General features: G+C 55.7%; 4 protein-coding genes and 1 long non-coding RNA gene across 11 annotated transcripts; all 5 read left to right on the forward strand.

The window, feature by feature from the left end:
• Positions 1-4,933: 4,933 nt before the first annotated feature.
• Positions 4,934-7,925, forward strand: C2CD4C (C2 calcium dependent domain containing 4C). The gene has a single exon (XM_087425260.1). The coding sequence runs from the start codon at positions 5,060-5,062 to the stop codon at positions 6,275-6,277; it is 1,218 nt and encodes a 405-aa protein (XP_087281386.1). The 5' UTR covers positions 4,934-5,059; the 3' UTR covers positions 6,278-7,925.
• An 18,715-nt stretch (positions 7,926-26,640) lies between these two features.
• Positions 26,641-38,148, forward strand: SPMAP2 (sperm microtubule associated protein 2). 2 transcript variants are annotated; one of them, XM_087425263.1, is made up of 8 exons: positions 26,641-26,946; positions 27,368-27,484; positions 27,749-27,820; positions 28,274-28,335; positions 29,090-29,159; positions 30,364-30,481; positions 33,600-33,759; positions 37,717-38,148. In XM_087425263.1, the coding sequence occupies exons 1-8, from the start codon at positions 26,657-26,659 to the stop codon at positions 37,953-37,955; spliced, it is 1,128 nt and encodes a 375-aa protein (XP_087281389.1). In that variant the 5' UTR covers positions 26,641-26,656; the 3' UTR covers positions 37,956-38,148. The 2 variants fall into 2 exon arrangements, with proteins under 2 accessions (XP_087281389.1, XP_087281388.1); XM_087425262.1 differs by lacking the exon at positions 27,749-27,820.
• Positions 38,149-49,791: 11,643 nt separating this feature from the next.
• On the forward strand, positions 49,792-81,248 carry MIER2 (MIER family member 2). 3 transcript variants are annotated; one of them, XM_087425945.1, is made up of 15 exons: positions 49,792-49,810; positions 58,571-58,661; positions 60,422-60,564; positions 65,958-66,083; positions 66,647-66,770; positions 67,304-67,395; positions 67,826-67,895; positions 74,390-74,541; positions 75,711-75,792; positions 75,878-75,972; positions 78,041-78,165; positions 78,275-78,402; positions 79,458-79,887; positions 80,032-80,064; positions 80,276-81,248. In XM_087425945.1, the coding sequence occupies exons 1-14, from the start codon at positions 49,802-49,804 to the stop codon at positions 80,033-80,035; spliced, it is 1,671 nt and encodes a 556-aa protein (XP_087282071.1). In that variant the 5' UTR covers positions 49,792-49,801; the 3' UTR covers positions 80,036-80,064; positions 80,276-81,248. The 3 variants fall into 3 exon arrangements, with proteins under 3 accessions (XP_087282071.1, XP_087282070.1, XP_087282072.1); XM_087425944.1 differs by lacking the exon at positions 80,032-80,064; XM_087425946.1 differs by lacking the exon at positions 80,032-80,064 and having other exon boundaries at positions 67,325-67,395.
• Positions 81,249-88,291: 7,043 nt separating this feature from the next.
• PLPP2 (phospholipid phosphatase 2) lies at positions 88,292-100,264 on the forward strand. Of its 2 annotated transcripts, none has more exons than XM_004441385.3 (6): positions 88,292-88,420; positions 91,304-91,455; positions 91,678-91,955; positions 95,602-95,659; positions 95,867-96,043; positions 96,124-100,264. In XM_004441385.3, exons 1-6 carry the CDS (start codon positions 88,369-88,371, stop codon positions 96,271-96,273), a joined length of 867 nt encoding a protein of 288 aa, XP_004441442.1. In that variant the 5' UTR covers positions 88,292-88,368; the 3' UTR covers positions 96,274-100,264. The 2 variants fall into 2 exon arrangements, with proteins under 2 accessions (XP_004441442.1, XP_014651545.1); XM_014796059.2 differs by having other exon boundaries at positions 88,297-88,379.
• Positions 100,265-108,545: 8,281 nt separating this feature from the next.
• LOC147912222 (uncharacterized) lies at positions 108,546-125,992 on the forward strand. Of its 3 annotated transcripts, none has more exons than XR_015550251.1 (4): positions 108,546-108,677; positions 108,796-108,947; positions 125,654-125,688; positions 125,931-125,992. It is a non-coding gene; the product is annotated as an uncharacterized LOC147912222 (long non-coding RNA). The 3 variants fall into 3 exon arrangements; XR_015550250.1 differs by having other exon boundaries at positions 108,549-108,677; positions 108,796-108,953; XR_015550252.1 differs by lacking the exons at positions 125,654-125,688; positions 125,931-125,992 and adding an exon at positions 116,363-116,383 and having other exon boundaries at positions 108,574-108,677; positions 108,796-108,953.
• Positions 125,993-135,681: the final 9,689 nt, after the last annotated feature.

Consider the following 135,681-nt stretch of genomic DNA (forward strand, 5'->3'; position numbering starts at 1 on the left):
CTCCAACTCCTCCCACAAGCATGGAGGCATCTCTCCCTCCATGGGGGGCCTCTGAGGGCCCCCACCCCTCCCCGCACCCCTGCCCCAGGGTCTGGATCTCTGGGTCTGGATCTCTCTGCGGTCACCAGGCCCCACTCCATGCCCTGGGGGGCCCGAGAAGTGTGGGGAATAAAAGCCACTCCGGTCTGCCCGTAATGAGGGATGAAGCTGTCAAAGGTACACCCAGGAGGGGACTCGGATGCCGTGTCTCTTACTTCAGAGACGTGGAGACTGAGACACCAGTCCATCCATCCATCCGTCCATCCATCCACTCATCCATCTAACTACCCATCTATCATTCATTCCATTCATTGGCCCATCCATCCACAGTCCTCCATCCTGATGCCCTTTAACATGCCTGCGTTGAGTTCCTCTTCTCTGCCAAGCCCTCTGCTGGGTAACGGGGGTGCAACAGTGAGCAGGGCGGACCTGCCTTCGTGGACTTGACAGTCAAATGACCTCAGTCAGCAGGTCACCGCTCAGTGTATAATGTCGGCTGTGGAACGGAGATCCCTGGAGCTTAGGGATCCGGGAAATCCTGGAGGGCTTCCCTGTGGGGACGACACAGGACGGTGATCTGGAGGGTGAGTGGGAGAGCCCCGCTGAGGAGGACAGGGTCCTGGGCGGAGGAATGGCACGTGCAAGGGCCCCGTGGTGTGTGGAGCACAGCACATTCAGGAGGTGGAAGGATGGACGGAAGGATGTGGCTGGAGGTGAGATGGGGGTGGGGGGTGCAGTGGAGTGGAGGACACGGCCGGGGCAAAGCTTGGTGTCCGGGAGAGCTGAGGGCTCTTTGAAGGACAGAGGTGACGAGCCTCCCAAGAGGGACATACACTGTTGGGGGCAAGATGGGGACAGGGGGCTGGGGGTGCTGGGAGGGTGCACTGGGGTGAGGAAGTGTCAGGTTCCAGAGATCTGTAGGCCAGAGAGGGGTCTAAATGCACTTTATTCATTCATTCATTCATTCATTCATAGCCCTGGGTCCCCCGAGGCCCAGGTGCCCCGCCAAAGTCCCTGTTTATCTAGCACTCTGCTGGGGCCTGTGCTGAGACCCCACACACTCGGGGTGCCCGACTTCTCCACGCTTCACAGATGAGGAAACGGAGGCTCAGAGGGGCGAGGCGACTTGCTCAAGGCCTCACCACTGGGAGGTGGCAGAGCCGGGATCTGCCAATCACCTCCCCCGTCCTGCTCCCTGAGCTGGGAAAGCCGGGTCCAGGGTGTCACCCCCACAGCGGTGACACCCCACACCTGTCTCCTGCCCCATTCTACCTTCAATTATTCAGTCAACAAACGCTCCTTGCCCCAGCCTCGCCCTCAGGGAGCCTTGGGGTGGGAGGCAGTAGAGACATGGGTTCAAATTCCCTTCCCTGAACTGAGCGCCCTGCAGAACCGGGCCCCTCCCCCGTGCCTCAGTTTCCTTACCTGGAAACCGGGGATAACGGCCCTCCCCTGGGCCCTGTCGGCCCGGGTCCCTCCTGGGAGCTCGTGGACAGGCCTTCGCTCCCCTTTTCCAGGGGACAACACAGCTCAGAGGGAACCTGCAGGGGCACAAAGCCGCTCCTGGATCTCAGGCCCTTTTCTCCGAGCCACCTCCCTGTGCCTCCTCCCGCTGGACGCCGCGGCGGGCAGCCTACGACTCAGCCCGGCCCCTGCCTGGACCCGCCACTCCCGCTCCCCACACAGCGGGTCCCTAGGGGTGTTGAGGCCCGAGGTCACCGTCGTGAGGCTGCATGACTCTGGAGGGGCAGGAGGGGCTGGTGGATACCACCGGGGCCCCCTCCCCGGTGTGGGCCTAGGCCTGCAGCCTCCCAGCTCTGATTCCGGGAAGGCTGCAGCTCAGGGTGTGGGGGAGTCCTGGGGGCCCTGCCACAGCGCTCCGCAGAGGAGGCAGAAGGTTTTGTTGACGGGAGAGGTTCCCGTTTACGGACCCCGGAGCCAGCTCAGCAGCTGTGAGGACCAGCCTCCCCGCCCCCGCTCCTCCCGGGGTGTCGTCTGCAGGGGCCCACAGGACAGGCATCCGTCCCCAGGTACCTCACCCCTCTGGGCCTCAGTTTCCCCAGCCCCCAATGTGATGGGGTGGGGCATCTCGCTGAGCTAGGCTGTGGTGGGGTCAGGGGTCTGGGGTTCGATTCTGGGCCTGGCAAGGCCTCCCCCGGCTGGGCCCCCTTCCTCACGGGGAGCAGCGTCGGAAATGAAGTCGACCAGCACTCACGCGGCACGTGTTCTAGGCCCCTGCTCTAAGCGCTCTGCACGTGTAACCTGTTGAGTCCTCCCTCTGATGCCGTGATGCAGGGACGGTTTTTATGCCCATGGACCACAAGGCGACGGAGGCACAGAGAGGTCGGGACACTTGCCAGAAGTCACCCAGCAGGAAGGGCCGGCCCCAGGATTCGAACCCCGAATCCAGATTAGAGTCCCCAGTTGCTTAGCACAGGAACCAGCACACAATCAATTCACTGCCTCTTCCCCCAACCCATCGGGGAGGAGAGACCTTGCCCCCAGCCGCGCAGACGTGAACGGGGAGGGAGGCCCCAGTACCCAGGCCGGCCTGTCCCTCCTCGAAGACCCGAGCTGGTCACTTCCCCTTCCTGGACCCCATTGTCACTGTCTCTGCTGTGGAGGACGGTGGCCCGTGGTCCCCGAGGCCCCCCTCATGCCTGCTGCAGGAGAGAGCACTGTTCCAGGAGTCGCCCTTCCTCCCACAGCTCCAGGCCCAGCAGGGGCCACGGACGGCAGCTTCGCTCTCCCCATCTGGACAGCGGGACCCTAAACCCCACCCCAGGCTGAAGTCGAGTGGAGACGTTGGAGGGCTGGGGCTCCCCTCCAGGGCCCCCCTGCACCACGTTCTGCTGTTGAACCCGTGGTCACTCCAGATCAGCCCCATCCCAGCTCGGGCCATGACGAGGCTTGGGGACATTCTGGGAACACAGGAGGCTCCTGCCCAATCACGATGTAATGAAGCCCAGGCTCCCCGAGTCCGCCTCAGTCCTGGTCGTACTCTGTCTCGGTGGCTCCTCAAAAACCGAGACTGGACTTGGACCGGTCGGCCTTGGGTTCCAGAAGGGGAAACTGAGGGGTCGGCCCAGTGGTGCAAGCAGTTAGGTACGCACGTTCTACTGCGGTGGCCCGGTGTTTGCCGGTTTGGATCCCGGGCACGCACCGATGCACCACTTGTCAGGCCATGCTGTGGCAGTGTCCCATATAAAGTAGAGGAAGATGGGCATGGATGTTAGCCCAGGACCAATCTTCCTCAGCAAAAAGGGGATTGGCAGATGTTAGCTCAGGGCCAATCTTCCTCACAAAAAAAAAAGGAAGGGGAAACTGAGGCTGAGAGGGAGGGCAAGGAGTGAGGCAGCAGGGAAGTCTGGGCTGGCGGATCACGAGACAGAAGGGGTGGAAATCCGAGGGACCCCGTGGTCCCAGGAGCTGCCAGGCCGGGGTCGCGTCCCAGGCTTGTCCCTCGTGGGCTTCCTGATCTGGGAACAGCACGTGGGTGCCCTGTCCTCTCTCCAGGCACAGCTTCCTGTTACATTTTTGTCACTAGACCTACAATTGTCTCGTGCCTGTGTGCCTCTCTGTCAGGTCCCTCCCACTGGGAGCATCACAAAGCCAGGAGCTGCGTCCCTCGTCACAGCCGTGTCCCCAGCGTCCAGGTCACCGTCCAGTGTCCAGTCAGTAAACACTGTCAGTGAAATGAAGGGGCAGCTCCCTGCCGGCTTCTTGGGAGGTTGCACTGAGCAGATGCCTGGTCCTTAATTCTAGAAGGAAACTCTCACCTTCCTGGTCTACAGACTGGGGCAGCAAGGCCCCCCCCCCCCAGAGTTAGGGGGAGGACGTCAAGAGCTGGCACAGAGAAAGCTCAATAATAAATTCAGCTGCGTTATTATTACTATCATTTTACTCATCGTTGTAATGCGGAAACCTGCTCAGCAGAGAAACGGCCCCAGCAGGTGTGGGTCCGTGCCCCTCCATGAACGGAAGCAGGGCTCGGGGTTCCTGTGGTCCCCGACTCCGCGGGTGCGCAGACACGGCGCTACGGGGGTATCAGGGACCGCCTGCACCCCTCCCCCCCGGTCCTCGGTGCCCCCCCCCGTGGGGGCGGATGCTGCGGGGACGCGGCGCGGGCGGGGCAGCGGCGCGCGGCTCTACTCGGAGGAATACGGCGGCCTGGGCGGCTTCCCGCCGGTGAATGAGCCGCCGCGCTGCGCCGTATTGAACGCGGCCGGAGCCTCGGCGCCCAGACCCCGGAGTGTCCGCCGGACAGCATCCAGCCTCCGGCCGCCCCAACCCGGGCAGGTGGGTGCAGGGCCCCCAGGTCCCGCGGGGGCTGCCGGGACCCCACCCCGCCCCAGGCTGAGTCCGGGGGGGAGGGGCAGGGAGAGGGGGACGGGGATGGGGGATGGGGGATGGGGGAGGGTCGGCTGGCCGCGCCGTCAGCCCCACACTCACCTCCCTCCCCTCCCCCCCGGATGCCTGGACCCTCAACTCGGGAGAAGCCACAGGTGGGTGGGAGCTGGGGGGCGGAGCTGGGACAGCGGGGGTCCACCTGCGCCCTGGGGCGTCTTCCCTGCGGACGGAGCGGGACCCTTTAGAAAGGGCTTTGAGGTCCGGGACATGGGGGTCGGGGGTGGGGGCGGAGGGGCTGCTGTCCCCCGGGGCTGCCCGGGAGTCGGCGCCGCCCCCATCTCCCGGGCTCCGCTTCGGTGCTGGGAAGTTGAGAGGGTCCCTCCGGGGAGGGAGGGGAGGGGGGAGGGAGGGGAGGGGAGGGGGGAGGGGGAGGGGAGGGGGGAGGGGGAGGGCCCGCCCCACCCCGCCCCGCCCCGCCCCCGGCCTGGGCTGCAGCGCCCGGCGACAACCCAGAGTGACCCTGCTGGCCCCCTGCGGCCGGGCCCTGTCCAGGTGCCCCCCCAGGTGCCCGGAGCCCCCTTCCAGCCCCCGTGCGTGGGGCCTGCAGCTCTGATCCTTGTTTCTCTTCCCAGACCCTGCAGACCCCTCCTGGCCTCCGCCCGCCGCCCCCATGAAGAAAACCAACATGTGGTTCCTGGAGCGGCTCCGGGGGTCCGGGGAGAACGGCCCCGCGGGCGCCGAGGGGGTCGACAAGGCCTCCAGGGGGCCCCTGTACAGCAACGTGCTCACGCCGGACAAGATCCCGGACTTCTTCATCCCCCCCAAGCTGCCCGCCGGCCCCGCGGAGCCCGAGGCGCAGGCCGAGCCGGGCGCCGCGCCGTCGGAGCAGACCCCGGCCCCGGCCGCGCCCCGCCGCGCCCCCCGGAGCCCCCGGCTGCCCGCCAAGCTGGCGGCCGAGAGCAAGAGCCTGCTGAAGGCGGCCACGCGGCACGTGATCGAGGTCGAGAGCGCCGAGGACTGGCCGGCGGAGGAGGCCGCCGACGCCGCCCCCCAGGCGCAGGGCGCCATGGCGCTGCCCTCGGTGCCCAAGGCGCAGACGGCCTACGGCTTCGCCACGCTGGCCGAGAGCCCGCACACGCGGCGCAAGGAGTCCCTGTTCCACAGCGAGCACGGGGCCCTGGCCCAGGTGGGCTCCCCGCGCGCCGCGCGCCGGCCGGGGGGCGACGGGGCCCTCGGGAGCCCCAGCCGCTGCGTCAGCGGCGGGGAGAGCGACACGGGGTCCTCGGCCGAGTCCTCCCCCTTCGGGTCGCCCCTGCTCTCGCGCTCCGTGTCGCTGCTCAAAGGCTTCGCCCAGGACAGCCAGGCCAAGGTGAGCCAGCTCAAGCACTCGGTGGGCCGGCACGGCTCCCTCTCCGCCGACGACAGCACGCCGGACACCAGCCCCGGCGCGCGGCGCCGCCTGACCCGCAGGGCCGCCCCCGAGCCCGGCCCCGAGCCCGGCGCGCCCCGCGCGGAGCACGCGGTGAGGATGGGCCTGCGGGGCAGCGTGCGGCTGCTGGCCGAGTACGAGGCGGCCCAGGCCCGCCTGCGGGTGCGCCTGCTGGCCGCCGAGGGCCTCTACGACCGGCTCTGCGACGCGCGCAGCATCAACTGCTGCGTGGGCCTCTGCCTCGTGCCCGGGAAGCTGCAGAAACAACGCAGCACCGTCATCAAGAACAGCCGCCACCCGGTCTTCAACGAAGACTTCTTCTTCGACGGCCTGGGCCCCGCCAGCGTGCGCAAGCTGGCTCTCAGGATCAAGGTGGTCAACAAAGGCAGCAGCCTCAAGCGAGACACCCTGCTGGGGGAGAAGGAGCTGCCCCTGACCGCGCTGCTCCCCTTCTTGTGAAAGCCCCCTGCCCCCTCCTCCCCGCCTCCGTCCCCACCGAGGCCTGACCGGGAGCCGGGTGTAGACTCGGCCGGCGGTCCTGATGCTGCAGCCATGCTGGGCTGTCCTCGGTTGCCCACGGTGACCGGGATGCTGCCTTTCATGGATTCACTTTTTCCGGAGGAGGAAGAGAGGGGCCACTTTGCAGGGCTGAGTGTCCCCCTGTGCCCGAGTCCTTCGCCCCGGACCCCGGTCCACCCTCTCAGAGCCCTGGGACCTGAGCCAGGAGGCGGCCGTGCCACAGGCCTGGAGGTGGCCAGCCTGAGCTGAGCCGAATCTTCTCTGCTGCACGAGCGTCCTCCTCCCCCAGGCGGCCAGGCACCCCTCAGAGGGCAGGGCCAGGCCAGTGTCACCCCACGGGGCTGCGGGAGGCACCCCCTCCCGGGTTGGGCTGGCTCCGGGCAGCCCTCAGTTCTCCAGGCTCGGGAGGCGAGAGCCGGTCAGAGGGCGGCGGGCTCCACGTCTGAGAGCCGCTGCTGGTGAAAGTCTCGTGGAGAAGGCGGCTCGCGATGGGGGAAGTCCCCTAGCTCCTCTCCTGTCCCCCGAGCCACACAGCCCTGCTGTCAGCGCTTTCCTCCTGCCCCTTCTTTGCTTGATTTTTGGGCATGGACTTGCCTGGCTAGTCCACCGGCGCCTGCTGGGGCCCCTGCGGCCCTGCTGGGGGGTCCGGAGCCTCCCTCCCCTGGAGGGCGTTGCTCAGAAGGTGCCTAGAGAGCAGCCCCAGCCCGTGGCCCCCGCTCCTCCCCGTCCCTCCATGCTGGGGGCCGCCGCCCCGCCACCCCCTGCGCAGCATCCATGGCAGCTGGATGCCAGGGGGGGCTGCCTGGTGACTGGCGGCCGTGGCTTTTACCCCACGTGTGTAAATAAGTCTTGGTGGGGTGGGTGGGACACAGGAGTGGGATGGGGGACCCTGGCTGTGGCTTTTCATGCTGCTAACTGTTGTGTCATATGTGGTCCGTGAATGTCTTTTTGGTGGTTTCCCAGCTGGACGAGACAGAAACGATACAGTTGGAAGTAGGGGCCGGGCCAGCTCTGCTCCTCCGCCTCTCCCGGGCTGCGCGCTGGGCACCGATGGACCAGGGCAGCCCGTGGGGGCCCTGGGGTGCCCGTCCCTGCTCCAACATTGTCCCCCCTCACTCCGGGTCCCCCCCCACGGGAGGGGTGAAGGCACAGACCCTCCAGAGCGGGAGGAGCACCTTCCCCTCTGCACGTCCTGGAGAAGCACCAGATGTGCACCTGAGGCTAGGAAGGAGGCCTGTGGAGCGGGGTCCCTCCCCATGACTCCCCGGTCTCCGTCCTGGGCCTGCTCCTCTGTGCTCCCTGCCCCCCTCCCCTCTGGACCTGGGCATCACCAGGGCCAGGCCCTTGGGCCAGAGGCGGCAGAGGCCCCTGCATGGAGTTAGATGCTTGGAGCTCGCCCCCTCCCTTCTCTCTGACCCCGACCACTCCCGTCCCCGCTCTCCCTGGGGGGGGGCCCCTCATTTTACAGCCCCCGCAGTGTTTGATATCTTTGTGTTCTGAGTTGACTGGGTAAACCTTTAAGACGCTCTCCCCCAACGTGTTTGTTTATAAATGCTGTTTTTAGTGCAATAAAGGTGTTTCGAGAATGCGGGGGTGCAGAGCTGCCTGCTTTGCTGTTTAATAACAGGAGGGGAATTCTGCCTTGAATTCCGGGCAGGATGGTGTGGTCCTCTCCACCTGTTCAGCCCCGGGGGTCTGTCCTCCATGCGGTGGGGGCTGGAGGCAGGGTCTCGGGGGGTGGGGCCGTTGGGGACCCCAGGGCCTGTTATGAGGAGCGCTGCCGTTATTCAGCAGATCTGGGTGGGGGCCCGTCCTCCTGCTCCGTCCCTGTTACAACTCACAGGGCAGAGGCCGCTCTCGTCCCGTTTCACGGGCGGCAAGAGTGGTCAGTCATTCGCCCAGGGTGGCCTCGCTCACCAGAGCCAGGACTCGAGCCCGAGCCCTCCCTGTGGCTGCCAGGGGGAGAGATGCTGGGGTCTGCCCCTTCCGGGCTCTGTCCGCTTGGGGACGAAGACCGGACGTGTGGTGCCATCACCGATGGGGACCTCTCGGATGCCGTCGGCTGCCATCGTGGGGGCGCCCCCGCTGACCTGCCCTTCGTCCTCATTTGTCTGCCCCGGGCCCTGTGGTCAGACAGAATCAGAAAGCAAGTGTTGCAGCCAGGAGGCCGGCCCCTCCCCTTGTCCATGACTTGGAGACCCCCGGGGCCAGGGGGCAGCAGGGGAGCCCGCTCCAGGCCGTTCCCGTCTGTGTCTGCACACAGGCTGTGCCTCCACCCCCAGCTTCTCTGCTTTCGGGCTTCAGCTGCAATGGCACCTCCTCCGAGAAGCCTTCCCGGTCCTCTCGGCCAGCCGGGGAAGGGGCCTTGTCTCTGTGCGGCCATGTCTGCTCCAGCCCTGAGTAAGAGGCGGACACGGCAGTGACTGCCCCCGGGGCTTTGGGGAGTAAGCACAGAATCATTCCGTCCAGTCTGGGGGAGATGGGTCCCCCAACATGGGCCCCCAGCCTGGCACAGGTCCCCCGACGTGGGCCCCCAGCCTGGCACGGGTCCCCCGACGTGGCCCCCCGGCCGGGCACAGCAGCACCGGCCGTGGCAGATGGGTGGATTTCGGGCGGCCAAGAGAGCAAATACACCTGAGTGTCAAGTCCCTTTGCCAACGGGCATTTATTAAGCTCCCACTATATGCTGGAGACAAGGCCTCCTCGGTGAGCCTCAGGAAAGCCCAGCCTGGAAGCCCCACGTCACCTGGTGGAGAAACCAGGAGCTGGGACGGGAGGGTCGGGACGTGGCCCTACTGTGTGCAGCTGCTGCTCCGGGGCTGTGCCCGCGGTTATCCGCTCCTGGGCCCCTGTGTGCGCATCGTCCACGGCCGGGGCAACGAGGGTGCAGACGGGTCCAGGAAGGAGTTGGCCGGAACCTGCACCACAGGACAGGAGTGCGGCCAAGGCCCGGGCGGGTTCCCCTTGACTCTGGCTCAGTGCCGGGGGCCCCTCGGACCCCACAGTGGAGCCGGGTTCCTCTGGGGTTCTGGGGTGGGCCGTGGGCGTCTTGTCCCCTGGGCGGGGCCTTGCTGTGCCCCCTCACACGCCCCGGGGCAGGTGGTCTCTCCCCACAGATCCCCTCTTCCGGGCTCATCTCCTGTGCCGACCCCTGGCCTGGCTCCTTCCTCTCCCCTTGCCCCCACGAGGCCCAGCCTCTCAGGCCGTCAGGAAGCCCCCAGGAGCCTCTGTGCGGGGTCAGGGTCCCAGGAAGCCTTCCCCCTGCTGCCGGCGCCAGAGGAGCCGCACTGACGAGGCTGTGGGTCCCAGGATGTGTTGCCAGGGCAACCGGGCCCCTTCTCCTCCTCCCCACCCGCCACGCGCTGCTGGGCAGCCTGCGTGTGTGATTACCTGTGTGTGCACCATGTCTGCGTGCATGCACACAGCCACTTCCCTCTGTGCATGCATGCAACTGCAGTGTGTGCCGTGTGCACACAAGTGTGCGTGTTAATGGAGCCACGTGCATGAGTGCAGTTGTGTGTTTGTGCACATGTGCCACAGTGCGGGTGTAAACACATGAGTGCATTATGCACAGTGTAGCTCTGTGTGTTAACAAGCGTGTGCTTGTGTGTCTGCATAGGCCGTGCACGTGTTTCTCTGTGTGCACCCATGTGCGCGCATGTAACCATGTCGCGCGTGTGTGAGTGTGGCTATGTAACATGGACCTGTGCACACTCGTGTGTGCGCGTGTGTGCCATGGCTGCCCCGTGCCTCAGGACGCCCCAGAGGACATAAGGGGACCCTGGGCTGGGGAAGGCCCCTCCCTCCACTCCCCATGCTGGTTCCCTGGTGGGAGCACTCCCCTCCCCCATGTTCCCTCACTTTGCCTTCAGGTCTCCCCCCACCGCCCTGACCTCAGGGCAGCACCCCCACGAGGTCGGACCCCCGACCTCGAGGGATATGAATATCCCTCCCTAGTGTCACACGCTGCCTTGTAATGTCTTCCTGATCAGAACCATCTGCCATTCCAGCTGCAGCCCAGTGCTCAGCCCAGGGTGCAGGAGAAGGAGGCGTCGACACTCTCTCCTTTGAGCCTGGCCGCCATCCTGAGTCTTTCTTCTCTCAGGAGGGCTGTGGGCATCCAGGGCCACCACCAGCAGAAGGCACCTGATTTGTGCAAATCATAAAGTGGTGCCCCTGTCTCAGAGTGGAGTCAGCACAGGGGGCAGTAGAGTGAAGAGACGAGGAATCAGATGCCTGGTGAGCTTGTGGGCACCTGGATCCAGCCGTGCCTGAAGTCCATAACTGCACACCATGTTAGTTCAGAGGGCTAATCAAGTCCCTTCTTGGCTTAAGCCAGTTTGACTTTTTTTTCCTCCAAAACACTGACACCGCGAGTCACCATTCTGAGGAAGGAGAAGCAGCGCTGACCTGGCGGTGCCCAGTCTGACACCGGAAGGGAAGGAAGGGGAGGAAGGCAGCACCCGGAGGCCCGAGATCTGTACATCTCTCAGAGCGGGGGAAGGTGGCCCTGGAGTGAGGGAGAGAGCTTGCGTCAGCGCATTAGTCAAGACGGGTTGTGCAAAAGGAGCAGGATCCAAGAGTGGAAGGAGATGGGGGCAGCAGGGATGTCCAGAGCTGGAGGGGAGGGGCTCAGAAACCCAGCCCACCCCACCACAGCCTGGGCCCCACTTTCCCCCCGCCCCAGTCCGCCCCGCCTTCACCTCTGCCCCTGCTCCGAAACCTTGCATAGCTCGCCACGGCCCCGCACCCCGTGCGCCCCGCACTGCAGCCTGCGCATCCTGCCCGCCTCCCCTGCACCCCACATCTGTGGGGCTGGAAATGTGAACCCGGCATGCGCGGGGAGCTGCCGCAGTGGACTTCAGCCCGCCGGCGGTGTAGCCCAGCCGGTCACGTGGTCGTCTGGTGTCGGCGCCCCGCGCGGGTCACTGGCCGGGATGAGACCAGCTCGCGCGGAGGGAGCTCAGCGCGCGCGCCCCGCGGCAGCAGGCACCGCGCAGCCACGATGGTGGCTGTAATCACGTTAGGGTGGCGATCACAGGCTCCTCCTGCTCCGCCCCCGTCCCTCCGCGCGATTCAATTAGGGTTTGTTTTCCTCTCGGCTCCTCCGCGGGCGGGAGCAGAAAAATGACTTCAATAGAGAGGAACCGGCGAGAGCAGACCCGCTGTGCGCACCTCCCGCCCACCCACCTCGCCACGCGGGGGCCGAGCCTGGGGCGGGCGTCTGGCTGCAGGGGCTGCAGTCCTGGCTCTCCGGGCCTCAGTTTACCCTCCCTCCCCGGGACGATGGAGATGTCACCAGCACGTCCCCCCAGAGTCACATAAGATAGGCGCGGGGCCCTTTTATTGAGCCCATACTGGGTGAGACGACCCGCTGAATCCTCACCAAGACCCTGCCGACCCCATTCACACGTGGGGAAACTGAGGCACGGGGAAGCAGAGCCGCCCAGCTGGCAGGTGGCAGGACGGTGATCCGAACCAGTGCTGGGCGGACCCCAAGCCTCGCCTCAGGCCCGCTGCCTTCCCGCGTCCCCACGTCCCCGCAGGCTCCTCCTGCCCCCGCCCCCCCAGAGGCGCGGACGCCCCCTCCCTCCCGCCAGGACCACACGGCCTGACTGTGAATCCTGACAGCTCACGCCCTTCTCTGTGACTCAGTTTCCTCTCCAGCACCCTGTGTCCTGCCGGGTGCTGGTGGGGTGGGGACAGGGCTGGCCGGGCACAGGCGGGGCGTGGAGGCTGTGGGTGAGGCTCCGCCTTACGTCTGTGACTGTAGACAGTTTAACCTCGCCCAGAGGGGTCTGGGGGGGGAGTCATCCGTGTCACCCCTGACAGGAGCCGGCCAGGCCAGACGGACCAGCCTGTGGGTTAGGGTCACAGAGTCAGTGGCCCTGGAGACTGAGATGCCCTGTGGGCAATGCGTCCATGACGCCTGTGACGGAGCCCCGGTGACACGCATGACGGAGGGGACTTGTAGGGGCCGTGGGAGGCCGGTTAGGGGTTTCTGCTGACTCTGTTGCGTGCGCCCCGCGCGGCTGGGGTGGACGTGACTCCGCCCCGTGCGCCCCCCATGGCTGCGGTGGACGTGACCCCGCCCCGTGCGCCCCGCGCGGCTGGGGTGGACCTGGAGCCATTCTTCTGGGTTGGGGAGTCCTGCGAGTCCCTATGGAGCCTGGGGGTGGTTCTGGGGACCCCCGAACGTGCAGCTGGTGTCAGCAGTGGAGACGGATGCCTTGGACTTGGATCTTTTCAGCTTGGCTCACCCCGTGCACTCCCACCCCAGCCTCCACCCCTCCCTGGGAGCCCACGGCTGGGTGGCCGTGGTGACGCAGGAAGGCCCCCAGCCACCTGACCGCTGCCAGTCTCCCCTCCCTCTCACCTCTCCAGTCCCCACGTCCCCAGAAAAGGCCGCCCAGGCCCCCCACAACCCACGCTCTGCCCCCAGCAGTTCCTCGGCTCCCCCGGCCAAGCCACAGAAGCTCGCTCCTTCTTCCTCGAGGTCAGAGAGGCAGCGTGGATCCTGGACTGCGGCCCTGGCTCCCACGCTCCCTGCAGAGGACCAGGGGCAAGCCCCGCCCCTCAGCCTCAGTTTCCCCACGTGTGAGATGAGGTGCTGATCTCGTGCTCAACTCTGGGGGCTGGGGAGTTTTCGAGATGTTGACGACATAAACCGCGTTCCAACATCAGCGACCACGCGAGTCAGAGGTTCATGCGAGGGCGAGCTGAGCGGCGGGGCGCAGAGCCTCTGCACGGAGACCAGGGCTCTACAGATTCTGAGTCGAAGGCGGAGCAGACCTGGTCAGCGCCTTCCGGGGCCGTGAGGACAGAACCCCTTTGTTCCCCGGTCGTCGTCCTCAGGTTAACATGTGACCCCACAAGCCTGGGCATCAGCAAGAGCAAAGAATAAGTCACAGAGTGCCTTCCCTGGGCCACGTCTGGGGACGTCTGTGGGTGTCACAGTGGGGGTGCTCCTGGCATCGAGTGGGTGGGGCCAGGGATGCTGCTCCACCCCCCACAGCGCCCAGGATGGCCCCCCAGAGAGTCACCTGGCCTGAATGTCCCCAGTGCCCGGGGGAGACTGTGGTCTGGGACGATCTTTTTGCCCCTTTCTCGGTTCTGGATGATTTTTCCCGCCACACGAGAGGAGGCGTGGGGCGTGGCTCGCGCAGTGGCTGGCTCGCACGCGCGCTCAACATCCACGGTTCCTTTCTCGTGTGGCAGATGCTGACCCAGTGTCTGTGCCCTCCGAGCCCCGAGCGGGGAGCTGGGGACCCCCCGGCTGCAGACGCGGCTTCTAAAGGGGCCACTGGGCGGTATTTCTGGTCCCTCGTGCTCTCCCAGACCTGGCCTGTCCCCGCGGAGGCGTGTCTGTGTGTCCTGCCCTGGAACTCGAGTGGGCTGTCTGCTCGGAGCGGCAGGACGTGGCTGCAGGGACGCCGTGTGACTCCGAGACCAGGCCGTAGGAAGGATTGAGTTGGCCTGGATTTCTCTCTCGGGACGGTCACCCTCGTGCTGGGAGGAAGCCAGGCCACATGGAGGGGCTGAGGAGGGTCCTGCCAGCCATCCCAGTGAAGGTTCCAGACCCGGGGCAAGTGAGCGCCTGGCCTTCCTGTCATCTGGCCGCGTTCCTGAGATCACAGAGCAGGGACAGGCGCGACCACCACGCTTACCTCCCCGAGGTCATGACCTCAGAATCCACACGCTTGGGAAGTGGTGGTTTCACAGCGCTAGGTTTTGGGGTCCTGACCCAGTCTGAGCTCCTGGAGCCCCTGCCCTTGGGGAGCTTCTTGAAGGAGGAGACAGGACACGGAGGAGGAGGAGAGCTGCGTGGAGCCCGAGGTCGGGACGCGCTCGGCACCCGGGCACGTCCAGGAGGCCGGAGGCCCGAGAGATGGACCCTGTGAGGAGTGGACTTTATCCCTGGGCGATGGGGAGCTACGGGGGCAACGCGTTTTGAGTAATGTTTTAGAAAGACCTTCCGGCGTCTGGGAGGGAGGGGCCTGCTGGGCAGCACAGAGACCAGGGAGGGGCTGGGCAGTGTCAGACAAGGGGGCGGGTGTGGACTGGGGCGGGCAGAAGTGGACGGGACATGATTGAGAGAGGCTGCGGATGTAAAACCTCTGGGATGTGCTCGGATTGGATGTGGGGGATGCGGATGGGGGGGTCCCGCTGGACCTCCCCACTCTCGGCCCCACTCAGTCCCGCCCACCAGCAAACCCAGAGGCTCTGCCCTCCAGACTCCCAGGACCGTCCCCGAGAAGATGAGCTGCTACACACGACACCACTGTGACCCTCGACTGAGTGTTGACCGAAGAAGCCAGACACAGAAGGGCACGCTGTGCAATTCCGTGTGTAAGACGTTCCAGAGCGGGAAACAGGCATCTATGAGGTAGAGTCAGGATGGCGTCCCCTGGGGGGTGGTGACAGGAGGCGGTGACGATGGCCTGGGGGAGCTGTCACTGTCGATAGTTTCATCCGGGTGGTGGTTGTGGGGTGAGTTTGTTTATAAGTGTTCGCTGAGCTCACGAGGGTCAAGTACCCAGAATATATTTTAAAAATCCTTAAAATTCAGCAACAAAAAGACAAATGACCTGATTAAAGAATGGGCCAAGGATCCAAATAGACACTTGTGCAAAGAGGATACACGAGTGACCAACGAGCCCATGAAAAGACGCTCAACATCGCTAGTCATCAGGGAGATGCGAATCAGAACCACAAGGAGGGACCACTTCCCACCCATAGGATGGCTCCCGTCAAGAGAAAGGAAGATGCGTGTTGGTGAGGACGTGGAGAAATTGAGACCCTCCGCACGGTGGTGGGATGTAACATGGTGCAGCTGCCGTGGAAAGGACTGGCATCTCCTCAAAAAGTTACACGTGGAATTACCACACGACCCAGCAATGCCACTCCTCGGTGTGCCCAAAGAATTGAAAACTTCTCCTCAAACAGAAACTTGTACATTAACGTTCATACAGCACGATTCACAAGAGCCAAAGAGTGGAAACAGCTCAAATGTCCCTCAGTGGATGATGGACCCACACAACGTGTCCACCCACACACTGGAATCCGACGCAGCCATGAAGAGGAGTGAGGCCCTGACACAGCCACACCGTGGACGGACCCTGAACACACGATGCTCGGTGAGAGAACCAGACACAGAAGGACACACGGTGTGTGATTCCACTGATGTGAAATGTCCAGAACAGGCACATCCACAGACAGAACGTGGGTTCACGGTTGTCAGGGGCTGGGGAGAGGGTGGGGGTGACTGCTGATGGAGATGAGGTTTATTCTGGGGTAATGGAAGGTTCTGGATCCACATTGTGAATGTAGTAAATGACACTGAATTGTTCACTTAAAAATATTTTATTTTATGTGACTTCCATTTCAATTTTTAAAAAATTGAGCTTTCACTGGGCTTGATACACTTCGGATTTTTGCGCTTTGCTATATATAAGCTGTATGTCAATAAAAAGGATATGAAAACATTTCCTAGAAGCTGCCCATTTCTTGATCCCTCTTTGGCCCCCCTCACCCCTCCCCACCATCCCCCCATCCCCCCACCCCACACCATCCCCTCACATCCCCTCCGCCATCCCCATCCATCCCCCCACCGTCCCTCCTGGACCAGCGCCGTCCCCTCCTCGCCCGGGTCTCCGGCGCGCCGCCCTCGGTCTGTTCTCCCCGCGGCCGCCAGAGGGCGCCGTGGGCGCCGAGTCTCGGTCCCTGCTCTGCCCACTGCCCGGCATGGCTCCCATGTCCCCCAGCCCCGCTGGGCCCTGCGTTTCCGCCCTGTCCCCTCTGTCCCCTCCTCAGTCTCACCCAAGGGGGTGAGGGATCCCACCGCCACCTCCTGCCCGAGGTGCCCTCTGTCATCTCCTGGGCTCTGTCCCACTGACCACACACTGGAGGCTTAAACCACAGGAACCTATTCTCTCAGCTCTGGGGGCCGGACGTCCGCAGTCACGGTGTCGGCAGGGCTGGTTCCCTTGGGGGTTCTGGGAGGACATGTCCCATCTCCCCCAGCTCTGGGGGCACCTGTAGCCCTTGGCTTGTAGACACATGGCTCCCGTCTCCACCTGTGCTCCGTGACTCCCCTTGTGCGTCTGTGCCCGTATGTCCCTCTACCCGTAAGGTCGCCAGTCACTGGGTTTAGGGCCCACCCTACTCCAGCATGACCCATCTTCACTGGATCCCGTTTGCAAACCCCCTATTTTCAGACGAGGTCATGTTCACAGGTGCCCGAGTCTGGACTTGAACATATCAGTTTGGGGGACACAGTTCAACCCACGACACCCTTCTCATCCTCAGCCACCGCTTAAATTGGATTCTGGGCCCCCTCGACCCGCAGAGTCGACTCTCCGGGGGCCCAAAACTCTGCACTTTGGGTATTGTTTGCATAACGTTTAATTCGAGTGTAATTTCAAACTTGCCGACAATTTCATGGTTAGTGCCAGAATCTCCCGCAGACTCTGCCCAGAGTCGCCGGTAGCCGCATCTCGCACATTTGCGTTGTCTGGCTGTGTCTACATCTGTCTACACCTATAGCTGCGTCTGTCTATACCTACACGCACATACGCAGATTTACGTGCATTTTCTGAGCCATTGAGGACCACGTGGGAGGGGCGATGCCCCTTCCCCCATAAACACATCACCAGGATTCTGTTTTGTAACCCGGGGCAGTTGTCAAGATCGGGAAATTTCACGTTGGCATCGATACAATACTTGCATCTAAGCCACTGTCTGTATTCAGATGTCACCAGCTGGTCCGATGATGTCCCACTGGGGGGCCCTTGGTACTGGAGCAGGTTGCCGTGGCAACAGATGCTGGCGGCCAGGTCAGCAGGCAACGGCTCAGGGAGCCTGGGCTGGGCCTCCTGGGAGCCAGCCTGGGGGAGGGGGCCCCCTCACCAAGCTCGGAGGTGTCCTGGCCTGGGGTCAGGGTTAATGGCGCCTTGGGCCCCTATCGAGTGAAGTTCCTCCTGGTCCTCTCAGATCGCTGGGGTGTGGGTAGGACTAGACCGTGTCTTTTGGGGGAGACGCGATTCAACCCAGTTCAAGTGGAGTCCAAGCTCCTGGGGGCACAGGCTTTAGATATTGGCCAAGGATTGCCGGGCGAGGCGGTGGGCATCTGGTCTCCAGTTATAATCGGTCCGCCTTGGGCGTCTCCCCCGTCCCTCGCCCTCCAGGCCCTCCACTGCTGCAGAACAGTGCCTCCCCTTGTCCCCGTCCCTCTGCTCCTGGGGCAGACGCTGCCGGCCGTCGTCTGCCCACCAGCCTCCTTCTTCCTTGTGGACGGAGCCCGGATGCTGTGTGGGCATCCACTCCCCACCCTGTGGACTTGGGGAGATCTGTCCTGCCTGGGTCCTGCTGCACGTCCTCATCAGTGCCCCACCCCATTGCTGGGGATCGGTTTATGCATGGACATGTGGCCCCCTTCTGGCCAATGAGATGTGAGGGGGGTCCTGGGGGGGCAGCCTCTAGAAGCCACTGCCCACGAGCCCTTCAGCAACGCAGACTGACTCCTCACACTGCTCTCTGTCTGGTTCTCTCTCTCTTGCCTCCTGGACCCACTTATAAGGGCCCTTATGGTTACATTGAGCCCACGCGGATAATCCAGGACAGTCTCCCTGTCTCAAGGTCAGTGGATCAGCAACCTTAATTCCATCTGCAACCTCAACTCGCCCTTGCCATGCAACATAACATATTTGCAGGTTCTGGGGATTTGGACGTGGACATCTTTGGGGCTGTTGCTCTGCTGACCACAGAAAGTCCTTGCTCTTAAGAGGGAGGCCCAGGAAAATGGTCCCTTATTGCCTGTGGCCATTGCGGCTTCATGATGAGATGTCTGGAGCAGCTGCAGCCATATTGGTGCCCATCTGAGTGCAAATACAACGCAGAAGGAGGCAGAGCCAGGAGAACCACAGGGCAGCAGAGTGGAGAGAAGTCCAGGGGCCTGTTTCTGGAGGAGATAACATGTTGCCTTGTTGCTGAGGTGCATCTGAGGCAGGGTTTTTGGTTGCTTATTGCTGAAGGCATCTCAGAGGGGAATGCCACCTGCCCCTCAGACGCCCTGGACGCAGCACCTTGTCTTCATCTGGGTGCATCTCAGAAAGGCTGCATTTCCCAGCCTCCCTTGCAGCCGAGTAGGGGTGTGCAAGATGGGCCGTGCCTTCCACAGTCAGGAGCCGAGCGAGACCGGGAACTACTCCTGTCCCGTCGACAGCAGATTGGACAAGTGAATCATGGTCCGTCCACTCAGTGCATTCCCCGGCGATGAGAACGAGCACGGGCGAATCTCACAGACGTACTTCTGAGCTTAAGAGGCCAGACACAAAAGAACGCAAATACTGAAAAATTCCGTTGACATCAAGTCCCAAACCAGCCAGAAGGAATCCGTGCTGTTATGGGTCAGGATGGTGGTTATTCTCGGAGGGAGGGAGTTGGGAAGGGAGAGCAGATGGCAGGGGCCCGACGGGGCTTCTGGGGGCTGTGACGCGGGCGTGGTCGCTGCAGAAATCCATCCAGCGCTGCATTTGGGACACATGTTATTCAACACGGAGAAGTAGAAAAAATACCAAGAGGGAGGGCCCAGCGTCTGCCCCTCTGTCTGGAGCTGGGTGAGGATGCACGGACCCCAACTTCGGTGAGGAGGGGAGAGACTCCTATTTTAGAAAGCCCCGGGCCTCCTGGGTCTTTGTGGAGCCAGGAAAGCAAACTCCGGAGTTCCCGGTCTGGCCCTCTCTCTGCCGACTCCAGGGCCTCTGTGGACCCGCAGTCCTCCCGCCCCCACCCAGCTGGCGTGCAGGGAGCCTGTGGGCGCTGGCGTGAGCTTCCCGCTAGCCCCTCGGCCGTACCTCCTGCTGGGGTCTCACCATGTGGGGGAAAGATGGTGTCTCCTCATAGGGTCAGAGAGACCAAACCCAAGGGTAGCGTCCTTTTCAGGGTTGGAATTTCTGAAATATGAGTGAAGGATGTTGCTATTTTAGACAAGAGCAGACGGCGTGCATTTCGTCCTGCTGTCCTGCTAACTGGACGTACCACACCCGGCCTCACTGTTGTGGGGGACGCTCCTGCTCACCGGGGACCCTGGGTGACGTGTGGGGACATCTGTGGTTGTCACGACTCGGGGAGCTCCTGCATCGGGTGGGTGGGGGCCAGGGAGGCTGCTCCACCCCCCACAGAGGATGACCCGCCCCCACCCCAGAGAACAGTCCAAACGTCCAGGGTCGAGATGGAGAAGCCCGCCGTGTGTTAACAAAGCACACAGCAGATGGAGACCCCCCACGCCGCCTCCTCCAGGCCTCTCCTGAGAAGCAATACCGTCCACCCCCCTCAGATCCCGCAGGCCTTGCCGGGTCCTCTGTGGTCTTCGCCCCCTGAGTGGGGGAGGTGGGCGGGGCCCCCGCGTGGACTCACTCCCAGCTCGCCGGCCCCTCCCGTGTTGAAGAACTTAGTCTGGTCTCAGGGTGACGGGGGTGTTCGCTGCTGTGAACGGGCAACGGGGCTGTGCTCCGGAATTCAGAGGAATTCAGAGGGTTCGGGGTGCAGAAGCCGTGTTTCTGCTTCCTCTGCACGTCCCTTCCCCGAGGTGATGGGTACTGCGGTCCAGCCGCCCAGGGGCAGGAAGGGGACCAGACCCCTCGGCTTTTGGCACAAAACGGCTGCGAGGCAGACACCGGGTGCTGCGTCCAGCAACAGGCCCTTAGAGCTCGAGGGATGGCGTCGTCCGGGCGGCCGGCCTGGTCCCCGCGGGCTCGCCCACACGTCCGGGTGGGGGCCGCCGTGACGCCACTGTGCCCCCGTGTCTGTCTCCTGGTCACGGGTGGAGACAGACGTTTTGCTCCAGAAAATGAACAAGAGTGTGCGGATGGAGGGCGCGGAGCCGGGCCTCTGTGCAACCTCCCGTCACAAGGTTTGGAAAGCATGGCGCCGTGGGAGGCTCTCCGGGAGCCAAGAGGGGAGAAGCCGGGTGTTTCTCCGCCTCCCCTTCTTGTTTAGACGGCACCACCTCTGTGGCTCCAGCCCCCGGACAGGCCCGGGGGGTCCCAGCTCCCGCCAGTGGCCTCTGCTCAGCCCCTGATGACCCCGTCCCTGCTGGCCGTGGCTCCCTGGTGTGGGTTGTCTCCCCGTCCCCTTCTGTCTTCTCACCTGCAGGGACAGCTTCTCCCCTGGAGCCTCCGGAAGGAACCAGCCTTCCGCTGCCCACTGCCCTGATTCTCGCCCACCGAGGCCGTGTCAGACCTCCGACCCCAGAACCATAAGAGAATAGAGCCGTCTTGTTAAACCACTACATCTGGGGTGATTTGTCACAGCAGCCGCCGGAGACTCACGCTGCACCATTGGGTGCTGGGTTCCAGGGGAGCCGGGCCCAGCAGACCCACCGCCCTCCTCCACAGCTTGCAATAAAGTGACCACTAATCTCTAAAACCACGGAAAACTGGGAACTGCCCCTGGGAGGCCCATCGTCTGGGGGAGACACTTCCACTGAGCAGGAGGGCGGCTGGAGGAGGACGCACGGCCTCGATCCCCCCCTTCCATCCTCGACCACCGTCACGATTCTCACCACGTGCGCCTGGACCCTTACGGGTGATACGTTTCTTCAAATCAGCCCATCGACCCATTTCTTCGACTCAAATAAATTCATACATAAAGGGGTGTACCGTCTCTGTAAATGGAAAACCGGTACAACGTGCCATAAAAAGAAAGAAGATGTTAAAAAAAGAGAAGAAAGTGTAAAACTAGTGGATGACAGTCTGAAGAGGGAGGACAGAGGATGCGCACAGTCTCAGCGTATCTGCCCAAAGATTTGTTATTAATCTCAGAGAGAAAACCTGGTACCTCACGGCGGAGAAACCTGAAGAGGCCACCCCGTCAGAGGATGGAGATGAATGTCAGCAGCGATGAGACTCGGGGACCCCACGGCCCCCGGGGAGGACACGGCGCCAGCTGTAAAGGGCGTGATTGGGACACCTCCTGAGAGCTGAGTAAGAATTCCTGATTAGATGGGAATGTTGTATCCACGCTGTTTTTCTCTGATTTCGATAGTCATGCTCTGGTTACATGAGAGAACATCCTCGTCCTAGAAACTCACACTGGAGCGTGTAGAGCTGATCAGGGGCCGATGCCCGAAGTTGCCTTCAAACGTGCAGGAGAAAATGGAGACGAAGACACAGCGGGGAAAATGTTAACAGCCGTGAACCTGTGAAGGGTCCACGAGTCCTCGCCGTGCTCCGGCAACTTCTCTAGAAAGTCTGCAATGGTTTCAAACCACTGCAAAACAAACGCAGAAACGACGGGTGCAGACAGACACCCGTGAGAACAGAGTGAGGGGAGGAAATTCTTGCCCCGGGCCTGGGCCGCTCGCTCCGTCAGAAAAGACCCGCCAAACTGGGGGAGGCGGAAGGGCGTGAGCTCCAGGCCGAGCCGACGTAGCCGGGACCCTAATAAAGGGAAGGGAGCAATTTCTCGTCACCGTATTTGATGTCCACTCTGGGCCATTTCCCGAGAGAGGCATCCTGAAGAAGCCTGTCTGCGTCCTGCTTCCGGAAACACCTTGTGGAAGGTGGGAGCCACAGAAGGTCGCTGAAGGAGGGAAGGGCACAGCTGTGGCCGGTGAGACCCGGGAGGCCCTGCTCCATCCTAGTCTCTGGTCGAGGGCAGCGAGTTTTGCAAGTGCGGCCCCAGCTGGAGGCAGCCTGGCCTGAAGGCCGTGGGTCCCGCGGGATCCGGGTGACGACAGCCTCTCTGAGCCCGTTTCCTCCTGCGCGGAATGGGGACGACCATGCCGAAGCCCATCTCGCAGGACGGACTGTGGGGGCGAGCTTCAAATAGCCCAGGCCGGAGTCCTCGGTCCAACGTTACCGCTCGGCGGGGGGACCATCGTGCCCTGGAGACGGGCGGCATCTCGTGGCCGCGCGTGGTACTGCTGGCGACTGAGAAATGCTTCCTCCCGCCGGTCCGGAAATCCCACAGCGGGCGGGCCCTGTTCTGGGCGCAGAGTCCAGGCCCCATCAGATTGTGACAAATGCCGTGAAACCACAGTGAAGTGCACATCGATTTGGGAAGAAGGAAGCCCTGCCTTAGATGGGTGGTCAGGGAGGGCCTCTCGGAGGAGGTGATGCTTCGGGGGACTCGAGACCCTTTCATGTGAGAATCGAGGGGCAGGCAAGCGCCCAGGCTGGGGGGCGGCGGTGGGCCTGGTGTGCGTGACAGACGGGAGGCGGCTCGTGGGGCTGCGGGGTGACGAGAGGGAGGGGAAATGACACGGGCAGGGAGAGGGTGTGAGCAGGCCAAAGGGAGAGGACGCTGGGGCAGCGGACCCACTGGGGCGGCTGTGACACACTCACTTGGGACCCGACGGGGGTGGGTTCAGTTACGCGTTGTCACTTAACAGGCGGCCCCAGGCTGGTGGCTCCACTCCATGAAGATTGTCCCAGGCTCGGCGGGACAATCTCGGTTCCACGCAGTGTCTGTGGGAGCTGGGACGTCGAGGACGGCATCTTCCCTCACGGTCCGGCTCCCGAGCGGGAGGGTCTGGGTCTCCTGCGGCCGGTGGGCTTCCCCACAGCGTGGTGGACTCTCCCCTGGGGACGGCTCGCCCGACAGTGCCGTCTCTGGAGAGGAGCGGCCACGGGATCCAGGAGGAGCGGGCGTGTCGGGGGACGCGGGTCCCGGTCCACATCCTCCCTCCTCAGGCCCGGTCCCCCACGTGAAATGAGTGAGCGTGTCAGGCGCCGACCAGAATCGGGGTGCTTTTCTCTGCAGGCTGCTCGATCTGGAGTTATTTAAAAACAGATCTGGTGGAGGAAGTCTCAGGGACTGGAGAGGGTTGTTGGACTGCTCCTTCATTTCTTACCCCCCTCTCTTTTCTTTTGTGGGGATCTCAGTGCACAGAATTAGGTTAACAATCACGTGTTATTCCTAACATATGCTCATCATGGGTCCACATGTGACCCTCTGGTATCTCATCATTGCGTCGTCTGCCCACGGGGTCGTTCACTCCTTCATAAAGGAAAGGACCCTAGGAGGTCGTTACCCAACCCGAGAATAAGAACAAAGCAGAACTGCCCTCACGATCGCCCAGCAACACCGTCCCTGCTCTCTCCGTGCAATCTTATCACGTGCACGTGCGCACGCGTGGACTTCATTTTCCTGATTATTTGTGGCCCCCAGTATCTGCTCATGTTTCCATGTAACTTTTCCGCTGCGAACTGTCTCTTCATGTCTTTTTCCTATTTTTCACTTGGTTTATTCTCTTTCTTATGGACGTGCAGAAGTTCTTTATATATTGTGGGTGCTAATTTTTTATGTGTGTGACAAATGTCTTCCCATTTGTGACTGGAGTTTTCATTTTATTTCGACGTCTTTTGATGATCAGAAGTACTAAATGAATATGGTTGAATATTGGTCATTTATGATGAGCGCGTTCTCGTCTTGTTAAATAAAATCCTTCTCTACCGAAGGGCAGAAGGATGGCTACCTTATTTTTTTTCTGTAAGTTTTAAAGTTCTGTTTTGACATTCAAGTCTTGGGTTCCTTTAGAGTTGATTTCTGTGCGTGGCGTGAGGCAGGTGTGATAGGAACAATGACGGCCCCAGAGACTCCACATCCTAACCCCTGGGCCTGGGAGCATGTTCACTCACGTAGCAGGGGGACCTGCCGACGTGGTCACGGTTACAGACCTGGAGGGTCCAGGAGGCCTGGGTTAATCGTGCGGGTCCTCAAAAGCCGAGGCCCTTTCCCAGCTGTGATCAGAGAGATAAGGAGGAGGAGAGAATGGACTGGAGATGAGGCCGGGGCCATGGGCCGAGGAACATGGGCGCCTCTGGAGGGTGGGAACAGCCCTCCGCTGACAGCCGTCAAGGAGATACCCCGTCCCCCACTGGGAGGAGCTGATTCTGCCAACAGCCGAGTGAGCCGGAATGGACCCTCCCGGGAGCCTCCAGAGGGAACCAGCCCTGCCAACGTCCTGATTTGAGCCCAGCGAGACCCACTTCAGACTTCCGACCTCCAGAGCTGTCAGATAATAAATTCCTGCTGTGTAAGCCTCTAAGTTTTTGGGGATTTTTTTACGCAGCAATAGAAAAACAGTCCAGTGGGGATTCGATTTTATTTTCTGCAGTACGCGAGCCCCAGGTCCCAGCACCATGCGAAGAGCGTCCCTCCTCTCCCGCCACCTGCCGTCCCCTCTGTCGCCCATCGAAGTTCCCCACCCCCTCAGCCTATTCTGGTTTCCCTTTATCTTCTGCTCGGGACAACGTCACCCACGTCCAGAAATCCCCACCCTGGACTCGGCTCCTTGGCTGTGAGCTTTCTTGTTTTTCCTCGAGTTTGGGCAGCACAAATGGACCCTCTGGCTTCCCCTTCAGGGGCTGGCAGGGCTCTGACCTCTGTGTGACCCCAGATCAGGGCCTGGCTGGTTCGGGGCAGCGGGAGGGTGATGCGGCCGGCCGGGAACGCCCCTCTCTTGCAGAGTCATCCCAGGAGCAGAGCACAGAGCGACGCCTGCCTTGGCGAGCGCCTGTGGACCCTGGAAATGGCAGATACGGCCTTCAGCTCATCTGAGTTTCAGCGAGCTGCCTTTAGTGGCAAAGCGGACTCGTCGTTGAACAAAGATTTCTTGTAGGACTTGCAACAATGACAGATCCGTCTGGTTGCAACCACGTGGATTCATCTTTTCGTGGAAGGCACCTGCCCATCTCAGTCGGGTTTAGCTGGGGAGGGACATAAGTCAGCGGGCGCAGGTGAGGGTTGGGACCCTTCGGGCCAGTGGAGGGGGTTTCCCGAGGGTCTCCCAGATCCGACCAGATGCTCAGAGGCCCTTCTGCCTGGAATCCTCCAACAGCCCCTTCCCTCTCCCCCTTTCCTGACGGCTGAGGGCGAGTCCCAGCCCAGAGGGGCGGGACAAGGAGCTGGAAGGGGCTCTGCAGACGGCGGGTGACGGACTTGCTCCCCCACACAGCGAGGGTCCGCTCCGGCCCTCGGGACGGCCAGCCTGTGCCAGCGACGCCACGTGCCCAGGGAGGGGCGAGGCCCTCGAGGAGCTGCCCGTGTGGACTCGGGGGCAGGGCTGGGCAGGGAGGGCCCAGGCCGCCGGACGGTCACAGAACTTGAGTCTTGACCGGTGAGCAGGAAACAGCCAGGTGAAGAAGGGGAAGTCGTGCTGGGCAGGGGCCCGGGGTGGCAGAGGCAGGGGATGCGGCTCCCGGGACGTCCCGCGAGGAATCCCCTGAGGCTGGAGCCTGGCGTCTGGGCTGCGAGGAGCCTTTGCAACGATCACTTTGCTTTGACAACATAAGACAGTCTGTTCTGAACACCAGCTGAAAAGGTGTGTGTCAGTCAGGGGGCTTTTGGCCGCAAGGAACAGAAAACCCGCTGCAACAACTTAGTCCTAAGAGATGGATTGTGTCGAGTGACAGGAAGCCCAGACACAGCAAAGGCTCCAGGGCTGCTAAGTTCAGAGGCTCAACAAGGACACCAAAGACCCATCTCTCAGTTCAACGTCCTCAGGCCTCATGGTCACAAGGTGGCTGCCTGAGCTCTAGACATCACAGACAGTCCCAAAAACGACCAAGAAGAGACGGCATCCCTTCCTCATGTCTCCTTTCAAGAGAGAAGAAGCTGCCCCTCCAAGCCCCCTGCAGATCCCCCTCAGGTCTCATTCCTAAGCTGACCCTGGTGAGCTATGACACCAGGACCGACTCCTCCGTCGGAGCACAGATGGGGTCTCTTACTAGGAAAACATGCAGAATGGGGTCGGGTACGTTCCAGCACGGACCCTGCCCCCAGTCTAACCATTCATTCAACACCTCCTCCCCAAGAGCCTCCTGCAGGCTGGGCGCGGCTCCAGGCACCGGGACACGCGGAGGACGGAGGCTCTCGGCCCCTGGTGTGGGGAGGCGACTCTCCACGAGGCAGAGACAGACACTGAAGGAGAGAACAACATCGTTTTAGGTGATGCCAAACGCCACGGAGAAATCAGGACGCTGGGATGCAGAGAAACCCGGGGATGCGGCTGCCTTTCCAGGGAGGAGCCCGGCCAGACGTGTGTGGGCAGAGGGACCAGCCAGTGCCAAGCCCCGAGGTGGGTGCAGGCCGGCGGGCAGAGTGACAGGAGAGGACAGAGTGAGGGGCTGAGTCCGGGGTGGGGGGGGCGGCCCCCGTGATGAGCTTCTGTGACGTCAGGTGAGGGGCAGCCTTGGGCTCTGGGGGTGGAATGCGGCCGGCCGAGAATGCAGGAGGCCATTCTCTCGTTGCCGGGCGACCACAGACACACTTGGGTGGTGGGGGGCAAGGCCGCAGGGCCGGGAGGCCCAGTCCATGGGGGACCACTGGCCGAGTTCGCTCCACAACCCCCGAGGCTCGAAGGCCGAGGGTAGGTCGGAAGGGGGGCAGGACGATGATGCCCTGGGCCCCCGCAGCACCGCGTACGAGAGCCGAGGGTCCAAGGACCTGGATGGCAGGGGACAGGGATCCCCAGACCAAGAAGAGGAGGTTCCCCCGGAGGAGGTGACCGGGGAGGCGTTCCTGGACCCCCAGGACCCGGAAGACGCCCTCCAGGAGCTGGAGCGAGTCCTGCAGAAGGATGAGCATGGCGTGCAGGAGATGAGGTGGGCGGTGGGCTCGGGGGGCAGTGGGGAGCGGTCTTTGCCGTGGTGTCCCGGAGAGAGCCAGGCGCTCCCTCCCGGCAGATATCCTGGTGCTGACCCTCCCATGGTCCCTGGGCCTCCCGGGGGCCCCTTTGTAGCTCAGTCCCCCCACCCCGGGGCCTGGCATACAGTCGGCACTTCACACGTGCTCGTGAGATGAGTAAACGTCTTACTTTGTAATCGCAACTGTCCAGGGGTGGGAGCCAGTCTCTCTTCCGAGGGAGCCGAGGGGACCTGGCCGGTCACACGTCCGGCTGGTGGTGGAGCCAGGGTTTCAGTCCAGCTCTCGCCCCTCCGGAGGGCGAGGAGACCTGGGGGGCGGGCGGGAGCCCAGGAAAGAGGGGTGCAAACAGCTCCGACCTCACGACCCACTCTCCCACAGCCGGCTGTCCATCACCCAGAGGTCCCCGGGCACGGCCACGGCCCGGGGGAGGAGGAAGAGGAGGCGGCTCTTCGAGCTGGCGAAACCCAAGCCCAACTGGCAGGTCCTGAGAGACAGGTGAGGCTGGGGGTGGCGTTGCCGGAGGCCGGGGTGGGCTGGTGAGGAGGAGAGCAGCCCCTGGTGTCCCCTCCACATTCTCCCCGGGGCCGCCCGGGTCCCCCTGCTCGGCCCCCTTCTCCATCGTCCCCCGTGCCTGAGGCAGCGAGCAGTCAGGCGGCCAGAGGGGGGACTCGCGGGGCACGGGGGCCCGTGGCGGCCTCAAGTGCCAGCAGAGGAGAGGAGACGCGGGAGAAAAGGCGGGGGCCGGCCTGTCTCACCCAGGCTGGGATGCCGCTGTAAGGGCTTTGCCTGGATCTCCCCCTGCATGAAGAGCCTGCAGTTCTGTGTCTACTGGTGAGTCCCGGGGCGCCTCCTCCCTCCGTCTCCGCCCACATCAGGCGCACAGCCAGGCTCCAGGGGTCCCCACACTTGACCACCCTCCCCGTCCCTCCAGGGACAAGCATGGGGGGCTCCCTAAGGCCCCCGGTGCTGTGGACTCCGGCCCTCCCAGCCGCGCAGGGGTCTGCTCCTGCGAGGTGGCCCTGGGCTCTTTGTTTCCCAGCTCCCGCTTCTCTGAGCGTCAGCCTTGCTCAGAATAACCCCCATTTCCCCGTGGCTCTCAGAGTTCCCCCAGCCCCCGTCAGGGCTGTCCGCTCCTGCTCCTCCACGTTCCCTCCTTCCTCCTCCAGCCTCCCCGCCCTCGCCTCGCCGCCTCCCTCCTGCGTGCGTGTCTGTGTGGACGGGGCGCCCTGAGTTCTGTTTCAGAGCAGCCCCCCTCACCCTGAGCCACGCCTGGCTGTGTTCCAGGCCCTCCACGTACTGGACGGACAGGTTTCTGGAGGACACCACCCTCACCGTCACCGTGCCCGGTAGGTCGGCCCTGCCACTGCCTCCACCTCCCCGTCAGGGGCTGTGCCAGCCCTGGTGCCCGGCCACCCGTCTGTGTGGGGTCCCCCCATCTCCCAGGAGTGTCTGTCCCCCCCCAGACTTCAGGGGTCTCATATCTGGACTCTGTCCCCTGAAGAGCCAGCTGGAGGTTGGTCCTGGGGTGAGGGTGTGGGGCAGACTCTCCGGGGGGACCCCAATTTGCACCAAGAAGGGGGTTAGTGTTGACTTAACGAAAGGACCCTTCGTCTTCCCTTCCACAATGGTTTCCGCACTTTTTGAGAGCAGTGGATCCCTTCAAATAAAGCATTTCAAGAAAGCTCGTTTTTGGAGAGAAGTGACAGGGCAGGTCCCCTCCCGGGGGTTTTAGAATCACCCACAGTGAACACGAGGCCCCTGGAAACCCTAGGCCTCTAGTAACTTCAGACCCAAACCCCCTTTCCTGACGGGCGGGTCGTTGGAGCGGCCCGAGCCCTGCTGGGGAACAGACGGGCCTGAGCTCCCCGTCCAGGCTGAGGCTCCCATCCCGTGTGCCCCGAGTACAGGGCTTCAGGCCTCAGAGCCCATTGTCCCCAAAGTGGGGACAGCAAGTCGCCCCTCTGCGAGGTGTCTGGCGCTGAGCCGTCCGGCCCGCAGTTCCTCACGGGCGCCTCTCGCTGGAGCCCGTGGAAAGAGCTCAGGGGGACAGACACCCCGGGGCGGGCGGGTTTTCAGCTGGCGCTGTCTCCTTTTGCCCAGCGGTGTCCCGCCGAGTGGAGGAGCTGGCTCGACCCAAGAGGTTCTACCTGGATTATGACAGCGGGAGCAGGTAGGAGGGCGGGCGGCGGGCGGGCTGCCGAGAGAAGCCGCTCCCTGCCCTCGATGGGGCGTGGCCGGGGCGGGTCCAGGTCCCGGGTCTCCAGTCCTCCGGGCCATGCCCGACCGGACGTGACCCTCCGAGGCTCGGCTCTGTGCCCGTAGAAGGGGCGGGAGGGGAGATCGTGCGCAAAGGGTGCTTAGCACAGTGAGTGAAGACTGTGTGCAAAGGTGCTTAGTACAGAGTGACAGGGTCCGTGTTCCGTAATGTCACTTGTCACGAGTGTGGACATTGTTGGCTCCGAAAAGCCAGCAATTGTAAGACGTGGTTATTTTACGTGCAACAGAGGACACAAGTCTTTATCACCTAGAACTTTCACGCTCATTAAAAGTGATCTTTAGAGCTAATTAGACACAGATTTTCATCCCCTGTCTTGACGTGTACACAGAAAGGAAAATACGACTGGAATAAACTAGCTCGTGTTTCGAATCACTTTTCAGCTCAGAGAGGCTGACGTGTTCCACACACTGTTTTCATGCCTGTCTTGGTGACAGTGGCTTTACATTTAAGGCCGAGTTGTAGTGCGATCGGGAGGTAATTTAAACGGCAATTAGACTCAACCTCTGCAGGACCAGGAACGTTGTTTCAGCGTAAACAGCTGCCCCCGGCACACACCGGCGACGGTGACGGTGACGGTGACGGTGGCCCGGCTGACAGCGTTTATAGCCGTATCCCAGCCTCAGAGAGGTGGACCCACGGGGAGGGTCGGCCTCAGATCAGAAATGCGGCTCCGTTTCCGGAGCCGAGGCGTCGCTGAGCTGTGATGCTGGAAGGCTCCGGCCCAGAGAGCTCAGGGGAGGTCCACTTTCCTGATTCTGTGGACGCCCCGTTTATCCCGCGCCAGACCCGACCCAGCCCCATGACGGGGTGGGGAGGAGGCCCTGGGAGGGGCCGTCACCGAGGAGCTTGAAGACGGCCCTTGTACATCGGGGGCGGCGGCCTCAGGACAAGGTCGCTCCACCCTTGAGCACACCTAGGGCGCCTCCGGCGGGGATCTTTTGTGAATCCCTCCTTGGAGGTGTTTTCAGAACCCTCCCCTTCCCAGTCCCCACCATGTCCCCAGAGTCAGAGCGGGGCTGAGGAGGAGGGGCACACACAGCGGTGCCGCCCCGTGCCCCTGGGCTGGCTGGGGGTCTCAGACGTGGATGTCCCCTAGGACCACGTCCGTCTGGCCCATCCCCAAGGCCACCTTGGTATGCCAGCCGTCCAGTCGCCTGCGGGAACTGGCCACCCCGAGGGTCCGGAACAACATATGGAGCATAAACATGTCCGAGGTAGGTGGCTTTTCCGGGAGGCTCCCCAGCGGGCCGGGGGCCAGAGGCCCAAGGACCAGAGGGAACAGACGCCAGCACAGCAGATGTATAGCGGCTCTCGTGAACCCTCGGAATTTCTGGGACTCGCTCGGGAAGAGGGTCCCTCCTCCTCTCACGTCGGCCTTGAAGCCCCCTGGGGTCGTCCTCCCCGCCTACGTCAGCTGAGTGGGGCCCAGAGCCTCCTGCCCCGACGCGGGCGCCAGAAAATCCCGTTTCAGAGACGACGGAAACGTTCAGTCTTTTCCACACCACACGCTTATCCCTCTCCCCACAGAGGGGTCCCCTTCTCCCAGCTCAGGCCGACAGGTGACCTCTGAGAACCCTGACCTTCTCCCCAGGACCCCACGTGGAGGGAGTCCCCCGGCCTGTCGTCTGCGTCCACTTTCTTCCCTCAGCGTGCCCTGTCTGACACTCTCGCATAGGTTAGAATCCGATCCTGTTGTCTGGGTGGACCACACTCACCCGCTGGAGGACACGGGGGTGTTTCTAGTTTTTGGCGATTGCAAACACAGCTGCTATGCACACTTGTGCACAGGTGTCTGTGGGGGACGTTTCCGCATCCCCAGGGGAATTCTGGGTGGGATGGTGGGGTCTGGGGTTCATCCCACAGCCTGCTCTCCAGAGTGGCCGCCCCGTTGTGCGTCCGCACTAGCATCGCATCATCTGTCGAACTGTTTGTTTGTTTATTCATTGACGTAGGGCCGTCCTGACAGACCTGTGGTGTGTCTTGCTGTGGTTTATGTGCATGAAATGATGCGTTGGTGGATCTTTTCGGTGGTTGTTTACAGATCGCCCACTTTGGAAAACATTTTTAAAGTAAAGCCAGACATCAAACCATTTCTCTTTTATTTATTTATTATTTTTGTGAGGAAGATCGGCCCTGAGCTAACATCTGCCAATCCTCCTCTTTTTGCTGAGGAAGACCGGCCCTGGGCTAACATCCGTGCCCATCTTCCTCCACTTTATATGGGACGCTGCCACAGCATGGCTTGACAAGCAGTGCGTCGATGCGCGCCTGGGACCTGAACCGGCGAACCCCGGGCCGCCGCAGCGGAGCACGCGCACTTAACCACCTGTGCCACCAGGCCAGCCCCCTTTTCTCTTTTAAACACTTCAGGATGTGTTTCTAATAGACGAGGACGTTTTAAAAACGCAGCCAGAATAACAATGATCACACTAAAAAAATTGAACAGTAATACCTCAATATCAAAATACTCAGTCCGTGTTCAGTTTTCCCAGATGTCCCCAAACTGGCTTTTTGTGGTCAGTTTGGCTGAATCAGGATCCAAAGGAGGGCACTGCCCTTTCCACCTGTCCCTCCTCCGGCCCGTCCCTCCTCTCACTGGCCATGCACCTGCTCTGTCCCAGCTCCCTGCCTTCCCTTTGCTGTTCAGCCTTCAAGCCCCTGACACCTCATCTCCTCTGGGCTCCAAAGCCCTCTCTGGCTCCCCAGTACCCCTGGGAGAGTCCAGATTCTCGAGCCGGGAATCGAAGACTCAGCAGGATTCAGCCCTTCTCAACCTCTCGACCCCACGGGAGGAGACCAACGTGGGTTCTAAACGCAGGTCCCTCCACAGGCCTCCTGGCCTTGGCACACGCAGGCCCCTCTGCCCACAAACCTCTCCCACCTGCATCCGGCTCCTCTGCCCTCAGGACCCTTCTCCTCCCCTGCCCTCCATTCCTGCCCCGTCCGCCGGGCACACAACCTCCAGACTCTCACGCCCACCACGCTCCATCCCGGCCCCGGTCACGTGTCTGTGGACGGACTGTACATTCTTCCACCAAGCCATGAGCCCCCCGAGCGCAGGGACGGCCTCCTGTGGTGGTTGTGGTGTGACTTCAGAGCCCGCCTGGCCCGCGCCGGTGGAGTGGTCATCACCGTTAGTCGATGCGTGAACGCGTCTGTCCACCCCTCCTGGCGGGGCCCCCTGGAAGGCGGGACTGAAACCCCGTTCCTCTCTCCTCAGGCCTGAGCTGGGCGGCCCCAGGGGGAGAGGGGAGGGCGGAGGGAGAGAATATTGATTGGGGCACGAAATTTTCAACCCCAGGATGTCCTTGAAAAGAGCGGTGACCATCATCTTTAAGGAGGACAATTTCAGGAGGAAAGAGACTCAAGTTCAGAGTGACCTTAGAGGTCGTTTCAGCCCATCTCTGCCTCCACGGGGGCTCCTGCCGGAGCTGTATGGGGCAGGGGGCGTTTGCAGGACATTAAATACACAAACACGCCGGCCCCATCAGACACGCGGGCACCCGCTCCAGCATCCGGCGGATTTGCAGGAGGGGACTCCTCCTCCTTTTCTCTTTTTTTGCTGAAGAAGATTGGCTCTGAGCCCGTGCCCATCTTCCTCCACTTTATATGGGACGCCGCCACAGCATGGCCTGACAAGCGGTGCGTTGGTCCAAGCCCGGGATCCAAACGTGGGAACCTCGGGCCGCTGAAGCGGAGTGCACGAACTTAACCACTATACCACGGGGCGGGCCCCTAGAAACAATATTTCACAGCTGCGTTGCGTTGTATCATGTGAAGGCAGCACTATTAACTTACCCAGTCCCCTCCTGATGGACAGCCAGCTTGTTGGCTGTGATAAGCAAGCTGAATGATCCGTGCTCACCTCCCCGTGCTCTGCTGTTGGCTTTTCCTTACACGGCGTCAGCCCGTGTGCACGTGAACTGTGCTCGAGACGGACAGGCTGCTCTCAAACTGCTGGTGCTAATTTGCTCTCCTCCCTGCCAGGCACGAGGATTTCTCTCCTCCCACATGCCTGCCAGGGCTTGGTAGTGTCAGACTTTCGCATTTTTGCCAAATTTGTTGGTGTGGAGTGACATTTTGTGGTTTGAATGTACCTTTCCCTGGTCCACAGAGAGGAGGACGGACCATTTAGGTTACTCTTGTATATGACTAGCCCAGTCCCCTGCTGGTGTTTTGGGTTATTGATTTAGAGGAACTCTTTATATATGATGGCTACCAATCCTTTGCTGAACACATTAGTCTTTTTGTGTTGCTTATGGGGTCTTTTCAATCCCGGGGCCGCTGAGGAATCATGGACTGCTCTGCTCTGCCCTCTAATTCTGTGTCTAGGTGTCCCAGGTGTCCAGGGCAGCCCAGAAGGCTGTCCCCAGTCCCAGGATCCTCCAGCTGGCAAAGCCCAGGGCTGCAGCCCCCCTGTTGGCAGAGTGGGATCCCGTGCTGAAGCCCAAGCCCTACGTGTCTGACTACAACCGCCTCGTCCACTTGGCCAGTGAGTGGGGCCCCTGGGGCTCGGGTCCCTATGAGGCTTTGTCCTTCCCCACTGGACTCGGACCATGGGGGGCTGCTTCTGCCAGGTTCCTGCTCCCTCTTCCTCTGGCTCCTCCCGAAACTGCAGACCAGTCGCCCAGATCCCTGGGGACAGTTCCTGCCACAGCCCGAGGGCTCTCCTGGGGGCTGGCAGGGGGTCGCCCCCCAGGGAGGGGCGGAGAGCCGAGGGGCCGTGGTCCTGACCCAGCGGGTGTCTGAGCGGCTCCCCCTCAGGGTGAGTGGGTGCAGAAGAGAAGGTCAGGGGGCCAAGCTGGGGCACAAAGGCAGCTTTAAAACAGGGGGTCCCGATCCTCGCCTGTGCTTTAGAACAAACGGAACAGCCGGTTCCCCGGACAGAGGTAACATGTGCTAATCGTAGAGAGTCTGGGAGACGCAGAAGAACATAAAGAAGAAGGAATCCCGCCCGCAAAGACAGTGCAGTTTGTGGGTGTCCTTCCGGGCACAGGGGGCATGGACAGAGATCCGCAGTCGTGCACAGCCACATGTATACGCTCGCAAGTGTCCATCCTTCCCTGCCCGGCCCCTCCCGTCGCGTGTCACACACCCCACGTCCAGGGCACCGAGAACTCCCAAGGGCTCTGCTCTCTGAGTAGTCAGGAGCCCACCCCCTGCTCTCGCCCGGCCGCCCCCTCCTGGGCCTGTCGTCGGACCCTGGACCAGAGCCGTCACCTCCACCCATTTCCCACGTGGCGCCTGAGGGGTCCTGCTGAACCTGGTTTGGGTTACACCCTCCGCTGCATGAGCCCCCCGGGCCCTGCCTCGCTCAACCCCACACGCCCTGTCATCTGTCCTCTGGCCTGAAGGCGCCCCGGGATCCTCTGACCCCCACACGCTTGGCTGTAGCCTGCCCTCTCGGTGAGGCCCCCCAGGCACCCCGCTTCACTCCACGAGCCAGGCCCACCCGGCCCCTGAGAGCCTGCCCTGCTCTCCTGGCTCTCTCTCCACGGCGCCTGCCGCCATCCAGTAACTTGACGGTGTATTCTTGCATCTGTTTACCGTTTGCAGTCCGTCCTGTGCGGGCCCACGAGGTCACAGGCTTTGTGTCTGCGTCCCCTGCTCCTGCACATAAATGCCAGAGGGTTCGACTGGCCGTGCGGTCACTCTGCAGCCTTGATTCCTCACTTCCCCTTCTCTGGTGTTTTTGGTTGTTGATTTCGGGCAGCTCTTTATATAAGATGGTCACGAATCCTTTGTTGAGCACATTGCAGAATACCTTCTCCCAGCCGGTCTCTTTTCTTTCAACTTTGCTTATGGGATCTTTTTTTTTGTTCGTTTATTCATTCATTGATCCATCCTCTCGATATTTGTTAACGGAATGGTTAAATGAGCGGAAACACCTGAAAACAGGTGCACTGCTGTGTTGGACCGTCCTGCTGCTCTCTCTTGCGTACGCCACAAACGCACGTCGGGAGTATGAATAGACGTACATTCGCACACACACGTAACCTTCATCTGTGGGTCAGGTGTCCGTGTAAACATACCCCCGTGTGTGTGTGTGTGTGTGTAAGAATCACATCACGTTGTGTTTTTCAAGCAGCAGACTCCCTCCCACTAACGGCTGTGACCAGCGTTGTAAAAAGTGGAATGAGGCAGCTGAGGTGCTGGGCCTCCGCGGGTGTGAACGAGTCCATGGCCACTTTGTGTGTCCACGTGTGCTGCCTGGCAGTGGACTCGGTCACTGCTCTAAGTTGAGGTCAGCAGAGTTCAGGAGCCCGGATGTCCAGGGGCGGACATGCTCCTGAACCCTCACAGAAGAGTTCAGGGAAGCTGGTTCAGGCCTGGTCCTCCCAGCCCCCGACGGCCACTGAGGCCCAGCTGCTCGGCCCCTTTCCTTTGGCTGGGTCCCTGCACAGACCATCTGCACAGCAAATCTCTGGTCCAGCCCTGATGGCCTTGCCCAGCCATGTGCCCGGCGTGGCCTTGTGCCTTCCTGGCGGAGGGAGCCCCACTTTCTTTCCACCCAGGGCTCTCCTGAGGCCGGGCTTGTCTGCTGAGAAGGGGACGGTCCTCTCCCACGTGCACAGAGGCTCTGGGCAAAGAGGGGTTCGGAAGGAGGCTGTAGCCCTCAAAACCGAGGGTCTCGAAGCTCCCAGAGACTGAAGGCTGAGGCAGTGTCACCGGTGGTCATCTCTCTAGGCCCCGCAGGCCGTGCCTTGCAGCTGTCGCCCCAGGAGGGGTGGCGGAGAGGTGGAGAGGGGGGCAGACCAGGAGGAGGGGCCGGGGCACCAGGAGGGGAGATGCAGGGGCCCGGCTGAGCCACGGGTCTCTGCTTGTGGGGGCTGTGTGTCCACCAGGGGCCACTCCAGGGACATTAAAATCAACCCATCAGTTGACTTAAGTAAATTAATTGATCTTATTGACATTTAATAGAATGGAACTCCAGCCCCTGGCAGGTGCTCTGCAGTCTCGTGCAGCGGGAGCCACGTCGGCCGGGGCAGAAGGTCTAGAGGGCCCAGCGGTGCACCGAGGGCAGGAGCCCCAAGGGACAGGGGGGCCGAAGCCGAGAAGCCGAGGCCGAATCCTGAAAGGGCCCCTGTCCGGGGCCTGCCCCCTCGGTCCACCCGCCAGGCCTGCAGCCCCGGAGAGGGACGCCTCCCACACCGTCCCTCCCGCCGTCCCCACTGTGACATCAGAGGAGGAGTAGAGGGGTGACAGGGCCACCGAGCCCGTCCTCGCACCCTCCCCGCCCCCGGCCATCAGGGTGCTTTTGCTGTCCCTGTCTGGGACCTGTGGCCATGTGAAATATTTTTTTCTGTACAGTTCACCCTTTTTTTTTTTAAAGATGAAGATTTCTTTTTTTTAATGAAAGCATTTTTCTTTATTGAGGAAGATTGGCCCTGAGCTAACATCTATTGCCTGTCTTCCTCCTTTTATCCTTTTTTTCTCCCCAAAGCCCCAGTAGATAGTTGTATGTCATAGTTGCACATCCTTCTAGTTGCTGTATATGGGATGCAGCCTCAGCACGGCTTGATGAGTGGCGAGTAGGTCCTCACCCGGGATCCGAACCCACGAACCCCAGGCTGCCGACGCGGAGCGTGTGAACTTAACCGCTATGCCACCGGGCCGGCCCCACAATTCACCCTTTGAAAGTGGGCACTTTGATAGTTTCTAGTACATTCACAGATTTGTGCACCCGTCACCACGATCTGTTTTAGAACATTTTCATCACCCCAAAGAGAGCCCCCCGCCCGTTAGTGCTCGCTTCTGTTGAATAACCAAAACTCAACTGAGTAAATCCTGAAGGTCGAGCTGGCTTTAGTGAGCCATTCACGGATCTGGCAAAGAGAAAGGGGCTCTGAGGACCCACTCAAAGTGGAGACAGAACGGGGACAGGGGGACGAGTGGGTCACGGCGTCCTCCTTTGGGGGCTGGAGAGGGTCCGCCTGGCAGATGAGCTCACTGTGCTGACCAGAAAGCCCCAGAGTGACCAGTTAAAGGCTCCAGTCCTGGGAGGTGGAAACTGCAGCTGGGTTGGGTATTAGGTCTTGGTTTGCAGCTGTGGGCTGCGCACAAGTGACTCAATTTTGGGCCTGTTGTCTCTTTTTTAACAATTCCCCCATCCCCCCCCACCCCCTGACAACCACGAACCCCCTTTCTGTCTGTGGATGGGCCTGTTCTGGACATTTCACATCAGTGGACTCACACACTGTGTGTCCTTCTGTGTCTGGTTCTCTCACTGAGCATCGTGTGTTCAAGGTCCGTCCGTGGTGTGGCTGTGTCAGGGCTTCACTCCTTTTCATGGCTGCATTGTATTCCACTGGGTGGACAGGCACGTTGTGTGGATCCGTTCTTCCATCGCAGGACGGGCCACTGGCCTTGGGAGCTTAGACTAGAAGGTTGGTCTTGTAGGAGGAGGGGCCCCAGCCCCTGACGCTGTCCCTCTCTCCTGCCCCTCCAGTGCCCAAGGCCCAGTCGGACAAGTGTGTTCCTGACCGAGATCCGCGCTGGGAGGTGCTGGACGTCACCAAGAGGGCAGTGGCCAGTCCCCGCATCGTCTCCCTGGCCCAGCCCAAGGTGCGCAGGGACCTCAACGAGGGCTACGACCCCCACTCCATCTCCCCGGCCTCCCTGGTGGCCCGGGCGTCCCCTCGCCTCCGCGAGCTCGCCACCCCCAAGAGTATCACCAGAAAAGTGTGAGCGACCCAGGCCCGGCCTCCGAGACCCCGTTCCCAGTAAACGCCCAAGTGCATCCTAACCCTGTGTGTGTGGCTGGCTCCGAGCGCCTGGGCCTGGAGGCGGGGGGTGGCTGGACGGCCAGCACGTCGAGGAGGAGGAATAATAATAATATTTATGTTGGTACCCAGCCTGTGGTTTGTCCGACCCTTTTATTCTCCACGTCACTTTCACCTGCCATCTTGGGCTTCTCTGAGGCTGGACCTCAGCCTTCCCCAACTCCAGAATTTTCCCTCTGGCCCTCTTACGTCCACACTGGCTCATCCAGCCACGTCCCGGGGGTCCGCAAGCACCTCAGACTCAGAGAGACCTCCAGGAGAAAACCAGCTAACGCCTGTGGCCTGACTTATGATCTTTACAGCAACTCAGTGATGGGGGTTGTGATTGTCCCCATTTCACAGAGCTGGAGACTGAGGCTCAGAGAGGTCGGGGAAGACCCATCGTCCCCGTATGAGTTTCCTGCGGCTGCTGTGAGAGACCACCACAAACAGGGTGGCTTCAAACCACACACACTTGTCATCTCATGGTCCTGGAGGTCAGGGGGTCCCACACGGGCCTCTGCGGACTAAATCCGGGTGTGGGCAGGGCTGTCCTCCCAGAGGCTCTAGGGAGAACCGTCTCCTGCCTTTTCCAGCTTCTAGAGGCCACGTCCTGGGCTCGGGGCCCCTTCCTCCGTCTGCACAGCCCGCAGCGCAGCGTCTCCCGTCTCGCTCTGCCTCTGACCCTCCTCCTCCCTCTGATGAGGACCCTGTGATGACATTGGGCCCCCGGGGATCCAGGGTCATCTCCCCTCTCAGGGGCCTTGACTTAATCCATCTGCAAAGTCCTCTCTGCCACATGAGGTGACACATCCACAGGGCCTGGGACCAGGACGGGGACGTCTTTGTGGCCGTTACTCAGCTGACCACAGTGAGACAGACATCTTTTCTCTCTCTGAAACCCTGGATGAAGTCCCATATTTCGCCGGCTCTGACTGGGCCACTTGGGGACCAGCGTCTGGGTCGGGATCGTGTGATGTGCTGATGGCGAGGCCAGCCCTCTACCAGTGTTCTCTCAGAGACGGAGCCGTGAGCCTGAGAATCCAAATTATTACCAGACTCTCAGTTCTCTTAGGATATCAATTCATTCAATGATCAAAAGATCATTTATTGAGCAACTTAGAGGAGCAGACCCAGACAGGTGTCCAGAAGAAAAAGGTTAAAAGACCCTCATCCTCTTGAATGACAGGAAGATGCAAATCGACAAATAAGTGATGTTCGAGGAGGCCGGGCACCTCGCTGAGTAAGTGGCTCTTGAAGACGGGCAGGGAGGTGACCCCTCATTTGTTGAATGAAGGGATGGGGTCGCGGACCCTCTCTGTGTTGCTCTGGTGGGCACAACGGGAACAGGAGGGAGAACTCTGCAGGAGGCAGTTGAAATAAGAACATGAGCGGATCCCCCAAGACTCCAGCCCAGCGAGGTTGTGCGTTCCCATCCCGGAACGGGGCGTTCTCAGTCCGAGCTCGGACTGTGTGGTCAGCTGAGTCCAGTTCCAGAGACGCCCGGGTCCTAACCCCCAAAATCGGGGAATGCATGACTTTATCTGGCAAAAGGGGCTTTGGGGGATATAATGGGATGTATATAAAGGGACAGATGGAGTTAAGGACTGTGACATATGGAGATTATCCTGGATTACCAGTGGGTCCAAGATAATCACTCGTCCTCTTAAGAGGGAGGCAGAGGGAAATCTGGCTTCAGAGAAAGAAGGTGTTATGACCCCAAAGCAAGATGTTATGCCCTGGATTTGAAGCTGGAGGAGTTCGGCCCCAGAAGGAAGCACATCCTCCCCCCGGGGCTCCAGAGGGAGCAGGGCCCTGCCGACACCCAGACGTCTGCCCCGTGAACCTTCTGACCTCCTGATAACAGACGTGCGGAGTTTTAGCTACTCAATTAGTGGTGGTCTGTCACAGCAGCAAGAGGAAACTCAGGCGGGTTGGAAGTCATCAAGGTTGACCGAAAAGGCAGAGTCTGAAGACCCTTTCCTGTGACTGCAGTGGAGCCGGCCCCTCAAATGACGCACTTCAAATGACACGCTTCCACCAACACGGGGCGTTGACCTGGGGTTCTCAGCCGTAGCGACCTTCCAAACCAACAGAACAGGACTTTAAACCAACCGAGTGTCCAAAATGGCACGCACGTTCTCTTGCCAAAGACCACCTCACCTTGCAGTGTTCTTGTTCAAGCCGAGAAAAACTTCACACTGACGGAGCTTTGAAAATTGAAATGTAACTTTAGGGGAGTGACGTTAGCATCAAGGTGGAGGGAGCTATCCCCTCTGTCTCTCCCCCTAAGTTACGACTAAACGGAGATCCACTAACCAGCAGAGGATCCTCCACACAGCACAGCAGGACGCCTGAGAGGTCCACGCAGCCGTGCATCTGGAGGTGGGTGGGCTGGACCCCCGGGAGGCAGTGGGACCAGGGGAGTGGCCCCCTCCCCCTCCCTGGGGGCAGCGAGCCAGGTCGAGGTCCTCACACAGTGGCCAGCATGACTGTGAGTGGAGGTGGGGGCAGCCTGGCCTGTGCACAAACATTTGTGGAGTGGCAGTGGCCCACCCCACGCAGGTGCCCACTGAGCCATGGTGAGTGGCGGTGGTCTGGCCTGTGCCAACACAGAGTGGCCCGACTGGCACAACTATGAGCAGATGGGGCAGGAACAGGAAAAACAGCCCCCTGCCACCCCTGCCTCTGCCGTGGCAGGTGGAGTCTGTGGCCAGAAGCATCAGAAGCCACAGCAGAAGAGGTGACCCAGCCCTGCTTCACCAGCCAGGGGGGCTGCATATGAGTCCCTGGGTCCCTGGGCTCCCACCAGTGACGGCACACCTGTGAACACAGCACCCCTGGCAGCAGTGCAACCAGCACCCCAAGACAACCTGGGAACAGCAGTGCAGGTGGTGCACGGGACAGCAGTGTGTGAGCCCACGGAGAGCCAGTGGAGGAACACAAGACCCGGGCAATCAGAACCAAAGTAACTGAAGCCTGACCCAAATAAGAGAAGGCCGTGACTACCACAAATGTGCCCCAGCAGAGGATCAATTCATCAAACAGCATGAAGATCTACAGTACAGCAACACAGCAGAACAGAAGGAAAATGACAACTCTCCAGAAACCAAACCTGAAGTCACAGACGATTACAATCTGATAGAGAACTCAAGACAGCTGTCCTAGAGAAACTCAATGAGTTACAAAACACTCAGAAAAACAGTTCAAGGAGCTCAAGAATAAAATTAATGAAAGAAGGAATACTTCACCAAAGAGACTGAAGCTCTAACAGAAAAGCCAAACAGAAATTCTGGATATGAAGAACACAATTAACGAGATTAAAAAATAATGTAGAAAGCATAAAAAAAAAAAAAGAGCAGACCCTATGGAGGAGAGAATTAGCGAGGTCTAAGATAGAAGCCTAGAAATGCTTCAGGTAGACGAGGAGAGAGAACTAAGATTTTTAAAAAACCACGAAATTCTTTGAGAAATATCCAGCTCAATTAGGAAAAGTAACATAAGGCTTATAATCTCCCAGAGGGAGGAGAAGACAGGGAGAAAGGAGCAGAGAGCTTCTTCAAAGAAATAATTGCTGAGAACTTCCCAAACCTGGGGAAGGACCTGGACCTGCAAGTGCAGGGCGCCAATACAACTCCTAATGACATCAGTGCCAAAAGGCCCTCTCCAAGGCATATAACATTAAAACTGCCGAAAGTCAATGACAAAGAAAAAATAGTAAGGGCAGCAAGAGAGAAGAAAATAACCTACAAAGGAACCCCCATCAGGCTTTCAGCAGATTTCTCAGCAGAAACCTTACAGGCTAAGAGACAGTGGAATGATACCTTCAAAATACTGAAAGACAAAGACTTTCAGCCAAGAATACTCTATCCGGCGAAATTACCCTTCTGATGTGATGGAGAAATAAAAGCTTTCCCAGATGAACAAAAGCTGAGGGAGTTCACCGCCACTAGGCCTGCCTTACAAGAAATGACGAAGGGACCCCTCCTACCTGAACAAAAAGGCGAGGGTTCACAAAGCTTTGAGCAAGGAGATCAATAGACAGACAACAATCAGAAAGTTGCAGCTCCCTATCAGAAGAGGTTAGCAAACAATTATAACATAAAGGATAAAGGGAAAGAAAGCATCAAAAATCACAACAAACACCTCCATTTGGTCCCAAACTCACAACGCAAAAAAGAATAATTTGTGACAACAAAAACATAGAAGGGGAATAGGAAGGGATGGAACCTGCTTAGACTAAGGGAGATAAGGGGCTGTCAGGAAATGGGCTATCTCATCTATGAGGTCTTTGATACAAACCTCACGGTAACCACCAAACAAAAAATTAGAGCAGAGTCACAAATCATAAATAAAGAGAAAACTGTTACAGAAAACCACCAAACTGAAATGGCAGTCAGAAAGACAAGAAAAAAGAAACAGTGGAAATATAGAACAACTGGAAAACAAGAGATAAAATGGCAGTATTAAGTCTTTATATACCAATAATCACTCTAAATGTAAATGGATTGAATTCCTAAATCAAAAGACACAGAGTGGCTGGATGGATTAAAAAACAAGACCCAACGATATGCTGCCTCCAGGAAACACATCTCAGCTCTAAAGACAAACACAGGCTCAGAGTGAAGGGATGGAAGACAATACTCGAAGCAAATGGCAAACAAAAGAAAGCAGGTATTGCCATACTTGTATCTGACAAAGTAGACTTCAAGATTAAAAAGGTAATGAGAGACAAAGAGGGGCAATATATAATGATAAAAGGGACACTCCACCAAGAGGACATAGCACTTATGAATATATATGCACCTAATACAGGAGCACCAAAGTATTTAAAGCAACTATTAACAGACCTAAAGGGAGAAATTGACAGCAACACAATAATAGTAGGGGACCTCAACACCTCACTTACATCAATGTATAGATCATCCACACAGAAAGTCAACAAGGAAATAGTGGATTTAAATGAAACACTAGACCAGATGGACTGAATAGATGCCTAGAGAACATTCCATCCGACAACAGCAGACTACACGTTCTTCTCAAGTGCACATGGAACATTCTCAAAGACAGACCATATGTTGGGAAACAAGACAAGCCTCAATAAATTTAAGAAGACTGAAATCATATCAAGCATCTTTTCCAACCACAATGCTATGAAATTAGAAATCAACTACAAGAAAAAAGCTGGAAAAGTCACAAATATGTGGAGAGTAAACAACACGCTACTGAATACTGAACAACTACTGGATCAATGAAGAAATCAAAGGAGAAATCAAAAAATACCTGGAGACAAATGAAAATGAAAACACAACATACCAACTCTTATGAGATGCAGCAAAGGAGGTTCTAAGAGGGAAATTTATAGCAATACAGGCCTACCTCAACAAATAAGAAAAATCTCAAATAAACAAGCTTACCCTATACCTAAAAGAACTAGAAAAAGAACAAACAAAGCCCAGAGTCAGCAGAAGGAGGGAAATAATAACAATTAGAGCAGAAAATTTTCTCTTTTGGTCTCTATGTTATTTTGAGAAATATCTCATTCACATCTCATCAAAAAAAAAAAAAAGTAGAAAGGTTCAATGAAACTAAGAGCTGTTCCTTGAGAAGATAAACAAAATTGACAAACCCTTAGCCAGACTCACTAAGAAAAAAAAGAGAGAAGACTCAAATAAATAAAATCAGAAATGAAAGAGGAGAAATTACAACAGACACCTCAGAAATACAAAGGATTATAAGAGAATACCATGAAAAGCTGTATGCTAACAAACTGGACAATCTAGAAGAAATGGATAAATTCTTAGAATCATACAACCTCCCAAAACTGAATCAAGAAGAAATAGAGAATCTGAATGGACCAATTACAAATAAAGAGATTGAAACAGTAATCAAAAACCTCCCAAAAAACAAAGGTCCAGGACCAGAATTCCACCAAACATTCAAAGAAGACTTAATATCTATCCTTCTCAACTATTCCAAAAAATTGAAGAGGAGGGGAAGCTTCCTAACTCATTCTATGAAGCCAACATTACTCTGATACCAAAACCAGACAAGGACAACAAAAAAAGAAAACTACAGGCCAGTATCACTGATGAACATCGATGCAAAAATCCCCAACAAAATATTAGCAAATTGAATACACACCATGACCAAGTGGGATTTATTCCAGGGATGCAGGGATGACTGCACAGCTGTAAATCAATCAATGTGATATATCACATTAACAAAATGAAGAATAAAAATCACATGGTTATCTCAATAGATGCAGAGAAAGCATTTGACAAGATCCAACATCCATTTATGATAAAAACGCTCAATAAAACGGGTATGGAAGGAAAGTACCTCAACATAATAAAGGCCACATATGACAAACCCACACCCAACCTCATACTCACTGGAGGAAAACTGAAAGCCATTCCTCTGAGAACATGAACAAGACAAGGATGCCCGCTCTCACCACTCTTATTCGACATACTACTGGAAGTCTGATCCAGATCGATGAGGAAAGAAAAAGAAATAAAAGGGATCCAAATTGGAAAGGAAGAAGTGAAACTCTCACTATTTGTGTATGACGTAATTCTATATATAGAAAACCCCAAAGAATCCACTAAAAAACTACTAGAGATAATCAACAAATACGGTACAGTCGCAGGATACAAAAACAATATACAAAAATCAGTTGTATTTTGACACACTAATAATGACCTAGCAGAAAGTGAAGTCAAGAATACAATCCCAGGGCTGGCCCCGTGGCTTAGCAGTTGACTGTGCGTGCTCCGCTGCTGGAGGCCCGGGTTCGGATCCTGGGCGCGCACCGATGCACCGCTTCTCCGGCCACGCTGAGGCCGCGTCCCATATGCAGCAGCTAGAAGGATGTGCAGCTATGACATACAACTATCTACTGGGGCTTTGGGGGGAAAAATAAATAAAATCTTAAAAAAAAAAGAGAATACAATCCCATTTACAATCGCAAGAAAAAGAAAAAAAAGTCTAGGAATAAATTTAATCAAGGAGGTGAAAGACCCTATACACTGAAAACTATAAGACATTATTGAAAGAAATCAAAGAAGACAAAGAAATGGAAAGATATTCTGTGCTCATGGTTTAGAGGAATAAACATAGGTAAAATGTCTATATTACCTAAAGCAATCTACAGATTCGATGCAATCCAAATCAAAATCCCAATGACATTCTTCATGCAAACAGAACAAAGAATCCTAAAATTTATATGGAACAACAAAAGACCCCAAATAGCCAAAACAATCCTGAGAGAAAGAACAAAGCTGGAGGCATCACAATCCCTGACTTCAAAACATACTACAAAGCAATAGTAATCAGAACAGCATAGTACTGGCACAAAAACAGACAGAGCAATGGAACAGAATTGAAAGTCCAGAAATAAAACCACACATATATGGACAGCTAATCTTTGTCTAAGGATCCAAGAACATACAATGGAGAAAGGAAAGTCTCTTAAATAAATGGTGTTGGGACAACTGGACAGTGACATGCAAAAGAATGAAAGTAGACCATTATCTTGCACCATACACAAAAATTAACTCAAAATGGCTTAAAGCTTGAATGTAAGACCTGAAACGATAAAACTCCTAGAAGAAAATATAGGCAGTACACTCTTTGACTTCAGTCTTAGCAGCATCTTTCTAATACCATGTCCACTCAGGCAAGGGAAACAAAAGAAAAAATAAACAAATGGGACTACAGCAGACTAAAGAGCTTCTGCAAAGCAAAGCAAACCATGAACAAAACAAAAAGACAACCTACCAACTGGGAGAAAATATTTGCAAATCATCTATCCAACAAGGAGTTGATTTCCAAAATATATAAAGAACTCACACAACTCAACAACAAAAAAATGAACAACCCGATCAAAATATGGGCAGAGGATATGAACAGACATTTTTCCAAAGAAGATATACAGATGGCCAATAGGCACGTGAAAAGATGTTCAACATGACTCATCATTAGGGAAATGCAAATCAAAACTACCATGAGATATCACCTCACACCTGTTAGAATGACTATAATTAACAAGATGAGAAATAACTAATGTTGGAGAGGATATGGAGAGAAGGGAACCCTCATGCTCTGCTGGTGGGAACGCAGACTGATGCAGCTTCTATGGAGAACAGTATGGAGAGTCCTCAAAAAATTCAAATAGAAATACCATATGACCCAGCTATTCCACTACTGAGTATTTAGCCAAAGAACCTGAAATCAACAATCCAAAGAGGCTTATGCACCCCTATGTTCATTGCAGCATTATCCACTATAGCCAAGACTTGGAAGCAACCCAAGTTGCTCAGTGGCGCAGCGGTTAAGTGTGCGCGCTCCGCTTCTGTGGCCCGGAGTTCGCAGGTTCAGGTCCCGGGCGTGCACCGACACATCGCTTGTCAGGCCATGCTGTGGCGGTGTCCCATATAAAGTGGAGGAAGATGGGCACGGATGTTAGCCCAGGGCCAGTCTTCCTCAGCAAAAAAGAGGAGGATTGGCTTTGGATGTTAGCTCAGGGCTAATCTTCCTCACCAAAAAAAAAAAAAAAAAAATGATGAGCATACAGCCCCCACTGCTGCCTGGGGCTCACCCACTCACTTCCACCACACCTTCTCCGAGGCTCCCCTGGTGAATGACTCAGACCCTCGTCCCTGAGGGGTCTGACGCCCTGTCATCCGGCTTCCGTCAGCCCGTGGGTGCTGTCCGCTTCACGTCAAAACTGGGCACAGAAGGATCCAGAAAGCCCGATGGTGACCCTGCTCCGTTGCAGCCCCTTAAACACCGTGCCCCCCAGTCTCCTAAACTTTGCCTCTGCTCCCCCTGCCGGGTGCCCTCGCCAGCCCCTCCTTTCCTCCCTACGGCTCAGTGCACACACTGCTCTTTATTTTCTTAGCTTTATTTCTTTTACTTTTTTTTTTTTTTTTGGTGAGGAAGATTGGCCCTGGGCTAACATCCGTGCCTATCCTCCTCTATTTTATGTGGGACGCCGCCACAGCAGCATGGCTTGATGAGCGGTGGGGAGGTCTGTGAACCCCGGGCCGCTGAAGCGGAGCGTGTGAACTTCACCACCACTACGCCACTGGGCCTGCCCCACATTTCTTTCACTTGTATTTGAAAATCATTCAGGGTTACTGAAAAATAGCAAGAATAAGTATAGTCAAAAAAGCATCCACACATTCTTTCCCAGACTCAGCTGTTAACATTTCTCCCCATGGCTTTATCATTTGCACCCTTTCTCTCTGTCTCTGTCTCTCTCTCCCCGTGTGTGTTTTACAGACGTAAAATATCTTCTTCTGAAGTACTTACGGGTAACTTGCACACATCACGGCACTTACCCTGTCTTAGTTCCTTCGGGCTGCTGTAACAAAAATGTCATAGACCGCGTGGCTTATAAACAACGGAAGTGCATTTCTCACTCTCTGGAGGCTGGAAGTCCAAGATCAAGGCGCCAGCACATTCAGCGTCTGGCGAGGCCGCTTCCTGGTTCATAGTCGGCACCTCCTTGCTGTGTCCTCACGCGGCAGAAGGGGCCGGGAGCTCTCTGGGGTCTCTGTTACCCCTGATCCCATTCACGAGGGCTCTTCCTTCAAGTCCTAAAGACCTCCCGAACGCCCACCTCCTAATGCCACCACACTAGGATGATTAGGTTCCCATATATGCATTTCAGGGGTACACAGACATTCAGTCTGCAGTAACCCGTAAACACTTTGGTGTGAATTTCCTGAGAATAAGAATGTGCTAACCACAGAAGGGTTACCGATTTCAGTACACTTAACACCGATGCCATACTTTCCTCTAATCCACACCTGAATTTCAATTTTGTCTGCTGACCCGATCATGTTGTCTGCAGCATCTCCCTCTGCACTCGGATCCCGTCTAGGATCACGTATTGCATTTAGCTGTCACGTCTGGAAGGTTTCCACAGGTTAGTCTTTTGCAGCATTAACATTTTTGAAGAATACAGCCCTTTTTTTGGGGTTTGTTTAACAGAGGGTTCCTTATTTGAGGTCCGTCTGAAGTTTCCTCAAATACGGGTACAGCTTGTGCCCTCCCGGCCAGATTAAGTGATACAGTGTCCTCAGGGCACCGCCCCTCACAAGTGACGTTAATTTTTCTCACTTGGCCGAAAGGTTGCCTCATTTCTCCTCTCTACCTGAGAATCAGTGGGTGAGGAGAGGCTTTCAGACCCTAAAAACACCCTTCTCTTCACCTGAACCCGCTTCTCCCTGCGTTTCACATCACATCCATCGGTGATTCTTGTCAAAGCTCTCTCCCCAGAGTCTTCCCGCTGCCCTAGGCAGACTCAAGCCCTTTTGCTTGGTTGCTGCCACCTGTTAGGACACGAAGCCCCACTCTCGTCGTATCTGCTGATGCGACTCCTGCCTCCCTGGAGCCCTGGCTGCCCAGCACCCCGCTGAGGGCTGGGGGTGGTGGTGGTGGGGAGACACATCACATTGATTGAATGAATGAATGACCAGCTGTTCTCTGTGTCAGTGAGGACCCTGGGTCACAAGAGCCTGAAACCCCATTCGGAGCCTGCAAGCCTACACAGGGAGCGGGGGCTCACTGACCCAGGGGACTGGAGAGCACAGTGGTGCTGCCCCCTCCCACTGGCAGGTCCTGGGGGCTGGGGTAACGCTTTCCTATCGAGCATCACATTGTGCAGGGTGCATCTGGACTTAGCACTGTGGTGGCTGACAGCTGGGACAGGAAAGGGGCTTGGGGGTCCCCTGACTCTCCAATTCCCTTCCTCCTGGCCTCAGCAGGAACCACCATCCGCTCACTTGCGCCAGCCGGAAATCTGGGGGCTGTCCCCCATGCTCTCTCCCCCTTCAGTCCCTCCCGGGAGCTCGTGGAGCCCATCGTCCCCACCCTCCCTCCGCTTCTCTGTTCCCAGCCACCACCTCGGTCACAGGCCACACAGCGGCCAGCTCGGGCCACCTGGGGCCTCGCTGTTCCTCTCTTGCTCTCTCTACACCTGCCCTGTGCTCAGTGCACTTGTCAGTCTGAAATCTAAAATGCCACCAAGCCTTGTTGGGACTCCAACTCCCCTCCAGCGCCCAGCACAGGTTCAGAACTGCAAACGGCCCGTAAATACGTGACCAATCAATAACGAGGGCCTTCAGAGCCAAGCGGGCCCGGTTCCCGCCCACCTCCCCTGCCCGCCCAGGCACGGGCGCCCGAGTCCAGGGCGGCCACGTGTCTCAAGGCGCATGGTCGCAAGCTCCCCAAGCGACTCTTTGGCACCCTAGATGGATCATCACTGGTGCACAAGTGCAGAAAGTTCCAGAGCCACGCGGAAGTTCCAGAACCTTCAATCCTGGCTCCATCACTTATGCATTGGGGGTCGGTCCCTCTGGGCCTCGGTTTTCTCATCTGTGACATGGGGGTACTAATGCTATGGGGCCATGGGATTGGGAAGAGGAAACGGGACCAGCGTGCCCTACGCAGGTGTGGCTGTCAGGTGTTAGCATTCTCCCTCCGGCATCCCCCACCGCCCAGGCCCGGGCCCGGGCCAGGGGGCCGGGACCCTGTCCGCCCGCCCGCGCACCCACGCCGGCGCAGCCGGCCCGCGAACCTACTACCCGGCCGCCCGCGCACGCCGCCCGCGCACCTACTACGCGCCCGCCCGCCCCGCCCCCTGGCCCCGCCCCCTGGCCCCGCCCGGCGCCCCCGCCCTCCCGGCGCCACAGCCAATCAGCGCGCGGCCCCGCATCCGGGGATCCCGGCGCGGCCGCCGCCTCCCGCGCACACACGGCCATGGCGGAGGTGAGGGAGCGGGCCGGGGGAGCCGGCTCCCGCCCCCGCTCCGCGGCTCCGCCCGCCGGCGTGTCGGGGCTCCGGGCGCGGCCCCCGCGGGGCAGAGGCCGGGCCGGTGCCGCGCCCGTGTGCCGAGGGCGCGGGGCTCCGCGGCGGCTCCCGGCCCTCCCGCCGCCACATCGCGGGCTGCGGCGCGCATGCGCGGGCGGGCGCGGGCGGGGGCGGAGTGGGCGGGGGCCCTGGGCGGGGCGCACGGACGCGGGGTGGGCGCCCGGCCCGGTCCCCGCGCGGCCGCGTCCCCGGGCTCCGCGGTCCCCCCGCCCCTCCCCCGCCAACTTTGCGCGGCGCTCGGCCGGGCGGCCGCTGCCCGGGGACCCCTCCGGACCCCCGCGGCCCGCGCGAGCCCCCTGCGGCGGGGGCGCCCTCCCGCCGCTCCCGGGCGGGCTCCGGCTCGCGGGGCGCTGGAGGTCGGAGCAGACCCCGGCGCCGGGGTTCCTTCTCCTCCGTCCGCGATCGGGCGGAGACCCCTGGCCCGAAACGCTGCGCGCCGGCCCAGTGCTGGGATTCGGAGGGTTTCCGACTTGGGGACCCGCGGGTGGGCGCTGGGATGCGCGAGCAGACTCCCCGGGGCCGTCGGGGCAGAGACGGGCGCCGAGAGCCTCCTGCAGGTCCAGCCGGGGGCGGAAAAGTTTCCACTTCGGGAAGTTGGACGAGACCGTGCGGCCCCCCTTCCCCCTCGCAGCCGGGGTGCGGGTGGGGTGACATGGTGCGCCCGCCGGGGCGCGGTGCGTGCGGAGGGTGCAGCCTGGACACGCCGCGCGGGTCCGCAGACCCAGCGAGTGGTCCTGGTCCGGGGGTGGGCCCCTGAGGCCGAGAGGAGAGGGTGCCCACCCGGGGGTCTGGGGTGTTCGGCTGCTCACGGGGCCGCATGGATAGTTTATGTCTGAGCGCAGCGTGGGTGCGCGTGCAGGGTGGGCCTGGCCACTCTCTCCCACCAGTGACCTCCTCGGGGGTAGCCATAGGCCCTGCACGTGCACCAAGGAGGGTGCAGGGTCTGACTCACCTGCCAGTCCCTGCCTTATGCTGGGTGGCTGGATCCAGAGGGTTCTTGGAGAGTTGATTCTCCTTTCTTTGGGGGCATTTAGGGAAACTGAGGCCTCCTGTGGGCAGTGGCTGGCGTTGTGGGTTGGAGGCAGAAGCCGAGTCTAGTGATGGCCCAGCAGGGTGTGGTGGTCAAGTGTGTGTGTCTGTGTGCGCTCCTGGCCCTGGGCATCGGGGGCCTTCTTCCTGGGCCCCAGGTGGCATCTGGGCAGCACTGTTGGCCTGGCAGGGATCTGTGTGTCGTGGGTGGACGGGATCGGCTCCCCTGCCAGCCTCTCCTGAGGGCTGCCGGGCTCGTCTGTTCACCCTGCCTTGCCCAGTGCCGAGCCCTGGCACCCTCGCGGCAGCCAGGTGCCTGGGGCGCTCCTGTCACCCCTGTCGACAGTTTGGGGTGGTGCCCTCTGAAGTGAGTTGAGTTGGTTTCCCGAGAGAAAGCCTGTGTGCCTTGCTTCATTTGGGGCCCTGAAAGTCTGGCTGGGAGCAGAAACCTGACGATTCCGTCCTCAAGGGCCCGAGAGTCTGGGCAGAGAGGCTGGGCGGGAAAGGGCCAGCGCGTGTGCAAGGCCCAGATGAGAGGGGCCGCGGCCAGCCTCCGCCTGGGAGACTCTTGTGGCTCTGGAGCCTCTTGCTCCGTGTGACCTTGGGCAGGTCCCAGGAGGTCTCAGCTGCGGTTTCCTCGTCTCTGAAAGGGGAAGAGCCTAGAGGTCTCGGAAGATCTCGGTTCGGTGGCTGCGCAGAGAAGCTGGACCCTGTAAAGTCACTGACGACCAGCTGTCTCAAACTGTAGAGGTGGCGATGTGTAAGCTAGCAGTGAGCCTTGCTCAGTGTCACCTGCCTGATCTCCGTTGTTGCCAGGATAGCCACCCTCACCCTGAGAGAAGACAGGGTGCTCTTTTCTCCTCGGACGCCAGGTTCGTCTCTCGAGGAGCCGAGTACACTGTCTTGTGATTAGAAGACGTGGCTCTCCGTTGTACTTGGGATAAAGTGCGTCCCTCCCTCCTCCCCCCGCCCCCGTGACCCCCGGCCCGCTGGTGTGGTCCCGAGGATCTCCCCCTGCCCCCTCGGGACCCTCCACGTCCACTTGTTTGTTGTCTGTGTCCCCAGCCAGGCTGGTAACTCGTGTGGGTGGAGACAGGCAGAACCTGCTTCTCGACTGGCTGCTGTGCACCGGGCGCCTACCACCCCACCTAGCCCAGGACAGGTTCTCGGTGGACACTGGTCGGGTGGAGGCGGGAAGTGCTGGGGGTCCAGCCGGGGACAGCACCTCAGCCGGGGCGGGTGGAGGTGTCGATGCATCACGGAGGGTTCTTAAAACCACAACGGTTTTGTTATCTCTCCTGGTTCTGGGGTTGCCTGGGCTCAGCTGGGCAGTTGTCACTCAGAGTCCTCACAAGGGCTGGTGGCCGGGGCTGGGGCTGGCCCCAGGGGAGGAAAGCTTCCTGGCTCCCGTGTGGCTGTCGATGCTGGCTGGGACGCCTCTGCCAGCCTGTCCGTGTGGCTTGGGCTCCCTCACAGCGTGGCGGCTGGGTTCCAGGAGTGACTGTCCCAGCACATCCCAGGGGAAACCTGAATTGCATTGTATGACCTTGCCTTGGAAGCAAATGGAGGCCCTTCTGCTAGTCACAGGCCCGGGCAGATGCACAGGGAGGGGCGCAGGACCCTGCCTCTCGAAGGGAGGCACATCCACGCACTTGGAGAGCCTGTGGGGTGGACGTTTGGGTGCAGCCGTCTTGGAGGAGGGATCTGCCCCAGCGTCCTTGTGGGTTGAGCTCGGAGGAGTGGTAGCTAGGAGTCAGACGCTGCCCGGGGGGCGAGGGCTCCTGCCTCTGCGTCTGAGAGGCCAGGGACCCCCCGAGACAGGATGGGCAGTCCTCCTGCTGGTGAGCGGGCTGTCTCTGCCACTCGAGGGGCCTGGGCAGGACCCCAGGCCAGGGCCCCTCTCTGCTGGGACCGAGTCTCCAGAGCGTGGCTTTCCGTCCGTCTGGTGCTCCTGCCGTGACTCGTCTTTCCCCGAGTGCCCTTGGCCAGCTCACCATCCTTTTCCTTCGCCCCCTCGGCACAGCGGAGGGCTTTGATTGATGGAAGCATCCAGAGTGTTCTGAACGAGGGGAAGGAGAGCCCCAGGAACCCCATGACTAGTGGGCTTGCCCCTGAAAGTCGAGGTTGGCGCAGGGGGAGGCGGAAATCCATGCAGTCTGTTCCTGGGTCAGTTTTGAGGAAGTGGATTTGGGGGTCCGGAGCCCCGTGGGGAACAGGCTGCCGTTCCCGCCGCTCCCCGCTCTGCCCCTCTGCCTGAGCTCCCGCTCCGACGGAGGGCCCATGCTCAGACCCTGCAGGCCCGCACACCGCCGCCCCGGGGCCGCACCGCGGTGGACGCAGCAGGGCTGTGCCCTGTTTCCCGCTCTGGACAGCGAGCGTCCAGTCAGCCTGTCTTAGTTTCCCCGCGTTAGTCGGGGCCCTTGGTTGCAGGAGACGGAAAGCCGGCTCTGGTGGAGAGGGAGCCCAGAGGGTCCTGCAGGGGCCGGGGGGTTCCGAGGGCACTGGGGCCTGGGCCCGGGGCGGCCTGCGTGCTGATGGCAGCCTGCTGTTTTCTGGAGGGAGGCGAGGCCGCCTCTGCCGGCCACAGGCTGACCCAGGGCGCCGGGCGCCCTGCCCTCCTCGCCTGCTCCCAGGTGTGCTGCCCCAGCCCCGCCCGGCCGCTGGCTCCTTTTCCCTCCTCTGCGTTCATCGCCTCCTGCCTCCCTGGGGCTCAGCTTCCTAAAGCCGATGGGCGGTGAGGCTCCCACTCGGCAGAGGCCCCCCCACCCTTCCTCCCCCACCAGGCTTCGCCCTCCTCCTTTGCGCCTGGTCCTCGCCAGCCCCCACCCGTGCTACTGCAGTGCCCCGTCTGGCTCTGCCTCGCAGCTCTCGTGGCCTCGCCGTCCGTTGGTGGACTTTCATTATGCTGCACGTGGACTGAGGGGCTCTAAGGGGTTTCGGAGTCACAGAGTCTGGGTTTGAGTTTGTAGTTGTATCACTTACTTGCTGTGTGAGCTTGGATGAGTGACTTGACCCCTCTGAGCTTCGATTCCCTTGTTTCTCTTATGAAGAGAATGCTTACACAGCCTCTTGAGGTTTTCCTGAGGAACCACTGAGGAAATCCTTACTAAACTTTTTCTAAATTTTTAAACTTCATTTTATTAAATATTCTAATCTTTTTTTGGCAAACAGCTTTAGTGAGGTATAATTCACGTACAATACAATTCACTCATTTTAGTGTGTACATCAATGGTTTTTAGTGTATTCACAGAGTTGTACACCCATCACCAGTCAACTTTAGAACATTTTCACCTCCCCAAAAGAAACCTCATCACTCCCCGAAGCTCCCCATCTCCCCAGCCCCTCGCAACCACTGACCCACGTTCTGTCTGTGGATGTGCCTGTTCTGGACGTTTCACATCAATGGAATCACACACCGTGTGTCCTTTTGTGTCTGGTTCTCTCACTGAGCATCGTGTGTTCAAGGTCCGTCCACGGTGTGGCTGTGTTAGGGCTTCGCTCCTCTTCGTGGCTGCTTAGTGTTCCATTGTTTTGTTTTGGTTTGTCTTGTCATCAGCTGGTCGACATTAGGGTTCTCCCTGCCTTGAGCTTGACGAGTAATCCTGCTGTGAACGTTCGTGTGCGAGTTTCCGTGTGGACGTACGTTTTCTTTTCTCTGTGTGTTGGACGGGCGGAGAAGCTCACTTTCCCCTTTCCCTCCTGGGGTCTGTGGCCGGGCCCTGTGATTTAGACGGACGAAAGACAGGTTCACGAGAGAGAAACAGGCAGAGATTATTAGCACGTGCAGCGCCCATCACGAGGGAGAACTCAGCGATGAGTACCCCACAGGGGTGGTGGGGCTGGGGCTTCCCCAGCGTCTTGACGAGAGGACTCGAGGTCCGCAGAGGAGGATGCGCAGAGGAAGAGGGCTGTGAGCGTCCAGGGCGGCGAGTGTGGGAAGCTCCGTGTGCTGGGAGCTGGTGGAAGGCAGGGCTGGTAGGCAAGGCCTGTTTGTGCCGCCTCGTGTCCGGGACGGGGTGGTGCTCCCCTCGTGTTCGGGAAGTGGGGGCGCCCTCACGGTTTGTGGTCGGCTTTCAAGCAGGTGGGGGGCAGGGAGCTCACCCTGTGTCTGCTTCTCTCAGTTGCCTTCAGCTCAAAATAATCCTCACGCCAGAGCGGGGTGTTTTGGGGTGGCGTACTCTGAACCCCTTCGGTATATGCCCAGGAGTGAAATTGCTGGGTCGTGTGGTAACACTGTGTCACCTTTGGAGGAACTGCTGGGCTGTGTTCCAAAGTGGCTGCTCCGTTTTACACGCCTGCCTGGAGCGTCCACATCTTCCTAGCCCTCGTTATTATCTTTTTTTCTGTGAGGAAGATCGGCCCTGAGCTAACATCTGCCAATCCTCCTCTCTGTGCTGAGGAAGACTGGCCCTGGGCTAACATCCGTGCCCATCTTCCTCCACTTTTTACAGGATGCCGCCACAGCATGGCCTGACAAGTGGTGCGTAGGTCCGAGCCCAGGATCTGAACCCGCGAACCCTGGGCCGCCGCAGCGGAACGCGCGCACTTAACCACTACGCCACCGGGCCGGCCCCGTCATTATCTGTCTTTTTGATCATAGCCGTTCTGTGATTGTGAAGTGCCGTCTTATTGTGAATCCCTGACGTTGAGCAGTTTTTCACGTGCCTGTTGGCCGTTTGTGTGTCTCTTTGGAGGAATGTCTCTTTGGATGTTTTGCCCATTTTTACGTTGGGTTATCTTTTTATTGATGAGCTGTAAGAATTCTTTATAGATTCTAGATTCTAGCTGCAAAGTCCTTTTGCAGCTCTGTGATTTGCAAATATCTTCTCCCATTCTGTGAGCTGTCTTTTCACTTTCTTGACAGTGTCCTTAGAAGCACAAAAGTGTTTTTTGGTGAAGTCCAGTTTATCTGTTTTTTCTTTCGTTTCTTATGTTTTGGGTGTCTTATCTAGGAAACCAGTGCCTAGTCCAGGGTAGCAAAGATGTATTGTGTTTTCTCCTAAGAGTTTTACAGTTTTAGCTCTTGTGTGTAAGGTCTTTGGTCCATTCTGAGTTAACGTTTGCGTCTGGAGTGAGGGAGGCATCCAGCCCTGTTTTTCTGCATGTGGCTGTCCAGTTGTCCTGGCACCACGTGTGGAAAAGACTCCTCATTTTGAAACCTGGGGTTGTCTTGTCACCTTTGTTGAAATTCCCTAGACTGCAAACGTGTGGAGTTTTTCTGGATTCTCAGTTCTGTTCTTGATCTAAATGTTTAGCTTTTTGTTTTGATTCCTGTGGCTCTGTAGTAATTTTGAGGTCAGGTGGTGGTCTTCTGTTTTTAAGATGGTTTTGGTGATTCTGGGTCCCTTGAGTTTTGATGGGATTTGTGGAAACCGTTGGTTTCTGCACAGAAGCCGCCCGAGGTTCTGATGGGCGTGCGTGGAGTGTGTAGGTCGTCTGGAGAGTGTTGACGTCTTAACAATATTGTCCTCTCGGTTGTGATTATAGGATGTCTGTCCATTTATTTAGATCTTCTTTAATTTCTTTCAACGTGTTTTTGTACTTTTCAGAGTATAGGTTTTGAACTTCTTTTGCTAAATCTGTTCCTAAGTATTTTATTCTTTTTGATGCTGTTGTACATGGAGGTATGTAAATTTCTTAGTTACCTTTCTGGACTGTTCGTTGCTGGTGTGGGAATAAACTTGATTTTTGTGTGTTGATCTTGTGTCCTGCAGCCTTGCTGAACTCGTTTATTAGTTCAAATGGTTTTTAGTGGATTCTTTAGTATCTTGTATGTCCAGGATCATCTCCTCTGCAGAAAGAAGCCACTTTTGTTCCCCCTTCCCAATCTGGGTTCCTTTGGCTTCCTTTCCTGCCCTGGCTGGAGCCCCCAGGACCGCGTTGAGTAGAGATGGTGAGAGCGGGCATCGCGGTCGTGTTCTGGGTCTCGGGAGCATCCAGCTCTCCCCGTAAGGGTGGCGTTGGCTGGGGTTTGGGGAGATGCCCTCTGTCGGTGAGGAAGTTCCCTTCTGTTCCTAGTGTGTGGAGTGTTTTCATCGTGAAAGGGCGTTGGCTTTTGATAAATGCTTTTTTGCATCTGCGGAGATACTCACGTGGTTTTGTTTTTTAGTCTGTTGACGTGATGTGTCTTGTTGACTTCAGGGTGTTAGACAGTCTCGGGTCCTGCGTGGGTCCCACTGGTCGTGGTACAGTCTCCTCCGTGTGTTGCTGGACTCTGCCGGGAGGTGATGTTGGTGTTCGTGAGAGATGTTGGTCTAGTTTTTTGCTGTTATGAACTTGTGAACATCGTGATAATGGGAGCTGTTGCAGTGCTTTTGTTTGCCTTTTTAAAAACTTTGAGGTATAATTTATATAGCACGAAATATACCCATTTAAACTATTTAATTCACTGGTTTTTAGTATGTTTACAAAGGTTTGAAACCATTACCGCTATCTAGTTGTAGAACATTCTGTCACCCCAGATGAAGCCCTTTCCCCATCAGCAGTCACTCCCCATCCCTTCCTCAGCCCCCAACAACCATGCACCCACGTTCTGTCTGTGGATGTGCCTGTTCTGGGCATTTTACATCAAGGGAATCACACACCGTGTGTCCTTCTGTGTTTGGTTCTCTCACTGAGCGTCGTGTGTTCAGGGTCCATCCACGGTGTGGCTGTGTCAGGGCCTCACTCCTTTTCATGGCTGCGTCCTGTTCCAGTGTGTGGGTGGACACATGTGTGGATCCGTTCACCTGTCGATGGGCATTTGAGTGTTTCACCTTTTGGCCGTTACGAATCATGCTGCCATGGACGTGTGTGTTTAGTATGGACGTATGTTTTCGGTTCTCTTGGGTCTATACCTAGGAGTAGAGTTAAGTGCTGGGTCATTTGGTAACTCTGTGTTTGCTTTTGGAGGAATCACCAGATTTCTCCACAGCATCTATTTGCCTGTTTTTTTTTGGTGAGGAAGATTGGCCCTGAGCTAAAATCTGTGCTCATCTTCCTGTATTTTGTATGTGGCCTGCTGGCACAGTGTGGCTTGATGAGCGGTGTGTAAGTCCGCGCCTGGGACCTCAACCCGTGAACCGCGAGTCGCCAAAGCGGAGCACGCGAACTTAACTAGTATGCCACCAGCCAGCCCCTGTGTGTGCCTTTTGAAGACTAAGTTCCTGGAGGCCGGGACCCTGTGAGGGGGCCGTTGTGTCAGGCACGGCCGTCAGTGCGTGCCAGCTGGGCGTGTGCAGCAGGGCTATGTGTGGGCTTGGGTCGCCTGGTCCCTGTGTCCCGGGCCTGTGATCACCGTGGCTGGTTGCCGGCTGTGCCGGGCTTATCACCCCCCATGGGTGCTGTTTCCCCACCTGGAGATGGGGGCTTGGGGCTCCGGAGCTGCTGTGTCAGCTGGCGTCTCTGCCCCCTCCGCGTGCGTCCCCTCCGCGTGTGTCCCCCTGGAGCAGGGGAGTCACTTCAGTGACTGCACGCCTGGTCCCCCCCCTCGGTGCTCCCTCCCAGCCCTCAGAGGAGCTCGTGTTACCCCCCTTCCTCAGGTCACCCCGGAGCTGGGCTCTGACCCGGGCTTGCTGTCCGGCGCCCTGCTGTCATGCCCGGCAGCGGGTTCTGCGCCGGCTGAGCTGACCTGCCTCTCTTCCCTCACAGGCCTCCTCGCTGGAGAGGCAGCGTCCTCGCGTGGCCGCCTGCCTCGCTCACAGCCTGTGCCCCGGGGAGCCGGGCTTGCAGACGACAGCAGGTACCTTCCCTGCACCTCCCTCCCCCTGCCCGGGCCCGCCAGGCCTCTGCGGTGGTCAGAGACAGAATCTCGCTCAGCCTAACGGAGCCAGAGACCGTGCAGTGGCCCCCAGAGCCCGGGGACGGATGGGACGCGCGGGCAGAGCCCGGGGACGGACGGGGACGTGCCGCAGAGCCCAGGGACGGACGGGGATGGACGGGGGGAGCGGGCAGAGCCCGGGGACGGACGGGGACGTGCCGGCAGAGCCCGGGGACGGACGGACGGACACGGACGGGGGGAGCGGGCAGAGCCCGGGGACGGACGGGGACGTGCCGGCAGAGCCCGGGGACGGACGGGGATGGACGGGGGGAGCGGGCAGAGCCCGGGGACGGACGGGGACGTGCTGGCAGAGCCCAGGGACGGACGGGGATGGACGGGGGGAGCGGGCAGAGCCCAGGGACGGACGGGGATGGACGGTGGGAGCGGGCAGAGCCCGGGGACGGACGGGGACGTGCCGGCAGAGCCCAGGGACGGACGAGGATGGACGGGGGGAGCGGGCAGAGCCCGGGGACGGACGGGGATGGACGGGGGGAGCGGGCAGAGCCCGGGGACGGACGGGGGGCGCGGGCAGGGTCTGGGGGCGGATGGGGACGCACGGGCAGGGCCCGGGGATGGATGGGCACACAGAGCAGCCAGGACTCGTCTCCCCGGTCTCCAGCAGGCCTGTCAGGCACCTGCGCTGAGGCTGAGGGCTTGGGCAGCTTTGAAGGAGGTGGCGGGGGTCTGGTCTGAGTGGGCCCCCTCCCGTCCGGCCCCTGCCGTGTGCCTTGGACCCAGTGGAGGTCCAGCGTGGCTGTCAACAGCTCTCACCTGGGGTGGCTTCAGCCCTGGCGGTTTCTTTTGTTGTTTCTTTTGCAATTCGACTTACTGAAGCCCAGTTGTGGGGAGAGCAGTGGACACGTCCTGGTCCTGTTGGGAAACCCCGGATCTGCACCATCCGCTGGCCGCTGGGCCGTGGCCCGCGCCCTGTGGGGCGTGGAGGAGGGGCTGGCAGACTGTGGGCCGCCTGTTGGCGTTCCCTGTGCTGTGCCCATCCCTACAGTGACTCTCGAGGGGGATGCACAGCATCCCCCTGCCTGGTCCGTGCCGTATGGGCACTTCCCACCCCCCTGGACTGGTGTTCATCTCTGTGGTCCCCTCGCTCTCTCCCCAGACCCCACAGGCATTGGTGGGCGGGAAGACCCAGCATCCCCAGGACACATCCCAGAACATCCCCAGAAGTGGCTTTGCGTCAGCCGGCTGTGCTCTTCATTCTTTCAGGAGTTCCCACGTGGCGAGTGGGCCACGCTGACCACCACCGTGCACAGACTGACATGCACTCGCACACACGGCCTTGTGCATGCACGCGTATACTTACACACACAGCCTTACGCACACACTTGTACAGGCACACACGGCCTCACACGTGCACACCCAGGTACACACATACGTCAGACACGCGTGCACCTGTATGCAGGCACACACACACACATATACAGGCTGACACACAGCCTCACATGGCCACACACATGCACAGATCCATGCAGCTGCACACACGCATGTGTGTGCACAGCCTCACACACATAAGCACGTGCACATATACACACGTGGCCGCCCCCTGGGGCTTTGTCTCTGCTGACAGCTGGGCCGCCGTGGCTCCCTCTGCCCCGGCCAGCTTAGTCTCCGCATGGGGGTTGGGGCGGGCGGGTGAGGCGCTCACTCAGGCTGTGTCTCCTCCACAGTGGTGTCCATGGGCTCTGCGGACCCTCAGTTCAGCCTCGCAGAGATCCTGTCACAGAACTACGGCCTCCAGGAGGAGTGCACGGAGGCCACGAGCAGCCCGGAGAAGCAGGAGGAGGAGCTGGAGAAGGATTTCATCTCCCAGGTATGTGGGGAGCTGGTCCCCCGTCTGGTGGGTGGAGCCCTCCTGGGCAGGTCCACGGTTTCTCCATGTGGCTGAAGTCATCTCCAGGCCGCTGGGACTCCACAGTGACCAGTGCTGCCCACACGTGTCCGCAGAGCCCAGGCCCGGTGCTTGGAGCTGAGGCCACAGGGGACGACGGGCCAGACCGGGTCCTGCCTTCCCGGGGCTCGGGGACCCCAGGCCAGTGCAGGCTAGATGTGAAACCCCGTTCTCAAACTCTTTGGCTTCAGAACCCCAACGCTTTTAAAAATTATTGAGAGTCTCAAGAAGCTTTATTTATGTGGGTTATACAATAAAGCCATTGTTAATAGAAATAACGTTTTTATGAAAATGAAAAGATAACTGTTTTCCGAAAACAAAAAAATGAGAAGAGTAGAATCATTTTGCACTTTGTAAGTGTCTGTGAGTGCAGAAGCAGATGTGGGACCCCTGCTGCTGTCTTTGAGGCAGACGTGAGTCCGTTGGGATGTGTTCTTTGGTTGAAGCGTAAGTTCAGCCTCGTCAGGTCTGTTCTTGGAGAAGGGAGGGGACTCGACCGTTCCAGAGAGTGGTGGATGTTATTTGATGCTCCACGAAACTCAGCCGGTGCTGGTTTGTGAAGGGTGGTCTCTACAGCCGTGTCCAGTGAACTCTGTGCTTTCTGGCTTTGTTCACATCCACTGGTCCTGAGCTGGGGGCGGGTCTGGTCACCGCACTGCTGAGATGTTTGCAGAATGCTCCCCAACCTGGGGGCCTTCCAGGTGTCGACAGAGTTCACAATGTAAAATCTAGAAGACACATATTTGCTAATACCGTGAGCAACAGATATTTACCTCCTCACAGTTCTGGGGCCAGAAGTCCCAGATCAGGGTCTGCAGGGCTGTTTCTGGGAGGGCTACTGTCCTGGGTTAGGGGGCTGCCTCCTCGCCGTGTCCTCATGTCGGGGAGAGAGCGAGCTCTCCGGTGGCTCTTCTTGTGAGGACAGTGATGCTGTGGGATCAGGGCCCCGTCCCCAGACCTCATTTAACTTCATTCCCGTAAAGGCCTCGTCTCCAAATACAGTCACACGGAGGGGTCAGGACTTCCACGTGTGAATTCTGGGGGACACGACCGTTGTAGATCTCCCCAGACGTCTTTGAAGTGTCTGGAGTTCTTTTAAAGAGTGATTACTTGCCGTTTTTTAGCTGGGTGCTGGTTTGGTCTCAAACCCAAAAAAAGTCTTTTCTTTGAAAAGAAAAAAACATCTTAAAAGGGTTCAATTCAAAGTTAAAACTTCTCAAAACTAACAAAAACATCAGCTATCTACGAGCTGATTACGTCGTCTAGATTTTCTTCAGATATAACTTTCTAAAACTAAGGAAGAGGAGGAGTGTGGTGGCTGAGGAAGAGGCAGAAACCCGTGCCGTCTCACGTTGCCTTTCCGGAGGGTGTCCGCAGTGTATCAGGTTCACGTTGTCAGGTCCAAGTTTTAGAAAATCAGATTTTTTGCCCGAAACCTGGATTTGTGCCCTGGCAGCAAGCACGGTCGGTGGTTTCTTCTGGAGTGGCAGCCGTGCGGTCCCCGTCCGAGGCCCGTCTGCTCGTGCCGGCCAGGTGAGCGCGGCGTGTGCGGCCGCTCTTCCGGGCGAGACAGGCGCCCTTCCTGAAGGCAGCAGCTCCCTGTGCGTTCTTCCCGTGTCCTCCTGCGGAAGGCTGAAGCCACGTCTGCTTGGAGATTTAACAGAACCAGTGAGTTTAGGCAGCGTGTTCGTAAGCGAGCTGGCGTCTGTGACGCTGGGAGCGGGTGGCGGCGAGGAGCAGCCTGACGACGTGCACTTGGGTGCTCCCCCCTCTGCGGGGCGCCTCCGTTCTGCTCTCTCAGTGGGGTGCCAGCGCAGCGGGAGCGGGAGCAACATCCCAGTCTCACCGTGAAGGTCGCCTCGCCTCGAGTGCCCCCAGCACGCCCGGGGACCCGGGGTTTTGGGGCTGCCGTGTTGACCCCCACAGATGCGTGCTGGAAAGCGTGGCCGGTGTGATGAGCGTCCTCCACTGTGGGGCCTGTGAGAAGGCGACTTGGTTTGGAGGGGACGGGTGGGGTCGCCACCCAGAGGAGGGCGGTGAACAGACCGGTGGCCTCCCTGTGGCCTTGAAGCCCCCAGGAGAGGGCGGGCAGGATGGTGGGGGGCACGTGCTGGCAGGAGGGAGCGTCCAGGAGGCTGGAAGCCGACAGCGGCCACAGGGGTCAGGATGAGCGTGGCCAGCAGCTCTGGAGCAGAGGCCGCGGTGTCCGGAGCCGCCTCCTTGTTCCAACGGTGATGGGCTTGCTCTGGCCACTTATTGGTCAGCGAGGGTTGCCGGGGTCTCCGTCTCGGGATGAGGGGACCCCTCTGCTTCGTACACTGAGGGCTCTGTAAACCCAGAAGAGCTCATGGATCTGAGCGGATCCCTTCTCAAATTTATCAGGATGGTCAGTTTTTGCTTCTTGTTTGTTGATGTCATGGGTTGTGAGCGTAGATTTCCAGAGTGAAGCTGGCTCGAGCCCGGGCGGGGAAGCATTGCTGGGCAGTGCGGTGTGGACCGGGAGGCCAGTCCTGGCTCCACCTTTCAGGGCTGGTGTCCTTGGGCCAGTGGCTGACCTCTCTGGGCTCACGGGTCTCCTCTGTGCCTCTGTGGGGGCCGTAAGGGGGTCCTTGCCGGAAGGTGTGGGCCTGGGGTCTGGCTGGGGTGAGTGGTTGTGTGATGAGAGACCGGGTGGCGGTGGGTGACTGTATCAGAGAGGAGGACGCGCACGGAGCCCCAGAGCAGCCCCTCCCGACAGGGCCCCGTCCCCCAGAGCAGCCCCTCCTTACAGGGCCTTGTACCCCCAAAGCAGCCCTCTTTTTCTTACCCCTGTAACTTTATTGAGATAATAATGGTTTATAACGTTGTGAGAATTTGGGTGTACGTTATCGTTTATCATTTTCTGAGTAAACCTCATCGTGGTCCTCCCAAGTGGTCTAACCATTGTCTGTCGCTGCACACCTGTCCCTCACCCCTTTCACCCGCCCCCCACCCCCTTCCTTCTGGTAACCACTGATCTTTTCTCTTTATCCATGTATCAGTTATATTCCACATATGAGTGAAGTCATGCAGTATTTTCTTTGTCTGTCTGGCTTATTTCACTTAAATTGTTCCCTCCAGGTCCATCCATGTTGTTGCAGATGCAACGATTTTGTCTTTTTATGGCCGAGTAGTATTCCATTGTATGTATACACCACATCTTTATGGAGTCATCAGTCGGTGGACACTTGGGTTGCTTCCGTGTCTTGGCTGCAGTGAACACAGGGGTGTGTACATCTCTTTGGATCATTGATTTCAAGTTCTTTGGATAAATGCCCAGTAGTGGGATAGCTGGAGTGTACGATATTTCAATTTTAATTTTTTGAGAAATCTCCATACTGTTTTCCTTAGTGGCTGCACCAGTTTGCATTCCCACCAGCAGTGTGTGAGGGTTCTCGTCTCTCCACATCCTCTCCAGTGTTTGTTGTTTTTTGTCTTGGTAATTATAGCCATTCTGACGGCTGTAAGGTGATATCTCATTGTTTTGCTTTGCATTTCCCTAATAATCAGTGATGTTGAACGTCTTTTCATGTGTCCGTTGGCCATCTGTATATTCTCTTTGGAAAAATGTCTGATCAGATCTATTGCCCATTTTTTGATTGGCTTGTTTGTCTTTTTGTTGTTGAGTTGTATGAGTTCTTTATATATTTTGGAGATCAACCGCTTGTCAGATACATGATTTGCAAATATTTTCCCCCAGTGGGTGGGTTGTCTTTTCATTTTGTTCATGGTTTCCTTTGCTTTGCAGAAGGTTTTTAGTCTGATGAAGTCCCATTTGTTTATTTTTTCTTCCATTTCCCTTGCCCAGTCAGACGTTATTTGAAAAGATGCTGCTACAATCAGTGTCAAATAGAGTACTGCCTGTATTTTCTTCTAGGGGTTTTATAGTTTCAGGTCTTACATTCGTCTTTAATCCATTTTGAATTAATTTTTTTGTATGGCATAAGATAAGGGTCTACTTTCATTCTTTTGCATGTGGCTGTCCAGTTTTCCCAGCACCATTTATTGAAGGGACTTTGCTTTCTCCTTGTATGTTTTTTGCTCCTTTGTCAAAGATTAACTGACCGTAGACGTGTGGGTTTATTTCTGGGCTTTCAATTCTGTACCGTTGATCTGTGTGTCTGTTTTTGTACCAGTGTCACGCTGTTTTAATTACTGTAGTTTTGTAGTATGTTTTGAAGTCAGGGATTGTGATGCCTCCAGCTTTGTTCTTTTTTCTCAGGATTGCTTTGGCTATTTGGGGTCTTTTGTTGTTCCATATAAATTTTAGGATTCTTTGTTCAATTTTCATGAAGAATGTCATTGGGATTCTGATTGGGATTGCATTGAATCTGTAGATTGCTTTGGTAGTATAGACATCTTAACTATGTTGATTCTTCCAACCCATGAGCATGGATACCTTTCCATTTCTTTGTGTCTTTTTCAGTTTCTTTCAATAATGTCTTACAGTTTACAGTGTATGTGTCTTTCACCTCTTTGGTTAAGTTTATTCCTAAATACTTTATTCTTTTTGTTGTGATTGTAAATGGGATTGCATTCTTGAGTTCTCTTTCTGCTAGTTCATTGTTAGTGTATAGAAATGCAACTGATTTTTGTAAGTTGATTTTGTATCCTGCAACTTTGCCGTAGTTGTCGATTATTTGTAATAGTTTTCTGATGGATTCTTTAGGGTTTTCTATATATATAGGACCGTGTCATCTGCAAACAGTGAGAGTTCATGTCTTTCTTTCCAGTTTGGATTCCTTTTATTTATTTTTCTTGCCCAGTTGCTCTGGCCGAAACCTCCGGTACTATGTTGAATAGAAGTGGTGAGAGTGGGCACCCTTGTCTTGTTCCTGTTCTCAGAGGGATGGCTTTCAGTTTTTCACCATTAAATATGATGTTGGCTGTGGGTTTGTTGTATATGGCCTTTATCATGTTGAGGTACTTTCCTTCTGTACCCATGTTGAGAGTTTTTATCATAAATGGATGTTGGATCTTGTGAAATGCTTCCTCTGCCTCTATTAAGATGATCATGTGGTTCTTATTCTTCCTTTTGTTAATGTGGTGTATCACACTGATTGATTTGCAGATGTTGAACCATCCCTGCATGCCTGGAATAAATCCCATTTGATCATGGTGTGTGATCCTTTTAATATATTGCTGTATTCGGTTTGCCAGTATTTTGTTTAGGATTTTGAGCAGTGCCTCCCAATGGGCCCCGTCCCCCCGATGGGGCCCGGTCCCCACAGAGCGGCCCCCCCCGACGGGGCCCCGTCGCCCCGAGTGGCCCTTGGTGACGGTCCTGTCCCCCCCAGAGCAGCGACATGCCACTCGACGAGCTGCTCGCCCTCTATGGCTACGAGGCGTCCGACCCCATCTCGGAGCAGGAGAGCGAGGGCAGCGACGCCACAGCCCACCTCCCGGACATGACCCTGGACAAGGTGAGAGGTCCCCCGGGACGGGAGGGGGGCGATCCCGGGAGGGTGGGACAGGTGGGAGCGCCGTCCCTGCTGTGAGGCCGCGGCTGCTTCTTAGGTCCTGTTCCCCACATCCAGAGTCACAGCCGGGGGCAGCCAGGGAGGGGGTGGGACCAAGACCCTGCCCACTGGCTGGAGGAGGAGCAGAGTGGAGCCCGGCCTGGGGAGACACAGCCGGGGGAGCGGAACCAGGGAGCCCATTCCTGCCTGGCCCTCGGGTCCTGCAGGTCCTGGGCGCGGTCAGGAGGGGGCTTGTGCCGAAGCTGCAAACCCAGCGCCCAGCAGAGAGAGCAGCGATGGGCCCACTGTCCTAGCCGCGGGTGCAGGCACCGCCCCTCCCCAGGGCGCAGGGGTGAGGCCTGCCCTCGCCCAGTCTCGGCGTCTGCAGGGCGGGAAGGACAGCTCTGCCTGAGCCCTCGGTGCTCCAGGGGAGGCTCAGCACGGCCGTGCCGTCACTGTGTCACTGTTGTGTCCTGTGGAGATGATTGAAAGTAACTGCAGGATTGTTCTTTCCTTTCTCGTTAAAGGAACAGATAGCAAAGGATCTGCTCTCAGGGGAGGAAGAGGAAGAGACACAGTCCTCAGCTGATGACCTCACCCCGTCCGTGACCTCCCACGAGGCCTCCGACCTTTTCCCTGAGCAGAGTGGACGTAGGTGTCCTGCCCCCCTCCACTTGGGCAGGGCTCTCGTGGTGTGGACGGAAGGCCCCGGGAGAGGACTCGTGCCAGGCCTCGGGTGCCCTGGGGGTGCCCTGGCTCCGTCTCAGCCCTCCGGGGTTCCCCTCTCCCCTGCCCTGCCTGGAGCTGAGCCCGGGTGGCTTTGGTTTACACGAGGAGGGGACGCGTTGTTCCTGTGGCTGAAAGCCCGTCAGGTCCCGGGCAGCGTCCTCAGACCATCCTCCCCCGCTCTGCCTGCCTCTGAGGCCGTGTGGCCTGGCAGCGTGGGGTGCTGGGGGCTCAGGGCCGGGGGTCTGGCGACCGCAGCAGGGGGGACCTCCCGAGTCCCCACTCCTGTGTCCGTCACTCACCGTCCTCTGGCCAGGGCCTGGGTTGTGCCGCTTCTCAGGAAGGGCTCAGCGTGGGGGTCTGGTGGATGGAGAGTGGGCCGGAGACCCGGGGTGTCCCCCAGCCTGGAGGGCCTCCTGGTGCCGCGGACGTGCCTCACCCGTGCCCCTTTCCCGAAGCCTGCTTTCTGGCCGATGCAGACAAAGAGCCCGGCTCCTCTGCCTCGTCCGACACCGAGGAGGACCCTCTTCCCGCCAACAAATGTAAGAAGGTGCGTGCCTCTGACCCCACAGTGCCCTCAGCGTGGACCTCCACCCCGTCCTGGGGCAGGGGCGACGGCACGGCTCCTGAGAGGTGGGCTAGGCTGGGACTTGGCCTCGCTGTTGGGCCCTGGAGTCCGTGCTGCTGCTGGCCCAGCGATGTGTCCCCGAGGTCCTGTCCCGGGGGCTCTGGGCCGGGCGTCAGGACACCTGGGTCCTCAGGCCCCAGCCCCCTCGCCACATGACTGGCCGCACCAGACAGATGGACGAGTGGAGGAAGACGCTGTCACGCACACACCAGGCCTCTGCCTCCCATCCCTGAGACTGCAGGACTCGGTGTCTGTGGGCAGAGTTCGCCAACTGCCCCTACCCCCCCGCCCGGTGCTCTGGGCAGCGGCCGGGCCTCCGGTAGCGCTGACTCCTGGGCCCTTGCCTTTGCAGGAGATCATGGTTGGGCCTCAGTTCCAAGCCGACCTTAGCAACCTGCACTCGAACCGCCATGGAGAGAAGAGTGAGTGGGGCCCGGGCAACGGGGGGACGGGAGAGGGAGGGGTGAGAACCGCACTCCGTCCGGGAAGGGCCTTGCTGCACGTCTAGCCAGGGCCCGTTTCCGGATCCTTGGAGGGGATCCCACGGGCCCGGCCCAGGTTGGGTGCCTGCCTGCACCGCCCTGAGCTTGCAGGGTGCCCAGCGGGCTGAGCCAGGCGGGAGGAAGTGGGAGACTGTCGCCCTCGCTGCCCGTGGGCCCGTCGATGCCCGCCCCCCCGCCCCCCGCTCACTGTCCCTCAGCCCGGTCCCCTGCTCCCACCACCCGTGCAGCTGGTAGCCCCTTGCCTGCCCTTGGCTCCGGCCACCCCCTCCTCCCTCCCTCCCCACCCGGGGCTGCTGCTCCTGTTCTCGCTGGTGTGCTCGCTCTTCCCCTCTTAGCCTGCAGGTCTCTCCTTTTCCTGGTTCAAGGCTGGTCCCAGACGCCCTCTAGAGACCTGCGTGCCTCTGCCCTGCCCTGTTCTCTAGGGCACTGTGTCCTGGACTCCATGTCCGTTTGTCAGCCCCCTAGAGGGTGTAGCGGGCCTCTCTTGTTCTTTGAGGTTGGAGTTGTCGCCTCCGCTTACAGGTGAAGAAGGTGGGCGGTGAAGTCCCCTGCTTATGGCCTCTAGTCTTGTTTTTCTTCCCCAGAGCCCCTGCGGGCCCTGACCTGGCACTCCTGGCTCAGGGGGCTTTTCCAGGATGGTTCAGCAGCCGGGTTTGGGGGTGGGATGGGACAGGCAGGGCAGTCAGGGACCCTCAGTAGAGAGAGTCAGGCCTCCGGGGCAGAGGCGGGCCGTGGGCTGGGTGGGATGTGCTTGCTCCCTCGTGGGCAGTTTGGGGAAAGGATGGAGGCAGGACGGTCACGGGGCAGTAGACGTGTCTGTGACTCTGCAGACACACAGGACCCTCCCCCAGTAAAGGCCCCCTCAGGGGCCAGCCTGTGCTGTCTCCTCCGTGCTCCACCCGTGAGATGAGGCCCGTCACATGGCATGTGCATCCCTGTGCTGTCGTGTCCTGTTCCCCCGTGTGGCTGTTCTGCGTTGGCTGTCTTTTCTGCTGTTGGTTGATGTGATGATGGCTTCCTGTCGTGGTTGTCCACGTCCCTGTGTGTCTCAGTGGAGACGTGCACTGGTTCCTGGAGGGATGGCTGGCACTTGGGGGTCTGTAGGCACTGCTGGGCAGTCCCACAGCACATGTAGGGGCTCCGGCCGCTCCGTCCTCGCCGGCACGTGATGCTGGTGACTTTAGCCCTTGGTGAGCGTGGAGCAGTGTTTCCTGTGGTTTGACTGCGTTTCTCTGAGAGCCGTGTGTCGACTGGCCGCTGGACGTGTCTGGTGACATGCCTGCTCGGACTTCTTTCTCCCCGTTGTCTCCGGGCGTCTGTCCTGCTGACCTGTGGGAGTCCTTTCTGTCCGGACACAGGGCCTCTGTTGGCTCTGTGCACGGCCAGTGCCTGCTCCCTGTCCGTATGTCTTCATGTGAATAAGGTCCAGCTCGTCACTCCTGGTTTTAGCCGTGATGTGTTTGCCTGCTCTCTGAGGAGTCGGTGCAGGACTTGAAGACGTCTTCCTGTGTGCCTGTTGCGTTGACGGCCCTGCTCTGACCTGAGTTGGTTTTGATGTGTGGTCGGAGGCGGGTCAGGTTCATTTCACTGGAGCCACGTTGTGGGGTTTCTGTGTGGCTGTCTCCTGCGTGCTTGCTGACACCTATTGGTGCTGTTATAAAAGATATTTTTTAAAATTTCACTTTCTCCTTGATTGTTGTTAGTAGAGATGTACTTTATTATTTTAATTGATCTCGTACGCAGAGACTTTGCCGAATTCACTCACTAATTTTCATACTTGTGAATTCTTTCGTATTTTTTTATGTACACAGTTGTGTCATTTGTGAAGAATAGCTTTACTTCTTTCTTTGTAATCCTGGTATCTTTTCTTTCTTTCTCTTGCCCTACTGTACTGGCTAGAGCTCCAGGACAGATGTGAAAGAAGCGGTGAGTGAGGGCGTCTGTGTCTTGTTCCAAACCCCAGGGAGAGTATTCAGTGCTTCCCTGTCATGAGTTATCAGATGAGAAAGTTCCCTCTGTTCTTAGTGGCTGACAGTTTGCCATGAATGAGTGTTGAGGTTTGTCAAATGCTTTTTCTGCCTCTATTGAGATGGTTGCTTTTTTCTTTTACTCTGTTAACATAGTACATCACATGGGTGGGTTTTCAAGCATTGAACCAACCTTGCCTTCTGGAGTAAACTCCGCTAGGTCGTGGATTATGACCTCTTGTGATGTGTGTGTGCTGTCACCCCTCGTCTGTGGGTCTGTGTGTGCGACCTTGCCTGCTGGCTACAGTGGATTTGTAACTCCACAGTGAACGCCTGGGGCACGTTCACGGTCGGTGGCACACCCGCCTGCAGAGTGGTGACGAGGTTGTCGCCCGGCGCACGCTCCCAGCTGGGCTTGGACAAGGAGACACTCTGCCTCCTCTTTTCAGCTCTCAGGTGTAAACACGTGTCTTTTTCGCTTATATTTAGCTGTGTTTTTCACATTTTTGTATTGTTTGTGGGTGATTTTGCTGTGTAAATGGCCCCCGGGCGTCGTGCTGAGGTGCCGTCCCGCGTTTCTGGGTGTGAGAAGGCTGCCGTGTGCCTTCGGAGGAGATGTGCGTGTGAGATGAGCTTCGTCAGGCGGGCGTCAAGGGCTGCTGGTCATGAACTCGTGTTCATGGCTCAGTGATGTGCGTGAAGCAAGGTGTCCAAACAGAAACGCATGTACGACAAGGCCGTGAGTGGTCAGCTGATGAAAACGCTCTGCCCGGAGGCGCTCGGGGACCTGCCCCTGTGCTTCCTCTGGGGCAGCGGGTCAGTGTCCCCATCGAGGGTTCGCGGGTCTTCACGGCGCGTCCCCACAGCACATAGCAGGAATCGACCTGTGACGTTCCCTCCTTCCCGCGTGTGGTTTGCTGACATCTGGGATGTGGGTGTGTGTGTCCGTGGAGACACTGGTCTGTCATTTCACTTCCTTTTTGTCCTTGTCAGGCCTTGGGGTCAGGGTTATGCTGCTCCCATCAGGTGTGCCGGGAAGCCTTTTTCTACCTTCCGGAAGAACTTGTGTCAGATCATTACGATTTCTTCTTTAGATGTTGGGAAGGATTCTCAGGGAAGCTGTCTAGTCTTGGGGTTTGGTTTAGTTTTATTTTTGTGGAAGATGTTTAATTCAATTTGTTTAGTATATATAGGTCTATTTAGAGTTTTCGTTTCTGTTTTGATAAGTGGCATTTTTGAGGAGTTTATCACAGTCACCTGAATTGTTACCTTTATCGTCAGGAAGTTCAAGAGACCCTCCTCTTACCTCCTTACCGTGTGTGGGGTCTGTAGCAACGTCCCCTTCTCAAGTCCTGATGCCGGCAGTTTGCGTTTCCCCCTCTCCTTCCCTCTCGATTAGTCCCTTTAGGGTTTATTAGTGTTATTACTCTCTACGAGGAGCTGACTTTGGCTTGCGGATGTTTCTCCGTTGACTGATTTCTATTTAACTGATTTTCACTTCTATCTTTCTTTCTCTCCTGTTGTATTTCATTTTAATTTGTGCTTCTCTGGTTCACTGCGAGTCTTCTCTGACCCATGGTGATTTAGAAGGGTTCTGTTTAGTTTCTGGGTGTTGGGATTTCCCAGTTGTCCTTCTGTTAACTGGTTTCTCGCTGAGTTCCACGGTAGTCAGAGCACACTCTGATTTCAGTGCGTGGAACGTAGCCGAGCCCTGCTGACCACCCGTGTTCCGTCTGTTGATAAATGCTCCCGTGCTGTTGGCGGTATAGTGTTTGTGTGGTTTATTTTTTCCTGCCTTTCTGCGTTCTTGTGTTTCAGGTGTATTTTCTGTAAATGGCACGTATTTGGACTTATTTTCTGTCTAGTCGGGTGGTCTTTTGTCTTTTAGTCAAGTGTTCAGTCCAGGTCCGTTTTGGACTGCTTGCTTTCCTGTGATTGTGGAAACAGTCGGGTTCGAGTCTGCTTTCTCACAGTTTCTACCTGTTCCATCTCTTCCGTGTTCCTCTGTTTTTGTTTGTCTTCTTTTTGATCAGTCAAGTAGTCTTCTGTTTGCTCCTCCTCTTTGAGCTCATAGTAAGGTTTTAATTTTTATATTACTTTTTAGTAGTTACCCTGGTTTTCTTTCAAGAAGTACAGTCTTGTTCCCCTTCAGTTCAAGAGCCTGGACACGTGTAACTCGCCGACCCTCCTGCCTCTGTGCTCTTGTCGCTCCTGGTACGTCACAGACGTCACAGGTTACAGCACATGGAGTAAACATGGCGTGTTCTATTGTTTGTTTATTGTTTTTCTGAGGAAGGTCGGCCCTGAGCTAACATATGTCCCCATCTCCCTCTACGTTATGTGTGGGACGCCGCCACAGCACGGCTTGATGAGCGGTGTCTAGGTCCGTGCTGGGATCTGAACCCGCAAACTCCAGGCCGCCGAAGCAGAGCACACGAACTTAACCACTGCGCCAGCGGGCGGGCCCCTGGAGCGTTCTTTCTCTTTATCCGCGGCTCCCTTTGCGGTGCTGGGCATTCCTCCATCTTCTCTTGGGGACTGTGCCCTTCAGCCTAAAGGATTCCTCCTCAATATTTCTTGTGCCAGTCTGATGTGGATGAATTCTTTCAGGCTTCGTTTGTCTGAAAAGTCTTAATTTTGCTTTCATTCTTTGGAGAATCTCTTCACGGGTACAGAGTTCTAGATTTACGGGCTTTTTCTCTCAGCACTTGAGCAGTTTCCCTCCAGTGTGCTTGGTGCCTCTTGTTCCTGTTAAAAGTCAGCTGTCCGTCTTAACGTTTTCCTCTGAAATCACTGTTCGCTTTTCCCTGTGTGCTTCTAGCGCTTTCTTTCTTCTCACTCTCTTTCTCTTCTAGTGTTTTGACTGTGATGTGCTGAGGTGTGGTTTTCTTTGTATTTATCCTGAATTTCGTGGATTGGTGGGTTGATGTCATTCGTTGGTTTTGGAGAATTCCTGGCCGTCCTTTCTTCTGGTTGACTTGGCCCCGCTCTCTGTCCGCCTCCTCTGCGGCTCACGTGCGCTTCCTCAGGCTCGACGTGCACATGTTGCGTCGTCTGTGTCCTCGCTAAGCTTTGGCTCGGTGTCCTTCTGTTGTTGAACTCTCTCTGATTTCAGCCGTCATGTTTTCTGCTCTGCCCAGCCTGCTGTTAAAGCTCTCCAGCGCGTTCGTAAACTGACACGTCGTGTTCCCCAGTCCCAGGCTGTCCCTCTGATTCTTTTGTGTGGATTTCGGTTCTCTGCTGAAATTCTCCAGCTGTCCATCCATTTTGTCCTTTTCCCTGTCTTCTTGAACACGTTAATCACAGCTGTTGTGAAGTTGTGTCTGGTCGCTCTGACACCGGCCGTCTGGATTCACTTCCGTTGGCCACGGTCCCCTGTCACATCCCAGGACAGGTAGACAGAGCGCTGAGTGCGCAGGGGATGCCGTTTCTCTCCAGAGAGCCGCCTGCTCTCCTCTCGGGCGACCACCCTGGTCCAGGGTGGCACTTGGCGTCGACCGTGGAGATGGAGGGAGGTGGCCACAGGGGCTGTGGGCACTGGGAGAGGCCAGGACTGCTGTGGTCACAGCCATCCCAGGGGTCGTGGGCTCCTAGTCAGTTCCCCAGCAGGATGGAGATTCCAGCAGGGGCCATTTTCCTGAGTGTGTTTCACTTTTTGGCCATCACACTGGGTTTCTTGTTTGCTTGTCTTGTTGAGTTTTGGATTCCTGTGACTCTCTGCATGAGTGGAGCTGCTGGCCCCGGGGCCTCCCCAGGCCTGTCCCTGAGCTTGCCCTCTGCCTCCTCCCCACTGTGTCCGTCCCCACAGCTGGAGGCCAAAGTCCACTTCTCAGCCGTCTTTATGCATCTGCCGCCCCCGGGCCGGACCGCCCCTCTGCGAAGCACACTCTCACGTGGCTTGTGTAATGCCACAGTCAGAGTGGGCGTGGCAACAGCATGAGCTCTTGCCTGAGTGAGACCGCCGCGATCTGGTCTCCTTGTCGTTATCGAGTCTGGGCTCCCATGCTGCTCCCTCGGGCCTCTGCATTTCAGTGCTCATCTCTCTCAAGCCGGTGCACCTCCCTGAACTCGTTACCTACAGCCCCCTCCCCAGAGGCCATGCTCAGAAGTCTAGGCTACTTGCTGCCTCCTCCAGGTGGCTACCTTGATTCCCTGACTCAGTCAGTGCCCCACTGACCTCCTATGGTTTGGACATAGCCCCACCACCCTGGGCCTAGTGACCTCCCGACCTCCACCTGGGTGCCCGGAGCCAGCCCTGGAGGCACACGGATGTGGGGGGCCAGACCACAAGAACTGGGACCAGCAGATTAGCTTCTGTCGTCTGGAGGTGCTGAGATGGCCTGCCCTGGAGGGTGCTTTTGAGGAAATGGAGGAGGAAGCGTGTGCTTCTGGCGGTGTGTGCGGGGACCGCGTGCCTGTGACATGACCCCGACCCTCTTTCTGCAGTGTATGAGAATGAAGACCAGCTGCTCTGGGCCCCCAGTGTCCTCCCCGAGAGGGAGGTGGAGGAGTTCCTGTACCGGGCAGTGACGCGCAGGTGGCACGAGGTGGCTGGGTCTCAGCTCCCAGAGGGCGAAACCGTGAAGGACAGTGAGCAGGTGAGGCTGCCACGTGGGGGCAGAGGGCTGTGGACGCTGTGGCGCTCCAGCCAGAGGTCGACACCTCAGACGCCTCGGGACACGCAGGGCAGAATTGGGGTCAGGCAGGAGGGGCGTGGGGAATGAAGAGGCCACACCAGTGGAGGGAGTGGGGGACCTGGCGTGAGGCTTCCACCCGGTGTGGGCCAATGTGGTCATGTGGTGGTGGATGCAAACTAAACCACTTGTCGTGGGGGAAATGGTGGTGTGAGTGCCTCGCTCCTGATGGTGGCGTGAACATTCCTGATAGCCCCACCTGATGATGGTGTGAACACCTCCAATGTCCCCAGCAATGCTGGTGTGAACACCCCCCGATATCACCTCCTGGTGGTGGAGTGAACACCCCCGATATCCCCCACCGATGGTGGTGTGAACACCCTCGATATCATCTCCTGCTGGTGGTGTGAACTCCCCCGATATCCCCACCCCTGGTGGTGTGAACACCCTAGATATCTTCTCCTGATGGTGGTGTGAACACCCTGATATCTCTGCCTGGATGGTGGCGTGAAGACCACTGATATCCCTGCCCAGATGATGGTGTAAACACCCCTGATATCCCCCCTGATGGTGGTGTGAACACCCCTGATATCTTCTCTCATGGTGGTGTAAAGTCTCCTGATATCCCCCCTGATCATGGTGTGAACACCCAATATCCCCCTGGCTGGTGGTGTGAACACCCTTGATATCCCTGCCGTAACGGTGGTGTCACCACCCCTGATATCCTCCATGATGGTGGTGTGAACACCCGATACCCCCCTGATGGTGGCGTGAACACCGCTGATATCCCCCATGATGGTGGCGTGAACACCCCTGATATCGCCCACGATGGTGGTGTGAACACCCAATATCCCCCATGATGGTGGCGTTAACACCGCTCATATCCCGCATGATGGTGGTGTGAACACTCCTGGTGTCGCCGTCAAGATGCGGCTGTAAACATGCTTGCTGTCTTCTCTGATGGTGGTGTACATACCGCCGTGATGTCCCCCCTGGTGGTGGTGTAAAGTCTTTTGATACCCCGTCCAGATGGGGGTGTAAACACACCTGCTATCCCCCCTGGCGGTGTGAACATCGCCTGCTCTTGCTCCTGGAGTGAGCAGGTGGGAACAGTCCATGTGGCTTCCCTGCAGGCTCTGTATGAGTTGGTGAAATGCAATTTCAACATCGAGGAGGCTCTCCGGAGGCTGCGGTTCAATGTGAAGGTGATCCGAGGTGAGCGTGCAGCTCTGGCTCTCCCCACCCCTTCCTGCTGCCTGTCCTGGGCACTGCTGACCCCACTGTCTTTCCCTTGGTGCAGACGGGTTCTGTGCGTGGAGCGAGGAGGAGTGCAGGAACTTTGAGCATGGCTTCCGAGTGCACGGGAAGAACTTCCACCTGATCCAGGCCAACAAAGTGAGGACACTGCCCCCTGTTCCCGCTGGGCCCCACGTGGGGCTCCTTGGGCTGGGAGGAGCTCAGGAGCCTGGGCACACATCCCCTTCACCCACCGCGAGAGGTCGGGACTCACCTTGCCAGGTGCACGGAGGCTCCGCGAGGTGGGGCTGGAGTCCTAGTTCCTGCCTCAGGCTTGTCCCAGGCCTGTGGACGTCTCCTCCTAGTTTTCTCTGCTGACGGCTGCTTGGCTACTTGATGAACACCTAAAGAAGGCTCTACTCTAAATTAGTTTAGGAAGTGAATTTTACTAGTTGGTTCCTGTTTTCACGATCCACTGTTGCAGTCATAGCCAATGCCTTGCCATCTCTTTAGAGCAGAGCCTGTTAGCTCGCTGCCCAGTGCTGATCCCACAGTAGTGACCCCTAGCCTAGACTCACTCTCAGCTCCTTGCCAAGACACAGGTCCTTCAGCCACGCATGGCATGGCTCATGACCAGAAGGACATTAGAGTGCCGGGTCCCCCTGTTCTTAGTCTGAGTTCCGCTGTCCTCCCTGGACCTAGTCCCCCTGTCCTCACTAGACCTCAGTGCCCCGTCCCTGCTAGACCTGAGTTCCCCTGTCCTCCCCTCACCGTCGGTTCCTCCCCCCACCGTCGGTTCCTCCCCCAAACCTGGGTCACCCCTGGTCTCTGCACGTGCTTTGTGAGGTCACCTGTCCATGGTTTCCCCCACCATGACGCCCGAGCTGACCTGTTGGCAGAGCCCTGGTGCTTCTGGCCTGTAGACCAGGACGTCTGCCTGGCTTCGCTTCTGGGCTCTGTCTCAGACCTTAGTTTCCCTCTGTCTCTGTGCGTATCCCTGTCCTTACCCGTGTGCCCTCTCTCGTGCCCTTCAGAACACCGTGCAAGTGCTGGTGGGTCAGCCGGGGAGAAGCAGGGCGTGGCTGCAACTGGGCTCCCGTTCGGAGTCTGTGTGCCTCCCCTGGGGGGTTGCCATGAGGCCTTTGCGGGGCTGGTGTCAGGACGGGGTCGGCGCCTAGCGCCACGCGAGGCAGCCGTTGATCGTGCTGCTGGATCAGCGCCTTTCGGCCCGATGTGCCTGCTGCTCGCTGCGTTTCCCCTGTAGGCGAGGCTGCGGCTGTGGCTCCGTGTCCTCAGCTCACTGCCTGATTGCTGTGCCCTGATCCCCTTCTGGGTACCGCCTCCGCCCTGCGCTGTGTTTCCTTCCGCAGGGAACTGTGTCTCTTCCTTCCGGGCAGGGTTGACGCACGAGGGGTCTCATTAAGGAGGCTGGACCATCCACATGCGCCCTGCCCCCGCTGGCCCCCTGACCCTCTCCAGGGCTCTGGGGTCGGGTCCCTCATTCTGGGGAACAGCGGTGGGGTCCTCGTGCTGTTGCCAGCTCTGAGCATGGCCCTGGGCTTGCTGTGGGGTGATTCTCCAATGTGGGAAGATGCACCAAATCACCACAAGAGGTTTTGCCCAGTGGTGTGCAGCTCCCTGCCGGACACACGTTTGTCCCTCTGGGATGCTCTGGGTAGAGGCCTTTGGCTTTTCTGTGCCGTGTTATGAGTGTGACCTTGAGTGTAGGGAGAACAACCCCGTGTGTTCTCCAGCAGCATCGGTGATGCTCTGTGTTCCGCGGGAAAAGCGAGCCTGGCTGGCTCGCACGTCGTCTCCCCTGGGCTGGGCTCCGTCTCCCAGTGTCGGTCCCTGGGGTCGTTGTTCCCCCCTCTGCTGGGCCTGTGAGAAGCGGGAACAAGGTGGACACTGCTGTCCTTGGGGCAAGGGAGGTGGACAGTGGACATGTGGGCCTGGAGGGAGAATGGCTCCCACGCCCCAGGTGGGGGGCTCCCTGAGATGGGGGCGCCATCACATGCGGGACAGGGGCCAAGCCCCGGAGGTGGGCCGGCCTGAGCCTCAGATGGGTGGGGGCGGGTGCAGAGGGCCCAGGGGCCACGGCGGGGTCTGCGTGTCCGAGAGCGGTGGGTGCCGTGACCCGTCCCTGCTGTCCTGGAAGGCGAAGGGGGGCCTGGCCGGTGGGGACGGCAGGGCTTGGGTGCCGAGATGACCCTGCACCGTCCTGCAGGTGCGCACGCGGTCTGTGGGCGAGTGTGTGGAGTACTACTACCTGTGGAAGAAGTCAGAGCGCTACGACTACTTCTCCCAGCAGACGCGGCTGGGCCGCAGGAAGTACGGCCCGTCCGGAGCCACGTGCGTGCAGCCCCCGCTGGAACCGGGCGGGCGGGCGGGGGTCCCGGGGAGGCGCCTCCCGCCGAGGCAGCTGGCCCCCGCAGCCCCTCACGGTGCCCTCTCTCCCCAGTGACGCAGAGCAGGACCTGGACAGCAGTGACCCCGATGGCCCCGGCCGCCCCCACTCCTCACCGCCCCTGCCCCCTGCCGCCGCCGGCCTGGGCCCCGAGCAGGACCCCCTGGCACGGATGCACACCGGTGAGCACGCTGGGCGGGGGCGGGCCCTGCCCTGGGGGAGCCCCTCCTCACCAGGACCCCGACCTGGGCCGGTGGACACTGAGGAGGGGCCGTCTGGGAGCTGCTGGCACTCCTCCCCCGTGGGTGTCACATGACGTGTCACACGAGATGTCACGGGTTTCACGTGAGGTGTCACGTGAGTGTCACATGGGGTATCACATGGGGTGTCTCAGCATGTCACATGAGGTGTCACGTGTGGTGTCACATGTGGTGTCACGGGGTGTCACATGGGGTATCACGGGGTGTCACATCAGGTGTCTCACAGGGTGTCATAGGTCACATGAGGTGTCTCACGGGTTGTCATATCAGGTCACATGGTGTCACGGGGTGTCACGTCAGGTCACATGGGGGTGTCACGTGAGGTGTCTCAGGCTGTCTCACAAGGTATCCCGAGGCTCATTGGCTGTGCGTGTGGAGGGGAACTGTGTGGGCCCCGCAGCCCAAAGTGGGGCCTCCTCTCTGGGCTCGGGTGGGTGCTCAGTCCCAGCCGCCACGCGGGAGATAAGCAGGTGTCTGAGCCATCCGCAGCGTCCCCGGCCCCGCGGAGCAGCATAGGGCCCGGGGCGTGACTTCAGTGTCTCAGGTGACCACGGAGAGGACCGGTGGACTCGCGGATTTAGTGTCTCGGGTCCTGTGGTTCGCCTAGAACTGTGTTCACATCCCGAGTGCTGGACTCGCCCGTGGACGGAAGCTCCGTGGATCCCACGGGGACCCTGCTTCTGTGTGCACTCGCGCCTTTTTCATTCTCTTGAACTTGCTGTGTTCTGTCCTGTCTTAAAAACGGGGGTCGGAACCTTCGGCGCAGGGCCACGTCTGCGTGACTGGGTCCTGTGTGTCACATGTCTGGGAACACTTGGGGGGTCCGCAGGCTTTGCTGCCCCAGCGGAGTTGGGCAGGACCCTGCCCGGGCGCAGCCTGAGGCTCGGGTGCGGTTTCCCGCGAGTGCGCCTCTTGGGGCAGTGCTGGGTCCCGGGCGCGGGCGGTGGGGGCCCATCTCAGCTGTCCTCTCCCCGCAGAGCCGCCGAGCGTGGACGGTGCAGCCGGCAGCCTCGCTGAGCCCGAGGAGGGCTCCGACAGCCTCCCGTCCTCAGAGCCTGGGCCCTGTCCCTTCGAGCCATTGGACGCGCCCCTGGAGGTGCCCCTGCCCCGGCGGCCCCCCCGCCTGGCCGAGCCGGCCTTCTGCCCCCCCGCCGCTGCCGCCCTGGAGCCGGGCGCCAGCCCGAGGCTGGCTGTAGACTTGGCCCTGCCCGGGGCCCTCCCCGAGGAGCTGCCCCTCAGCTCCAGCCACACGGATGTGGACGGAGAGCCCGAGGAGGCTGTGGCCCCCGCACAGGTGGCCTTGTCGGTCACCGAGTTTGGACTCATCGGCATCGGGGACGTGAATCCCTTCCTGGCTGCCCACCCAGCGTGCCCGGCCCCTGGGCTGCACTCGGAGCCCCTGTCACAGTGAGTGCAGCCCCCGCCCCGGGCGGAGGAGGGGAGCGGGCGGGTCCCCGGGGCCCGAGGATGGCGTGGCCACACAGAGCAGGCTGTGTGTTTCTTTAGTTTTATTCTCTATTTTTAATTTGGCTTGTTTATTTTTTTGACTAGGTAATACATTCGTATGGTTCAAAATCCAAAAAGGTACTGACGGGGCCAGTGCCAGGCTCCCCCCGCCGCCCCAGCCACCGGCCCTCCCCAGGCGCCAGGACGGCTGCCTCGGAGGCGTCTGAACACGTGGGAGCACGGTGTGCGGGAGGCGGGCGGGAGCCTCGTGTGGGCCCGGCGCCCAGGTGGCGTGGTCTGTGGGCCTGGACTGACCCGTCGGTCTCTCTCTTGGTCTCTCCCCCCGCAGCTGTAACGTGATGACCTGTTGATCGCTGGCTGCAGGTGGGCGTGTGTGGCCCGGACTGGACTTGGGGCCACCGCGGGGCCTGCCTCTGTCCGTCTTCCCCACCTTCCTCCTCCTCGTGGGCCGCGGGTACCGCCTTCTCTGCTCAGAGCTCTGCAAGGACCGGGGTGACCGGTGGCCGGGCCGCCCGCCCCATCCCTCCCCACACAGACGGCACCCTCAGCGCCTGACACGCCGGCTCCGCCATGGGACCTGTCTGGCAGCGGGGTCGGAGGGCCTGGCCCCGTCCAGCCAGCAGAGGCGAGGAAGGCGTCGCTGCCCATTGGGGCCACAGGGAGATGGGGCCGGACACCGCCCCCACCAGCAGCCTCCGCCCGGGGCGCCCAGCTCTCTGCGTGGCCCCGTCTCCCTGCCCCTGGCCGGGCCGCAGGCTGCCCCAGCCCAGGGGTCGGTGGGCAGCTGCTACTCGGTGCCAAACCCCGCGGGGCACAGAGCCATATACCTCGACGTCGGCCCGCGCCCCTGCCCGCTCTCTCCACTTCAGGAAAAGACGCACTTTACACCCTCTCTCCCTTGGGGCCCCAGCAGGCCCGGGCGTGGGCTCGGGGAGACCGGTGACTCACACCCCCTTGGTACCAAGGCCCTGGCGCCGGCCACACCGAGGGGCCGGGCTCTAGCCTCTTCCCCAGCCCCGAAGTCATATTTCTGTTACGTTCCCCGCCAAGATGGCTTGGGGTCCTGGTTCTTCTCCTGCCTCCGTTGTTTATTTATGGTTCTGTTTACAAACTGGAGTGGGGTCCTCCGGGGGGCAGGGCGGCGCTCCCAGCCCCCGGGTGTCACCAGGGCGCACGGTGGCTCGAGCCCCTGCTCCAGGAGGCGACTCAGCCCTCCCTCTCGCCTCACGAGGACCACACTGTGAAGTGACAGCTGCCTTGGACCCCTCGCTGTTTTATTTATTAAACTTGGTTTGAAGCCCGGGGAGCCTCCTGGTGGACTGGTGGGCGGGGCGTGTGGGGGCCGGAGACTCAGGCTGTAACGTGTGGACGCTGTGCCGGCCACAGTCACGGGTCCGGGCTGAGTCATGCCGGAGACGGTACGGGGTTGTGGGGTGGTGGTCCTCGTCAGGATGACGGCGCGAGGGTGGTGGCCAGTTAGAGGAGGTGGCATTGAACTTGAAGCCTGGAGGGGCGTGGGCGCACTCTGGGCAGAGCCGGCGTGGTCACACAGAGGCCGGGCAGGGAAGGGCTCTGCGTCCCAGGAGAGGCTGGGCAGGTGGCTGGCAGGCGTGATTCTGGGTCTGAAGCCCCTGGAGGGCGGGCAGGGCTCAGTCACGAGGTTGGTGGTGCTTACAGCTCCCTGTGGTGACGGCGGACAGGCTGGCGGGGGCCGGGACTCGGCCGGGAGGGGACAGCCAGCGCCCAGGGAGGGGAGGCCGAGAGGAGGGGCTGCATCAGGGACCGTCGTGTCCAGGTGTGGGAGAGCGTGGTCTGGATTCGGGGGTTCGTCCTTGCAGAGCCGGTCGTGGGGTTCGGGTGAGAGGAGCTGGGAGCGACTTGCATTGGAGGCTTTAGTCCGTTTCCGTGTTCCTTCAGTGCCTCAGAGAGGGCGCCCTGCCGGCTCCCGTCTCGCTGGTCTCGGGCGTGTGAGCAGGACGCCCCTGGTGTGTGCACACGGGTGCAGCCTCCTTCACTCCCTCACGCATATCAGGCTACCGTGTCTTTTTATGGATTGAAGGCCCGTTTCCTCTTGGTCCCACCGTCTGGATGGACTGCGGTCTGCCTGCTCTCTCGCCCACCAAAGGGCGTCTGGGCCACGTCCAGGTTGGCGGTCGTGGGTGAAGCTGCTCTAAACGTCCGTGTGCGGGTTTGCGTCTGGACAGGAGTTTCCAGGGCAGCATCGCATGGTGACGCTTGTTTAGTTGCGTGAGAACCCGCCAGCTGACTCTGCATGGCTGCTCTGTTGTGCGAGACCCTGTGGCTCCGGGACCTCAGGTGTAGGGTCGTCGGCAGGTGGACTCGGGTTGTTCCGGGGGGTGTGGGGCAGCTTGCTTGACCGTGGGGGTCTGGGCGTCCCGGCGGTGGCCATCCCCGTCCTCAGGGCCACCTTGGGGTCTGTGCGCGTCCGCCTGCACGCGTCTCAGTCTGAGAGGGTCCCGCATCCTCGTTTTGAAGCCCTTGTCGTCGTCGGACGTGGGATTCTGGGCGACTCTCTTCTTGCGGTGTTTTGAAGATGTTCCGTTGGCTCCTGGTTTCTGTTTTCTGGTGAGAAGTTTGTCCTTCCTGCCTGTGTTCCCTAAACGTGACGCGTCGTCTCCTCTGACGATGGTCCCCCTGCAGCTGGGCCGGGCCGCGTTCTCTGCTGGGGCTTCCTGGACCCCAGGGCCGGTCCTTCCACTCAACTGGGCCCCGGTTTCTCCCTCTCCCTGTGGGTCCGGGATTCTCTTTCAGTGGAGGCTCCCCCACCTGTCCTGGAGGTTCCAGACGGCCGTGTGGCCCCGGGGTCTTGGGCTCACATCCTGGTCTCCTGGCTCCAGTATTTGCTCGTGACTTTTTCCGTTTCTCTGCCCCAGTTCTCCATTTCTACACCTTTTTCTCTGCATTCTTCAGCCTCTTTGTGACAGTGTCTGTCTTAGCGTCCAGGTTGCTTCTGGACGTCCTCCTCTTCATTGTGGGTCAGTTTCTCCCGTGTCGCCCGTGGTTTGACACGAGTCCTTCCCGTGGCGTCGGCTCGGATCGTCCACGTGCCCTGCCCGGCTGTCCCGTGACCCTGGCCGCGCGGCAGGCCTCTTCTGGCTGCAGCGGCCGAGGCGGTGTCCATCCTCCTCGATCTTGAGGCCGTAGGCCCTTCGCGGTGGACCGGTGAGGGAGGTCCGGTCCCGAGCGCTGGTGGCTTCAGGAGCAGAGTCCAGGAGTCGGGCGTCGCCATGGTGACGAGATTTTGCTGCTTCTCCTCTCTGCTCCCTTGTCCCTTTGTTCCCGGTGACTTCCCTTCGTGGTGACCGAGGCAGCCGTGGGAGGCTCCAGGCCTTCGACCTTTGGTCTGTGGTCCTGGCAGAAAGCACGCGTCTTTCCCAGGGTCCCCACAGGAGCCCTCGGGTCAGATCTGTTCTCCATCTTGTGCCCGTCACTGGACCAGTGACCGGCCGGGCGGAGGGGTTTCCGATGGGGCACCCTGGTTATCTGCCCCGCACACTGGTGGGACAGGCCTCCAGGGAGCACGGTGCTCTGGGCAGAGGGTACGTGTGCAGGAAGGTGTGCCCGCTGCGTGCGGGGGCTGGTGGGCAATGCGGCCGGGACATCGGTGACTGGGGTCCGGAGGGACCTGCTGACCTGGGGGTCGTGTGCTGACTAGTAAGTTTCTGTTGCTGCTGATGGCGTCTGCGGCTTTGACCGTACGCTGGACGCTGTGTGGAAACACACTCGATGAGGAGTGGACACTGCCCTGCCCGGGAAGGGCTTCTCGGCAGCCGAGGCGACGTGTGGTCTCGCCTCCCCTCTGGTCAGCTGTCTTGATGGTGGAATCAAGCCCTTCCTGCCAGCCGGGCGTCTCCGGTTTCTATCCAGACCCGACAGGCGGGCCCCCGCTCCTCCACATTCGGCAGCCGCTCCAGGACCTCGGGTCCCCTGCAGGGACGGCTCCTCCTCGGCGTCCACTAGCCCCGGGACAGACGCCGTGCTGTCCTTGGCTGTTGGTTACTGTTTCTGGTTTACGCGCTGTTTGCAGGGTGGGAGTGGAGATCTCTTGTGGCCCCCTGCAGACAGGCCTGTGCTGGACAGTCAGAGGTGCCCGGAGGAGCCTGATTCCAGCCCCTCCGGGCCTGAAGGAGCCAGGCGGCCGCCAGGGCTTCTGGAACTGGACTCACCAAGGCACCTTTGGTGGTGGGAGTGGGGGCGGGAGAGGGTCGCCAGGAGCTGGCCGACCTGGGCTGGCACTTTTCCCCGAGCCCTGGCCTCCTTGGCCAGGCCGAGTGGAGGATGCCAGGCTCTGGAACACGACTGGGCCCATCCAGCCCTCACCCCCTGGTTCAGTCCTTGTTTTCTGGTGTGTGGCTCCTGGGAGGAACGGCCTGGCGAGATCCAGGACACCAGTCAGCTCTGAGCGCAGACAACAGATGTGAGTATGGGTCCCGCAGTGCTTGGGACACACTCACACTATAGGATTTGTTGCACGTCTGGGATTAAATTGAACTGAGTCTCTATATTGACTTGTGAAATCCGGCAGTCCGGTTCCTGGGCTGCAGTGGGCAGGGCATCGAGATGGTGGGCACCTGGCACGGTGGGCCCATGAATGTCCAGAGGGCGGGCCTGGCTGTGGCTTTGCCTCATCGTCCAGCAGAGGCCGCTCCTGTCCCACCTGGAGGCCGACCAGGGCCAGTGGCACCTCCTGGTCTGGGCTCAGTTGTGGGTGGGGCTTGGCCAAGACCCCCCTGGAGTAAAAGACCCCCGCCCCGAGGGGATCAGGGAGGGTGGGGTCGTGGCTCAGAGGCAGGACCCTGGGGGCACTGCGGGGTCAGATGCCCCCGCTCACACGGGGCCAGAGAGCTCCCAGCCTGCCCTCCCCGCACAGGGAAGACTCGGGAGACGGCTCAGCCCCTGCCGCGGTGGACCGTCCCCAGTGGGTAGGACGCAGGTCGGGGGTGGGGTCACAGCCTCTCTCGCTGCCTGTGTCGCTTCTCCTCGTCAGCTGTAATGGGTCCAGGGTCAGTGGCTATGCAGGGGGGTTCAGGGCTGCCCGTCACGCTTGTTGTTGGGGTGCTGGTTTGGGGGCAGGGACAGAGGCCGTGAACAGGGAAGGGGTGTGAATGTGTGACCAGCGGGTGCCCGGGGGACGGAGGCAGATGGCGACACCTCCGCACGAAGGCAGCTCCTGTCGAGGAAGGTCTTGTCTGCTGTGGGCCTGGGGGTCCAGCACAGGCAGAGCCCCCGGAGAAGGGGTCGCCCCGAGAACCTCAGGCTCCGTTACTCACAGCTCCCTCTGTGTTCATGAGCATCGATTGAGCGCCCACTGTTTGCGGGTCCCTGCCCTCCTGCAGCTCAGGGTGGGGCAGGCACAAGGGTAAGTGAGCACGCAGACTTAGACGGGGTGGGGGCTGGGGAGGGGACCGTGTGTTGTGGCCATCTGTGTGAGGCGGCAACTTTGCTCAGGACTGAGAGTTCCCAGGACCCCGGCTCTCGTGCTGAACCTGGGGGTCACCCCGTCCCCATCCTGACTGGGAGGTTGGGCGGCACTTCAGGATCACGAAATCCTGGCAGCTAAAGGCAGTCCTGGGGTTCTGAATTTACCGATGCTGGATTCTGATTTGAAGGCAACCCCCCGGCACCTGTCCCGCTGTTTCTGCTCAGTTAAGCCTCCAGGGGTCAGGCCGTTCACAACCTCGGTGGGCAGCGTCCTGCACCGAGTGTGCAGATGGGACACTGAGGCACCCTCCACCCACCCCCTTCCCCACTCAAACGCCCTTCACAGCGCCGGGTACAGGCTCAAGTCCAGGACCCTCAGTGGGGGTGGGGCCCCACATCTGGAAGGCGCCCCCAGGGTGGCCTCGCCCGGGTGGCACCTTGCTGTGCTGGGCCCCTTCCTGCTCTCCTCCCAGGCGTCTCCCCGCAGTCTTCACAGAACTGGAGCCCATCAGGTGGCAAGGACTGAGGCCACAGGGGACAATAACTGACAGCCCTCTGAGCCCTGAGCTTCACTGCTGGGGGGGCGGGACAGGGAGGACGGACCCCTGGGCACCAAGCAGGTGACCTGGTCTCTAAGGAACGCAGGCGAGGCCGGTGCCCACTTAGGGGCTCGGTTAGGTGGGTTCAGTCCTCTCCCAGTTATGCCACCTGCAGGTGACAAGGACCCATCCAGCCTGGCTCCCAGCCCAGGCTCTGTCCTGGAGCTGCCCGGCTGGCCTCAGGTCCTCCCTGGGAGGGGCTGAAGCCGATTCCAATTGAGAAGCTCCTGGAGTGTGAGGAGGCCCAGCCGGCAGATGCAGGCGCCCTGACCCAAATCCCGGCCCTAATCCTCGTCTTCGCTGCCCTCCTCGGTTTTAATCCCCACCCTGTCCAGGCATTTTAAGGCCAGGGTGAGACTGAGGTCAGTGGGAGGGTGTCCTCGCCCCTCCCCTGACCCCGTGGAGCCCCGCCCGCACACAGTAGATGCTCCATCAAGAACCCACGTTTCCTTGACCCCGGTCACCACAGTGTGGACGGGCTGTCGAGACCACCGAGGGCGGGGTCGCCCGATTGCGAGGTCAAAGTGGAAAAAGTGCGCTAATAATGACGCCACAGACACGAGGTAACGCCGCCTCCAAGCGCCGCGGACGCCCCTCGCGGTGTTTATCAGGAATTCTCAGGACTCCACTCGGTGTCCGTGCGAGAACGAAGGACGAAGCGGGAGTGGCCGCGGGGAAGCCGGTGGGCAGCGCCGGGTCCAGGCCGAACCGGCCCCTTGCGACAGCGCCACCCCCGCCCAGCCTCCGGGAAGACCCTCCCGGCTGCCTCGGAGGAAGTCTGGCTGTGCCCCCCTCCTCGGGGTGTGCGGTAGGGACGGGGGTTGGGGATGTGCCTCCCACACCAGCTCTGCGCCACACCGCAGACGGAAAATCCAGGTCCAGAAGCTTCCATGCAGAACCCTGTCATGTCCCAGGGTGGGCTGAGTTATTTCGAGTGTGCGGGGGCGGCGGGGGGAGTGTCCGCCGGCTCAAGGCTCCAGGAGAGCTGTTAGGGGCGCAGGACACGTGGCCAGAGACACCCCAACCCGCCGTCGGCCCAGGGCGGCGGAGCCACAGCTGCGTTGCGCGCTGCCCCCACCTGGGGTCCACGCCTGGGCTCCCCGGGGGCCCCTCCCCCAGTGCGGGCGCCTGTCCATCCTCCCGGTCGAGTCCCAGCTGCTCCACCTCGGCGGGGGCTGCCCGTCTCTGGACCTGAGTCCCTTCATCTCTCAAAAGGGCCGAGCAACATCCTCCATCTCGGGATCGTCGGAAGGCGTGGGGTGGTGAATGTGGTTCAGAGATCAGGGCGGTGGGTCGTGGGTTCGAATCCCAGCCCTGCCTCTTTCCACTGTGTGACCTTGAGGAAGCGACAGAGTCTCTCACGTGTCACGTGTCTGCCAGGTCAAGGCAGGGCTCCCCAGGACGCGGGGACATTCGCCCAGGCCGCTCAGATGGTCGCAGCCCTAAGGACCCAGTGTGGCTGTGCGGACACTGAGAGTGCGTGTACTGGGCCCCTCAGACCTCAGTGTCCCCAGCCTGGGTGCCCTTGACCCTCAGGCGCCTCCCAGCCCAGGGCTCCCTGCGACCTGGTGGGGTGCAGGGCGCAGAGCTCAGCCCTGGCCCTTTCCAGCGAGTTCCTACCTCCGGGCCCCTGTTTGCTCTTCCGTAAAGTGGGGCGGTGAGCGGCGCCAACAGCCTCGGGGGTGTTGAAACGCCGGGGACCGCAGGACCGCCGGGGTTTCAACCATGAGGAGGAAAGGACATCATCCGCGTGAAGCCCCGACACTCCGTCAGTTTTAAGGCACTTCCTGAATTCAGAGGTATTCAATGGACACGACACAGGTGCCACTCCCCGATGAGGAAACCGAGGCTCCGAGAGGACCCCGGAGGGACATGTCCTCCTTCACACACCAGTGTCCTACCCTCGTCCGTTCTCACCTCGACGCCCACCCCACCGCCCGCCCCCCGGCGACACAGCCGGCCCAACCCGGGGTGACCGGGGTGCGCGCCCGTACCGGGGTGACCCTGCACTCAGCCTCCCGGCCTGCGGGGAGGGGGACTGCTGGGCGCTGACGACCTCCCCCCCCGCCCCAGCTCAGAGACCCTCCGCTTCCTCTGCACCCGGGGTCGAGTGTAGACCCGGGTCCCCCCGCCGCCCCGCACGCGCTCTGCGCCCCCGCTCTTCCCGCACACCGGGGGCGGGGCGGGGGCAGAGTCCGCGCGCTCCCCTCGCCGCCCCGCCCGGCCGGCCGGCCCTGCCCTCCCGTCCCCTCCCCTCCTTTCCCGTCCCTCCCTCCCCGCCGGCCAGGCTCCGCGGCCATGTGACCCGCGGCCGCGCCGGGACGCGACGGGACGCGCTGGGACGGCGTCGGGGGTCGAGGGCGCGGCCCGGGGGTGCAGCATGCAGCGGAGGTGGGTCTTCGTGCTGCTCGACGTGCTGTGCGTGCTGGTCGGTAAGAGCCGCGGGGACCCGGTGCGGGGGGCCCTTCCCAGGCCGCGCCCTGGACCCCGAGGGTCTGCAGGGCGGCGGGGGGCTGCGGCGCCTGCACCCCTCGGAGCCCCCGGGGGTGGGGAGCCCCGAGGAGGCCCCCCGGCGCCGCCCCGCGCCCTCCCGGCCATAGTGTCCTCGCCGCCGCGGGCTCGGGGGGGTCACATGGCGCCGCGCGGGGGTGGCGTCCCGGCCCCGGAGCAGGAAGTCGCCGCCGCGCCTCCGCCTCCCGCTCCCGGCCGGGCGGGCGGTGATTCACGGGGCGGCGGCCGGGCGGGGGCAGCCCGGGAGGACCTCCCCCCCGGACCGGCCTCCCCCCCGCGGGGCGCGGGGCGGGCACCCCGGGAGGACCCCCCACCCCCGCGACCGGCCTCCCCTCCCCGGGGCGGGCGGTGGGATTCGAACCCTCCCCGCGGGGAACCGGCCCGGCCGCCTTGGACCAAACCTGTCGGGCGGGTTTGGGGCCGGGCGGGGGGAGGGGAAGCCCCAGGCCCCCAGGGTCCCGGAACAAAGGCCGAGTGTTTGCTCCGGAGCCTTGCGGACAATGGCCCCGAATCGTATCCCGGCCGGGGGAGGGGCCCCTCGGGCCTAAATCCGCACCCCCCAATCTGGTTCCTGGTCCTCCGTCGGGTACGGAGGGGGCCGGGGGACGGAGTGGTCAGCCCTGACAGATGGCAGAGGCCAGGCCCGCCTCCCATGCCCCAGATGAGACCTTGGGAGGGGCCAGGTGGCTTCAGGGAGAAGTCCCCGGGGGGAGGGGCGGCGCCCGCCAGCCCTGGGCATCATTTCCTGAGCACTTATGTTATTTATTTGAACACATGTGGGGCGCTTACTGTATGCCAGGCACAAAGCAACGTGCAAATAATTAAACCTTTTCATCTAGCCTGTGAGGGAAGTGCTGTTATGATCCCCAGTTTTGGCCCAGAGAGGTTCGTTTGGCAGCTGGAGGTCACACAGCAGGGGGAGGCTGAACTGAGATTAGGTTGTGTGCTGCTGCTGTTTGCCAGGTGCTGGTGGCCCAGGCTGACCCGGCTCCCACTCCAGAAGCTTCAATACATAACTGTTCGGTGTTAGATGGTGACAAGGGCCCCGATGAAAACGCTGGGGGTGACTCGAGGGATGGGGACGTCTGAGCCAGAGCCTCCCACGCAGAGCGAGGGGCCGATTCCAGTGCTCCGAGCTCTGCTTCCAGAATCCCAAGAAAGCCCAGCTCTTGGCCGACTGGGGGTGCCCGAGTTTCCAGCGGGAGGGGCTGGGCCTGGGGGACAGGACTGGGGTCTGACCTCCCCGCCCAGGCACCTGTGTGAGCCCCGCCCTCTCCCGCTGCGGGGATGGGGCTCGGCTTGATTTCTCAGCGTCAATAGCCCCGCCCCCAGTTCTGCAGGCGTGACCCCAGCCTTCTCCCAGTGCCCCCAGCTCTGCAGGCGTGACCCAGCCTTCTCCCAGTGCCCCCACTGCAGGCGTGACCCCATTTTTCTCCCAGTGCCCCCACTCTGCAGGCGTGACCCCAGCCTTCTCTCAGTGCCCCCACTCTGCAGGCGTGACCCCCCACCTTCTCCCAGTGCCCCCAGCTCTGCAGGCGTGACCCCAGCCTTCTCCCAGTGCCCCCACTCTGCAGGCGTGACCCCAGCCTTCTCCCAGTGCCCCCACTCTGCAGGCGTGACCCCAGCCTTCTCCCAGTGCCCCCACTCTGCAGGCGTGACCCCAGCCTTCTCCCAGTGCCCCCACTCTGCAGGCGTGACCCCAGCCTTCTCCCAGTGCCCCCACTCTGCAGGCGTGACCCCAGCCTTCTCCCAGTGCCCCCACTCTGCATGCGTGACCCAGCCTTCTCCCAGTGCCCCCACTCTGCAGACATGGCCCCACCTCCCGACCTTTGCACTGGCTGTCCCGTCTACCTAGCGCTCCTCCGCAGATGTCCCCTGAATGTCCCCATTTTCTTCCTCACTTCCTTCAACTGCTGTCTGTGTGGCCGCCCAGCATCCCGTACTGGCGCCTGCAGCCCCTCCCTGATCTAGTTGTCGTTCAGTTTTCCTTTGTCCCCAGCGCCCTCAGCTCTGTGGGCAGCCCTGGTTTCTTCACTGAGCCTCCCTCAGACTCAGCAGTGAAGGGTCGCTGGGGGGTCCCGGGGCCCTGGGGTCCAGCTGGGTGGGAGCAGGAGTTGGCCCTGCCCTCCTCCTCCTCTGGGACTCAGGTCTCAGAAGAACCGCTCCATTTTACCCTTGTCACCTGCTCTGCGGGGACAAAGGATGCCCTGAGAGGAGGCGGCCTCCCTTCTTTTAATGGACGCTCGTAAAGCCCCTGCCGAGGCCGCTCCGGGGACTCAGCCCTGAGCAGACAGACCCCTTTGGGTGCTCACAGATGGGTGCGTCATGACACACGGGGACAGGAGGCTGCAGAACAGAAATTCCCTTCTAGGGGGTGATACCAGGGCTGGGGTGGTCAGAGCAGAGGGAAGTCAGGCAAAGATGTTTTGGACAGAGAGAAGGACATGTGCCAAGGTCCTGGGGTGGGTGCTTGCTGGGTTTGTTTGAGGAGCAGAAAGGAGGCTGGAGGGCAGTGCGTGAGGGGAGAGGGTGAGAGATGTGGGGTGGGGTTTGGACGATGGGCCTGGGGGGGACTCTGGTGTTTCTCTGAGGCTGAAGGGGAACCACACGGGGGTTGTAATGGGGGCTGCGGCCTCCCGTTTGCCGTGAGAAAAGCTCCTTCTAGCTGTTGGGTGGGCATGGAGGTGAGGAAACCAGGAGGGCGGTCGAGGCAGGGGTCCGAGTGCCAGGTGGAGGCTGGTCTCTGTGGCCCCGGGCTCTGGTGGTGGGAGAACCATGTGGCCACCGGCTCCTCTCCCCGCCAGCCGCCCTGCCTTTCGCCATCCTGACGCTCGTGAACGCCCCGTACAAGCGAGGGTTCTACTGCACAGATGACTCCATCCGGTACCCCTACCGTCCAGACACCATCACCCACGGGCTCATGGCAGGGGTCACCATCACCGTCACTGTCATCCTTGTAAGGCGGGAGGGGCTTGAGGGCGGGGTGCAGTTCTGCCCTGGGTGGTGGTTGTGGGAAGAGGGCCCCCTTCGGAGTCCCCAGCTCCCCGTCGGCCTCGGGGAGGCCAGGAGTCCCGCACCCCTTTCACTGGGAGGCCCCAGGCCCAGCAAGCCCGGCCTGGTGGAGACCCCACGGTCGCGGCTCCAGCCCGGCCGTGAAACCCCTGCTGCTGCCTTGCAGGTCTCGGCTGGGGAGGCCTACCTGGTCTACACGGACCGCCTCTACTCCCGCTCTGACTTCAACAACTACGTGGCCGCCATCTACAAGGTCTTGGGGACCTTCCTGTTCGGGGCCGCGGTGAGCCAGTCGCTGACAGACCTGGCCAAGTACATGGTCGGCCGTCTGCGCCCCAACTTCCTGGCCGTGTGTGACCCGGACTGGGGCCACGTCAACTGCTCGGTCTACGTGCCGGCGGAGCAGGTGTGCAGGGGGAGCCCCGCCAGCGTCACAGAGGCCAGGTGGGTGCTGGCGCGGCCGCCTTCCCTCTGGGCGATCCCAGCCAGACACCCCCACCCCGGGGGCGAGGGGGCTGGAGACGGGCCCTCAGGAGCTGGATGTTGAAGAGGACGGGGGGAGGGGGTACAGCAGGGCGGGGCCGGGGCTCTGGGGCCTGGAGTGGAGCCATCAGTGTCGTGGGGTGGCCCCTCAGCGTCAGGCCCCACCCTTGTGCTTCTCTGTCCTCTCACCGTCTCTACTGATAAACTTTTAGTTAATTGGCGTTCTTATCTCTCTTTTTTAAAAATTGAAGTTCACATAGCATAAAATTGACTGATCTAACTATTTTAACGTGTATGATTCATTGATTTTCAGCACACTCACAGTGTTGTGCAGCCATCCCCCTTGTCTTATTCCAGAATGTGTTCATCACCAAAAAGAAACCCTGTGTCCACTAGCTGTCCCCCCTCCCCCAGCCCTTGGCAACCACTGACCCACGTTCTGTCTGTGGATGTGCCTGTTCTGGACCTTTCACGTCAGTGGGGTCACACGCCGTGTGTCCTTCTGTGTCTGTCGTCTTGAATGCTTCAAGTTCACCCAGTGTGGCTTCTGTCTTCTGTGTTTTGGGGCTCTGTTGGTAGGTGCGTACGTCTTCGTAACTGTTATGTCTTCTTGATGGCATAACGACGTTCCAGTTAGCGACGGACCACGTAGACGACAGCGGTCCCGTGAGATTATAATGGAGCTGAAAAGTTACTGTTGCCTAGTGGCATCATGGCCGTCGTAGCTGTCGTGGTGTCATAGCTGCTGTGGCATCGTGGCCATCGTGACATCATAGCTGTCATGGCGTCGTGATGTCATAGCTGCTGTGGCATCGTGGCCATTGTGACATCATAGCTGTCATGGCGTCGTGATGTCATAGCTGTCGTGGCCGCTGTGGCGTCATGGCGTCATGGCCGTTGTGGCCATCATGGCGTTGTGGCCTCGTAGCACGATGCATCACTCATGCGTGTGGTGATGCTGGCGTGAACAGCCCTACTGCACCAGTCGTGCGGGGGTGCAGCACGGACACTTAGGTACGGGACACAACCCGTGAGAACGATAAGCGACAACGTCACTGCTTCATGTGCTTGCTGTCCTGTACTTTTCGTTGTTACTGTAGCGCGTACTCTTTCTGCTTATAAAGAAAAGTTCACTGTAAACCGGTGTCCGTGTTCTGCCGGCAGCAGCCTCGCACGCCTCGTGTTTACTGCGTCTCTGATCGATTGCTTTCTCGTGTGCCTGATTTAATCTCGTGCTGTTTTGTTCATCGCGGCCCCTAAGTGCGCAAAATCCGCTGTGAGTGTTGCTGGTAAGAGGCCACGTCCAGTGCTTGGCCTGGAGAAGAAATGAAAAGTGATTAAGGACCACGAAGGTGACAAATCAGTGACAGTTATTGCTCGCCAGTCAGGCGTGCCCCGTCCACCACAGCTTGAGGAAGAGGAATCAAGTGACGGAAGCTGTCACAGGGTCTGCTTCGTCGAAGGCAACGAGACTAACGAAAGTGCGAGAGGGGCCTCTGTCAGACGTGGAGACACTTCTGTGACCTGGATTGAAGACGAGACACGGAAGCGTATCCCTCCCAGCGCTGTGACGATCACGGCCAGAGCAAAAACGTTGTTTCCAGCATTGAAAGAAAAGGCTGGACCCGACCACAAGCTTGAGTTTGCTGCCGGCTCCGGGTGGTTTAAAACGATTCGACAATCCTCGTTGCGTAACATGAAAGTGAGCGGCGATGGGAAGGCAGCTGAGGAGTTTCTGGAAACGCTACATAAGCTGGTTGTGGAGGAAAATTACTTGCCAGAGCAAATGTTCAATGTGCATGAAACCTCCCGGATCTGGAAACGGATGCCTGAAGGGACCTTCCTCCATGGGGAGGCCAAGTCGGTGCCAGGTTTCAAGGCTTTTAAGGACGGGATGACACTCCTGCTTCGACGCCACGTCGAAGCCCTCTGTGGTCTGGCTCAGTGAGACCCCAGGGCCTTCATGCATATCACAAGCACACACTGCCAGTGTCTCTAAGTCCTGGTGACCCAGCTCCTCTTCCAGGACGCCCTCCTGATCTGCTGCGCCAGCAGAATGCAGCTTAGAGAAGAACATCACTTTCAAGGTCTTGCTTCTTGTCGATAATGCTCCTGGAATCCCCTTTTCATCGGTGAGCTTCATCCCGATGGCCAAGCCGTGTTTCTCCCTCCAGAGTGCGTGCCTGGTCATTTTTTGTTGAAAACCGGGCCTTTTGAGTATGGTAATGGGGCCCCTCTGGGACTCGGGCTCCCCTCCCCGGGGACCGCTGGTGCTGCTGGTTCAGTGACTTTCCTGAACTGATGTTGTGACGTCTGTGTTCGTCGTCGTGTGTGGCCGTGAGGTTCTGGTCTGTTCGCGGAGACACCAGCTAGTGACTGGAGAGATTTCCTTCAAAACCTGGGGAAGAACGGCCAGCGTTTGTGGCTGGGCTCTGGGAGCCGTGCCGGGCCTGCCTTCCCCTCGGCCTTCACCTTCGCGTCCTGTCTGCAGCCCGCGAAGGTCGGCCAGAGGGCAGCGCTCAGGGCTCCCCTACCTTTCGTGAGTGGGCGCCGCCCTGGCCTCTGGATTCCAAGCCCTCGTCCTCCAGAGCATCCATTCCCAGCCTTTCCTCCCAAGCTTCTCAGAGAGTCTGCCTCCCCAGCGGCAGTGACGAATGCGTTTGCTGTGATGTTTCAGACCAAAGCCCCTGGGGCGCCCCCTCGGCCCTGGGAGAACGAGCTAGAGAGCAGCGAGTGCTCCGGGAGCCACCACTGGGTCCCAGCCAACAGTCACGCTTCTTTGAAAGTGAGGTCTGTTCTCCCTCTGGTCCCCGTCGCCACTGCCAGTCTGATTTGGACTGTTTTTGCCGTTTTTTTCATTGCTTTTATGGAAGGTGCCCCTTTGGGGTTCCCTGCTCTGCTGTTTTCTCTCTCATCCACGGATGTCCTTTGCAAAAACTCGAATTTACATAAAAAGAAAACGTGGGGGCCAGCCCAGTGGCGCAGTGGTTGAGTTTGCACGCTCTGCTTCGGTGGCCCGGGGTTCGCAGGTTTGGATCCTAGGCGTGGACCCATGTACCGCTCATCAAGCCACGCTGTGGCGGCCTCCTATATAAAGTAGGGGAAGGTGGGCACAGATGTTAGCCCAGGGCCAGTCTTCCTCAGCAAAAAGAGGAGGACTGGCAACAGATGTTAGCTCAGAACCGATCTTCCTCACACACACACACACACACACACACACAAGAAAATGTGAAACTTTCATCAGTTAACCACAGATGGAAAATAATCCTGAAGAGAAGCAGTGAGAACAGAACTGGTGTTAGCTGCCCGCTGGCCGAGTGTCCGTCCAGGCTCCATAGCGTCTTGTAGGCGTGAAAGCCCGTGAGCCCCGCCCGAGACTTTCTATTGTGTTGTCGGAGAGACAAAAAGGGAGTGACTGATGGGCCTGACACCGGCCCCGTGTCCACGTACCATCCTCCCGGTGCTGGGTCCCAGACGGTGGACACGGTGGGAGGGGACAGGGGACAGAGGTGTGAGAGCAGAGGCCGGGGCAGCGGCCTGCTCGCGTGTGGCCCTCGGGCTGTGTCCGCTGCATGGCCCCCTGACCCCTGCGCCCTCCCCTCCCCAGGTTGTCTTTCTACTCCGGACACTCCTCGTTTGGGATGTACTGCATGATGTTCCTGGCGGTGAGTCTGTCTCCGTGACTTGCTTGTTGGGGAACCGTGGGCACGTCACTCCCCTTCCCTGGGCCTCAGTTTCTCCGTCTGTCAAGTGGGTGGAGGTGGTGATGGGGGGCTCGCCGGTCTGTTCACAGCAGCTGGGGGCTTCTCGCTCCCACCTGTGTGCTGGGCGTGGGGCGGGCTCCTGGCTGATGGCCGCCCTGCGTCCCCCAGCTCTACGTGCAGGCGCGGCTCTGCTGGAAGTGGGCGCGGCTGCTGCGGCCCACCGTGCAGTTCTTCCTGGTGGCCTTCGCCCTCTACGTGGGCTACACCCGCGTGTCTGACCACAAACACCACTGGAGCGACGTCCTCGTTGGACTCCTGCAGGGGGCGCTGGTGGCTGGCCTCACTGTGAGTTGTCTCCCCTCCCACAGGGGCCCCGTCCTCCCCCCGCCCTGTCCAGCCAGCCCTGCCCTCCTCTCCTCTCCCAGGTTCGCTACGTCTCCGACTTCTTCAAGATCCGGCCCCCGCAGCGCTGCCCGGAGGAGGAGGGGCTGGAGCGGAAAGCCAGCCTGTCGCTGACGCTGACCCTGGGCGAGGCCGAGCACAACCACTACGGCTTCCCCGTCTCCTCCTCCTGAGGCCGGAGCTGCCGGGCGGGGCCCATCCGTGCGTCCCGCCGGGCTCAGGCTGCGGTCAGCGTGTGCGTGGTCCTGGCGGGGCCCTCACCTGGGATGGCGATGAGGGCTCTGGACGGGCTCCAGTTGCCCCGGCTGCAGCCAAGCGGGTTCCACCCACCTCCCCTCCTGTGCACTGGACTGGGGTCGGGGTGCCGGGGCAGCCTGGCCACGGAGGGGACCCTGTGCCCCAGCCCCCTCGGTGCCCCTTCTTTCGTTGAGGTGGGGAGGGACCGAGAGGTCCAGGTGGAAGCTGTTTTTGTAAAATTGATGTATATGTGGGTTTTTAGTAAAATAGAGAGTTTGCTTGACTGGTGTCAGGGTCTCTGAGGACCGTCTCCCACCAGCAGAGGGGCCCCTGCCTCGTCGGCTCAGCTGAGTCAGGTTAAGTCTACAAGCCCACCCTTCAGTCGCCCGCTCTGCCGGGTCAGGCAGAGGGCAAAGGAGAGACCACAGGTTCCCCCCACCTTCCCAGGGCCCAGCACCAAGGTCGAGGGTCAGGAGGGGTCCCCTGCTGTGGAGGGCCCCGAGCAGGAGGCCCCTGCAGGCATCTGGACCCCAGGCTGGTGGCACTGGGAGTGGGGGGTCCTGATTCCATGGTTCTCCCCTCCCCAGCGTGAATAGGCCTCTGCCGAAGGCCCCTCTGATACAGGCCCCCCCATGGACGCGCTTGGGTGGAAATTCACGTGTGGGTGAGAGCGTGGCCAGTCTGACCTGCGTCCTCGTCTGCACCCCCCTGAGATTGCGTGCAGGCTGCGCCCTGAGTCCGGGGTGGGGAGGGCAGCTCCCGTGAGCTCCGCAGGTGGAGCCTCCAGGATCGCGGTGTCTGGGTCTGCAAGGTCGCTCGCGGGGTCTGGCCTGGAGCCGGCCTCCCTGTCCCCTTTCTGCTTGGGGATGTGCCCACCCCCAGCTGCACGTACCTGTGGTTCCTGGGGCTCTGGCTGTCCCCTCCCTGTGGCCCTGGAGGACTCAGCCGCACCGACGCTCCTGTGTCCAGTCCTGCCGACTCCCCTCCGGCCGCATGGACCCCGTGCCCGTGGGACCGCAGACACGTCCTCTCGTCTCTGCCCTGGACCCGTGGCTCCTCCCTCGCCATTCGCAGAAGTGATGTTGGGGAATTGAAATACATAAGGCTAGAAACAAACCTCTAGACATATTGAAAAGAAGAAAGAAAGTCTGTTCAAAACCTCAGTGTGGGAAGACTTCTGTAGTGGGGAAAACAGAGAAAGTGCAAGAGAAGAAACCCTGGGCCAGGCCGGAGCTGTGGTTCGGGAAACGGGACCTCGCTGAGTGAGCGACTCCACGACCTGGAGAAGGTGCCTCTGGGGACGTGGGAGCCCCTGACACTGACAGGCGAGGGGCTGGTGTCCCTGAAACTGGCAGGACCTACAGAGCTCACCTTCTCAAGGAGAGCGTAAGTGGTCAGTTTAATGTTTTACCAAATGTCTGTGCAAAACGGGTGATTTACTTTGTTAATGTTTATTTGCACCCAGAACCTGTCCTCTTCTGTGTCCCTTGCTGGGTGCTCCTCTCAGGCCTCGGCAGGATAGTGTAGCTCCCGGGGGCCGAGATGGAGAAGGTCTCCACGGCCGCCATGACCTTGCCCTGGTGCCGTGTAGATGGGAGGAACGTGACCCAGACACTGCATAGCGTCCGCAGGCCCGGCTTCCTTGAAGGTGTGGGGTGGGTTCCTGGTCGGGAAATCCACGGTGCGGCCGCCCCGGGCGAGGAGCCCGGGTGTCCCAGGACCCAGCAGAGGGCAGTGACGGGCCCCCTGCACGTGAGGAGCACTCATCCAGACTCGGAGCGTGTCTGTGTCGGCCACTCAGCGACCAGGCAGAGCTGCGACGTCTCAGTTCTCACTCCTCACCGTGTCACGCTCCTAAGGTATAAAAACTCGTATTTTCTCTTTTTCTTTTGTCGATTCTCACGGGAAACTCCTAGATGTTTAGTCACGTCAGTATCATTTCCCGTGGCGTGTTCTCGATGCCCAACATTCCCCCACCTTCTGACATTGACTGGTCTTTGAAAAGCCCCTCCTGAACGATATTGTAGGTGGGACGTGGCCCTGGGCTTTTGTAGGAATCGCCTACTTTCTGAGGGTGCGTGCCGATGTGTTTAGGAGTGAAGTTTTCTATCTGTAACCGATGATACTTCACAACACAAACGTGTGAAGCCAATATGGCAAAATTGTAGTATGTCTAGTAGTAGTTATGTCTACGTGCTGTGTGTGGGTATTCGTTAGCTCACTCTCTTCTCTATAGTTTGAAGAATTTTGTTAATTCAAAGAAGGAAAACTCTGCCTCAGTAAACTATCCTAAGTTGAACGATATTTATTCATTTCTTATTCCCCAAAGGAATCCCTATTCAAGTTGTAAAACATAAAATTGGAAAACGAGATTGATTTTTTTTTAATGTTAGTTGCTAAACCTCATTGATTTCCAGCAGGCGCGGTGGGGTGGCCGTGTCTGAGCAGGAACAGACCATGGGGAGGGGCCTGGGGCATCTGCCCCCGGGGGCCGTGAGGTCTGGGTTCTTCCTGAGGCCTCGAGCCTGTGTGTGCGGCCCTCCCCACAACGCTCTCAGCTGCCAGCACCTCTTCTAAAAGGAGACCGAGGGAGAGAGAGACCTTGAGCTGCAACTTAAAAACCCTGTGGTGGTTTTTAAGCCTCGAGGATGTTTTCAGCAGCAAGACAGCTTCTGAGTCTCCTCCACAGGCCTGTTGGCTCTTCTCATGTCTGAGACAGACGTGCTCCCAGATTTCCCTGTCAGCCTCACTTTTAACAGTTGTGGTTTGTGGAATCCAAGCAGCCCGGTTTGTACATATAATAGGCACACTTTGGGGCGAATCTAGGACACTGGGTAAGAATTTCCACTTGGAAAAAGGCTGGAATCGCCTGACCACAGGCACGCGCTCTCTAAAGGGGCTCAGATCTCCCGTCCACGTCTGCTCTCTGCTCCCCCCTCACGGCGTCAGAGACAAACAGCCCCGGCCGGAGATGCAGCAGGGACGCCACCAGCCGTGGCCAGAGAGGGCCCCACCCGATGCGGACGTGGAAACCGCCCCTCAGCACTCAGCAGATCGCAGGGACCTTAGGGGCCCCGATGGGAACGAGAAGAACACGGTCCATTTTCCTTTCGGAGGAAACGAGAATATTTCTGTGACACTTGAACAGGACACCTTCTTGTGACCTGCCGTCATCACTGCTCTGGATAGTAAACACTTTATTTTCAGTAAGAAGTGAGGCTGCAAGGTTTTTTTCATACCATGTTCTGTTTTCAACATCACTGCAAGAACCACCCGGAAAAAGGGCTCAGAAGCGATTTCTGGGACAACCGAGGCTGACCTGTCGAGGCTTCCTTCTCTTGGTCGTCACGGCCAGGCCACTTCCATGCGTTCTGGCTTCCACTTGGACACGTGCGTGAGGATATCCTCTCCTCGTTTATTTTGCTGCCCTATTATGCCTCTGGAGAAGAGAGGTTTCAGCTTGGCCCCACCTGACCCTCACCTCCACCTGTGGGAGTGTGTGGAGTCTCAGCAGTGTCCCCGTGCAGACAGAAAAACCTGACGTGGTTTCTGCGGTGGCCGCTGTGGCCTTGTACCACAGTGGAAATTGGACGGTCGGGCCTCAACGGTTCTGCAGCCCCCCAGGGAGCTCTCCAAGGTCCCTCGATCGCCGTCAGGGCCAAGGTGGACGTGATGCCCTGCGCTGGGCAGGAGATGGCCGTTCCTGTTGATCTCAGCGGGAGACCCGGAGGCCAGAACATGCCTGTAGTTTCAGAATATCCACCTGCACGGAGCGAAGAGCGTTAGGGACCAGACCATCCGCCCGTGTGGGGATTATTTCCTAGGCTAATCACAGGGACTGTATGGTGCTTTGTCCAAATGTGGAAGCTGCTACTGACATGTGGCTCTTTAAATTAGTTTAACAAAATAAAAACACAGTTTATCAGTTACAGTAGTCATATTTAAAGTGCTCAAGAGCAAGAGAGGAAGATAAAGAATATAGGTTAATATATTACTCTGTAGGGTTAGGGTCAGGGTCAGGGTCAGGGTCAGGGTAAGAGTCAGGGCTAGGGCTAGGGTTAGGGTAGGGCTAGGGCTGGGGGTGGGGTTAGGGTTAGGGTTTAAGTTTAGGATCAGGGTTGTTAGGGTTAGGGTTAGGGGTTAAGGTTTAGGGTTTAGGGTTAGGGTTAGAGTGTTCGGGTTTAGGATTTAGGGTTCAGCTTTGGCTTTGGGGTTCGGGTTAGGTTAGGGTTAAGGGTTAGGGTTAGGTTGGGGTTGGGGTTAGGGATAGGGTTAGGGCTAGGGGCTAGGGTTAGGGTTAGGGGTTGGGGTTAGGGTTAGAGGGTGAGGGTGAGAGTGAGGCGTTAGGGTTAGGGGTCGGAGTTACGGTTAGAGTTTAGTGTTAGGGTTAGGGGTTAGGGTTAAGAGTTACAGGTTAGTGGTTAGGGTTAGGGTAGCATCAAGGTTGGGGTCGCGGTTAGGGGGACGGTGAGGGTGAGGGTTAGGTTAGAGTCAGGGTCAGGGGTTGGGGTATGGGTCTGGGTAGGGGTCAGAGTCTGGGTCAGGGTGAGGGTGAGTGAGAGTTTAGGGTTTGGAGTTTAGGTTTAGGATTGGGGTCAGGGGTCAGGGTCACGGTTTAGGGTTAGGGTTGGATTTGGGGATGGGGTTGGGGTTATGGCTAGGGATAAGGGCTAAGGCTAGGGGTTAGGAATTAGGGTTAGGGTTTAGAGTCACGGGTCAGGGTCACAGCCAGGGCCAGGGCCAGAGGTTAGGGGTTAGGGTTAGGGTTAAGGTTTAGGGTTATGGTTAGGGCTAGGGGTTAGGTTTAGGGTTAGAGTTAGGGGTTTGGGGTTGGGGTAGGGGTTAGAGTTAGGGTTCAGTTCAGTTAGGATAGGGGTTAGGGTTCGGGTTCTTGTTTGGGTTCAGTTTAGTGTTGAGGGTTAGGGTTTGGGGTTAGGGGTTAGCATTAGGTTAGGGTTAAGGGTTATGGTTAGGGGTTAGGGTTGGAGGGTGAGGGTTAGGGGTTTAGGGTTAGGGGTTAGGGTTTAGGTTAGGGGTTGGGGTCAGGGTTAGGGTTTGGGGTGTGGGTTGGAGTTGGGGTTAGGGGTTAGGATTTGTGTTGGGATTCAGGCTTCGGGCTTGGGTTCAGGCTAGGGCTAGGTCTAGGGCTAGGGCCACAGCCTGGGGTTAGGGATTAGAGTTAGGACCAGGGCTAGGGCTAAGGCTAGGGGTTAGGTTAGGGTGTAGGGTTTAGGATTTAGGTTAGGGTTAGGGTTAGGGGTTAGGGTGAGGGTTAGGGGTTGGTGTTAGCTTTAGGGTTTGGGATTTGGGGTTAGGAGTTAGGGCTAGGGCTAGGGTTAGGGTTAGGTGTAGGGGTTAGGGTTTAGGTTTAGGGTTAGGGGTTAGGCTTAGGCTTAGGGATTAGGGTTACAGTTACGGCTAGGGCTAAGGTTAGGGTTAAGGTTAGGGCTAGGGCTAGGGCTAGGGCTAGGGGTTAGGGCTTGGGGTCTGGCTTTGGGTTAGGGCTAGCGCTATGGCCAGGGTTGGGTTAGGGTTAAGGTTCAGGCTTCAGGGGTTCGGGTCCAGGAGTTCGGGTTCAGGGGTTCAGGATAGGGTTATTGAAAAAGGTAGGGATAGAGATTAGGGTTAGGGGTTAGGGTTATAGTGAGGGCTTAGGGTTTAGGGTGAGGGTGAGGGTGAGAGCTAGGGCTAGGGCTAGGGTTAGCATTAGGACTTGGGTTAGTTTTAGGGCTAAGGCTAGGTCTAGGGTTAGGGTTAGGGCTAGGGCTAGGGTTAAGCCTAGGGTAGGATTAGGGCTAGGGTTAGGGTTAGGGTTAGGCCTAGGATTAGGGTTAGGGTTAGTGCTAGGGAGAGGTTCAGGGTTCGGGTCTGAGTTTGGGTCAGCGTTAGCGTTAGAGGTTACCGTTAGGGTTAGGTTTAGGGTTAGGATTAGGCAGACGGCTAGGGTTAGATTTAGGGTACGGCTTAGGGTTATGGTTAGGGCTAGCTTTAGGATTAATGTTTTTTTTTTTTTAAAGATTTTATTTATTCATTTTTCCCCCCAAAGCCCCAGTAGATAGCTGTATGTCATAGGTTCACATCCTTCTAGTTGCTGCACGTGGGACTCGGCCTCGCGTTGGACGGAGAAGTGGTGCCTTGGGGCTTGCCCGGGATCCGAACCCGGGCCGCCAGCATCAGAGCGCGCGCACTTAACCGCCAAGCCACGGAGCCGGCCCTAGGATTAATGTTTGATGATAGCGCTAGGGCTACGCTTAGTTTTATGGATAGGATGTGGGTTAGGGTGAAGATTAATCCTCCGTTTAGGGTTAGGGATACGAGTAGTGGTAGATGTTGGCTTAGGGCTACAGTTAGGGTTAGTGTTGGTGTTAGGGCTAGGGCGAGAGTTAACATTAGAATTAGGGCTAGGGTTAGAGCTAGGGCTAGGGTTAGGGGTAGGTCTAGGTCTATCGTTATGGTTAGGGCTATGGCTAGGATTAGGGTTCGGTTTAGGGTTATGATTAGTGTTAGACTTAGGCACAGGGGTACTGTTAGGGTTAGTGTTAAAGTTAGGGGTAGGGGTTGGGGTAGAGGAGAGGTATGTTTAGGGTCATGGTTAGGGTTAGGGTTAGCATTAGTGTTGTGGCTGTGGTTAGGGATAAGGTTAGTGTTAGGGTTAGGGTTAGGGCCAGGACTAAGGTTAGGGCTAGGGTTAGGCTTAGATCAAGGGATAGGTCTGAGGTTAGGGTATGGTCAGGGCTAGGGTAAGGGTCAGGTCTAGGGCTGCGTTAGGGTTAGGGTGAGGGTTAGGGTTAAGGCTCGGTTTAGGGTTAGGCTTAGGTTTAGGGCTAGGTTTATGTCTATGGTTAGAGTTAGGGTTAGGACTAGGGCTTGGGTTGGGGTTAGGGCTAGGGCTATGATTAGGCCAGGGTTAGCATTAGGTTTAAGGTTAGTGTTGGGTTAGGGTTAGGGTCACGTCTATGGCTAGGGTAGAGGTGAGGCCTAGGGCTAGGTTAGGTTAGGTTTATGGTTAGGGTTACGGTTATGGTTAGTGGTAGGTCTCAGATTAGGCTCAGGTCTTGGTCTAGGTTTTGTGTTAGCCTAGGGCTTTGGTTAGGTTTAGGGTCAGGGTTCGGTTTAGGGTTAGTGCTAGAGCTAGGGTTAGGTTTACATTTAGGGGTCGGGTTAGGGTTGGGTTAGGGTTAGGCCTAGGGTTAGAGTTAGGGTTAGGGCTAAGGTTAGGGCCAGGTTTAGGGTTAGGTTTAGGACTAAGGCTAGGCTTAGAGTCACGTCTAGCGCTGGGTTTGGGTTAGGGTTAGGGCTATGGTTAGGGATAGGGTTTGGGATTGGCCTTGGGTTAGTGATAGGGTTAAGTTTAGATTTAGGGCTAAGGCCCGTGGTAGGGTTAGGGTTAGCGCTAGAGCTAGGATTAGTTAGGGTTAGAGTTAGGGTTAGGTTTGGGGTTGAGTTAGGGTTATAGTTAGGTTTAGAGGTAGGGGTAGGGTTAGGGTTAGGGTTAAGTTTGGGTTACTGTTAGGAGTAGGGGTAGGAGTTTGGGTTAGGATTATGGTTAGTGGTAGGTGTAGGGTTAGGATTAGCTTTGGGTTAGTGTTAGGGCTAGGGTTCAGTCTAGGTCTATGGTTAGGGTTAAGGTTATGGTTGTGTTAGGTTTAGAGTTAGTGCTAGGGTTACGGGTAGGGCTAGCGTTAGGGTTAGCATTAGGGCAAGTGTTAGGGTTAGGGCTAGGGTTATGCCTGGCCTAGGATTAGCGTTAGGATTAGGCTTATGGTTCGGGTTAGGTTTATAGCTACAGTTAGTGTTAGGGCTAGAGTTAGTGCTACAGTCAGGGTTACAGCTAGGGCTGCGGCTCGCGTTAGGCTTAGGACTAGGGTTAGGATTAGGGTAGGGTTAGGGTTAGTTTTGGGCTAGGGTTAGGGCTAGAGCTAGAACTAGGGCTATTGTTAGGGTTACGACTAGGGTTAGGGATAGCCTTAGGGCTAGGGCTATGCTTAGGATTAAGACTGGGGTTAGGATTAGTGTTATGGTTGTGGTCAGGAATGGTTTAGGTTTCCTGTTAAGGTTAGGGGTAGGGGTAGGGTTAGGGTTAGCATTGGGTTAGGGTTAGGGGTATTGGTAGGGGTAGGCATTTGGTTAGGGTTAGGGTTAGAGGAGCAGTAGGTTTAGGGGTAGAGTGAGGGTTGCGTTAGGATTAGAGTTACAGTGAGCGTTAGGGCTAGGGGTAGTGTGAGAGTTAGCATTATGGCTAGAGTTAGGGTTAGGGCTACGGTTATGCTGAGGGCTAGGGTTAGGCCTAGGATTAGGGGTAGGGTTAAAAGTAGGGCTAGGGTTAGGGTTATGGTTAGCGTTATGGGTAGGGACAGTTTTAGGGCTACAGCTAGGGTTAGTGGTAGGTTAGGGTTACGGTTAGGGTTAGGGTTTTGGTTATGTATAGGTTTAGGGTTAGGGTTAGAGTTAGGGTCGGGTTTAGGGCTAGTGTCATGGTTAGGAGTAGGATTAGGACTAGGGTTAGGGTTAGGGTTTGGACATGGGCTAGTGTTGGGGTTAGGGCTAAGGCTAGGATTAGGTCAGGTTAACGTTAGCATTAGTGTTAGTGTTGGGTTATGGTTAGAGTTACTGTTAGGGCCATCTCTAGGGCTAGGGTTGGGGTTAGGCCTAGGGCTAGGGCAGAGTTAGGGTAAGGTTTAGATTTGGGGATAGTGCTAGAGTTAGGGTTAGGTTTAGTTTTAGTGGTAGGGTTAGGGTTAGAGGTAAGTTTAGGTTGGGGTAGGGTTAGGGCAATGGCTATGGCAAGGTTTAGGGTTAGGGATAGAGTTAGGGTTAGGGTTAGGGTCGAACTAGGGTTAGGGTTATGGCTCCGACTAAGATTAGGGTTAGGGTAGGGCTGAGTTAGAGTTAGGGTTAATGTCAGGCTTAGGGGAATGTGTAGGGTTGGGGTTAGGGGTGGTTTAGGGTTAGGTTTAAGGGTAGTTTTAGGGTTAGGGTTAGGGATAGGGCTAGTGTTAGGGTTACAGTTAGAGCCAGGGCTATGGACAGGGCTAGGGTTAGCGTTAGTGCTAGGGCCAGGTCTATATTTATGGTTAGGTTTAGCGTTAGGGCTTTAGATAGGGTTAGTGTTAGGGTTAGAGTTAGGGCTAAGGCTAGGGCTAAGTTTAGGGTCAGATCTAGGGCTGGGATTTGTGTTGGTTTAGGGCTAGGGTTGAGGGTTAGGGTCAGGTGTAGGTAGGGGTTGGCTTAGGGCTAGGGTTAGGGTTTGGGTTATGGTTAGGTTTAGAGTTAGGGCTAGAGCTAGGGGATAAAGTTAGGGCTAGTGTTAGGGTTAGTGTTAGGTCTAGCGCTAACGTTAGGGTAGGGCTAGGGCTAGGATTAAGGTACAGTTAGGGTTATGGTTATGGTTAGGGTAGGGTAAGTGTTTGGTTTAGGGGTAGGTGTAGGGTAGGGTCACGGTTCTGGTTAGGTTTAGGGTTAAGGGTAGGGTTAGTGTTAGAGGTATGGGGATGAGTTGTTTTAGTGTTATGGTTAGGTTTAGGGTTAGCATTAGTGCTTGTGCTAGGGTTAGAGTAGTGTTAATGTTAGGGTTAAGGTTAGGGCCAGGGCTAGGGTTAGGGATAGGTCTAGGGTTAGGGATAGGTCTAGGGTTAGGGCTAGGGCTATGGTTAATTTCAGGTGTAGGGCTGGGTTAGTGTTAGGTCTAGGGCAGTGGTTAGCGTTAAGATTACAGTTGGGGTCAGTGCTATGGCTAGGGCTAGTACTAGGGTTAGGGTTACAGCTAGGGATATGGTTAGTGTTAGTGATAGTGCTAGGGTTAGGGTTAGAGCTAGGTCTAGGATTAGTATTAGGGTTAGGGTTGAGGTTGGGTTAGGGTTGCGTTAGGGTGAGAGGGCTCGGGGTAGCATTAGAGTAAGGGTTAGTGCCATGGTGAGGGTAAGGACTATGGTTAGTGCTAGGTTTAGTGTTAGAGTTAGGGCTAGGGTTAGTGCTAGGTCATGGTTAGGGCTACGACTGGTGTTGGTTTTATGTTTAGGGCTATGACTAGGATTAAGTTTAGGGTTATGGATGGATTAGGGTTACCATTAGGAGTAGGAGTAGGGGTAGTGCTGGGTTAGAGTTAGGGTTAGGTTTAGGGATAGGCGTGGGGGTAGGGGTAGGGTTAGGGGTCGGTTTGGATTAGGGTTAGATTTAGAGTTAGTTGTAGGTGTAGGGGCAGGGCTAGGATTAGTGTTAGGGTAAGGTTTAGGGTTAGGGTTAGGTTTGGGACAGGGTTAATGTTAGTTTTATGGTTAGCGGTAGGGTTAGAGTTGGGATTAGGCTTGCATTAGGGTTAGGTTTAACCTTAGGGATAGGGGTAGCGTTTGGGTTAGGATTAGGGGAGGAGTAGGTGTAGGGGTAGGGTTAGGCTTAGGGTTAGGGCTTGTCTTAGTGCTAGGACTGGGGTTAGGGTTAGAGTTAGGGTTGGGTTAGGGTTAGGTTTAGCAGAGAGGTACGTGTAGGGATAGTGTTAGGGTTAGGGTTAGACTTAGGGGTAGGGGTAGGCTAAGATTCTGGGTTATGGTTACGGTTAGGCATAAGGTTAAGGTTAGGAGTAGGGCTAGGTTTAGTGTTAGGATTATGCTTATGATTAGTGTTAGTGTTAGCTCTAGGGGTTGGGTTACAGTTAGGCTTAAGGTTAGGGTTCGGGTTGGGTTAGCGTTAGGGTCCTGGTTACGGTAAGTGTGAGGGTCTGGGTAATGGCTGTGTTAGGGATAGGGTAGGGTTAAGGTTAGGGTAGTGATACAGTTAGCTTTGGGAATCGCGTTAGGGTTAGGATTAGGGTTAGAGTTAGGGCCAGGGCTAGAGTTAGGGCTAGGTTTAGGGCTTGGGCTAGGGTTAGGTTCAGTTCTACTGCTAGGGTTAGTGTTAGGTCTAGGACTAGGCATAGGGCTGCGTTTAGGGTTAGGGTTCGAGGTTGGGCTAAGTGTTAGGCCCAGTTTTAGGGTTAGGGTTACAGTTAGGGTTAGGTCTAGAGCTGGTGCTCGTGTTAGGATTATGGCTAGGATTAGGGTTAGTGTTAAGGTTAGGGATAGGGTTAGGGGTCGGATGAGGACAAGGATTAGGGTTAGAGTTGGGGCTGAGGTTAGGGCTAGGGTTAGTGTAAGGATTGGGTTAAGGTTAGGGTTATGGTTAGAGGTAGATTTAGGGTTGGGGTTAGGGCTTGGTTAGGGTTAGGGTTAGGGCTAGGGTTAGGTTTAGGGTTAGGTTTACGGCTATGGTTAGGGTTAGGAGCTAGGCATATGGTTGGGGTTAGGCTTAGCGGTAGGGTTAGGGCTATGTTTAGGGTTACGTATAGGGGTACGGTTAGAGTTAGTGTAAGTGTTAATGTTAGAGGTAGGGGTAGGTTTGGGGTTGGGTTAGGGTTAGGTTTTGGGTTAAGGTTGGGGTTAGGGTTAGGGCTAGGCTTATGTCTAGGGTTAGGGTTAGGGTTAGGACTAGGGCTAGGATTGGGTTTAGGGCTATAGTTAGGGTTAATGTTATTGTTAGTGCTAAGGTAGGGATAGTGCTAGTCTTAGAGTTAGTGTTAGGGCCAGGGCTATGGAAAGGGCTAGCGTTATCCTTAGGGCTAGGCCTAGGTCTATAGTTAAGGTTAGGGTTAGGGTTAGGGTTAGGGCTAGAGCCAGGGTTAGGGTTAGGGATATGGTTATGGCTAGGGCTTAGATTAGGGTCAGGTTTATGGCTAAGATTTGTATTAGGGTTAGGGCTTGGGTGGAGTGTTATGGTTAGGTTTAGGCTTAGGGCTAGGGCTAGGGCTAGGCTTAGGGTTAGTGCTAGCATTAGTGTTAGTGTTATATGTAGGGCTAGCGTTTTGGTTTGGGCTAGTATTAGGCTTAGCAGTAGGGTTAGGGCTAGGGCTGGTGTTAGGGTTAGGGTTACCGTTATGGTTAGGGTTTGGGTTTGGCTTAGGGTTAGTGTTAGACCTAGGGCTTGGGTTTTTGTTAGGACTCGGTCTAGGATTAGGATTACGCTTAGGGTTAGGGTTAGGGTTGAGTTAGAGTAAGGGTTAGTGTTAGGGTTAGGTTTAGGGCTATGATTATGTTCTGGGGTAGGTGTAGGGGTTGGTTTAGGGCTAGGGTTAGCGTAGGGCTAGGGTTAGGGTTAGGTTTAGGGCTAGGGTTAGGGCTAGAGCTAGAGCTAGGGTTAGGGTTAGGGCTAGTATTAGGTCTAGGGCTAGTGTTAGGTTAAGGCTAGGTCTAGAATTAGGGTAGGGTTAGGGTTAGGGTTAGGCTAAGTGTTTGGGTCAAGGGTAGGGTTTGGGTAAGGGCACGGATAAGGTTAGGTTTATGGTTAGGGTTAGGGTTAGGGTTAGGGTTAGGTTTATGGTTAGGTTTATGGTTAGGGTTAGGGTTAGGGGTTAGGGGTTAGGTTTATGGTTAGGGTTAGGGTTAGGGTGAGGGTTAGGGTTAGGGTTAGGGTTAGGGTTTAGGGTTTAGGGTTAGGGTTAGGGTTAGGGTTAGGGTTAGGGTTAGGGTTAGGGTTAGGGTTAGGGTTTAGGGTTAGGGTTAGGGTTAGGGTTAGGGTTAGGGTTAGGGTTAGGGTTAGGGTTAGGGTTAGGGTTCGGGTTAGGGTTCGGGTTAGGGTTAGGGTTCGGGTTAAAATTAAAATTAAAATTAAAATTAAAATTAAAATTAAAATTAAAATTAAAATTAAAATTAAAATTAAAATTAAAATTAAAATTAAAATTAAAATTAAAATTAAAATTAAAAATTAAAATTAAAATTAAAATTAAAATTAAAATTAAAATTAAAATTAAAATTAAAATTAAAATTAAAATTAAAATTAAAATTAAAATTAAAATTAAAATTAAAATTAAAATTAAAATTAAAATTAAAATTAAAATTAAGAATTAAAATTAAAATTAAAATTAAGAATTAAAATTAAAATTAAAATTAAAATTAAAATTAAAATTAAAATTAAAATTAAAATTAAAATTAAAATTAAAATTAAAATTAAAATTAAAATTAAAATTAAAATTAAAATTAAAATTAAAATTAAAATTAAAATTAAAATTAAAATTAAAATTAAAATTAAAATTAAAATTAAAATTAAAATTAAAATTAAAATTAAAATTAAAATTAAAATTAAAATTAAAATTAAAATTAAAATTAAAATTAAAATTAAAATTAAAACTAAAAATTAAATTTAAAATTAAATTAAAAATTTAAAATTAAAATGAAAATTAAATTAAAATTCAATTCAATTAAGATAAAAATTAAAATTCAAATTCTTATTTAAATTCAATTTAGTGTTGAAAAAATTAAAATTTGGGGTTAGGGGTTAGCATTAAAATTAGGGTTAAGGGTTATGGTTAGGGGTTAGGGTTGGAGGGTGAGGTTAGGGGTTTAGGGTTAGGGTTTAGGGTTTAGGTTAGGGGTTGGGGTCAGGGTTAGGGTTTGGGGTGTGGGTTGGAGTTAGGGTTAGGGGTTAGGATTTGTGTTGGGATTCAGGCTTGGGCTTGGGTTCAGGCTAGGAGCTGGAGTCTAGGAGCTAGGGCCACAGCCTGGGGTTAAGGATTAGAAGTTAGGACCAGGAGCTAGGAGCTAAGGCTAGGGGTTGGGATTAGGGTGTAGGGTTTAGGATTTAGGTTAGGGTTAGGGTTAGGGGTTAGGGTGAGGGTTAGGGGTTGGTGTTAGCTTTAGGGTTTGGGATTTGGGGTTAGGGTTAGGGCTAGGGCTAGGGGTTAGGGTTAGGTGTAGGGGTTAGGGGTTTAGGTTTAGGGTTAGGGGTTAGGCTTAGGCTTAGGGATTAGGGTTACAGTTACGGCTAGGGCTAAGGTTAGGAGTTAAGAGTTAGGAGCTAGGAGCTGGGAGCTAGGAGCTAGGGGTTAGGGCTTGGGGTCTGGCTTTGGGTTAGGAGCTAGCGCTATGGCCAGGGTTGGAGTTAGGGTTAAGGTTCAGGCTTCAGGGGTTCGGGTCCAGGAGTTCGGGTTCAGGGGTTCAGGATAGGGTTATTGAAAAAGGTAGGGATAGAGATTAGGGTTAGGGGTTAGGGTTATAGTGAGGGCTTAGGGTTTAGGGTGAGGGTGAGGGTGAGAGCTAGGGCTAGGAGCTAGGGTTAGCATTAGGACTTGGGTTAGTTTTAGGAGCTAAGGCTAGGTCTAGGGTTAGGGTTAGGAGCTAGGGCTGAGGTTAAGCCTAGGGTAGGATTAGGAGCTAGGGTTAGGGTTAGGGTTGAGGCCTAGGATTAGGGTTAGGGTTAGTGCTAGGGAGAGGTTCAGGGTTGGGTCTGAGTTTGGGTCAGCGTTAGCGTTAGAGGTTACCGTTAGGGTTAGGTTTAGGGTTAGGATTAGGCAGGCGGCTAGGGTTAGATTTAGGAGTGCGGCTTAGGGTTATGGTTAGGGCTAGCTTTAGGATTAATGTTTTTTTTTTTTTAAAGATTTTATTTATTCATTTTCCCCCAAAGCCCCAGTAGATAGCTGTATGTCATAGGTTCACATCCTTCTAGTTGCTGCACGTGGGACTCGGCCTCGCGTTGGGCCGGAGAAGTGGTGCCTTGGGGCTTGCCGGGATCGAACCGGGCGCCAGCATCAAGCGCGGCGCACTTAACCGCCAAACCACGGGCCGGCCCTAGGATTAATGTTTGATGATAGCGCTAGGGCTACGCTTGGTTTTATGGATAGGATGTGGGTTAGGGTGAAGATTAATCCTCCGTTTAGGGTTAGGGATCTGGTAGTGGTAGATGTTGGCTTAGGGCTACAGTTAGGGTTAGTGTTGGTGTTAGGGCTGGGGCGAGAGTTAACATTAGAATTAGGGCTAGGGTTAGAGCTAGGGCTAGGGTTAGGGGTAGAGTCTAGGTCTATCGTTATGGTTAGGAGCTATGGCTAGGATTAGGGTTCGGTTTAGGGTTATGATTAGTGTTAGACCTAGGCACAGGGGTACTGTTAGGGTTAGTGTTAAAGTTAGGGGTAGGGGTTGGGGTAGAGGAGAGGTATGTTTAGGGTCATGGTTAGGGTTAGGGTTAGCATTAGTGTTGTGGCTGTGGTTAGGGATAAGGTTAGTGTTAGGGTTAGGGTTAGGGCCAGGACTAAGGTTAGGGCTAGGGTTAGGCTTAGATCAAGGGATAGGTCTGAGGTTAGGGTATGGTCAGGGCTAGGGTAAGGGTCAGGTCTAGGGCTGCGTTAGGGTTAGGGTGAGGGTTAGGGTTAAGGCTCGGTTTAGGGTTAGGCTTAGGTTTAGGGCTAGGTTTATGTCTATGGTTAGAGTTAGGGTTAGGACTAGGGCTTGGGTTGGGGTTAGGAGCTGGGGCTATGATTAGGCCAGGGTTAGCATTAGGTTTAAGGTTAGTGTTGGGTTAGGGTTAGGGTCACGTCTATGGCTAGGGTAGAGGTGAGGCCTAGGGCTAGGGTTAGGGTTAGGTTTATGGTTAGGGTTACGGTTATGGTTAGTGGTAGGTCTCAGATTAGGCTCAGGTCTTGGTCTAGGTTTTGTGTTAGCCTAGGGCTTTGGTTGGGATTTAGGGTCAGGGTTCGGTTTAGGGTTAGTGCTAGAGCTAGGGTTAGGTTTACATTTAGGGGTCGGGTTAGGGTTGGGTTAGGGTTAGGCCTAGGGTTAGAGTTAGGGTTAGGGCTAAGGTTAGGGCCAGGTTTAGGGTTAGGTTTAGGACTAAGGCTAGGCTTAGAGTCACGTCTAGCGCTGGGTTTGGGTTAGGGTTAGGGCTATGGTTAGGGATAGGGTTTGGGATTGGCCTTGGGTTAGTGATAGGGTTAAGTTTAGATTTAGGGCTAAGGCCCGTGGTAGGGTTAGGGTTAGCGCTAGAGCTAGGATTAGTTAGGGTTAGAGTTAGGGTTAGGTTTGGGGTTGAGTTAGGGTTATAGTTAGGTTTAGAGGTAGGGAGTAGGGTTAGGGTTAGGGTTAAGTTTGGAGTTACTGTTAGGAGTAGGGGTAGGAGTTGGGTTAGGGTTATGGTTAGTGGTAGGTGTAGGGTTAGGATTAGCTTTGGGTTAGTGTTAGGGCTAGGGTTCAGTCTAGGTCTATGGTTAGGGTTAAGGTTATGGTTGTGTTAGGTTTAGAGTTAGTGCTAGGGTTACGGTAGGGCTAGCGTTAGGGTTAGCATTAGGGCAAGTGTTAGGGTTAGGGCTAGGGTTATGCCTGGCCTAGGATTAGCGTTAGGATTAGGCTTATGGTTCGGGTTAGGTTTATAGCTACAGTTAGTGTTAGGGCTAGAGTTAGTGCTACAGTCAGGGTTACAGCTAGGGCTGGGGCTCGGTTTAGGGTTAGGACTAGGGTTAGGATTAGGGTAGGGTTAGGGTTAGTTTTGGGCTAGGGTTAGGGCTAGAGCTAGAACTAGGGCTATTGTTAGGGTTACGACTAGGGTTAGGGATAGCCTTAGGGCTAGGGCTATGCTTAGGATTAAGACTGGGGTTAGGATTAGTGTTATGGTTGTGGTCAGGAATTGTTTAGGTTTCCTGTTAAGGTTAGGGGTAGGGGGTAGGGTTAGGGTTAGCATTGGGTTAGGGTTAGGGGTAGTGGTAGGGGTAGGCATTTGGTTAGTGTTAGGGTTAGAGGAGCAGTAGGTTTAGGGGTAGAGTGAGGGTTGCGTTAGGATTAGAGTTACAGTGGCGTTAGGGCTAGGGAGTAGTGTGAGAGTTAGCATTATGGCTAGAGTTAGGGTTAGGGCTACGGTTATGCTGAGGGCTAGGGTTAGGCCTAGGATTAGGGAGTAGGGTTAAAAGTAGGGCTAGGGTTAGGGTTATGGTTAGCGTTATGGGTAGGGACAGTTTTAGGGCTACAGCTAGGGTTAGTGGTAGGTTAGGGTTACGGTTAGGGTTAGGGTTTTGGTTATGTATAGGTTTAGGGTTAGGGTTAGAGTTAGGGTCGGGTTTAGGGCTAGTGTCATGGTTAGGAGTAGGATTAGGACTAGGGTTAGGGTTAGGGTTTGGACATGGGCTAGTGTTGGGGTTAGGGCTAAGGCTAGGATTAGGTCAGGTTAACGTTAGCATTAGTGTTAGTGTTGGGTTATGGTTAGAGTTACTGTTAGGGCCATCTCTAGGGCTAGGGTTGGGGTTAGGCCTAGGGCTGGGGCAGAGTTAGGGTAAGGTTTAGATTTGGGGATAGTGCTAGAGTTAGGGTTAGGTTTAGTTTTAGTGGTAGGGTTAGGGTTAGAGAGTAAGTTTAGGTTGGGGGTAGGGTTAGGGCAATGGCTATGGCAAGGTTTAGGGTTAGGGATAGAGTTATGGTTAGTGTTAGGGGTCGAACTAGGGTTAGGGTTATGGCTCCGACTAAGATTAGGGTTAGGGTAGGGCTGAGTTAGAGTTAGGGTTAATGTCAGGCTTAGGGGAATGTGTAGGGTTGGGGTTAGGGGTGGTTTAGGGTTAGGTTTAAGGGTAGTTTTAGGGTTAGGGTTAGGGATAGGAGCTAGTGTTAGGGTTACAGTTAGAGCCAGGGCTATGGACAGGAGCTAGGGTTAGCGTTAGTGCTAGGGCCAGGTCTATATTTATGGTTAGGTTTAGCGTTAGGGCTTTAGATAGGGTTAGTGTTAGGGTTAGAGTTAGGGCTAAGGCTGGGGCTAAGTTTAGGAGTCAGATCTAGGGCTGGGATTTGTGTTGGTTTAGGGCTAGGGTTGAGGTTAGGGTCAGGTGTAGGTAGGGGTTGGCTTAGGGCTAGGGTTAGGGTTTGGGTTATGGTTAGGTTTAGAGTTAGGGCTAGAGCTAGGGGGATAAAGTTAGGAGCTAGTGTTAGGGTTAGTGTTAGGTCTAGCGCTAACGTTAGGGTAGGAGCTAGGAGCTAGGATTAAGGTACAGTTAGGGTTATGGTTATGGTTAGGGTAGGGTAAGTGTTTGGTTTAGGGGTAGGTGTAGGGTAGGGTCACGGTTCTGGTTAGGTTTAGGGTTAAGGGTAGGGTTAGTGTTAGAGGTATGGGGATGAGTTGTTTTAGTGTTATGGTTAGGTTTAGGGTTAGCATTAGTGCTTGTGCTAGGGTTAGAGTAGTGTTAATGTTAGGGTTAAGGTTAGGGCCAGGGCTAGGGTTAGGGATAGGTCTAGGGTTAGGGATAGGTCTAGGGTTGGGAGCTGGGGCTATGGTTAATTTCAGGTGTAGGGCTGGGTTGAGTGTTAGGTCTAGGGCAGTGGTTGGCGTTAAGATTACAGTTGGGGTCAGTGCTATGGCTGGGGCTAGTACTAGGGTTAGGGTTACAGCTAGGGATATGGTTAGTGTTAGTGATAGTGCTAGGGTTAGGGTTAGAGCTAGGTCTAGGATTAGTATTAGGGTTAGGGTTGAGGTTGGGTTAGGGTTGCGTTAGGGTGAGAGGGCTCGGGGTAGCATTAGAGTAAGGGTTAGTGCCATGGTGAGGGTAAGGACTATGGTTAGTGCTAGGTTTAGTGTTAGAGTTAGGGCTAGGGTTGAGTGCTAGGTCATGGTTGGGAGCTACGACTGGTGTTGGTTTTATGTTTAGGGCTATGACTAGGATTAAGTTTAGGGTTATGGATGGATTAGGGTTACCATTAGGAGTAGGAGTAGGGGTAGTGCTGGGTTAGAGTTAGGGTTAGGTTTAGGGATAGGCGTGGGGGTAGGGGTAGGGTTAGGGGTCGGTTTGGATTAGGGTTAGATTTAGAGATAGTTGTAGGTGGAGGGGCAGGGCTAGGATTAGTGTTAGGGTAAGGTTTAGGGTTAGGGTTAGGTTTGGGACAGGGTTAATGTTAGTTTTATGGTTAGCGGTAGGGTTAGAGTTGGGATTAGGCTTGCATTAGGGTTAGGTTTAACCTTAGGGATAGGGAGTAGCGTTTGGGTTAGGATTAGGGGAGGAGTAGGTGTAGGGGTAGGGTTAGGCTTAGGGTTAGGGCTTGTCTTAGTGCTAGGACTGGGGTTAGGGTTAGAGTTAGGGTTGGGTTAGGGTTAGGTTTAGCAGAGAGGTGCGTGTAGGGATAGTGTTAGGGTTAGGGTTAGACTTAGGGGTAGGGGTAGGCTAAGATTCTGGGTTATGGTTCACGGTTAGGCATAAGGTTAAGGTTAGGAGTAGGGCTAGGTTTAGTGTTAGGATTATGCTTATGATTAGTGTTAGTGTTAGCTCTAGGGGTTGGAGTTACAGTTGAGGCTTAAGGTTAGGGTTCGGGTTGGGTTAGCGTTAGGGTCCTGGTTCACGGTAAGTGTGAGGTCTGGAGTAATGGCTGTGTTAGGGATAGGGGTAGGGTTAAGGTTAGGGGTAGTGATACAGTTAGCTTTGGGAATCGCGTTAGGGTTAGGATTAGGGTTAGAGTTAGGGCCAGGAGCTAGAGTTAGGAGCTAGGTTTAGGGCTTGGGCTAGGGGTTGGGTTCAGTTCTACTGCTAGGGTTGAGTGTTAGGTCTAGGACTAGGCATGGGGCTGCGTTTAGGGTTAGGGTTCGAGGTTGGGCTAAGTGTTAGGCCCAGTTTTAGGGTTAGGGTTACAGTTAGGGTTAGGTCTAGAGCTGGTGCTCGTGTTAGGATTATGGCTAGGATTAGGGTTAGTGTTAAGGTTAGGGATAGGGTTAGGGGTGGGATGAGGACAAGGATTAGGGTTAGAGTTGGGGCTGAGGTTAGGGCTAGGGTTAGTGTAAGGATTGGGTTAAGGTTAGGGTTATGGTTAGAGAGTAGATTTAGGGTTGGGGTTAGGGCTTGGTTAGGGTTAGGGTTAGGAGCTAGGGTTAGGTTTAGGGTTAGGTTTACGGCTATGGTTAGGGTTAGGAGCTAGGCATATGGTTGGGGTTAGGCTTAGCGGTAGGGTTAGGGCTATGTTTAGGGTTCACGTATAGAATGCAGTTAGAGTTAGTGTAAGTGTTAATGTTAGAGGTAGGGGGTAGGTTTGGGGTTGGGTTAGGGTTAGGTTTTGGGTTAAGGTTGGGGTTAGGGTTAGGAGCTGAGCTTATGTCTAGGGTTAGGGTTAGGGTTAGGACTAGGGCTAGGATTGGGTTTAGGGCTATAGTTAGGGTTAATGTTATTGTTAGTGCTAAGGTAGGGATAGTGCTAGTCTTAGAGTTAGTGTTAGGGCCAGGGCTATGGAAAGGGCTAGCGTTATCCTTAGGGCTAGGCCTAGGTCTATAGTTAAGGTTAGGGTTAGGGTTAGGGTTAGGGCTAGAGCCAGGGTTAGGGTTAGGGATATGGTTATGGCTAGGGCTTAGATTAGGGTCAGGTTTATGGCTAAGATTTGTATTAGGGTTAGGGCTTGGGTGGAGTGTTATGGTTAGGTTTAGGCTTGGGAGCTGGGAGCTGAGGCTGAGCTTAGGGTTAGTGCTAGCATTAGTGTTAGTGTTATATGTAGGGCTAAGCGTTTTGGTTTGGGCTAGTATTAGGCTTAGCAGTAGGGTTAGGGCTAGGGCTGGTGTTAGGGTTAGGGTTACCGTTATGGTTAGGGTTTGGGTTTGGCTTAGGGTTAGTGTTAGACCTAGGGCTTGGGTTTTTGTTAGGACTCGGTCTAGGATTAGGATTACGCTTAGGGTTAGGGTTAGGGTTGAGTTAGAGTAAGGGTTAGTGTTAGGGTTAGGTTTAGGGCTATGATTATGTTCTGGGGTAGGTGTAGGGGTTGGTTTAGGGCTAGGGTTAGCGTAGGGCTAGGGTTAGGGTTAGGTTTAGGGCTAGGGTTAGGGCTAGAGCTAGAGCTAGGGTTAGGGTTAGGGCTAGTATTAGGTCTAGGGCTAGTGTTAGGTTAAGGCTAGGTCTAGGGTTAGGGTAGGGTTAGGGTTAGGGTTAGGCTAAGTGTTTGGGTCAAGGGTAGGGTTTGGGTAAAAACACGGATAAGGTTAGGTTTATGGTTAGGGTTAGGGTTAAAATTAAAATTAGGTTTATGGTTAGGTTTATAAGGGTTAAAATTAGGGGTTAGGTTTAGGGTTAGGTTTATGGTTAGGTTTATGGTTAAATTTATAATTAAATTTATAGGTTAGGGTTAGGGTTAGGGTTTAGGGTTAGGGTTAAAATTAAAAATTAAAATTAAAATTAAAATTAAAATTAAAATTAAAATTAAAATTAAAATTAAAATTAAAATTAAAATTAAAATTAAAATTAAAATTAAAATTAAAATTAAAATTAAAATTAAAATTAAAATTAAAATTAAAATTAAAATTAAAATTAAAATTTAAAATTAAAATTAAAATTAAAATTAAAAATTAAAATTAAAATTAAAATTAAAATTAAAATTAAAATTAAGAATTAAAATTAAAATTAAAATTAAAATTAAAATTAAAATTAAAATTAAAATTAAAATTAAAATTAAAATTAAAATTAAAATTAAAATTTAAAATTAAAATTAAAATTAAAATTAAAATTAAAATTAAAATTAAAATTAAAATTAAAATTAAAATTAAAATTAAAATTAAAATTAAAATTAAAATTAAAATTAAAATTAAAATTAAAATTAAAATTAAAATTAAAATTAAAATTAAAATTTAAAATTAAAATTAAAATTAAAATTAAAATTAAAATTAAAATTAAAATTAAAATTAAAATTAAAATTAAAATTTAAAATTAAAATTAAAATTAAAATTAAAATTAAAATTAAAATTAAAATTAAAATTAAAATTAAAATTAAAATTAAAATTAAAATTAAAATTAAAATTAAAATTAAAATTAAAATTAAAATTAAAATTAAAATTAAAATTAAAACTAAAAATTAGAATTTAAAATTAAATTAAAAATTTAAAATTTAAAGTAAAAATTAAATTAAAATTCAATTCAATTAGAATAAAAATTAAAATTCAAATTCTTATTTAAATTCAATTAAATATTAAGAATTAAAATTTAAAATTAAAAGTGCAATAAAATTAAAATTAAAATTATAATTAAAAATTAAAATTAGAAAAGTAAAATTAAAAATTTAAAATTAAAATTTAAAATTTAAATTAAAAATTAAAGTCAAAATTAAAATTTGGGGTGTGGGTTGGAGTTGGGGTTAGGGGTTAGGATTTGTGTTGGGATTCAGGCTTGGGCTTGGGTTCAGGCTAGGAGCTGGAGTCTAGGAGCTAGGAGCCACAGCCTGGGGTTAGAGATTAGAAGTTAGGACCAGGAGCTAGGGCTAAGGCTAGGGGTTAGGATTAGGAGTGTAGGGTTTAGGATTTAGGTTAGGGTTAGGGTTAGGGGTTAGGGTGAGGGGTTAGGGGTTGGTGTTAGCTTTAGGGTTTGGGATTTGGGGTTAGGGTTAGGGCTAGGAGCTAGGGGTTAGGGTTAGGTGTAGGGGTTAGGGGTTTAGGTTTAGGGTTAGGGGTTAGGCTTAGGCTTAGGGATTAGGGTTACAGTTACGGCTAGGAGCTAAGGTTAGGGTTAAGGTTAGGGCTAGGAGCTGGGGCTAGGAGCTAGGGGTTAGGAGCTTGGGGTCTGGCTTTGGGTTAGGAGCTAGCGCTATGGCCAGGGTTGGAGTTAGGAGTTAAGGTTCAGGCTTCAGGGTTCGGGTCCAGGAGTTCGGGTTCAGGGGTTCAGGATAGGGTTATTGAAAAAGGTAGGGATAGAGATTAGGGTTAGGGGTTAGGGTTATAGTGAGGGCTTAGGGTTTAGGGTGAGGGTGAGGGTGAGAGCTAGGGCTAGGGCTAGGGTTAGCATTAGGACTTGGGTTAGTTTTAGGGCTAAGGCTAGGTCTAGGGTTAGGGTTAGGAGCTAGGAGCTGAGGGTTAAGCCTAGGGTAGGATTAGGGCTAGGGTTAGGGTTAGGGTTAGGCCTAGGATTAGGGTTAGGGTTAGTGCTAGGGAGAGGTTCAGGGTTCGGGTCTGAGTTTGGGTCAGCGTTAGCGTTAGAGGTTACCGTTAGGGTTAGGTTTAGGGTTAGGATTAGGCAGGCGGCTAGGGTTAGATTTAGAGTGCGGCTTAGGGTTATGGTTAGGGCTAGCTTTAGGATTAATGTTTTTTTTTAAAGATTTTATTTATTCATTTTCCCCCAAAGCCCCAGTAGATAGCTGTATGTCATAGGTTCACATCCTTCTAGTTGCTGCACGTGGGACTCGGCCTCGCGTTGGGCGGAGAAGTGGTGCCTTGGGGCTTGCCGGGATCGAACCGGGCCGCCAGCATCAGGCGCGCACTTAACCGCCAAGCCACGGGCCGGCCTAGGATTAATGTTTGATGATAGCGCTAGGGCTACGCTTAGTTTTATGGATAGGATGTGGGTTAGGGTGAAGATTAATCCTCCGTTTAGGGTTAGGGATACAGTAGTGGTAGATGTTGGCTTAGGGCTACAGTTAGGGTTAGTGTTGGTGTTAGGGCTAGGGCGAGAGTTAACATTAGAATTAGGGCTAGGGTTAGAGCTAGGGCTAGGGTTAGGGGTAGGTCTAGGTCTATCGTTATGGTTAGGGCTATGGCTAGGATTAGGGTTCGGTTTAGGGTTATGATTAGTGTTAGACTTAGGCACAGGGGTACTGTTAGGGTTAGTGTTAAAGTTAGGGGTAGGGGTTGGGGTAGAGGAGAGGTATGTTTAGGGTCATGGTTAGGGTTAGGGTTAGCATTAGTGTTGTGGCTGTGGTTAGGGATAAGGTTAGTGTTAGGGTTAGGGTTAGGGCCAGGACTAAGGTTAGGGCTAGGGTTAGGCTTAGATCAAGGGATAGGTCTGAGGTTAGGGTATGGTCAGGGCTAGGGTGAGGGTCAGGTCTAGGGCTGCGTTAGGGTTAGGGTGAGGTTAGGGTTAAGGCTCGGTTTAGGGTTAGGCTTAGGTTTAGGAGCTAGGTTTATGTCTATGGTTAGAGTTAGGGTTAGGACTAGGGCTTGGGTTGGGGTTAGGAGCTAGGGCTATGATTAGGCCAGGGTTAGCATTAGGTTTAAGGTTAGTGTTGGGTTAGGGTTAGGGTCACGTCTATGGCTAGGGTAGAGGTGAGGCCTAGGGCTAGGGTTAGGAGTTAGGTTTATGGTTAGGGTTCACGGTTATGGTTAGTGGTAGGTCTCAGATTAGGCTCAGGTCTTGGTCTAGGTTTTGTGTTAGCCTAGGGCTTTGGTTGGGATTTAGGGTCAGGAGTTCGGTTTAGGGTTAGTGCTAGAGCTAGGGTTAGGTTTACATTTAGGGGTCGGGTTAGGGTTGGGTTAGGGTTAGGCCTAGGGTTAGAGTTAGGGTTAGGAGCTAAGGTTAGGGCCAGGTTTAGGGTTAGGTTTAGGACTAAGGCTGAGCTTAGAGTCACGTCTAGCGCTGGGTTTGGGTTAGGAGTTAGGGCTATGGTTAGGGATAGGGTTTGGGATTGGCCTTGGGTTAGTGATAGGGTTAAGTTTAGATTTAGGGCTAAGGCCCGTGGTAGGGTTAGGGTTAGCGCTAGAGCTAGGATTAGTTAGGGTTAGAGTTAGGGTTAGGTTTGGGGTTGAGTTAGGGTTATAGTTAGGTTTAGAGGTAGGGGTAGGGTTAGGGTTAGGGTTAAGTTTGGGTTACTGTTAGGAGTAGGGGTAGGAGTTGGGTTAGGGTTATGGTTAGTGGTAGGTGTAGGGTTAGGATTAGCTTTGGGTTGAGTGTTAGGGCTAGGGTTCAGTCTAGGTCTATGGTTAGGGTTAAGGTTATGGTTGTGTTAGGTTTAGAGTTAGTGCTAGGGTTACGGGTAGGGCTAGCGTTAGGGTTAGCATTAGGGCAAGTGTTAGGGTTAGGGCTAGGGTTATGCCTGGCCTAGGATTAGCGTTAGGATTAGGCTTATGGTTCGGGTTAGGTTTATAGCTACAGTTAGTGTTAGGGCTAGAGTTAGTGCTACAGTCAGGGTTACAGCTAGGGCTGGGGCTCGGTTTAGGGTTAGGACTAGGGTTAGGATTAGGGTAGGGTTAGGGTTAGTTTTGGGCTAGGGTTAGGGCTAGAGCTAGAACTAGGGCTATTGTTAGGGTTACGACTAGGGTTAGGGATAGCCTTAGGGCTAGGGCTATGCTTAGGATTAAGACTGGGGTTAGGATTAGTGTTATGGTTGTGGTCAGGAATTGTTTAGGTTTCCTGTTAAGGTTAGGGGTAGGGGTAGGGTTAGGGTTAGCATTGGGTTAGGGTTAGGGGTAGTGGTAGGGGTAGGCATTTGGTTAGTGTTAGGGTTAGAGGAGCAGTAGGTTTAGGGGTAGAGTGAGGGTTGCGTTAGGATTAGAGTTACAGTGGCGTTAGGGCTAGGGTAGTGTGAGAGTTAGCATTATGGCTAGAGTTAGGGTTAGGGCTACGGTTATGCTGAGGGCTAGGGTTAGGCCTAGGATTAGGGGTAGGGTTAAAAGTAGGGCTAGGGTTAGGGTTATGGTTAGCGTTATGGGTAGGGACAGTTTAGGGCTACAGCTAGGGTTAGTGGTAGGTTAGGGTTCTGGTTAGGGTTAGGGTTTTGGTTATGTATAGGTTTAGGGTTAGGGTTAGAGTTAGGGTCGGGTTTAGGGCTAGTGTCATGGTTAGGAGTAGGATTAGGACTAGGGTTAGGGTTAGGGTTTGGACATGGGCTGAGTGTTGGGGTTAGGAGCTAAGGCTAGGATTAGGTCAGGTTAACGTTAGCATTAGTGTTAGTGTTGGGTTATGGTTAGAGTTACTGTTAGGGCCATCTCTAGGAGCTAGGGTTGGGGTTAGGCCTAGGGCTAGGGCAGAGTTAGGAGTAAGGTTTAGATTTGGGGATAGTGCTAGAGTTAGGGTTAGGTTTAGTTTTAGTGGTAGGGTTAGGGTTAGAGAGTAAGTTTAGGTTGGGGTAGGGTTAGGGCAATGGCTATGGCAAGGTTTAGGGTTAGGGATAGAGTTATGGTTAGTGTTAGGGGTCGAACTAGGGTTAGGGTTATGGCTCCGACTAAGATTAGGGTTAGGAGTAGGGCTGAGTTAGAGTTAGGGTTAATGTCAGGCTTAGGGGAATGTGTAGGGTTGGGGTTAGGGGTGGTTTAGGGTTAGGTTTAAGGGTAGTTTTAGGGTTAGGGTTAGGGATAGGGCTAGTGTTAGGGTTACAGTTAGAGCCAGGGCTATGGACAGGGCTAGGGTTAGCGTTAGTGCTAGGGCCAGGTCTATATTTATGGTTAGGTTTAGCGTTAGGGCTTTAGATAGGGTTAGTGTTAGGGTTAGAGTTAGGAGCTAAGGCTAGGGCTAAGTTTAGGGTCAGATCTAGGGCTGGGATTTGTGTTGGTTTAGGAGCTAGGGTTGAGGGTTAGGGTCAGGTGTAGGTAGGGGTTGGCTTAGGGCTAGGGTTAGGGTTTGGGTTATGGTTAGGTTTAGAGTTAGGGCTAGAGCTAGGGGATAAAGTTAGGGCTAGTGTTAGGGTTAGTGTTAGGTCTAGCGCTAACGTTAGGGTAGGAGCTAGGGCTAGGATTAAGGTACAGTTAGGGTTATGGTTATGGTTAGGGTAGGGTAAGTGTTTGGTTTAGGGGTAGGTGTAGGGTAGGGTCACGGTTCTGGTTAGGTTTAGGGTTAAGGGTAGGGTTAGTGTTAGAGGTATGGGGATGAGTTGTTTTAGTGTTATGGTTAGGTTTAGGGGTAGCATTAGTGCTTGTGCTAGGGTTAGAGTAGTGTTAATGTTAGGGGTAAGGTTAGGGCCAGGGCTAGGGTTAGGGATAGGTCTAGGGTTAGGGATAGAGTCTAGGGTTAGGAGCTAGGGCTATGGTTAATTTCAGGTGTAGGGCTGGGTTAGTGTTAGGTCTAGGGCAGTGGTTAGCGTTAAGATTACAGTTGGGGTCAGTGCTATGGCTAGGGCTAGTACTAGGGTTAGGGTTACAGCTAGGGATATGGTTAGTGTTAGTGATAGTGCTAGGGTTAGGGTTAGAGCTAGGTCTAGGATTAGTATTAGGGTTAGGGTTGAGGTTGGGTTAGGGTTGCGTTAGGGTGAGAGGGCTCGGGGTAGCATTAGAGTAAGGGTTAGTGCCATGGTGAGGGTAAGGACTATGGTTAGTGCTAGGTTTAGTGTTAGAGTTAGGGCTAGGGTTAGTGCTAGGTCATGGTTAGGAGCTACGACTGGTGTTGGTTTTATGTTTAGGGCTATGACTAGGATTAAGTTTAGGGTTATGGATGGATTAGGGTTACCATTAGGAGTAGGAGTAGGGGTAGTGCTGGAGTTAGAGTTAGGGTTAGGTTTAGGGATAGGCGTGGGGGTAGGGGTAGGGTTAGGGGTCGGTTTGGATTAGGGTTAGATTTAGAGTTAGTTGTAGGTGTAGGGGCAGGGCTAGGATTAGTGTTAGGGTAAGGTTTAGGGTTAGGGTTAGGTTTGGGACAGGGTTAATGTTAGTTTTATGGTTAGCGGTAGGGTTAGAGTTGGGATTAGGCTTGCATTAGGGTTAGGTTTAACCTTAGGGATAGGGGTAGCGTTTGGGTTAGGATTAGGGAGGAGTAGGTGTAGGGGTAGGGTTAGGCTTAGGGTCAGGGCTTGTCTTAGTGCTAGGACTGGGGTTAGGGTTAGAGTTAGGGTTGGGTTAGGGTTAGGTTTAGCAGAGAGGTACGTGTAGGGATAGTGTTAGGGTTAGGGTTAGACTTAGGGGTAGGGGTAGGCTAAGATTCTGGGTTATGGTTACGGTTAGGCATAAGGTTAAGGTTAGGAGTAGGGCTAGGTTTAGTGGTAGGATTATGCTTATGATTAGTGTTGAGTGTTAGCTCTAGGGGTTGGGTTACAGTTAGGCTTAAGGTTAGGGTTCGGGTTGGGTTAGCGTTAGGGTCCTGGTTACGGTAAGTGTGAGGGTCTGGGTAATGGCTGTGTTAGGGATAGGGGTAGGGTTAAGGTTAGGGGTAGTGATACAGTTAGCTTTGGGAATCGCGTTAGGGTTAGGATTAGGGTGAGAGGTAGAGCCAGGGCTAGAGTTAGGGGCTAGGTTTAGGGCTTGGGCTGAGGTTAGGTTCAGTTCTACTGCTAGGGTTAGTGTTAGGTCTAGGACTAGGCATAGGGCTGCGTTTAGGGTTAGGGTTCGAGGTTGGGCTAAGTGTTAGGCCCAGTTTTAGGGTTAGGGTTACAGTTAGGGTTAGGTCTAGAGCTGGTGCTCGTGTTAGGATTATGGCTAGGATTAGGGTTAGTGTTAAGGTTAGGGATAGGGTTAGGGGTCGGATGAGGACAAGGATTAGGGTTAGAGTTGGGGCTGAGGTTAGGGCTAGGGTTAGTGTAAGGATTGGGTTAAGGTTAGGGTTATGGTTAGAGGTAGATTTAGGGTTGGGGTTAGGGCTTGGTTAGGGTTAGGGTTAGGAGCTAGGGTTAGGTTTAGGGTTAGGTTTACGGCTATGGTTAGGGTTAGGGCTAGGCATATGGTTGGGGTTAGGCTTAGCGGTAGGGTTAGGGCTATGTTTAGGGTTACGTATAGGGGTACGGTTAGAGTTAGTGTAAGTGTTAATGTTAGAGGTAGGGGTAGGTTTGGGGTTGGGTTAGGGTTAGGTTTTGGGTTAAGGTTGGGGTTAGGGTTAGGGCTAGGCTTATGTCTAGGGTTAGGGTTAGGGTTAGGACTAGGGCTAGGATTGGGTTTAGGGCTATAGTTAGGGTTAATGTTATTGTTAGTGCTAAGGTAGGGATAGTGCTAGTCTTAGAGTTGAGTGTTAGGAGCCAGGAGCTATGGAAAGGGCTAGCGTTATCCTTAGGAGCTGAGCCTAGGTCTATAGTTAAGGTTAGGGTTAGGGTTAGGGTTAGGGCTAGAGCCAGGGTTAGGGTTAGGGATATGGTTATGGCTAGGGCTTAGATTAGGGTCAGGTTTATGGCTAAGATTTGTATTAGGGTTAGGGCTTGGGTGGAGTGTTATGGTTAGGTTTAGGCTTAGGGCTAGGGCTAGGGCTAGGCTTAGGGTTAGTGCTAGCATTAGTGTTAGTGTTATATGTAGGGCTAGCGTTTTGGTTTGGGCTAGTATTAGGCTTAGCAGTAGGGTTAGGGCTAGGGCTGGTGTTAGGGTTAGGGTTACCGTTATGGTTAGGGTTTGGGTTTGGCTTAGGGTTGAGTGTTAGACCTAGGGCTTGGGTTTTGTTAGGACTCGGTCTAGGATTAGGATTACGCTTAGGGTTAGGGTTAGGGTTGAGTTAGAGTAAGGGTTAGTGTTAGGGTTAGGTTTAGGGCTATGATTATGTTCTGGGGTAGGTGTAGGGGTTGGTTTAGGGCTAGGGTTAGCGTAGGGCTAGGGTTAGGGTTAGGTTTAGGGCTAGGGTTAGGGCTAGAGCTAGAGCTAGGGTTAGGGTTAGGGCTAGTATTAGGTCTAGGGCTAGTGTTAGGTTAAGGCTAGGTCTAGAATTAGGGTAGGAGTTAGGGTTAGGGTTAGGCTAAGTGTTTGGGTCAAGGGTAGGGTTTGGGTAAGGGCACGGATAAGGTTAGGTTTATGGTTAGGGTTAGGGTTAGGGTTAGGAGTTAGGTTTATGGTTAGGTTTATGGTTAGGGTTAGGGTTAGGGGTTAGGGGTTAGGTTTATGGTTAGGTTTATGGTTAGGTTTATGGTTAGGTTTATGGTTAGGGTTAGGGGTTAGGGTTTAGGGTTAGGGTTAGGGTTAGGAGTTAGAGGTTAGGGTTAGGGTTAGGTTAGGGTTAGGGTTAGGGTTAGGGTTAGGGTTAGGTTAGGAGTTAGGGTTAGGGTTAGGAGTTAGGGTTAGGAGTTAGGGTTAGGGTTAGGAGTTAGGAGTTAGGGTTAGGAGTTAGGGTTAGGGTTAGGAGTTAGAGGTTAGGAGTTAGGGTTAGGGTTAGGAGTTAGGAGTTAGGGTTAGTTAGGGTTAGGGTTAGGGTTAGGGTTAGAGGTTAGGAGTTAGGGTTAGGAGTTAGGGTTAGGAGTTAGGGTTAGGAGTTAGGGTTAGGAGTTAGGGTTAGGGTTAGGGTTAGGGTTAGGGTTAGGGTTAGGGTTAGGGTTAGGGTTAGGGTTAGGAGTTAGGGTTAGGAGTTAGGGTTAGGGTTAGGAGTTGAGTTAGGGTTAGGGTTAGGGTTAGGAGTTAGGGTTAGGAGTTAGAGTTAGGGTTAGGGTTAGGGTTAGGAGTTAGTTAGGTTAGGGTTAGGGTTAGGAGTTAGGGTTAGGGTTAGGAGTTAGGGTTAGGTTAGGGTTAGGGTTAGAGGTTAGGGTTAGGGTTAGGGTTAGGGTTAGGGTTTAGGGTTAGGGTTAGGGTTAGGGTTAGGGTTAGGGTTAGGGTTAGGGTTAGGGTTAGAGGGTTAGGGTTAGGGTTAGGGTTAGGGTTAGGGTTAGGGTTAGGGTTAGGGTTAGGGTTAGGGTTAGGGCTAGGGGTTAGGTTTAGGGTTAGAGTTAGGGGTTTGGGGTTGGGGTAGGGGTTAGAGTTAGGGTTCAGTTCAGTTAGGATAGGGGTTAGGGTTCGGGTTCTTGTTTGGGTTCAGTTTAGTGTTGAGGGTTAGGGTTTGGGGTTAGGGGTTAGCATTAGGGTTAGGGTTAAGGGTTATGGTTAGGGGTTAGGGTTGGAGGGTGAGGTTAGGGGTTTAGGGTTAGGGTTTAGGGTTTAGGTTAGGGGTTGGGGTCAGGAGTTAGGAGTTTGGGGTGTGGGTTGGAGTTGGGGTTAGGGGTTAGGATTTGTGTTGGGATTCAGGCTTGGGCTTGGGTTCAGGCTAGGAGCTAGAGTCTAGGGCTAGGGCCACAGCCTGGGGTTAGGGATTAGAGTTAGGACCAGGGCTAGGAGCTAAGGCTAGGGGTTAGGTTAGGGTGTAGGGTTTAGGATTTAGGTTAGGGTTAGGGTTAGGGGTTAGGGTGAGGGGTTAGGGGTTGGTGTTAGCTTTAGGGTTTGGGATTTGGGGGTAGGGTTAGGGCTAGGGCTAGGGGTTAGGGTTAGGTGTAGGGGTTAGGGGTTTAGGTTTAGGGTTAGGGGTTAGGCTTAGGCTTAGGGATTAGGGTTACAGTTACGGCTAGGGCTAAGGTTAGGGTTAAGGTTAGGGCTAGGGCTAGGGCTAGGGCTAGGGGTTAGGGCTTGGGGTCTGGCTTTGGGTTAGGGCTAGCGCTATGGCCAGGGTTGGGTTAGGGTTAAGGTTCAGGCTTCAGGGGTTCGGGTCCAGGAGTTCGGGTTCAGGGGTTCAGGATAGGGTTATTGAAAAGGTAGGGATAGAGATTAGGGTTAGGGGTTAGGGTTATAGTGAGGGCTTAGGGTTTAGGGTGAGGGTGAGGGTGAGAGCTAGGGCTAGGGCTAGGGTTAGCATTAGGACTTGGGTTAGTTTTAGGAGCTAAGGCTAGGTCTAGGAGTTAGGGTTAGGAGCTAGGAGCTGAGGGTTAAGCCTAGGGTAGGATTAGGGCTAGGGTTAGGGTTAGGGTTAGGCCTAGGATTAGGGTTAGGGTTAGTGCTAGGGAGAGGGTCAGGGTTCGGGTCTGAGTTTGGGTCAGCGTTAGCGTTAGAGGGTACCGTTAGGGTTAGGTTTAGGGTTAGGATTAGGCAGGCGGGTAGGGTTAGATTTAAGTGCGGCTTAGGGTTATGGTTAGGGCTAGCTTTAGGATTAATGTTTTTTTTTTTTTAAAGATTTTATTTATTCATTTTTCCCCCCAAAGCCCCAGTAGATAGCTGTATGTCATAGGTTCACATCCTTCTAGTTGCTGCACGTGGGACTCGGCCTCGCGTTGGGCCGGAGAAGTGGTGCCTTGGGGCTTGCCCGGGATCCGAACCCGGGCCGCCAGCATCAGAGCGCGCGCACTTAACCGCCAAGCCACGGAGCCGGCCCTAGGATTAATGTTTGATGATAGCGCTAGGGCTACGCTTAGTTTTATGGATAGGATGTGGGTTAGGGTGAAGATTAATCCTCCGTTTAGGGTTAGGGATACGAGTAGTGGTAGATGTTGGCTTAGGGCTACAGTTAGGGTTAGTGTTGGTGTTAGGGCTAGGGCGAGAGTTAACATTAGAATTAGGGCTAGGGTTAGAGCTAGGGCTAGGGTTAGGGGTAGGTCTAGGTCTATCGTTATGGTTAGGGCTATGGCTAGGATTAGGGTTCGGTTTAGGGTTATGATTAGTGTTAGACTTAGGCACAGGGGTACTGTTAGGGTTAGTGTTAAAGTTAGGGGTAGGGGTTGGGGTAGAGGAGAGGTATGTTTAGGGTCATGGTTAGGGTTAGGGTTAGCATTAGTGCTGTGGCCGTGGTTAGGGATAAGGTTAGTGTTAGGGTTAGGGTTAGGGCCAGGACTAAGGTTAGGGCTAGGGTTAGGCTTAGATCAAGGGATAGGTCTGAGGTTAGGGTATGGTCAGGGCTAGGGTAAGGGTCAGGTCTAGGGGTGCGTTAGGGTTAGGGTGAGGTTAGGGTTAAGGCTCGGTTTAGGGTTAGGCTTAGGTTTAGGGCTAGGTTTATGTCTATGGTTAGAGTTAGGGTTAGGACTAGGGCTTGGGTTGGGGTTAGGGCTAGGGCTATGATTAGGCCAGGGTTAGCATTAGGTTTAAGGTTAGTGTTGGGTTAGGGTTAGGGTCACGTCTATGGCTAGGGTAGAGGTGAGGCCTAGGGCTAGGGTTAGGGTTAGGTTTATGGTTAGGGTTACGGTTATGGTTAGTGGTAGGTCTCAGATTAGGCTCAGGTCTTGGTCTAGGTTTTGTGTTAGCCTAGGGCTTTGGTTAGGTTTAGGGTCAGGGTTCGGTTTAGGGTTAGTGCTAGAGCTAGGGTTAGGTTTACATTTAGGGGTCGGGTTAGGGTTGGGTTAGGGTTAGGCCTAGGGTTAGAGTTAGGGTTAGGGCTAAGGTTAGGGCCAGGTTTAGGGTTAGGTTTAGGACTAAGGCTAGGCTTAGAGTCACGTCTAGCGCTGGGTTTGGGTTAGGGTTAGGGCTATGGTTAGGGATAGGGTTTGGGATTGGCCTTGGGTTAGTGATAGGGTTAAGTTTAGATTTAGGGCTAAGGCCGTGGTAGGAGTTAGGGTTAGCGCTAGAGCTAGGATTAGTTAGGGTTAGAGTTAGGGTTAGGTTTGGGGTTGAGTTAGGGTTATAGTTAGGTTTAGAGGTAGGGGTAGGGTTAGGGTTAGGGTTAAGTTTGGGTTACTGTTAGGAGTAGGGGTAGGAGTTGGGTTAGGGTTATGGTTAGTGGTAGGTGTAGGGTTAGGATTAGCTTTGGGTTAGTGTTAGGGCTAGGGTTCAGTCTAGGTCTATGGTTAGGGTTAAGGTTATGGTTGTGTTAGGTTTAGAGTTAGTGCTAGGGTTACGGGTAGGGCTAGCGTTAGGGTTAGCATTAGGGCAAGTGTTAGGGTTAGGGCTAGGGTTATGCCTGGCCTAGGATTAGCGTTAGGATTAGGCTTATGGTTCGGGTTAGGTTTATAGCTACAGTTAGTGTTAGGGCTAGAGTTAGTGCTACAGTCAGGGTTACAGCTAGGGCTGGGGCTCGGTTTAGGGTTAGGACTAGGGTTAGGATTAGGGTAGGGTTAGGGTTAGTTTTGGGCTAGGGTTAGGGCTAGAGCTAGAACTAGGGCTATTGTTAGGGTTACGACTAGGGTTAGGGATAGCCTTAGGGCTAGGGCTATGCTTAGGATTAAGACTGGGGTTAGGATTAGTGTTATGGTTGTGGTCAGGAATTGTTTAGGTTTCCTGTTAAGGTTAGGGGTAGGGGTAGGGTTAGGGTTAGCATTGGGTTAGGGTTAGGGGTAGTGGTAGGGGTAGGCATTTGGTTAGTGTTAGGGTTAGAGGAGCAGTAGGTTTAGGGGTAGAGTGAGGGTTGCGTTAGGATTAGAGTTACAGTGAGCGTTAGGGCTAGGGGTAGTGTGAGAGTTAGCATTATGGCTAGAGTTAGGGTTAGGGCTACGGTTATGCTGAGGGCTAGGGTTAGGCCTAGGATTAGGGGTAGGGTTAAAAGTAGGGCTAGGGTTAGGGTTATGGTTAGCGTTATGGGTAGGGACAGTTTTAGGGCTACAGCTAGGGTTAGTGGTAGGTTAGGGTTACGGTTAGGGTTAGGGTTTTGGTTATGTATAGGTTTAGGGTTAGGGTTAGAGTTAGGGTCGGGTTTAGGGCTAGTGTCATGGTTAGGAGTAGGATTAGGACTAGGGTTAGGGTTAGGAGTTTGGACATGGGCTAGTGTTGGGGTTAGGGCTAAGGCTAGGATTAGGTCAGGTTAACGTTAGCATTAGTGTTAGTGTTGGGTTATGGTTAGAGTTACTGTTAGGGCCATCTCTAGGGCTAGGGTTGGGGTTAGGCCTAGGGCTAGGGCAGAGTTAGGGTAAGGTTTAGATTTGGGGATAGTGCTAGAGTTAGGGTTAGGTTTAGTTTTAGTGGTAGGGTTAGGGTTAGAGGTAAGTTTAGGTTGGGGTAGGGTTAGGGCAATGGCTATGGCAAGGTTTAGGGTTAGGGATAGAGTTATGGTTAGTGTTAGGGGTCGAACTAGGGTTAGGGTTATGGCTCCGACTAAGATTAGGGTTAGGGTAGGGCTGAGTTAGAGTTAGGGTTAATGTCAGGCTTAGGGGAATGTGTAGGGTTGGGGTTAGGGGTGGTTTAGGGTTAGGTTTAAGGGTAGTTTTAGGGTTAGGGTTAGGGATAGGGCTAGTGTTAGGGTTACAGTTAGAGCCAGGGCTATGGACAGGGCTAGGGTTAGCGTTAGTGCTAGGGCCAGGTCTATATTTATGGTTAGGTTTAGCGTTAGGGCTTTAGATAGGGTTAGTGTTAGGGTTAGAGTTAGGGCTAAGGCTAGGGCTAAGTTTAGGGTCAGATCTAGGGCTGGGATTTGTGTTGGTTTAGGAGCTAGGGTTGAGGGTTAGGGTCAGGTGTAGGTAGGGGTTGGCTTAGGGCTAGGGTGAGGGGTTGGGTTATGGTTAGGTTTAGAGTTAGGGCTAGAGCTAGGGGATAAAGTTAGGGCTAGTGTTAGGGTTAGTGTTAGGTCTAGCGCTAACGTTAGGGTAGGGCTAGGGCTAGGATTAAGGTACAGTTAGGGTTATGGTTATGGTTAGGGTAGGGTAAGTGTTTGGTTTAGGGGTAGGTGTAGGGTAGGGTCACGGTTCTGGTTAGGTTTAGGGTTAAGGGTAGGGTTAGTGTTAGAGGTATGGGGATGAGTTGTTTTAGTGTTATGGTTAGGTTTAGGGTTAGCATTAGTGCTTGTGCTAGGGTTAGAGTAGTGTTAATGTTAGGGTTAAGGGTAGGGCCAGGGCTAGGGTTAGGGATAGGTCTAGGGTTAGGGATAGGTCTAGGGTTAGGGCTAGGGCTATGGTTAATTTCAGGTGTAGGGCTGGAGTTGAGTGTTAGGTCTAGGGCAGTGGTTAGCGTTAAGATTACAGTTGGGGTCAGTGCTATGGCTAGGGCTAGTACTAGGGTTAGGGTTACAGCTAGGGATATGGTTAGTGTTAGTGATAGTGCTAGGGTTAGGGTTAGAGCTAGGTCTAGGATTAGTATTAGGGTTAGGGTTGAGGTTGGGTTAGGGTTGCGTTAGGGTGAGAGGGCTCGGGGTAGCATTAGAGTAAGGGTTAGTGCCATGGTGAGGGTAAGGACTATGGTTAGTGCTAGGTTTAGTGTTAGAGTTAGGGCTAGGGTTAGTGCTAGGTCATGGTTAGGGCTACGACTGGTGTTGGTTTTATGTTTAGGGCTATGACTAGGATTAAGTTTAGGGTTATGGATGGATTAGGGTTACCATTAGGAGTAGGAGTAGGGGTAGTGCTGGGTTAGAGTTAGGGTTAGGTTTAGGGATAGGCGTGGGGGTAGGGGTAGGGTTAGGGTCGGTTTGGATTAGGGTTAGATTTAGAGTTAGTTGTAGGTGTAGGGGCAGGGCTAGGATTAGTGTTAGGGTAAGGTTTAGGGTTAGGGTTAGGTTTGGGACAGGGTTAATGTTAGTTTTATGGTTAGCGGTAGGGTTAGAGTTGGGATTAGGCTTGCATTAGGGTTAGGTTTAACCTTAGGGATAGGGAGTAGCGTTTGGGTTAGGATTAGGGAGGAGTAGGTGTAGGGGTAGGGTTAGGCTTAGGGTTAGGGCTTGTCTTAGTGCTAGGACTGGGGTTAGGGTTAGAGTTAGGGTTGGGTTAGGGTTAGGTTTAGCAGAGAGGTGCGTGTAGGGATAGTGTTAGGGTTAGGGTTAGACTTAGGGGTAGGGGTAGGCTAAGATTCTGGGTTATGGTTACGGTTAGGCATAAGGTTAAGGTTAGGAGTAGGGCTAGGTTTAGTGTTAGGATTATGCTTATGATTAGTGTTAGTGTTAGCTCTAGGGGTTGGGTTACAGTTAGGCTTAAGGTTAGGGTTCGGGTTGGGTTAGCGTTAGGGTCCTGGTTACGGTAAGTGTGAGGGTCTGGGTAATGGCTGTGTTAGGGATAGGGGTAGGGTTAAGGTTAGGGGTAGTGATACAGTTAGCTTTGGGAATCGCGTTAGGGTTAGGATTAGGGTTAGAGTTAGGGCCAGGGCTAGAGTTAGGGCTAGGTTTAGGGCTTGGGCTAGGGTTAGGTTCAGTTCTACTGCTAGGGTTAGTGTTAGGTCTAGGACTAGGCATAGGGCTGCGTTTAGGGTTAGGGTTCGAGGTTGGGCTAAGTGTTAGGCCCAGTTTTAGGGTTAGGGTTACAGTTAGGGTTAGGTCTAGAGCTGGTGCTCGTGTTAGGATTATGGCTAGGATTAGGGTTAGTGTTAAGGTTAGGGATAGGGTTAGGGGTCGGATGAGGACAAGGATTAGGGTTAGAGTTGGGGCTGAGGTTAGGGCTAGGGTTAGTGTAAGGATTGGGTTAAGGTTAGGGTTATGGTTAGAGGTAGATTTAGGGTTGGGGTTAGGGCTTGGTTAGGGTTAGGGTTAGGGCTAGGGTTAGGTTTAGGGTTAGGTTTACGGCTATGGTTAGGGTTAGGGCTAGGCATATGGTTGGGGTTAGGCTTAGCGGTAGGGTTAGGGCTATGTTTAGGGTTACGTATAGGGGTACGGTTAGAGTTAGTGTAAGTGTTAATGTTAGAGGTAGGGGTAGGTTTGGGGTTGGGTTAGGGTTAGGTTTTGGGTTAAGGTGGGGGGTAGGGTTAGGAGCTAGGCTTATGTCTAGGGTTAGGGTTAGGAGTTAGGACTAGGGCTAGGATTGGGTTTAGGGCTATAGTTAGGGTTAATGTTATTGTTAGTGCTAAGGTAGGGATAGTGCTAGTCTTAGAGTTAGTGTTAGGGCCAGGGCTATGGAAAGGGCTAGCGTTATCCTTAGGGCTAGGCCTAGGTCTATAGTTAAGGTTAGGGTTAGGGTTAGGGTTAGGGCTAGAGCCAGGGTTAGGGTTAGGGATATGGTTATGGCTAGGGCTTAGATTAGGGTCAGGTTTATGGCTAAGATTTGTATTAGGGTTAGGGCTTGGGTGGAGTGTTATGGTTAGGTTTAGGCTTAGGGCTAGGGCTAGGGCTAGGCTTAGGGTTAGTGCTAGCATTAGTGTTAGTGTTATATGTAGGGCTAGCGTTTTGGTTTGGGCTAGTATTAGGCTTAGCAGTAGGGTTAGGGCTAGGGCTGGTGTTAGGGTTAGGGTTACCGTTATGGTTAGGGTTTGGGTTTGGCTTAGGGTTAGTGTTAGACCTAGGGCTTGGGTTTTTGTTAGGACTCGGTCTAGGATTAGGATGCAGCTTAGGGTTAGGGTTAGGGTTGAGTTAGAGTAAGGGTTAGTGTTAGGGTTAGGTTTAGGGCTATGATTATGTTCTGGGGTAGGTGTAGGGGTTGGTTTAGGGCTAGGGTTAGCGTAGGGCTAGGGTTAGGAGTTAGGTTTAGGGCTAGGGTTAGGGCTAGAGCTAGAGCTAGGGTTAGGGTTAGGGCTAGTATTAGGTCTAGGGCTGAGTGTTAGGTTAAGGCTAGGTCTAGAATTAGGTAGGGTTAGGGTTAGGGTTAGGCTAAGTGTTTGGGTCAAGGGTAGGGTTTGGGTAAGGGCACGGATAAGGTTAGGTTTATGGTTATTAAAATTAAAATTAAAATTAAAATTAAATTTATAATTAAATTTATAATTAAAATTAAAATTAAAATTAAGAAATTAGAATTTATAATTAGAATTTATAATTAGAATTTATAATTAGAATTTATAATTAAAATTAAAAATTAAAATTTAAAATTAAAATTAAAATTAAAATTAAAATTAAAATTAAAATTAAAATTAAAATTAAAATTAAAATTAAAATTTAAAATTAAAATTTAAAATTAAAATTAAAATTAAAATTAAAATTAAAATTAAAATTAAAATTAAAATTAAAATTAAAATTAAAATTAAAATTAAAATTAAAATTAAAATTAAAATTAAAATTAAAATTAAAATTAAAATTAAAATTAAAATTAAAATTAAAATTAAAATTAAAATTAAAATTAAAATTAAAATTAAAATTAAAATTAAAATTAAAATTAAGAATTAAAATTAAAATTAAAATTTAAAATTAAAATTAAAATTAAAATTAAAATTAAAATTAAAATTAAAATTAAAATTAAAATTAAAATTAAAATTAAAATTAAAATTAAAATTAAAATTAAAATTAAGAATTAAAATTAAAATTAAAATTAAAATTAAAATTAAGAATTAAAATTAAAATTAAAATTAAAATTAAAATTAAAATTAAAATTAAAATTAAAATTAAAATTAAAATTAAATATTAAAATTAAAATTAAAATTAAAATTAAAATTAAAATTAAAATTTAAAATTAAAATTAAAATTAAAATTAAATTAAAAATTAAAATTAAAATTAAAATTAAAATTAAAATTAAAATTAAAATTAAAATTAAAATTAAAATTAAAATTAAAATTAAAATTAAAATTAAAATTAAAATTAAAATTAAAACTAAAAATTAAATTTAAAATTAATTAAAAATTTAAAAATTAAAGTAAAAATTAAATTAAAATTCAATTCAATTAGAATAAAAAATTAAAATTAAAATTCTTATTTAAATTCAATTAAATATTAAAAAATTAAAATTTAGAATTAAAAGTGCAATAAAATTAAAATTAAAAATTATGGTTAAAATTAGGGTTGGAGAGGTGAGGTTAGGGGTTTAGGGTTAGGGTTTAGGGTTTAGGTTAGGGGTTGGGGTCAGGGTTAGGGTTTGGGGTGTGGGTTGGAGTTGGGGTTAGGGGTTAGGATTTGTGTTGGGATTCAGGCTTGGGCTTGGGTTCAGGCTAGGAGCTGGAGTCTAGGGCTAGGGCCACAGCCTGGGGTTAAGGATTAGAGATTAGAGACCAGGAGCTAGGGCTAAGGCTAGGGGTTGGGATTAGGGTGTAGGGTTTAGGATTTAGGTTAGGGTTAGGGTTAGGGGGTTAGGGTGAGGGTTAGGGGTTGAGTGTTAGCTTTAGGGTTTGGGATTTGGGGTTAGAGGTTAGGAGCTAGGGCTAGGGGTTAGGGTTAGGTGTAGGGGTTAGGGGTTTAGGTTTAGGGTTAGGGGTTAGGCTTAGGCTTAGGGATTAGGGTTACAGTTCTGGCTGGGAGCTAAGGTTAGGGTTAAGAGTTAGGAGCTAGGAGCTGGGAGCTAGGGCTAGGGGGTTAGGGCTTGGGGTCTGGCTTTGGGTTAGGGCTAGCGCTATGGCCAGGGTTGGGTTAGGGTTAAGGTTCAGGCTTCAGGGGTTCGGGTCCAGGAGTTCGGGTTCAGGGGTTCAGGATAGGGTTATTGAAAAAGGTAGGGATAGAGATTAGGGTTAGGGGTTAGGGTTATAGTGAGGGCTTAGGGTTTAGGGTGAGGGTGAGGGTGAGAGCTAGGGCTAGGGCTAGGGTTAGCATTAGGAC

This window comes from Ceratotherium simum, chromosome 39, assembly GCF_057802395.1.
Source record: "Ceratotherium simum simum isolate JZ-2026a chromosome 39, ASM5780239v1, whole genome shotgun sequence".
In the NCBI taxonomy this organism is placed as follows: Eukaryota; Metazoa; Chordata; class Mammalia; order Perissodactyla; family Rhinocerotidae; genus Ceratotherium; species Ceratotherium simum.

Excerpts from the sequence above, each read along its gene's own strand:
- C2CD4C (XM_087425260.1), top strand. The coding sequence starts at position 5,060 with ATGAAGAAAACCAACATGTGGTTCCTGGAGCGGCTCCGGGGGTCCGGG.
- PLPP2 (XM_004441385.3), top strand. The coding sequence starts at position 88,369 with ATGCAGCGGAGGTGGGTCTTCGTGCTGCTCGACGTGCTGTGCGTGCTG. Across the intron at positions 91,456-91,677 it reads TCACCGTCACTGTCATCCTT|GTCTCGGCTGGGGAGGCCTA; the intron begins GTAAGGCGGGAG and ends GCTGCCTTGCAG. Across the intron at positions 96,044-96,123 it reads CGCTGGTGGCTGGCCTCACT|GTTCGCTACGTCTCCGACTT; the intron begins GTGAGTTGTCTC and ends CTCCTCTCCCAG.
- SPMAP2 (XM_087425263.1), top strand. The coding sequence starts at position 26,657 with ATGGGGGACCACTGGCCGAGTTCGCTCCACAACCCCCGAGGCTCGAAG. Across the intron at positions 28,336-29,089 it reads CCTCACCGTCACCGTGCCCG|CGGTGTCCCGCCGAGTGGAG; the intron begins GTAGGTCGGCCC and ends CCTTTTGCCCAG. Across the intron at positions 30,482-33,599 it reads GGAGCATAAACATGTCCGAG|GTGTCCCAGGTGTCCAGGGC; the intron begins GTAGGTGGCTTT and ends TTCTGTGTCTAG.
- MIER2 (XM_087425944.1), top strand. Across the intron at positions 60,565-65,957 it reads AGAAGGATTTCATCTCCCAG|AGCAGCGACATGCCACTCGA; the intron begins GTATGTGGGGAG and ends TGTCCCCCCCAG. Across the intron at positions 66,771-67,303 it reads TTTCCCTGAGCAGAGTGGAC|CCTGCTTTCTGGCCGATGCA; the intron begins GTAGGTGTCCTG and ends CCTTTCCCGAAG.